At 35.1% G+C, this 121,896-nt stretch overlaps 3 protein-coding genes and 1 long non-coding RNA gene across 4 annotated transcripts in view; 1 reads left to right on the top strand and 3 right to left on the bottom strand.

Annotated features, from left to right (window-relative positions):
- Nucleotides 1–342: 342 nt before the first annotated feature.
- On the bottom strand, nucleotides 343–6,054 carry LOC149415736 (uncharacterized). Its single transcript, XM_089641785.1, has 2 exons — nucleotides 5,804–6,054; nucleotides 343–1,870 (listed from the first exon to the last, which is right to left on the bottom strand). Exons 1-2 carry the CDS (start codon nucleotides 5,921–5,923, stop codon nucleotides 875–877), a joined length of 1,116 nt encoding a protein of 371 aa, XP_089497911.1. The 5' UTR covers nucleotides 5,924–6,054; the 3' UTR covers nucleotides 343–874.
- A 2,959-nt stretch (nucleotides 6,055–9,013) lies between these two features.
- On the top strand, nucleotides 9,014–85,106 carry LOC149415735 (uncharacterized). The gene is made up of 7 exons (XM_089641784.1): nucleotides 9,014–9,036; nucleotides 55,375–55,554; nucleotides 76,113–76,226; nucleotides 77,151–77,294; nucleotides 79,702–79,828; nucleotides 82,503–82,682; nucleotides 82,978–85,106. The coding sequence occupies exons 2-7, from the start codon at nucleotides 55,383–55,385 to the stop codon at nucleotides 84,494–84,496; spliced, it is 2,256 nt and encodes a 751-aa protein (XP_089497910.1). The 5' UTR covers nucleotides 9,014–9,036; nucleotides 55,375–55,382; the 3' UTR covers nucleotides 84,497–85,106.
- A 28,812-nt stretch (nucleotides 85,107–113,918) lies between these two features.
- LOC149415734 (uncharacterized) lies at nucleotides 113,919–118,660 on the bottom strand. Its single transcript, XM_089641783.1, has 4 exons — nucleotides 118,420–118,660; nucleotides 116,152–116,295; nucleotides 115,476–115,613; nucleotides 113,919–115,354 (listed from the first exon to the last, which is right to left on the bottom strand). The coding sequence occupies exons 1-4, from the start codon at nucleotides 118,553–118,555 to the stop codon at nucleotides 114,474–114,476; spliced, it is 1,299 nt and encodes a 432-aa protein (XP_089497909.1). The 5' UTR covers nucleotides 118,556–118,660; the 3' UTR covers nucleotides 113,919–114,473.
- A 2,289-nt stretch (nucleotides 118,661–120,949) lies between these two features.
- Nucleotides 120,950–121,896, bottom strand: part of LOC149415733 (uncharacterized) — a 6,125-nt gene continuing 5,178 nt past the window's right edge. Inside the window, exon 3 of the long non-coding RNA XR_016303567.1 lies at nucleotides 120,950–121,896. This exon is cut by the window's right edge and continues 984 nt beyond it. This is a non-coding gene — a long non-coding RNA (uncharacterized LOC149415733).

Here is a 121,896-nt window from a genome sequence, read left to right as displayed (position 1 = left end):
ATTTCGATGATTTTTTCGGCACCAGAAGGGTTAGAGAATGCTTTAAATAAACTGCGACATCAGTTGTACATTGACCGCCGAAGAGTGCGCATTGAAATAACAAGAACCTGCGCAGAAAAGTAAAGTTTGCTAAAGCAAGGGAAAGGTACATTGTGAGACGTTTCTGTGCAGCATTTGAATGTTCATTTTTAACAGAACCTTCTACAAATCGAGTTGTGTAGCGACGCAAAAATGAGCGAGGTGGGTAAATTGAAACACACTAGCTGACGTGTACCCGGCATTGCTAGGGGTTATCCTTAGGAGAAAGACATATATCATCGCGCACTTTACTGTAGGCCTTTTTAAGATATACAATTCCGTAGTACATTATTTTGATGTATCTCGTAAGGTTTAGCCAGCGTTAACAATGTATTTTTAAGTATGATTATAAAACATAGACTTTTCTCTACTTTCTATAAATATAATACGCATGTATCATATATGTAAACCTTTCGTAAGAAATTCTCTAAATGATAGTGAAAATCCTATCAAAATCTGTTGCGTAGTTTAGAAGAACAAAGCGCACATATATTGGGATTTGCAGTTAAGATTTTACACAGCCAGCAATTTGCGCACTATTTTTAAAAGGACTATTAATTTGTAAGCAGATTTTATTTATTTTTAGGCCTAGCTATATAAATAGGCCCGACGCAGCGAGTCGTCAGTCTTCAGTCAACTACTCGCGCGCTTGTAACATTGACCTAGATATCGCCTGCATTCCCATAAAGTAAACGCGTTATTATTGTGAAGTGATTGATATTGTCCAATCTTAAATAAACACTCCAACTAGAGTAAAACGAGACTTTTAATTTAGTACACCAAGATAACCACAGATCTATAACTTTGGGTTTTTAATATTAAAAACAATTTTATTCATTGGTTTATGTTTGATTTTTACAATCCTCGGCGTTTCAATCTGTTCACACACTACTATCCTTCCATTAACTGCTTCTATATCATTCTTACTTACTTCCTCTGCATTCGGCAGTGGTCCAATTTCTTTAACACACATCTTTATCTTCTCTATTTCTCTGTCTAAATTCTTATTCCTCTTCTTGGTTTTGTGTTTAAACACGTATTCAGGTTTAGAAATGGCTTTTTTATTGATGTTTACATCCAAATTTGTGTTAAAACCACTTCCAGAAGCTATTGAATCAACATTCGTGTGAGATTCAACAAAATTATCATTTTTCACATTTAAAATACTTGTTGAATCAATTAAAACTTCATTATTTAGATTATAACAACTGGAATCAACAAAACCTTGATTATTTAGAGTATAACAACTAGAATCAACAAAACCTTGATTATTTACATTTAAATCACACCTAGAATCAACAGATTGTATATTTGTATATAAGCCACTCTCAGAACTAATTAAACTCTTATTATCCACGCCATAATCAACTATCGTCTTATTTACATCAGAATCAAACAAAGAAGCATCATTACGCGCAACTTTAACATCGTTTCTCGCCGTCATTTCATCGCGTTTATTCATCTTCAACCTCTTCACCACATCGACACGTCTCTGCGTCAGTTTCGCTCTTGTTTCATCGAGCGTCTCGAACTCGGGAGCGTAGCAAACGTGCAGACTACCGCCGAAGAAATTCTTCGTATCGATCATTCTTTTGGCAATCCTCGCTGACTGTATTCGCTCGTACTTGACGCGAAAGCACTCGGTGAAGTCCTCGGTAGGGTACTGGTCGCAGTAGGTGAGATTGCTTATCTCGCCGTATTTTTGGCAGAGATTTTTCAATTCTGGACGCAGGTTTATCTTGGGCACGCCGAATATCAAGAGATAGATGGATTCGCTGTTCACAGTATATGTCTGAAAGAGATAGAAAAAAAAATCTCGTTATAAATTGCAGTTTATAATCTTTAATTAATTGTTTATCAAAATTAATTACGTTTGTTAGTCGAGTTAAAGTGAAGCACAGAACTGGCAGAGGATAGACCAAAGTAGACCGAATTCTGTAGAAGTGAGATCCCTGAGGAGTATGTGTGCTAAAGTTGTGTAAAAATGATGAGATTGAAACAATGCAAGGCTTATGTAAGCGTAATGAACAAGATCAATCCCTCCGGCCTCTGGCATATTCTGTCACAAGGTCAGAGAATTTCCGCTTTGCAATAAAATCTAAAAGATATTGAATATTTCTGAACTGTTTTTGAAAGATGATGAAATACAGTTTCTAATTTTATTTTTAGAAATAAACATACAATTTATTAAATATAAAATTTTTTAATGCAAACATAAAAAATTTAAACCCTTAGAGTGACAATATAACGAGATCCTGTGCAAAATATTGTAAGGAATTCTTGACCTCAGATGACCAAAGGTTGTGTGGCCTACAAACTGATGCAGGGTTGTCACAAATTAAGTAAATTAGGTATTTTGTCATGAGTCATAAATAATTAACAGCAATTCATGTTTTATTGTTGTGATTATTTAAAGACATTAGATTATAAACACAAATATAAACAATCAAACGAATCAGTACGATCAAGGGAATTATATGGTGTGGTAGCTCTCTATCCCCCATCCATGAAGAAGGTTCCAGTTTTTACCTGAAGAGCGTGCTTTTGAAGATATAAGGGCTGGAAGTATCGCCCTCTAGAAATTTTTAGAACAGTCCAGAGCATTCGAGAACATCCCGAAACATTCTGGAATGTTGTGGAACGTTCGGGAACATCTTAATATGTAAAAATTCTGTCGGATTATGTTCGTGCTCGCAAAACTCGAAAAGTTGTCGACTGACATCGGTGGAAATTTAAAAGTTTGTTCTTATTAGTGCCAGGAGTGTTTAGACATGTTTAAATGTTACAAGAAGTTGGAGATGTCCGAGGAATATCGAGTGAAGTAATATTGAGTGAAGGGTTTTTTATTTATTTATGTGAATACTGCACAAGAGTTCCAACTGCTCCCAACCATTTGACTATGATGTCATCCCTAATTGTGAGTCTGAAGATATTGGGTAAGGGAAGGAGATGGGAAAGAGGAAGGTGGTAAAGTACCTGGCTATGCAGATCTGATCACTGCACACACCTTGCTAAGTTCACATTCGTATCGTCTTATACATACTATATTTGATTAACTCGGTCATCTACGAGTTCTTATACCATTTACTTCGGCGTCGAATATTCTCCTTACACTCCTTTCTTTGTACATTCGGCTCTACATCTCCAAATCATCTATGCGTCCCTTTCTCAATCTTATTCATAACGCTTGCATCAGCGTTCCACTCTTTCCAGATTTTTCCAAATTTTTAACACAGTTATTTGTGACACCTCGAAAGATCGCCACTATGTAGAGTGTAAAGACAGGGGAACTGTGTCGCCACCCGGTTGGGCTGCGTTGTGAGGCGGATTAAGGTAAGGTAAGGAGGAAAAACAAATGCAGGTAGCTCATTCCATATGCTTATACAAAAACGTCATCTGTAAATGGGTGTTCTGTTCATTTCCGCTGAGTTCCATCAATCAATGCTGCTAGCTCCGTAGAACAGGCTCCATTAAAATACATGTAGAACAGACTGCCATCCTTTATTTATCAACTATTTAGGAGTTCCAATCCAGAGGTGGCTCCTAAATTCAATTTTTGATCGTACTTGAGAATACGTAAGTCAAATAAATTTTGGTAAAGGTTACGAATTCCGCTTCACGGTAAATACGGAATGTTTACTTTGAATTAATATGTGAATTTAGTCATATTATTACTAAAAGTTACTGTAAATGTTGGGGAAAACCTTAAATAACGCCTGCTCGCGTCCCCTTTAGAGTTATATCCCAGTTTTCAAGTAGTTTGTGGGCTACGCTAGGTTTGTATAGACTGGTTTGTGATTTAATTCTAATACGATGTTATGAATATAATCCAACTCTTGATATGAACATAGTCGCCGTCGACTGCGACTATAACGGCGCCGCATACTAATTGACATATCGCGTAAGTGACTTAATAAACGAAATTAAAATTAAAAGTGCGTATTTTTCCGTCTCCCCCGACATAATAAAACATGTATTGAATTAATAAGGCTAAATCCATTTATTTGAAAGTGAAATATTGCGTATTAAGAGTGAAGCGGAATAAGAGAAAAATAATTCAATTTTTACCACATTTACTTCAGGAATTTCATTTCTAGAACATTCTGTCTACTTGTGTCCTTCCTCTGTCATTTCCATGCGTCACTGCCATACATCAGGGTAGGTATCAGCACTCCACTGTGGACTGTTAGCTTCGCTTCTTTTGACATATATGATTAGATATAAAGATGATACGCAAAAAATATATAAATAGCACTTGGTTTCAACTTGATTACTAAGAAATAACTATTTATTTGGTAAATTAAGTTTTAAGGTTAGGAATTACGCATAAATTGTTAAAATAACACCCTAAAAACCTATTTTATGGAATTCGACAAGTTTACCAAAATAAAAAACGGTAATTTTTGGATAGGGCCTGACACGCTTATTACGAATATTTTTTAGAAAAAAACTTTATATTCGCCTTAATTACTATAAAAGAAAACTTTTTGCATTTCGGGCGGCGGAAAATTATGAATTTAAATTTTCAATTGCGTTAACCAAAATTCACTTCGCGAATCGATGCGGCGGCAATCAGCTGCCATTAGGTACGTCACTGTTATGTTGGTATCCCTGATACATTGCGTAGATACGACTATGGCTAACTTCGTGGAAGACAAATAGATTTGTATCACAAACCATGTTACACAAACCTAGCGTAGCCGGTAAACCACTTGAAAACTGGGATGTTTTTCTTGCCTTGACGCGAGCAGGCGTTATTAAGGGGCACTTTCCTTTGTATCACAAACCATGTTACACAAACCTCGGTATCCCACGAAGATAGCAACGGTCGTATTTAGCTCTTGTTAATGCATCAGTGATACCAACATAACAGTGCGTTCCTAATGTCGCCACATCGATTCGCGAAGTGAATTTTGGTTTTACGCAATTGAAAATCAAAATGCATAATTTTCCGCCGCCCGAAATGCAAAAAGTTTTGGTAAATTTTGGATAGGGCCTGACACGCTTATTACGAATAATTTTTAGAAAAAAACTTTATATTCGCCTTAATTACTATAAAAGAAAACTTTTTGCATTTCGGGCGGCGGAAAATTATGCATTTTGATTTTCAATTGCATAAAACCAAAATTCACTTCGCGAATCGATGTGGCGACAACGCGACGCCATTAGGAACGCACTGTTATGTTGGTATCACTGATGCATTAACAAGAGCTAAATACGACCGTTGCTATCTTCGTGGGATGCCGAGGTTTGTGTAATATGGTTTGTGATACAAAGGAAAGTGCCCCTTAATAACGCCTGCTCGCGTCAAGGCAAGAAAAACATCCCAGTTTTCAACTAGTTTACCGGCTACGCTAGGTTTGTGTAACATGGTTTGTGATACAAATCAATGTATCAGGGATACCAACATAACAGTGACGTACCTAATGGCAGCTGATTGCCGCCGCATCGATTCGCGAAGTGAATTTTGGTTAACGCAATTGAAAATTTAAATTCATAATTTTCCGCCGCCCGAAATGCAAAAAGTTTTCTTTTATAGTAATTAAGGCGAATATAAAGTTTTTTTCTAAAAAATATTCGTAATAAGCGTGTCAGGCCCTATCCAAAAATTACCAAAGTTTTCTTTTATAGTAATTAAGGCGAATATAAAGTTTTTTTCTAAAAATTATTCGTAATAAGCGTGTCAGGCCCTATCCAAAATTTACCTAAAAAACAAACAATTAACCTTCACAGCAGTTAATTTCCTGCCCTGCCTATAAGCCGCGCGAGTTGTACACAGATTCTGTTGTTTGTGATGTTCTAACTCCACCTTTCCTTCTTCTAAATCTTCGCTTTCGTTCTCCATATCTGAACTATTATTGGTACATACACGTGGAATAATATTTTTAACAGTGCAACAAAGTCGAATAGTAAATGATTACATTGCGCGGCACTGTTTTATTTTGATAATTTTGACAGACAGTAGGTGACAGTTGAGAGCATAGATAAATTAAAAGATGGGAAATTATTCATTTTGGAATGACGACTAAAAAAAATGCTTGTGACGGGAAGTATTTACGTAACACATGGTAAGAAGCCTTTGTTATTACTATACTTAACTCATACCACTCCTTTGTCGAGTGTGGCTCGACATTATATTTCTTACACCAACTCCTATGTCGAGTCATACTCGACATTATAGTAACGCAATTTCGAAAAATAATTTAAATTATCAAATGTATTTTTTTTTCTTTTAAACACTTTATATCTCATTCTGAATATTCCGAATACGTAAAATACATATATCTCGTCAAGTTTCGCCTTTTAGATAATTTTTAAAATCGTATTATTTTTAACCTTGTAAATGCACTGCGCAGTTATTTGGTTGCGACGCATGTAAGTAGGTAGGTACTTGCCTGTCTACCTGCGTAACAATAGGAAGCGCTGAGGGATTTCTCCCAACACATAACAAAGGATTCTTATACCTATTCACTTGTTATCACATAATATTTTGTTCTGTTTGTGTATTTACATTTGTTTTTACTGTTTTTAGTAGCAAATATTTCGTTAGTAGTGAATAAGGGCATATTAAGTTGTTAATTTTATATATTTCTATGTTTTTTGTACTCTATGTAAAAAAAGAGTAATAAAAATTACATATTTTAAAAATTTTTGTTTAACTTTTTATTGAGCCCACTTTTTATCCCTTTTTTGTAAATTAATTAAGGAGTTGGTAGTAGGTAATTAAAAAAAAAATTAGGAGTGCAAAGGGTTAAGGGAGTTTAATATTAACACTATGCATGTAAAAGAAAAGGAGGAAAGAGTAAAAAATATAAGTTACTTAGTGACAAACACTATTAAACAAGTTAATGGTTAGTTTTAATCTAGGCTTAATACTAGTTTTAAATTGTAATTCTTAATATTAATTGTCCTTTTTCTTAATCCTAAATGATTGTACATTCAATGTCTTTAAAAGTTGGGTCGCGTTACGAAATAAATATGCATAAATTGTTCAGGCACTTCCCTTTACGATGATTCTGGATTCTTCACGTTCGCACTTATCACTGATAACACAAGCGGCAACTTGGGCTGGTTCCGAAGGGCGGAATTAGTTCAGCCTGGGCCAAGGCTCTGAAGGGCGGAGTCGGCCAGCAGCGAGTCCTGAGAGGGCAGCTTCCTGGGTGGAAGTCTGGCGACCACTCTAGCTTCCTGGGCGGAAGTTCGCGGGGTTACGGGAAGAGCCTCGGCGACCGCTCCAAGGGGGAGGGCAGGAAGTTCCTCGGCGGCGGTGAGATGGTAACTCCTGCGAGGGCAGCTTCCTGGGCGGAAGAGCCTTGGAGACCCATCCAAGGGGGAGGGCAGGAGGTTCCTTGGCGGGCGGTTCCTCTTACGCCCAGGAAGCTGCCGTCTCAGGAGTTGCCATCAAGGTGAGGGGAAATTGCCCAAATCACTAAAATACATTAAAGAAAATGGAGGACTTACTGATGATATCATCCGTCCTTGAGAATGATCAAAATCCTTTCCACAAGGTTATTCTCCAGATCAGCAGCGGTAAATAATCAGCTCCATAAATTATCACTTGCACCATGAAAAGAACAATACTTCGCAGCCAGCTTTCAAGAGAGTACAAATTTGAAACCATAATCACACATTGCAATTCAAACAGTGACTTGCAAGAATAATTTTTAAAAAGTCGTAAATCATGGTACTAGAAAATCGACCAATAAACTTGACTAGCAGTGCCATAATCTCTCGTCAAACAACATCATCCAAATAAATCCTTCTGTTTAAATATACCCAGGTAAATGGATTTCACACGTCCCTGTAACAGAGTTGAATATATACAAAGACGACCAGAACTTATTATTTACATCAAATTGATTAAAAAGATGGTGCAAATTAAACTGTCATATTTTCCAGGAATGAAATCCACCAGTATCCTTTTCTTTTTTCTTACGCAATTCTGAGGACATGAGTGGGGTTTGAACTCCCTAATCCCCCCCTTCTCTCTATATACGACGTTGAAAGCAAAGGAAAGTCACCAATGTGCTCTTGTAACTTTATTGCAACGACGCCATGTTTATCGCACAGATCTTGAATAGCAATCCGGAGCAAGTAGATTTAATTTGATTAATTTGTATTTTTTAAATTTAGAATATTTGTGGTACGTTCCAGAGCGCAAGATACTCTGAGTATTGCCCTGGTATAAGAACACCATCCAGGAATGAAACGTTGCTTGATGTGGCTTTAGTCGTGTTTGGTGACCAGATCTGAATATAGATCTGAATGCCCCAATAGGAGATGCCATATTCTCACTGACTCCAGACGGTTGGAAGCAAGTTAAACATAAAAATATGTGGAAGGAAGTATGGTAGTGTATATTAACTCCATATATAGTTAGCAATAATATATATATCATTGTAGAAGTGTATTACATATTTGTACAGCGCCCTTGAAGTAATTTTGCACAAAAACGACGATACAAATCATTTAAATATTATTATTATTATAATTTTGGACACTAGTTGAAGTACCTACCCAACAACATGTAAATTAAAATCTTGCAACACCAAAAGAGCAATTCTCCATCTATTTGCCGCATTATCTATGGCTTTAAACGTCAGTGCGATCCGCGAACCAGACCTGACAGCGCACTGACAGTTCTGTCAAATCGGTTGGCATCAATCCAGCGAAACCGTCTAGCTTACCTCTGTTATAATATATCTCAGCCCAGTTCAGTGTCACCATCGCCGCTCAGTTTCAACTCACGCCGACGAGAGTACGATGCAAACGTCGCCCAAACAAATAAACTCGAACAAAAAATTGATTAATTCAAGTGCGGATGATTATATCAGTGGGCTCAGTTTAATGCCGTTAGATGTTTATCGGCAGTTTGTTGAAGTGTCGATTACAATTGTCGATAACAAACGCGTTGTGGTGACATCAGCCAGCGTGACTAGTGAATTGTTATAACAATTGGTTTGTACATTTTTTGTTATTTATATTGAATCTTTTGAATTGTTCGCATTCGCGCGTTCTTCGAATTTGATTTACAAAGGCGATTTTTATTCAAAATTTAGACGATAGTCTATCAAAACAAAGTTAATTTATGGCCTTTGTACTGTAGTGATAAGCTCCTTGTCTCCTAACACAAATATCGATGTTTCAACACCTACTGTGTACACTTAAAATTAACTTAATAACAATAATTATTGCAAAATCATTTTTATAGTAACCGCTATAACACAAAACGGAAAATAATATGTTAGGTTAGGTTAGTTTTTTAAGTCACTTTTAAGTAGTGTTCTGCTTTCTCATGTAACATCATTAAACATACTAATCTCTTTTGTCTGTGCTACCCTGCCTGAAATTTGGTTCATTGAACTCAATTTCAGTGTCATTTTCACAAGCGATAAAGTATACCTACCTATAATATAATATTTTTAACATTTTAAATTATATAGTTGCCATTTTAAAAATTGGAACTGATTTGTAGATAGTTCACATTGTCTGATATTCAAATAGTAATAAAACACTTATTTATTATTATTTTTTGTTTGTGAACACCACACAAGAGTCCCGACTGCTCTAAAAACCGTCTGAAGCCTGTGTGATTTTGGCATCCTCAATTTGATATTGTGATGCTGAAGGTAGTGGAGAGAGGAAGGAGACGTGGAAGAGAAAGGTGGGGGAGTACCTTGCTATTCAGATCTGGTTACCAAACAGGGCAATACTGACTATTGAACTTGTTGCTAGAATTCTATATATTATTTATATGACAAAGAAATTTACAATATCTCTAAACAGTATAAAATAAAGTCGCTTTTTGCGTCTGCATGTTTGTGCGCTTAGTTCTTCTAAACTACCCAACGGATTTTGATAGAGTTTTCACTATCAATTAGAGAATTTCTTCCGGAAGGTTTATGTATATAATACATGCATATTATATTTATAGAAAGCAGAGAAAAGTCGATGTTTTGTAATCAAGTCGCAAAATAAATATTTTCGTGCCCTTACATTACATTGCTAACGCTGGCTAAACCTTATGAGATACATAAAAATAATGTACTACGGAATTGTACATCTTAAAAAGGTCTACAGAAAAGTACTTGATGGTATATGTCTATCTCTTAAGGGTAACTCCTAGCAACGCCGGGTACCCGTCAGCTAGATTCTCTTTAAAAATATTTAATAACCTCCCTATAGTAATTAAAACCATTAAATCTAATGTTATGTTTTTCTTCTAAATACTGCTTTATAAGTTTTCTCTGGTCATCACTAATGTACAGTTTGCAATGTTTTCTGTGTATTTAAAATTCGCTATATACATCTCATTTCTTAATTTTCCGTAAAAACAAAAACTGTTTTAGAAACTAGATAAAATTATCTGTCCGATGTATTCATTAAAAATGAATATTACTGTTTCTAAATAATTAAATTTTAATATCAAACGTGAAAAATGTTGTCAAAAACGCCAAACACATTTTTACTTCAATCAATCGTAGAAAAATTGAGAGAATTCGATATTTAAAAAAACACGTTATTTTTGTTTGGAGAATTTGTAAGAAAACTGTACCTTCACTTTTATCTCGTTCATATAATAAAAAAATTGTATTAATTTTTAAAGTTATAACGATTGTTACCATAGCGGCGCGAAATATGATGAATTAATAATTTTGGCTATTTTTAGTATTTTTTTAATGGATACCAGTATAAATATTTTAGGCAAACTAAAAAGAATTACTATTTCTCTTTTTAACGTCAAAAAAATTACGTATTTCCGCATTATAGAAAAAAAGATAAAAATACTTTTATACAATATAGACGCATCCTCATATCTTGACTTAAGAGGAAGCTACAGGCCAAAAATGTGTATATTCTTGGTATACCTTATATTGTAGGTAATATGCATTAAAATCGCTTGACAAATGGAGTCTAGAAACGTTCGATTTCAAGCAAAAAACTGTTTTTTTTATTTATTTTGTAAATAATTTTATAAGAAAGCAAAAAAGTTAATCAAGTAAAACTGTCACAGATAATCTTAGCTATAATACAGTATTTTTTTAAAGTTCTTTCCTTTACGCGTTCATACATTTCTATTAAAAAAAATTTTTTTAGTAGTTTACATTTTTATTTTTTATTGAGTAATTTATTATTTTATTTGTATTCTACTCAAGCGAAACGATAGGAAAACCTTCAATTTATCTAATTTAAGCATATTTTTTGGTATTCATAATGTACACCAATTCGTTATAAAGTTTAATCAAAATAGTGATTTAGCTTTAAGCTTCGCCTTAAAGTAAAGATGTCATTGATAATAATACCTCGTGATTTGTGAAACATTTTATGATGTTTGTTTGGACAGAGAAAAGTGAAGGATTTACAATCTTTATGATTTAATTTTCTTATCTTATCGTATTTAAAGATAACATTTACGGATTTTCCTTATATGAAATAATTTGTTATTTGAACAGAATTTTATTGTGTTTGTTGTGATATTTCATTATCGAGCACTAAACAAGACCGCCCCTGTCTGTTTAGCGTACAGGTAGGGGCGTTAACTCGCCCCCCTGTTGGGCAGCCTTGTTAGACGGGTTACGGTAAGGTCTTGAAGAGGCCCGGATTATATGAAGGAGGAAAAATAGATGCCAGTAACTTGTTACATATGCGCGCAGTCTTATACGAAATCGAGTCGAAAAAACGGACCCTTCTCGTGAAGTCAACATCAACTGTGAACGCGTTTAGAGCAAGCTCCATTAAAATACCTGTAGAACAGTCTTAGCATGCCCACATTGCGTCTGTGCATTAGATATTGCAATCGATCGGTTAAAAATGGATTGTCAGTCAGATGGACCGCTATTCTTTGGACAGAATCAAGTATTTTGGGGCTCCAGCCCAAAGGTGACCCCCAAATTGAATAGTTGGACGTACTTGAGATTTATACAGGGTGAGCAGGATACAGGACGCCTAGTTTCTTGGAAGCCAGATTTACTCGGACTTCTGCGGAGCCCAGATATGTGAGCCGGTCTGAAATACTTACCGCAAGCATAGATTTAACTAATCTCAAATAGTATATCTCTTTAAAAAACAAGTAAATTTTACTTAAGGCGATGCACTACGTCGTGTAATATTTTGAATTGAGCCGCTATCAATAACACACCTTACGTAGATGGCGATAAGGCTTAAATTCCATCCACCTGTTTTGATTTATGCAAGAAAAAAACATGGCTAAAAAGTGCCTTTTATTTTATTTTGTGGATGTTAAGGCATAAATATTTAAATGTTTTTCGATCATTTCATAAATAACTTAATTTGCCACATTATACAATAAAATCATAACCGAAAATGGGTTCGTAAGTAGGAGATTTGAACTTTAAAGCAGTTTTCATAGGCCTTATACATTATTTTTTTCTGGGCTTATAAAAAGACTTATCTAAAAAATACTCGATTATTTTAAAGGCCAAGATGTATTCTACTCGCAGTATTTAATTAAAGCATCTGAAACATTTCTAGGCGACCAAATTTTCAAACCAAAAACACATGATTTTAAATTACTACGTATAAAGTTTAAAATATTGATTACAGTCCACCAAAAAATGATTCTCCAACAATATTGTTAAAATATCACGTTAAATAAAACTGTGAGATAGCCTTATCAAGAACTCATTGAATTATCAGCTTCTAACAACTTTAAAAGATAATATATTTTAGTATCATTTCTAACTATAAACAGATAAAAACATCAACGCGGATAGATTATACTCTGACAACTGAGCAATTGAAACTAATCTTCAAGCAATTAAAATAGCCAGTACTAATTCTAGCTCTGTACGTAATATTGATTAAGTCCTCACATACCTAATTTACAGCGATTCAGAACAAGTTTCTCGTTAACTGGTTAAGTTTTTAAGTTCCAAAAAATATATGTTATTTTTTAAGATAATATCTATACATCTGTTATGCAGAAACGTTAATTATATGAAATTCTCTTGATAGAAAAACAATCGCAAATTAAGCTCCGAAAATTATTTAAAACACGTTCTTTTCTCTTATTTAATATGTTATAGGCATGAAAAAATTCACAGTGTATCTTTAAATGCAACTAAAGCATTTGTCAAAAGATTTTTGTTCTATCTCAAACGGGTCGTGTTTTATTAAATATTTTAAATGCGCTCCCTCTAATATATTTACAAATCTCCCTTTCAAACCATCTTTTAACATTTACTACGGGGCTTTAACACTTATATAGTTAAGATTCCCACTATTTTAGATACTTGCTAGGACAATAATTCAATCGCAGGTCTGTCCAATATACAAGGCGTATCTGTGTGCATTAGGGTGGATCGCCATTGTATGGAATTTTTTTTTTTTATAAATTAGTTTTCGCGGGGTGCGGAATAGATGCTCTAGGTACATACAATTAAGCATACAAAATATCAATTTAAAATTTTGATAGCAAGTACTGCCCCAAAGCAGTTGAATTATTTAAAATCTGGTAAAAAATTGTCCCTTTATAAAACAGTTTTGTGTCAACATTAATACTTTAATTTTTACTTTTACATTTCATAATGAATAAAAATTGCCGCGCCCTATTTAATAATATTAAAAAAATGTGATAATATTTATTTTTCCGCGAAAATTTGACAAATTGCCGAGTCCACTTTCTCGCGCCTCGCTCGCGCACCGCGCATCTTTAGATCAACCGTCCATATCTCGCAGTACAGTTTCAAATTTTACTAACGTTGATCTTCCAACTGACCAACATTACTTTGCTTCATCTACTCCTTCTTCTTATGTTATAAATCCAACAGACAGTGGACTATCTGTTGTATCCAGAACATTGGATCGATACAGTATTTCTGATCAGGCAGGTGCTGCCATCGTCTGCGCTACATTGCAAAATATTGGATTAGTGATTAGTGAACAGATAATCTAACAAACGTGATCGATCGTAATAAGATTCGAAGTGCTCGTGCCAAAACTAGGACCACTCTGACTGCCATCAACCAGCCCCATTTTGATTTGTGCATTTGCATATCGTTTGGCGGCCAAAAGATAAAACATTAATCATGGAGGATGGACGCAGAAAAGTTGTGATAGAAGAACATATCAGTCTTTGAAAGAACCTAGCTCACAATACATTGGCCACATGGGCGTTAAGTTCGGTGATGCTAAAACAATAGCTCACAAATTGTTTGCATATTTTGTGGCAAAATCCATTGATTTAGCGTGCATCGTGGCTATCGGATGTGACGGAACAGCAGTTAATAATGGAACTAAGTCTGGCATTATTCGACTTGTTGAAGGAAAACTCCATCGTCCACTTCAGTGGTTGGTCTGTCAGTTACATGCTGTTATGAATAAGAATTTGACACAATGTTACGATACTTACTTAGCCCATAGATGCGTTAATAGGCTGTTATTGTGTGTGGTTTTTCTAAGTACATTATTGACTGTTAATATGAATGAATAGTGGGTGGCCAAGTTTGACTTTGTTGGTCTTTGAAGGCCAACGCGCCAGAGTCCCTTCCAGTGGTTGAACTGGAAAAGAGCTCGCCAAACCGACCTACCGACGGTAGAGCATAATTCTCCATTCAGGGCGGGGAAAAATATATCCCATCTACATGATGTTTGAAAGGAAGTTGCAAGGTTGTAGAATGAAAGTAATCTGGATAAACTTTGGACTGGCCGTAACAAATTATATTTGATAAATTTCACAGAGAAATACAAAAAAGGTGAAAACTTACCCCCATCGACCAGAACGTAGAATCTATCTACCCTGTCTAAAATAATAAGAACGTATTTAGTTATGAGGAACGAACACTGAGTGCCGCGAATGGCGGAGTAGATGAATCAGCCATGTAGCTAGAGGACGGCAGCATCAGGATGTGGCTGGCCGACGGCCCAGTGTGGTCCAGCCAGTAGGAGTAGACGGCATCAGAATGTGGCTGGCCTACGGCCCAGTGTGGTCCAGCCAAGAGGAGTAGACGGCATCAGAATGTGGCTGGCCTACGGCCCAGTGTGGTCCAGCCAAGAGGAGTAGACGGCATCAGAATGTGGCTGGCCTACGGCCCAGTGTGGTCCAGCCAAGAGGAGTAGACGGCATCAGAATGTGGCTGGCCTACGGCCCAGTGTGGTCCAGCCAAGAGGAGTAGACGGCATCAGAATGTGGCTGGCCTACGGCCCAGTGTGGTCCAGCCCTGAGTAGACGGTTAATCCGTAAGTTGCCCTTCCACGAAGGCAAGGTGGAACTTAATAATGCTCTGAATCAAAATGCACACGGCGAAAACAGATTATCGGCAGAAATAATCACCGATCGCTTGAATAAACTCGGATTACCACCATGGCCACGCATGGTAAAAACGTTTTCATTATTCACGCCACCCGGGGCGAATTCCACTCGCGGGAAATATGACTAGACTTCTAATCTCGAAGCACAAACTGAACATTTCGGTATTAATCGCAAATCCATGAAATAACTTTCGATTAGAGCCTCAGACCTCCAGAAATAATAATTGACCCCCCGACCGGACAGCCTGTCTCTCCTGTGCCCGCCCGGGAAGTGCCACCATCTTGAATTTCTTCTCACTTCCTGTTAAAGTTCTAAGTTGCCAGAGCATAAACAATAGACAAGATAAATCACAGATTTGACAGGTTCTTACTTAGAGTGAAAATCGTATGTTATTTTCATAACATTACCCCGGTCGCCCCCAACGTGTTTGCCCTCAAACACAAGGAGAACAAAATAAAAGCCTGAGCTAAGAGATACCCTAACTTGGTCTGATGGGTTCCTAAAACATACATGATATAATAACATAAAAAAACGAGTTATATAGCAGAAATGTACTAAAAGTAATAGTATGCTTGCAAAAGGGTGTGCCACAAAATCAGTCGCGCCCATCATGCGTAAGACATGATGGATGAGTCTGCGGCGCATCCAATTGAAGTTCAGAGTATTAGATATAACAAAATCAGAACTTAGAAATAAAGACCTTAAATTGTACACAATTAGCAGTAAGAAGATACGTGGACGGGGCCCGTAATCACCCGCAGCATGTACGACGCTGGGTGATGTATTCTGACTCTCGTCTGGGACTACCGTAGACGTAGCATCTATAACAGAATAGAACTTAAAATTAGTATACAAATATTATCACTAAAGCATGACATCAATATACATCAAAACATTAAATATGCACAAAGCATCACTGTTCAGATTCACTTTTTTAAATAAGCCAAAGTAGGCTACACTCGTAGATGGTGTACCATCTGCACTTTATCACTGATTCTAAATCCATTTTGGAAAAGAAGAGTTCCTCTATAGAAGAGTATTCCTATCTAACTCCCTAAACTGGTCTCGTGGGTTTAGTTTTTCTGACAGTTATACAATAGAAAACAACATATAAGTTTATTTTACCATTGGTATATGAAATACAGGATATAACCAACCATTGTAAATGAATGGTGTTATGAATACTCTTACAATCATCGCAAAAATGATGCCACATTATTTAGTAAACAACCATCGTTAAAAATGGTGCCAATAGAATTGTTAGCGACCATCGTAAATAAATGGTGCTATAAATAGTCTACAACCATCGTTAAAAATGGTGCCAATCAATTAAGTATTCGTCTTTTGTCCCCGAGGGTTCAATTTGTAAATTGTAGTATTAGTGTAACTAATTACCGAGGTTCTCACCGGAACCAATCAATCACTAATTTATTTTTAGGATTGATTTACATTTTTCAAATGATGAAGTTTTAATATTATATAAATTTATTAATATTAGTTCAGTAGTAACTTGTTTATAGAAACTTAACAAGAATTTTTTTTGTAATAGTAAAGATACTTACATAGACAAATGGGCAATGAGACCTATGTAAGCACAATATATTTAAACTCGGAACATCTTGAAATACTGGGCGAATAATTCCATATGTTTTTACTTAAAGTAATACAATATAAAGGTATATGAACACAGTTCATATGATATTAAGCTTAGAATACAAGAGGATATGCGGGTTCATATCGTCGTATAATCCAAGTTGACATAAAAATAAACTTAAAAATAAATATGAGCTAAGTTGAACTGATCGTGACCAGAAATATGTATGTATTTGTGTTTCGAAGCATCTCACATTTGTATATATATTTTATAATCTACCAAATTTTAACTTATTATTTTAATGAGAAATTATACTCGAGTAATCAACTAGAGTAAAATTAATTTTCCGTGAAGGACAAACTTAAAAATATGTATATTTTATAATCTACAAAATTTTAACTTATTATTCTAATGAGAAATTATACTCGAGTAATCAACTGGAGTAAAATTAATTTTCCGTAAAGGACAAACTTAAAAATATGTATATTTATTAACAAATACTGGTCATAGCAATCCGGATGATCAGGCCGAACTGAAATGAGCAGTATTCAGAAGATTTATTTAAAGATAGCACCTGTAAAGATGGCCAGTCTCCACACGATACTTTATGGTAGAAGACTAAACTGGTATGTTATCTGATTTTACTATATCTTTGACATGAAAGTCACCAGTTTCCTTACCATTTAAATCAGCCAGTGTATAGACTAGGTCTGATTTTTTTTTAACAACAATATTTTGAACAAAACGAGGTGCCAATTTTTGTGAAAAATAGTTCAAAGCATTGGATAATACAAAGTTTCTTCTCCAGACTACGTCTCCGACCTGAAAGGTAACGTTTCTTCTCCGTAAATTGTAGTGATTAGCGCCTTTTTTAAATGCTGCAAAAAGAGCGTTTGAGACTTGTTCATAAATTGTGGACAGTCCATTTAATCTGTCAGTGTAAATTTTGAGATGAGAGGAATCTTGCGGACTGGATACTTCATCTGCTAATGGATTACGGTGGAGATCCCCATCTAATATTTGTTCTCTACCGTGCATAACAAAGAAAGGAGTAAATCCTGTAGTACAATTTACGGTATTATTCATTGCCGATTGAATTTGTGGGAGAAATTTGGACCAATTACGATGATCTGATTCCACTAATATTGATAGTGCCGTGCCTAAGGTTTGATTATACCTTTCAACAACATTGTTCTGAGGTGTGTACAGTGAATTGTAAAATGGAGGGCTTATATTGTAACTTTGTAATAGTTCTTTAAATTCTTTAGAAATGAACTGTCTCCCATTATCACATACAATGGTACGCGGTACTCCGTGTACAAGGAAAATATTTTCCTCTAAATTTTTAATAATACTTCTCGCGGTTCCTTGGCGTAGCGGGAATAACCAGGTATATTTAGAGAAAACATCCACGCATGATAATATAACTGTAAAACCTGAATAACTTCTAGGCAGAGGGCCTACTAGATCCACTGATAACATCTGCATAGGTCTCGTAACTTTTTTATAATTTGAAGAAATTCCATTAGGCGGGGCTGTACTAATTTTGTGTGCTTTACAGACGGCACATTGATTTACGAATTGTTTCACCTCTTTGTACATATTTGGCCAGAAATAACGGAGTTGTAATTTTTTATAAGTCTTAAAGACTCCTGGGTGACAAGCACGAGAGGATTCATGTGAGTCTGACAAAATTTCCCTTCTGTTTTCCAGAGGGACTACTTTTTTCCAAGAAGTATCTTCACACAGAGGTAAACGGGTTTTTGTGTGACGAAACAATTCATTTTCACGTATCTGAAAGTTTTGAAAACGCTGAGGACATTCTTTGCAGCCTCTCCAGATATCTGTATACCACTTATCGGTGGACAAATTAGATTCAATGACTGCTATTGTAGCTTGGTCCATTCTCGAAAGTACGTCCGGGACGATGTGTTGTGTGCCTTTACGATGTATAACATCGAAGGAGAATTGAGATAAGCGAGAACTCCAACGTGCAAGACGTCCACTAGGGTTCGATAAAGATCCTAACCATTTTAAACTAGAGTGGTCAGTGATAACAGAAAAATGTGCCCCTTCTATATATGGTCTAAAATGTGTGACCGAGTCTAATACTGCTAACAGTTCACGCTCTGTGATACCGTAATTACGTTCATGTGTATTAAGGCACCTAGAATAATAAGCGATAGGGTGTTCTATCCCTTCAATTGATTGTATAAGGACGCCACCTATACCCACAGAGCTTGCGTCACAATGAATAGCAAAAGGCTTAGTAAAGTCTGGACAACTAAGGACAGGAGCAGTCGTAAGTGCTTCCTTTAATTTATTAAACGCTGTTTCAGCTTCTTTCGACCATTTAAATAAACTTATTCCTTTTTTTGATCCAGTAAGTTTTGACAGGGGAGCAGCTATACTAGAGAATCCTTTTATGAAACGTCTAAAATAACCACATAGCCCGAGAAAAGCTCTTATTCCTTTAGCATTTTTAGGAATTGGAAAATTTTTTATACTTTCTATCTTAATTGGGTCGGTGCGAAGACCTTTGGAATCCACCATATATCCCAAGTATTTAAGTTCTGACTTACAGAATTCACATTTTTTTAAATTAATCGTGAGACCCGCATCTCTTAACCGTTCAAAAACTTTAATTAACAGTTTAAAATGAGATTCTAAATCTTCAGACACTAAGATTAGGTCATCCAAATAACAAAATGCGTTCTCATCGAACTCTGGTCCAAACAGAGCGTCTGCTAGTCTTTGGAGTTCACTCGGAGCGTTTTTTAACCCGAAAGGCATCCGAGTGAATTCGAACAAACCGCGACCGGGCACGACAAAAGCTGTCTTTTCACACGAATCTTTGTCTAGGGCGATCTGCCAAAAAGCCTTTGACAAATCTATTGAGCTGATATATCTGGCTCCACCAAGCTTGTCCAGTATGCGAGAGATATACGGTAATGGATAACTGTCCCTAATTGTAAGATTATTGATCCTTCTGGAATCAAGGCAAAAACGACCCGTTCCATCTTTCTTTGTGACTATTAATACTGGGCTAGACCAAGGTGAGCGTGAAGGACGGATGACTCCTAATTTGAGCATTTCATCTACTTCATTATCTAATTGTTTCTGTCTAGCAGGAGAAAGAGGGTAATATCGTTGTTTAACCGGAGGACCCGTAGTAATAATTTTATGTTTGACTAAGTGTGTTAACCCTAAACCTTTCTTTTCAAAAGAAATGGATTCAAATTTCTTAATAATTTTGGTAAGAGTTTTATTTTCCTCCTTGGATAAGGAAGAGGCTGGCTGAATAGCTCTCAACTCATTGATATGACCCGTTCGTTGAGGATTGGGTTCTTTCGGAAAGAGTTCCGGCGCGACTTGAAACACTTTCCAAAAATTTACTCCTAAAATAAAATTAGGAGATAAAGAAGGGACGACGTAGAAAAGTACATTATGTGTTATAGACTTGTACGTAACTGGCAATGTCATTGTACCTAAAACACGCTGATTTGTTCCATCAGCTGTAGAAACATTGAAATCGATATTAACTAATTCATAACCTAATTTTAAGAAAACTAAATGAATATCTCCTCCTAAACAGGAGATTGAAGAACCACTGTCAAGTAGTGCTTTATAAAAATTATTTCCAATGAAGATATCCGCAAAAGGTCGATTATCCCTTTCAAGCTCGGAATCCTTCGGCGGCGGTACCTCCACCTCAGAACTCGAGCCCGAAAGAAACTGTCTAACCAAACGGAGCCAACTCTGCCACTCGCATTTCCTCTGCGCAAAGGAAGGCGCGTGAACAGAGCGACTCACATTTAGTTTTTTGATTCTCTATATTTTAAAGAAGCAACCCTAGGTTTAGAGTTGTTGTGACTCTTCTTCCTACATTCCGATAGTAGATGCCCCCTTAATTTACAAAAAGAACAATAAATATTGTTCCCTGAGGAATTTGATTCAGTATGACACATCTCCTTTTCTCTATTGTCATTGGAAGTTGGTTTTTTCGAATGATGGTTATAAAAAACCCGAGAATTATTATTGTTTTTATTATTGGCATTATGTTGTTTATTATTATTATTTTGTTTATAATTATAATCCGTTGAACGATTAGTGTGGGTACCACGATAAGAAGGGTTATGATTAAAATTGAAATTATTATTACCCCGTGAATTGGTATAATAATTTTTTGTATTATCTTTAAGTTGAGTATTGTAAAAAGAAGAAGAAGATTTATTTTCCCTTAAATTAGACGTTGAATAAGACTCCAACTTATTTGTAGCTTCGGTTAATTCTGAAAAAGAATTGAAGTCCCGAGACGCAAGAAGGTTGATATAAGTAGGTAATAATGCCGTCATACATAATTGTAATAGTTCAGAGGTAGGTAATTTGGCATCAAGCATGTTGTTGTGCTTCTGCATTCTCAACGTAAATTCGAAAGCAGACATACCGGCAGGTTGTTTCATAGAGAAAAGTTGTGACTTTAATTCTATTTGTTTAATATTTGTTTCGAATTGTTTTATAAGTAATGTAGATAATTCAATCCAAGTTAATTCGGGAGTATAGATGGACCTAAACCATAATAAGGCCAAACCCTCTAAAATATCAGGAAAACATCTTATTAAGTCAACATGACTGACGTTCCTAGTTCTACATTTTTCTTCTATTTGAATTATAAAGTCCCTTACGCAACTATTTCCATCAAATTTAATCTTCCAATCATTAATAGTACTTAAGGATGAAGAAGAGGAAGGATGTGATTCGTTATATATTACTTTAGTATATTTTATGTAATTTGTCCCAAATTCGTTGTCATTGTCTGGGTTAACATTCCCCTCGTGATGCTCTAAAACTCTTGAAATCTTAATATTTTTGTTATGCCTTCTGGCCTGAGTTCGCATTTCCTCTAATGTACTGTCCGGTGTAATATTTCTGGATAAAAGGTCCGAAGACAATTCCTCCTTCGTTTTACCATTGATGTTATCTATTAAGGTCGACATCTTGAAAAGTTTAATTATAAAACCGCAAGTATTGAATACAAAATGATTATAAATTAGCTAATGACGATAGCTATGAATATATTGTACTCCCGCGAGGCAAATATATAATTAAATGCACTTATAAGCACTGTATAGTATTGGTTGCATAACATAATTATCGAAACTTTCAAAGTGTATTATTATTTTGACAGTTGTTGTCAAAATCGCGATGTTTGTTTACGCTTGACATTCCTAGCTGTCAAGTTGACACATAGTATTGTGTTGCCCGTAAAATAAAATAATATTGCCCGTAAAATAAAAATAAATTATAATAATGCGTACAAATCGTTATTTATGTTGGTTGCACTGATGGCACTTTAATAAGTTCGCACTGTTGACTGACATTTATGTACCTAATAACATTTATAGGTTATGTTTTATGTGAGACACGTCGAAACAAAACAAATACACATGATTACTAAAATGCTTGCAACTTCGACTCAAAATCAAATAATAAGAACAAATACGAACCAACCACGTTGATGCGCCATGTTATGAATAAGAATTTGACACAATGTTACGATACTTACTTAGCCCATAGATGCGTTAATAGGCTGTTATTGTGTGTGGTTTTTCTAAGTACATTATTGACTGTTAATATGAATGAATAGTGGGTGGCCAAGTTTGACTTTGTTGGTCTTTGAAGGCCAACGCGCCAGAGTCCCTTCCAGTGGTTGAACTGGAAAAGAGCTCGCCAAACCGACCTACCGACGGTAGAGCATAATTCTCCATTCAGGGCGGGGAAAAATATATCCCATCTACATGATGTTTGAAAGGAAGTTGCAAGGTTGTAGAATGAAAGTAATCTGGATAAACTTTGGACTGGCCGTAACAAATTATATTTGATAAATTTCACAGAGAAATACAAAAAAGGTGAAAACTTACCCCCATCGACCAGAACGTAGAATCTATCTACCCTGTCTAAAATAATAAGAACGTATTTAGTTATGAGGAACGAACACTGAGTGCCGCGAATGGCGGAGTAGATGAATCAGCCATGTAGCTAGAGGACGGCAGCATCAGGATGTGGCTGGCCGACGGCCCAGTGTGGTCCAGCCAGTAGGAGTAGACGGCATCAGAATGTGGCTGGCCTACGGCCCAGTGTGGTCCAGCCAAGAGGAGTAGACGGCATCAGAATGTGGCTGGCCTACGGCCCAGTGTGGTCCAGCCAAGAGGAGTAGACGGCATCAGAATGTGGCTGGCCTACGGCCCAGTGTGGTCCAGCCAAGAGGAGTAGACGGCATCAGAATGTGGCTGGCCTACGGCCCAGTGTGGTCCAGCCAAGAGGAGTAGACGGCATCAGAATGTGGCTGGCCTACGGCCCAGTGTGGTCCAGCCCTGAGTAGACGGTTAATCCGTAAGTTGCCCTTCCACGAAGGCAAGGTGGAACTTAATAATGCTCTGAATCAAAATGCACACGGCGAAAACAGATTATCGGCAGAAATAATCACCGATCGCTTGAATAAACTCGGATTACCACCATGGCCACGCATGGTAAAAACGTTTTCATTATTCACGCCACCCGGGGCGAATTCCACTCGCGGGAAATATGACTAGACTTCTAATCTCGAAGCACAAACTGAACATTTCGGTATTAATCGCAAATCCATGAAATAACTTTCGATTAGAGCCTCAGACCTCCAGAAATAATAATTGACCCCCCGACCGGACAGCCTGTCTCTCCTGTGCCCGCCCGGGAAGTGCCACCATCTTGAATTTCTTCTCACTTCCTGTTAAAGTTCTAAGTTGCCAGAGCATAAACAATAGACAAGATAAATCACAGATTTGACAGGTTCTTACTTAGAGTGAAAATCGTATGTTATTTTCATAACAATGCTAATGAGTTAAGTTTGAGGCACCTTTTCGAATATCTTGATGGAACGACAACAGGTCCTAGAAGCTTTAGCGGCTAACAAGGAAAGTTACTCAAGAACTGTGAACATCTTCCCGTGATAGAATTTCAAGCAATAGAATGCAACTTACCTATGAACCTTACTTATGAAATTACAAAATCCCGTGACGACCTCAGCACAGACCAGCTTTATTTATTGGAAATGTGCCGAGCAATCGCCGAAGGACAATGTAATGAAAACTTAACGAAAAGAAATCCGGGTAAAATCTGTCATTCGCGTTGGTTAACAACAGCCAATACTATTCTCCGACTTTACACATCAACCAAGAATCCAACAGAAATCAGGTGATATTGACTGAATTTGTGCTAAGAGTGTATGCTCCGATGTGGTTTAAAATAAAAACACAGCCTTTAAGACAACCAAGAGCAGACTTCAACCGGCGAGACACCTCCACGAAACCATAAAATTGTCTCGTTACCTTCCAGAGCATTTGAAAAAGGTGTTAGATCCCATAATTCAACGCAAAGGGTATTTTGGCCAATCGAAAATATACTTATTAGTATCTTAAACGACGAACGAAGACAGACATTAGAGAGTTGGCTCTCAGACGGATTCTAAGTATCCAAGAACGTTGGGGTTCTCTCCAATAAGAGTATTTAAGCTACCTACTTTTAATTTCAACGCAGAAGACTATATTGACTTGATCTACTGGGAAAAAACATCAGAAGCACCTCTTACAAAAATGATATCTAGCGAGACAATAATTGATGCCATTGCAGACCACAAAATTATCGAATTCAACATTTTGTGTAGGTTCCGATTGATGCCCTGTCACACGCAAGCCACGGAAAGATGCATCAAAGTGGTAACGGCATCATGTTCTGCTGTTTGCGGCCTTGAAAGACGTGAAGGGTGTATACAAAATAAGCTAGAATCTTGTCGTATAATGCCAGTATTGAATTCGAAGAAGGACTATAAAATACAATAACTTTTATGATTTTTGACTATATTTTTAAACAGTGTTTGTGATTTTTTTGTGTAGCAATGGTACTTTTATTGTTTCTTGATTAGTAGATAATATTATTAGTAAATGAAAAGTTATTTTTTTTATATTTTAACTACTTTTATTGAGCAAAGATTAAACCCTTCTTTTTCTAGTTTCACGCTATTTTTTAAAAATTTGAATCGACTTGGGGCAGTACTTGCACTCGAAATATCTTAATGCTGTCATAATGACTTTTAAAGGTATCCCCATAGAGCATCCATTCCACACCCCGCTGCTAAGAAAAACATAAAAACAAAAAATCGATCCACCCTAGTGTGCATGTCTTATTCTCTTACGTCGTTAAATTTTATTTTAGGGTATTGTCTCGTCTTAAACAAATTTTTGTGCACTTTTATACCACCTTTCCAGGGTTATCCCTGAACGAAATTTCTTCAATTGATACAATACGACCTCCGATATGAAGATGACATGATCTAGAGCAGAGGTTCCCAAACTTTTTTGCCCCGTAGACCACTTGCCAAATATTTTTTTGTCCCATGTGATAATCATTTATTTTTTTCATAAGAAGATTCCCTCCCCTTGCCTGTCCAACAACCGGGTGGTGGTATAGTTCCTCTGTCTTTACACTGTGCAGACAGGGGCACCCTTGTGAGGTATTACACCAAATGAAAATGAAGCAGGATAAGCAACGGGAATTTCTTTCTGTAGCTGGCCCTACAGAACTGCCCCTTAAGTTCTTTGTCAGTGCTTTTATTCCAGTATTCTTCTTGTTGCATGATATCCGATTCTTCAACCTTGCATTTCCATAGTCAAAATATCCTCAAACTTAGTTTTGAAGTCTGTGTGAAGTGCATTTAAATGTTGAACTTCATTATTACCCTGGACGTTTTTCAAAAACATGTTGGGGAACTAGGAAAATTCGCAGCTTCCAATGTGCAATGTATTGCTTGAATATATTTTAATTCTGACGAGAAAAGGAACTTAGACTCTATTTATATACCTCAATTAGCAATTACAAATATCAAATAAGTAATTTTTCAGTCTATTATATTTGTGTTAGGTCTATTGTGTCATTTAAGGAACTCCTAAATGTTGACTTGAGGTAATTTGAATCTCGTGGACCCCCAAATTTTCTTCTCGCTGACATAGACCCCCAGCATGCCGATATCGACCCCTGGGGGTCCATATAGACCACTTTGGGAACCTCTGATCTAGAGGAAGTTTTAGCGTGTATTTGCAGTTATTTTCCTTGATACAAACGTTGTGTGTTATGAACGCCCGTTACGATGGAAATATCAGAATGAATCACTGTTGAACTATAAATACTGGAGTTGCACGCGTTGGTTTGCTGTTGTTTAGTTTCGTGGAAGATTCCAAAGCTAAATAACGTTACTACAATCGTCAACACGGCCTGATATTGAGGGTGACAGTTCCGTTACAAAACAAAACATTGAAGAAAAGTGGAGGAAAAAAAATATAATGAAAACCTAACCTCACATCACGTAATATTTTTTTATGACATCTGTAGCCAGTGAGCCTATGGCATGTTGTGGCTAAATATAATGGGAAAGGAAAGGAGATAAGGAAGAGGGAGGTGAGGGGAGTACCTGGCTATCCAGATCTGGTTGCAAAAAGCAATTTTTAGCATCGTTTCAATTCTAAATTGTCATCTTTATACCAGGGCAATACTGATAGTATCTTCCACTCACCTATAAATTGTGAAATAATAAAAAAATGATGCGCACGCCGGGATTTGACCCCGCGACCTCCGGATTGCTATTCGATAGCCTTACATAACATAACCTATTCTAGTCTTTTATATATATTAAATTTAACTTATAAATTAATTACATTAACTTTAACTAATAAATTAATTATATTAAATTTAACTAATAAATTAATTATATTAAATTTAACCAATAAGTTAATTAAATTTAACTAAAAAATAATTAAATTTAACTAATTAATTAATTAAATTTAACTAATTAATTAATTAAATTTAACTAATAAATTAATTAAATTAATTTTAAATTAATCAATACTTGACTGTTCAGATCTCATTAACTCCGCAAATAAATTAATTTCCTTCAGGTCCTCTCTGTCATATTTGGGCGTGCTGTGTGAAGGATCTTTTGAGGAAAGTAAAGAGACTTAACAGGGTTAAGTTGTAGGAGGGAGGAAACACAGTAATAACTTAATTAGTAATACCCATTGATTTGATAAGACAATTGGTCGATGGTAAAACCACAAAAAGTAATATTTGATCATTGAAGACAATATTAGCAATTCTCAAATGAAAATTTCAAACAGAATAATCTAGGATTAGTTTGTAGACTTGAACTTGCCGTGGCCTTGTTCTAACCACTGCACTAATTTGACACTAATTCGTTCATATTTAGCTGTATATACATACTTCGACTAAGAACTACAAAAATTATGTTCATTTTATTAGCGCATATTTTTATTGGCTGCTATCTTTATGTATGATCACAAGATTCTTCTTGATAGTGTCTTGGAAAAATATATCCATTTTTATTTTAATGTGCGACATCTATTGAATTTTCAAGGACGAATATTCTGTTTTGTCGTGGTGCCTTTTATCCGATTACCAAATATTAGTTACGTATCCTTGTTCTACTGGTATTTCAATGGAATGTGTTCTGAGGAACTAGCGTCATTAATCCCTTCGATACCGTTGACATTTGTCACATGAGAACAGAAAAATCGTAACAAATTATTTTATAATTTTTCGTTTTATCCGGTTACCAACAGTTATGTATCATTGTTCTACCAGTATTTTAATGGAATATGCTCCGATGTGTTATTGATCGGGATGTGTCGGGCCCAAAATTTGTGTACACAGTTGAAATTTTTCACATGAGAGTGAAAACAACCTATTTTTTCTGTTTTATCCTTTTACCAATATCCTTGTTCTACAGGTATTTCAATAGAAGATGCTCCGATGAACTAGTTTCGTTGACCCATTCCACTCTACAGTTGAAATTTATCACATGAGAACGGGTTGTTTCATCGACTCGTTCTTGAGATCAACAGCTCGCCTTTGGAATGATTTGCCGGCCTCTGTGTTTCCTCCCTCCTACAACATAAGCCTCTTACGTCTCTTAAAGACCTGTGTTGACTCCTCACTTTCCTCAAAAGACCCTTCACACAGCATGCCCAAATATGACAGAGGACCTGAAGGAAATTAATTTATGTGCGGAGTTAATGAGATCTGAACAGTCAAGTATTGATAAATTTAAAATTAATTTAATTAATTTATTAGTTAAACTTTAATTAATTTATTAGTTAAATTTAATTAATTCATCGGTTAAATTTTAAATTAATTTATTAGTTTAATTTAATTAATTTATTGGTAAAATTTAATTTAGTTAATTTATTAGTTTAATTTAATTAATTTACTGGTTAAATTTTATTTAATTAATTTATTAGTTAAATTGAACCTAATTAATTTATTAGTTAAATTTAATTAATTAATTAATTTTAAATGAAGTTAATTAATCTCCTCTTTAGTCTCTCAACATACGCTAATTATTGTGAATATCATAGCTCCACTGGCTCCGGTCTGTGCAATACTACAATTCACTGCTTGAAATGATTTTAGCTTTGTTTTGTGACTAGTGTAATCAGTCGGTACATAGATACTTCCCAATATTTTGTTTTCCCGTCTACTTGCTCTTCTCACTTGAGACTCACAACTTTCCCACAGCGGGAATGTCATAGATCCACTGGTTCCAGGCAGTTACGACTATTGTGCAGTATGTCATGAAATATAATATGAATAAATAAAAAAAATATTTCTCTCTTTTATTTTCAGGCATGAAAAGGCAGTTATATTTAATAGTTTTTAAAGAAATGAAAAAAGTGATGTGTTGCCAGTTGTGAAATAAATAAATAAAAAGTGTGCAGTGTTACCAGTGAGATAATAATAAATAGTTAATCTAACAATGAGAATTCAATGCTTATAGTGCCGGCTACAGAGAAATCCAAGCCAATAACTCTAGGATTTCTTCCACCTATGGTCCACTGACGATATCAAGGTAATAACACACTTTATTAAGAATTAAATGGTTGTAGTGCCGGCTACAGAGAAATCCAAGCCAATAACTCTAGGATTTCTTCCACCTATGGTCCACTGACGATATCACAGGTAATAACACACTTTATTAAGAATTAAATGGTTGTAGTGCCGGCTACAGAGAGAATCCAAGCCAATAACTCTAGGATTTCTTCCACCTATGGTCCACTGACGATATCACAGGTAATAACACACTTTATTAAGAATTAAATGGTTGTAGTGCCGGCTACAGAGAGAATCCAAGCCAATAACTCTAGGATTTCTTCCACCTATGGTCCACTGACGATATCACAGGTAATAACACACTTTATTAAGAATTAAATGGTTGTAGTGCCGGCTACAGAGAAATCCAAGCCAATAACTCTAGGATTTCTTCCACCTATGGTCCACTGACGATATCACAGGTAATAACACACTTTATTAAGAATTAAATGGTTGTAGTGCCGGCTACAGAGAAATCCAAGCCAATAACTCTAGGATTTCTTCCACCTATGGTCCACTGACGATATCACAGGTAATAACACACTTTATTAAGAATTAAATGCTTAAGTGCAGCGAAATCCAAGCCAATAACTCTAGGATTTCTTCCACCTATGGTCCACTGACGATATCACAGGTAATAACACACTTTATTAAGAATTAAATGGTTGTAGTGCCGGCTACAGAGAGAATCCAAGCCAATAACTCTAGGATTTCTTCCACCTATGGTCCACTGACGATATCACAGGTAATAACACACTTTATTAAGAATTAAATGGTTGTAGTGCCGGCTACAGAGAAATCCAAGCCAATAACTCTAGGATTTCTTCCACCTATGGTCCACTGACGATATCACAGGTAATAACACACTTTATTAAGAATTAAATGGTTGTAGTGCCGGCTACAGAGAAATCCAAGCCAATAACTCTAGGATTTCTTCCACCTATGGTCCACTGACGATATCACAGGTAATAACACACTTTATTAAGAATTAAATGCTTAAGTGCAGCGAAATCCAAGCCAATAACTCTAGGATTTCTTCCACCTATGGTCCACTGACGATATCACAGGTAATAACACACTTTATTAAGAATTAAATGGTTGTAGTGCCGGCTACAGAGAGAATCCAAGCCAATAACTCTAGGATTTCTTCCACCTATGGTCCACTGACGATATCACAGGTAATAACACACTTTATTAAGAATTAAATGGTTGTAGTGCCGGCTACAGAGAAATCCAATCCAATAACTCTAGGATTTCTTCCACCTATGGTCCACTGACGATATCACAGGTAATAACACACTTTATTAAGAATTAAATGCTCAAGTGCAGAGAAATCCAAGCCAATAACTCTAGGATTTCTTCCACCTATGGTCCACTGACGATATCACAGGTAATAACACACTTTATTAAGAATTAAATGGTTGTAGTGCCGGCTACAGAGAGAATCCAAGCCAATAACTCTAGGATTTCTTCCACATATGGTCCACTGACGATATCACAGGTAATAACACACTTTATTAAGAATTAAATGGTTGTAGTGCCGGCTACAGAGAAATCCAAGCCAATAACTCTAGGATTTCTTCCACATATGGTCCACTGACGATATCACAGGTAATAACACACTTTATTAAGAATTAAATGGTTGTAGTGCCGGCTACAGAGAAATCCAAGCCAATAACTCTAGGATTTCTTCCACATATGGTCCACTGACGATATCACAGGTAATAACACACTTTATTAAGAATTAAATGGTTGTAGTGCCGGCTACAGAGAGAATCCAAGCCAATAACTCTAGGATTTCTTCCAAATATGGTCCACTGACGATATCACAGGTAATAACACACTTTATTAAGAATTAAATGGTTGTAGTGCCGGCTACAGAGAAATCCAAGCCAATAACTCTAGGATTTCTTCCACATATGGTCCACTGACGATATCACAGGTAATAACACACTTTATTAAGAATTAAATGGTTGTAGTGCCGGCTACAGAGAGAATCCAAGCCAATAACTCTAGGATTTCTTCCACATATGGTCCACTGACGATATCACAGGTAATAACACACTTTATTAAGAATTAAATGGTTGTAGTGCCGGCTACAGAGAAATCCAAGCCAATAACTCTAGGATTTCTTCCACATATGGTCCACTGACGATATCACAGGTAATAACACACTTTATTAAGAATTAAATGGTTGTAGTGCCGGCTACAGAGAGAATCCAAGCCAATAACTCTAGGATTTCTTCCAAATATGGTCCACTGACGATATTACACTTTATTAAGAATTAAATGCTTACGTGCAGAGAAATCCAAGCCAATAACTCTAGGATTTCTTCCACATATGGTCCACTGACGATATCACAGGTAATAACACACTTTATTAAGAATTAAATGGTTGTAGTGCCGGCTACAGAGAGAATCCAAGCCAATAACTCTAGGATTTCTTCCACATATGGTCCACTGACGATATCACAGGTAATAACACACTTTATTAAGAATTAAATGGTTGTAGTGCCGGCTACAGAGAAATCCAAGCCAATAACTCTAGGATTTCTTCCACATATGGTCCACTGACGATATCACAGGTAATAACACACTTTATTAAGAATTAAATGGTTGTAGTGCCGGCTACAGAGAAATCCAAGCCAATAACTCTAGGATTTCTTCCACATATGGTCCACTGACGATATCACAGGTAATAACACACTTTATTAAGAATTAAATGGTTGTAGTGCCGGCTACAGAGAGAATCCAAGCCAATAACTCTAGGATTTCTTCCAAATATGGTCCACTGACGATATTACACTTTATTAAGAATTAAATGCTTACGTGCAGAGAAATCCAAGCCAATAACTCTAGGATTTCTTCCACATATGGTCCACTGACGATATCACAGGTAATAACACACTTTATTAAGAATTAAATGGTTGTAGTGCCGGCTACAGAGAGAATCCAAGCCAATAACTCTAGGATTTCTTCCAAATATGGTCCACTGACGATATTACACTTTATTAAGAATTAAATGCTTACGTGCAGAGAAATCCAAGCCAATAACTCTAGGATTTCTTCCACCTATGGTCCACTGATGATATCACAGGTAATAACACACATTATTAAGTATTAATGGCTTATAGTGCCGGCTTCAGAGAAATCCAAGCCAATAATTCTAGGATTTCTTCCATGGTCCACTGACGATATCACAGATAATAACAGTGTTAAGATATTATTACGAATTTACTAAAAGTTTATCAGGACGCAGCCTGCAGTCCCATTTTTACCGGATTACCAATAATTAGAAGAGATTTTTAATAAATCAACATTATTCATTTTCTCCTCAGGGTTTATAGGGCCTAGGAGTCGAAACGTCTTATACAAATTGGTTACATGACTTTACTCTCAGATCCGTATAATAATTTATACTGCTAGATATACACGGTGTCCAGAAACTCGTAGTTAAAGCTGGAAACCAATGAATCTTCTTCAAATTTTGAGTAGATTTTGTGGTACACGTTTTTTGATATGATTTTTTTGGAATTTTTTATTGTCTTTCGATCACTAGGGGGTTAAAATAAAATACGGTAAAATACAATCCGGTTAAAAACGGGATTGCAGGCTTTTTCCTGATAAACTTTTAGTAAATTCGTATTTATATCAGAACACGTGTTCATACACCTGTGCTTGTCTTGATAATAAATGTATAATGACGATATGCGAAAATTTTCGGATTTTAATGAACACGTGTTCCGACATCCTGATAATACATTTGTATTTTACTAATTATTTATCATGAAATCTATCAATTCATTCGTTAAGGGCCTGCAATCCCGTTTTTAACCGGATTACAAATAATTTGAAGAGATTCTTAATAAGTTAGCAATATTTTTTATTAGTAATTTTTCTCCATGTTGCAAGGCGGGACGACGCTCTTGCACGGAACAAAGGCCTGCCTAGTGACTCGTCGGCTCTATCCGCCTGGCTGCCAAAACTCTGTGCGGTATATTTGCCTCTATTCTCACTAAAATTGGCAAATTGATATTGATTGATTAATGATGATGAATTTTTAATTTGTTAAATATTTTTTTCTAATATTTTAATAATAATTTTACACTACCTGACGTGTACCCAGCGTTGCTGGGGGTTATTTATAGGAGATAGACATATACCACCGTGGACTTTATTATAGGCCTTTTTAAGACATATAATTCCGTACTACATTATTTTGATGTATCTCATAAGGTTTAGCCAGCGTTAGCAATGTAAGCGCCCGAAAATATTTTTTACGACTTGATTACAAAACATCGACATTTTTATACTTTCTATAGATATAATATGCATGTTTTATATATATAAACCTTCCGGAAGAAATTTTCTAAATGACAGTGAAAATCCTAACAAAATCCGTTGCGTAGTTTAGAAGAACTAAGCGCACAAACTGACAGACGCGGATAGCGACTTTATTTTATACTATTTTGAGATACTTCAATGATATGATATGTCTTTTAAGTGTTATGTATATTTATGTATATCTATGCGCATTGAACAATTAATTTTTTATTTATTAACGCTGTTTTTCGGGGCTTTCACATGAGAATATTAAGAAATATACATTATTTATTGTACATAACTGAATTGCTTCATTAACAACATTTTATATTTGTTTAAAGATAAATTGAAGATGTCCACTGACTTGGTATAATTGTTTCCCTCCATTAGTATTCTGGGCAACGAGGAATACATATGGTAGTTAGTCCCAGAATTTCTGCACTGAAATAAATCCTGACTTCTAGTATTACGTTGTGGAATTATCAATTCTAGCAATACCGGACTATCAACTAAGTCATTTAGAATTTTATATAGACATACCAAGTCAGTGAAAATTGTTCTGTCAGACAATTTGAGCATATTCATATAATTTAACAGAGTATTGTAGTTCAACATAATTGCTGGAAAACCCAATTTAAAATTTATAAAACATAAGAATTTGTTTTGTTTTCTTTCAACAGCTTGTACATGTATATTATAATGTGGGTTCCAGACAGGAGAATTGTACTCAAATTGACTTCTTAAATAGGCAAAATATAACAATTTAATACACTTTTTATATCATTGACATGATGCTACTTTTAAATTTGGGCAGAGAATTGATGAAATATGATTGAACGTAAATGTATTAGCACAACGCCAAACATCAAAAGTCATTCTACTCGAAAACGAGTGGGTCGATCATTCGTAATTCGAGTAGAATGGCTTCGTCGAGAATCGAGACCCAGGGCGACTGAGACAACTATACCTAGTAAACTAAATTTAACGAAATCATCTGAAAAGCAAAACATATTTTTATACATTCCGATACAGATTTTAACTACTTGTTCGGCAATACAACAAGTTGTGGCGACGTCTCCGAGTGAGAGACTCCGCCACAAATCGAGAGAAATAGCTATTACATGCGGCGTGTAATTTCAGCGACGCACAGTGGGCTGAATATCGCCTTTCATAGACATAGAGACTTGAATTTTCAAGGGTATTTTTTTTGGCTAGAAATGGATTCTGCTGATCATTACTATGCTATAAAATGTCGTACGAAGCAATTGCGTGTACAAATGAAGGAGTTATAATTTTTTTAAGAAAAATTGTATGGCGCTGACATTAAAAATGAGGCTATCTCTGGAATCATAAGGTTGGCCGTTCTATCCTTACACACAGATAATACTACTATTTATTTGTATTTTTTTGACATACTTCATATTGTGGCGCAAGGTGCGATTTTTTTTTTTTAAATCCTCAAATTTGAAAAAAACTTTTTTATTGTTGATGATTCATTTTAATGCTTAAATGCTTTTAGGCTTGCAGTTTAAATAAAATATTGTAAACTAGACAAAGCATACTCATATGTAAAGCATTTATAAATAAAATGAATCATCAACAAAAAAAAAATTTTTTTTCAACTTTAGGATTTAAAAAAAAAAAATCGCACCTTGCGCCACAATATAAAGTATGTAAAAAAATACAAATAAATAGTAGTATTATCTGTGTGTAAGGATAGAACGGCCAACCTTATGATTCCAGAGATAGCTTCATTTTTAATGTCAGCGCCATACAAATTTTTCTTTAAAAAATTATAACTCATTCATTTGTACACGCAATTGCTTCGTACGACATTTTATAGCATAGTAATGATCAGCAAAATCCATTTCTAGCCAAAAAAATACCCTTGAAAATTCAAGACTCTATGTCTATGAAAGGCGATTTTCAGCCCACTGTGCGACGGTTTGAAAGCCGGTTTAATTTTAAAAACGATAATAATTAAGGGAAAATATTATAATATTTAATAAAACACGACACGTTTGAGATAGAACAAAAATCTTTTGACAAATGCTTTAGTTACATTTAAAGATACACTGTGAATTTTTTCATGCTTATAACATATTAAATAACAGAACAAAACGTGTTTTAAATAATTTTCGGAGCTTATTTTGCGATTTTATTCTATCGAAGAAATTTCATATAATTAACGTTTCGGCAAAACAAATGTATAAATATTGTCTTCATAAATAACATATATATTTTTGGAATTTAATCTGAAAATTGGGTATGCGGGGGGTTAAGTGTGACATTAGGAAATATAACCTACGCGTTGCTGTGACTTAGTCTGTCTGTGCAGATAGAGAAACAATAGCGCGTGATGCTTTTACGCCCAGATCACAGGTGACATCTGTATAAAATAGGTATATAAAAACACATGCGTATTCGAATGCAACGTTCTGTCAACATTTCAAAGCAATCGGTGAAGAGAACTTTCGTTTTAAGATTTTGAACAAATGAACATTAAATTTTTTATTTATAGACTTAGATAGATATATAAATAACCTACAGAGATAATGACGTGTTTACAAGGAAAATTTCTTATAAAAAAATCGTGCAAAAGAAGTAACAGGAATTACGTTTCTTTAGTATACCTTGTATTACTATATTTGCATCATTGCATATACACGGTGTCCGTAAATTCATAGTATAAGCGGGAAAGTGAAAATGGTCTCTAAGGTAAAGCTTAATGCCAAATCACTATTTTGATTAATCTTTATAACGAATTGGTGTACATTATGAATACCAAAAAATATGCTTTAGTTAAATTGAAGGTTTCGCTTGAGTAGAATACAAATAAAATAACAAATAACTTAATAAAAAATATAAAATTAAACTACTAAAAAAAACATTTTTCAATAGAAATGTATGAACGCGTAAAGGAAACAACTTAAAAAAAATACAGTATTATAGCTAAGATTATCTGTGACAGTTTCACTTGATTAACTTGTTTGCTTTCTAATAAAATTATTTACAAAATAAATAAAAATCAGTTTTGTACTTGAAATCGAACGTTTCTAGACCTCGTTTGTTAAGCGATTTTAATGCCTATTACCTACAATGTAAGGTATACCAAGAATAAACACATTTTTGGCTTGTAGCTTCCTCTTAATACTATAATTAACATTTATTACTGACTTGCTGACTTGCTGACGTATACCTAGTTCTAGTGTACCTAAAAACTGATAATAATAATTTAAATAATTGAAAAGTGTACTTTTATAAGATTTTGTTTCACTTGATCTTGCCATGTCTTCCTCGGACGTCCCCGATTTCCACCATTTACTACTATATACCACTAAAAACCTACATTATATCGACTCCGTATTTGGGGTAAATGGTTTGAGGTAAAATTTCGAGGTTGTTAATTCCTGTGCACCAAAAAACTGGGTGTAGTTTTTAATGTGGAAATAATATCATACTAAAGGATTGAAAAGTATAATTTTTATAAGTTTATTGTTTCACTTGAGCGTGCCACGTCTTTCTGTAACTGTATACCGTACTGTTACTATCAAAATACTACATTATATCCAGTTTAATTCGACTCATGTATTTCATTTCAGTGCAGAGATAATGTGTTAAGTTTTTCTCAGTCGTTCCCGGCATCTTGTACCTTTTAAATCACTATCTAAACACTGCTGACACTAATAAGAACAAACAAGTGGTCTAGTACTCATACCTGAGGGAAATTATTGGAGTTAATGTTAAATAAAACTTTGCGTTTGGCCCGGGTAACGCCGGGGAACTCAACTAATTGTTACAATCGATTCAATGATATTTCATTAAAGTGACAATTAAACATACATTTAAAAAGTGATATAGAGTCATTAAAAGTGATGAAACAAAAACTATGTTAAATAGGTTACATTGGTAACTTGTTTCATCACTTTTCATGACTTTATATCACTTGTTGTAGGTGTGTTGAACTGTCATTTTGATGAGATAGTCGGTCTCCATTATAATCTATTGCGTAGCCAGTACTTGTCAACATCATAAAACGATAATTCTAATTGCCCATTGTAAATTGTGAAAAATTCAAAAAGTAATTTATGATTTTTCATTGTCCCATTAGACATATAATATATTCCGCGTCTGTGAAGAGCGGTTACAGACTGACAAACTTATCTGTGCAGTCGGGAGGCATTTCTACTGCAAATATTGTGAGTACAAGAGTGATTCATTTCAACAATTCATAAACTATCAACAATTATTTTTATAAGCAATAATTATTAGCCTGAAACACTCATCCACATTGAAAAATCTCCTGATAAAAGATACATGACGCCAACGGGACTTGAACCCGTGTCCTTTCGATTTCCGGTCGACAGCTCTGACCACTGAGCTATGGCGGCTTATCTCTTATCCGCGAAATAATTCAACATATACTAGTGTTTCATTCAACAATTACTGCTTGTTACATTTTTTCACCTGAAAACAACCAACTTTATTTTATATGAGAAAGGCATTGTAAGTGCTAACTCTCTCACTAGATGGCGTCGAGACAAATTGTCTACATTTTTTGATGAAAATAATAAACTATCAAAGTTCTTTTTCGAGTTCTGTGAAGGTTCTCTTTAAAATCTGTTATTATTTCACTTTTGATGTACATATTTCTAATAACCGTAATGGAACACGGTTAACTAACCAACTAACCATCACGCCGTTTCCCCGAAGGGGTAGGCAGAGAGGACGGACCGCCAAACAACTCGGTCTTGGTAGACGCTTCTTGCCTCATTCACATTCATACATCGTCTCTTACATACTCTTCTATTATTCTGACTCTTGACATGGGACACGTTTAATAGGCACATTTCTTCAGTATTAACTTAGCTAGTGAAATATATCTACTCTCAGTATCACCCTGATGCAAGACAAATATTCAGAATTGAAACGTTGCTTTAAATGGCTTTAGCCGTGTTTGGTAGTCAAATCAGAATAGCCTGGAACTTCCCCACCTTCCTATTCCTCATCTCCTTCCCTTCGTTAGGTACTACATTCAGCCTCATAACATGCCCCAAACAGTTGGAACGTTTGTATTAACAAAAAAGTCATTTTTCATACTAAAACATTTTCTTACCCGGAGAAAACTTCTTGATAAAAATATTTATTATGAATCTCATCAAATTATTCGCTTTCCTGTTAAAAACGGAATTGTAGGCCATTAACGAATGAATTGATTTGTGTCCTGATAAACTAAGTAAGTAAAATAACAATGTTTTGTCACGATGTCCACAAACACGAGTTCATATAACATTTTTGCACTTTGTAATGATATATATCATTAAGACAAATGCAAGTGTATGAACACGTGTTCCGATATTATCAAAAAATTATGAACACTTTATCAGGAAGCGGCTTGCAGTCCCGTTATTAGCAGGATTGCCAATGATTTTTAATAAATCAACATCACTCATTTTTCTCCTTATATTCTTAGAGGATATTTCCCCATCCTGTTGAAAACTTATCCATAGGATAACGTATATTCATAAATTGACAAATAAATAATAAATACCAGTAGGTAGAAAATTCGGTTTATCAAATCTATTTCAATACCTGCCAATCAATAACACAAATCTATTTCAATACCTGCCAATCAATAACACAAATCTATTTCAATACCTGCCAATCAATAACACAAATCTATTTCAATACCTGCCAATCAATAATACAAATCTATTTCAATACTTGACAATCAATAATGCAAATATGTTTCAATACCTGCCAATCAATAATACAAATCTATTTCAATACCTGCCAATCAATAACACAAATCTATTTCAATACCTGCCAATCAATAACACAAATCTATTTCAATACCTGCCAATCAATAATACAAACCTATTTCAATACCTGCCAATCAATAACACAAATCTATTTCAATACCTGCCAATCAATAACACAAATCTATTTCAATACCTGCCAATCAATAACACAAATCTATTTCAATACCTGCCAATCAATAATACAAATCTATTTCAATACTTGACAATCAATAATGCAAATATGTTTCAATACCTGCCAATCAATAATACAAATCTATTTCAATACCTGCCAATCAATAACACAAATCTATTTCAATACCTGCCAATCAATAATTTATTTATTTATTTATTTATTAAACGCCATAAAAGGCTTTTACAGTAATGTGAAACATGGGATTATAAGTACACAGTTCAGGGCTGTCAGAGACTTGACAATTAGAAATAGCATTTTTCATTAAAATAATACATCCACAAGCAGTTTTTATTGATGCTATACATATACATTTCACATATATGTATATATTTGGAATGTATATGTATAGAACACCATATATATGTTACACATAAAGAAGAACACAACAGTCAGTATGATGCAGTACAAACAGACATTTAACATTTCACAAACATATCAATTACATTCATAACCAAGTATTTTTGCCTTGATGCAAGACGGTGAGGTTTTGAAAATATCAAAAAGGTCTGTATACGTGTTGGCAGTGCGGTGAAAACGCGCCAACGGTGAATGATACAAATAGTTAGTGCTATGATTGTCACTGTGGAAAAGATGGTGGAGTCGAGTTGATTTAACAGGGACACGAAAATTTATAACACTTAACATTTGAGGGCAGTCTATGAGATTGTTCAGTAATTTAAAAAGTATAAGAATGTCATTAATAGTTCGCCGGGTAGAAAGAAGTGGTAGATTTAGACCAGACATTAATGTATTATAGCAGATATCAATTACAGGCTGTCTCAATTTGAATTGAACGTATCGAAGAAATTTTCTTTGTACTTTCTCCAAGCGGTGTAAGTTACAGGTATAAATCGGAGACCATACAGGAGATGCATATTCTAGGTGCGATCTCACAAGAGAGCAGTAGAGTAATTTAATTGACTCAATGTTTTGAAAAGTCCTTGTGTTACGCATTAAATAATACAAATCTATTTCAATACCTGCCAATCAATAACACAAATCTATTTCAATACCTGCCAATCAATAATACAAATCTATTTCAATACCTGCCAATCAATAACACAAATCTATTTCAATACCTGCCAATCAATAACACAAATCTATTTCAATACCTGCCAATCAATAACACAAATCTATTTCAATACCTGCCAATCAATAACACAAATATATTTCAATACCTGCCAATCAATAATACAAATCTATTTCAATACCTGCCAATCAATAACACAAATCTATTTCAATACCTGCCAATCAATAATACAAATCTATTTCAATACCTGCCAATCAATAACACAAATCTATTTCAATACCTGCCAATCAATAATACAAATCTATTTCAATACCTGCCAATCAATAACACAAATCTATTTCAATACCTGCCAATCAATAACACAAATATATTTCAATACCTGCCAATCAATAATACAAATCTATTTCAATACCTGCCAATCAATAACACAAATCTATTTCAATACCTGCCAATCAATAATACAAATCTATTTCAATACCTGCCAATCAATAACACAAATCTATTTCAATACCTGCCAATCAATAACACAAATATATTTCAATACCTGCCAATCAATAACACAAATCTATTTCAATACCTGCCAATCAATAACACAAATCTATTTCAATACCTGCCAATCAATAACACAAATATATTTCAATACTTGCCAATCAATAATACAAATCTATTTCAATACTTGCCAATCAATAATACATATATATATATATATATATATATATATTGACCTCTTCCCGTAGTATGTTGATCCAGTAAGAAGTTGTTAGACTAAGTTGATCCACCTTTAACACCATATAACTTGGCAATTATGGAATACATCTGAATGAATTGACAACAGTGGTACAATAATTATCAATGTTGCCAGTTTGCCAGAAAAACCATTGGATATACTGTTTCTAAAATTTTCAAAATTTGTATGGAAATCGGATGCATAATTTATGTTGATCTACCCAAATTGGCATACTTATGTTGATCTCATATATATTGGTCTATTCCCGTAGTATGTTGATCCAGGTAAGAAGTTATTAGACAAAGTTGATCTGTGTCCCTATATATGGTTTTACTAAATGAACCAATCAAGGGGGCAATCGGTGGACTGTTCATCACAAGGTTTTATGTGATTCCGTAATCTTTTGTGATATTGAACTCAAAGTATTAGTCTCTAGAGTCGAATATCGCATGAAATGAGTGTGAGATGGTACCATTTCAAATAAAAATGACGTGTTCATTCGACTGTTTGTTGCTTGAATTGTTTATAAGAAATGTATGCGTATTTAGATTGAAACGAAACTTTCGCAAAAATCAAATCCATAAACAAATACCTACTGCGTGGCGGGCCGGATCGAAAGAGACTGGTTGAGGGATACCTTTTGACCATCAAAATCCAAAATGGCGGCAAAAGGCATAATGTTATATGGGAAATTTTGAACTTGCATCTATTACCATCTCTCCTGATTACGCTTCGTGACTTAGTAGGGGTGGCCGGGTTCTTGGTTATAATGAGTAATTAATGGATGATTGGACGAGGTTGGAGCTAACAAAAAACTGTCCAAAGAAGCGAAGCTAGCAGTCCACAATGGAGTGCTGGTACCTACCCTAATATATGGAAGTGAGGCATGGAACTGGCAGAAGAAGGCTGAAAGTAGACTGAATACTGTAGAAATGAGATCCCTGAGGCATATGTACGGTATGGTAAAATCATGTATGACGAAATGTGCGTATGCTGTGTCTATTCTACAGATATTTTATTAGAGCCTGTTAAAAGGAGCTAGCAGCATTGATCCCCGGTGCACCGTGCACGTACTTGATACTCGACGGACGGACAGGAGCGGAATACACGTTCACAGTTAAGTTGATGTTATCTATACATATATGAACGGGTCGTTTCTCTGACTCGTTTTATCGTCGGAGTCGAAGTCGGCTCGCGTATGGAACGAGCTATCGGCATCTGTTTTTCTTCCTCAATATAATCCGGGCCTCTTTAAGACCCGCGTTAATAAATTCATTCCTTCAGACCCCATCTTAACCCGCCCCATAACGCTGCCCAACTGGGTGGCGACATAGTTTCTATGTATTTAACGTGTAAAGACAGGGGCGCTCTAGTGAGAGGTGTCACATAAAAAATCATATCTCCGAATTTTAATATAGAGACATTCAAAATGATCTATATTATAACCAATGAATCCACCCATCTTTTATCGATTATCACATTTTATTAGGTAAATAAAATCCTAAGCTTTTTAATCGCACAACTCAACTCAACTTCAAATATTAATATTCTGTATAAACGATTGTTACATCTTACCGGAGGTGACCGGATAAATCATCAAAATGATAATTCATCACATCTTTAAAAAGTTATATTAAGTCATGGAAAGTGATGAAACAAAAACATTATTAACTGGGTTAAGTAGGTTAGGTTAGGTTAGGTTTAAATTTTTTATTCATCATTTCTAATGACTTTATATCACTCTTTAAAGGTTTGTTGAATTGTCACTGTGTTGAGTTATCATGGAACCCTTACCGGAAATGTTTATATTTTAAAGTTCTCTAAATAAAATGAAATGCTCTTAAAATAATCATCTCATATTTAATATTGTAAAACAATATGACCGGAAGTCGGCATCTTTCTTTGAAATAAAATAAAGCATAAACTAAAAAACAGCTACAAGGTGGTTACAAATGCAATTATATTTAATCAATTTGTTCGATTATAATTTATATGAAGTTTTTTTTACAGTGGCCCAAATGAATATTATATGGGGCCAATTGAACCAATTTGACTTTAAGCATTTTCTACGTTTTGCGATAAAAAGCGGTTTAGTTGTAGTACTGGGTCAATTGTACTGGTATTCTAATCAGGGTGTTGTTATATCCCGGCCGGCGCAGAGTCCGCAGGTGCATTATTGTTGACCTTCGGATTGCTAGTCGATAGCCTTACCCCTCGATAACGGAGGCCGTCATTTAGGTACGTTTTAAATTATGTTTTACATTTGTAAGTAGACGTTTATCACAATTTGGGAGGAGGGTATGTGTACCGCCGCCCCGGGAACCATTTATTGGATAACCCACACTTCTGCCATAGGTCACCCCAAGTTGTTTGATATGTTTGGTGACTTATCAGGAGTGCCCGAGTTTATGGGGTGAGGTATGTGAGGGGCTTGGCGGCGGATGCGCCTGCCTAATAACTGCGTGGTGGGCCGGATCGATTAGTCCTCTTTCAACGCATCGCCTTGCAACGCAGTAGGAGAGTTAGATTCTTATGTATATCACTCAAACACACTGAACCCCAGATTCTCACTCACTCTCCTTCCATTCCTTCAAAATTCCCCCAACACAGCATTCACAAAGATGACATAGGCCCTGAGGGTTACGATTTTCCTCAGGGCCTCCTGTGTGGATATGATATGTGTAAAAAATATAAGAAATAAACAACGATCTCGCTAAACGTTGGCGGTGACCTATGGTAGGGGTGTTGGTTATCTAATAAAATGGTTCCCGGGGCGGCGGTACACATAATTGTAATAGTTCTCGAGGGCTCTGATGTACAGACATTATGGCTACTGTTGATTGACGAACATATACTAAAACATCGTTGGTTGGAATCGTAGCTTGAAATGACTTTAGCCATGTTTAGTAATAAACAAATTAGAATAAATTTTTTAGTAATCATAATTTAAAATTTGAAAAATTTAATTCTCACCAATCTAATCGCCGCAATTTTAATAGGCACATATTATGGATATTACGCTTTGTTTCAACTTAATCATTACAAGAAACTTACGTCGGGAGAGATGGTAAAAGATACATTAAAATAAAATTTTATTCAATCAAGTTCAAAATTTTTCTTATAAAATGACCCAGACAAACCTCACCCCATGAACCCGGGCACCCCTGCTAAGTCACGAAACGTAGTAAATGTTGTATAAATTTACAATTTTTGTTTAATCAAGTTCAAAAGATTTTTTTATCATGGATTTTATGTTTGCGAAAGTTCCATTTCAATATAAATACTCGTGAGGCAGTCTATCCTCTGTAAGTATAAAGTCATTTTCATAGAATATGGATGTACTAACAGGATCTAAAAAGTACGACAGCGCGCACGAAATTGGCGGTTAAGTTACGACACATGCAAGCCGTCAAGTTTGTCAGAAATATATAGATCAACAAAATAAATCGTGTAAAATGTATATGCGACCGAAAAATGGGCGTGGCTTACAGCTAAATCTCGATGACACAAGTTGATCTGTAGGGATTTACATATGTATGCCAGCTTGGGTAATGGATCAACATATCCGGGGTGGATCAACAAATGCAAACGGATCAACATATACCTGGCGTACCGTCGCGCGAGATCAACATAGTACGAGAGGGGATAAATATATATATATATATATATATATATATATATATATATATATATATATATATATATATATATTTCAATAATATTTGGCTAATTTATATAGCGCCGTTTTCGTGAGAAATCACCTCAAGGGCGCTGGCCTGTTTCAATACCTGCCAATCAATAATACAAATATATTTCAATACTTGCCAATCAATAATACATTTATATTTCAATACCTGCCAATCAATAATACATACCTATATAACAAATTCACAGTGTATCTTTAAATGCAACTAAAGCATTTGTAGAGAGTTTTTTGCTCTATTTCGAACAAGTCGTGTTTTATTAATTATTTTCACCATTTTCGCTTAATTTTTTTTTTTTTAAATATTAGCGCTCTCCCTCTAACATTCGTATTTACATATCTCCTTTTCAAACCATCTTTGAACGCTTTCACGATCTGCAGCGCAGTTCAGTGTGAAAATTTTCTGCACAGGGTCTTACAGCATTTGGTTTATGTCGATTGCTTGCCGACTCGTGGGACGACGGGTTAATTGTAATTTAATAAGTACATCCTTACGTATTCCGGTAAATTCGCGTGCAAATATCTCCATGTACGAATGTATATAAATACGTGTACATAGTTGTGATAAAGATTTCTCCTTCTCAGTAGAAGGTCGCGCTGCATTTAATAAAACTTACGTTTTTCAATTTAACCTTGCCGACTCGTTGAGGTAAAATCCAATAGTTAACCCTTGCATTGCAAATTTCTACCAATTTTACCTCTTTAACTCTTTATGTTTCTAAGTTCCAAAAAATATATATGTTTGTTTTGAAGAAAATAAATATAAATTTGTTATGCCGAAACGTTAATTATATGAAATATTGTCATTTTGATGAGTTATCTGGTCATCCTAAAATATACAGCGCCCTTGAGGTGGTTTTTCACTAAAATGGTGCTATACAAATCATCAAAATATTATTATTATTATTATTAAAAATAACGCTAAAAGATTGCTTTCAAATTTGAATTTATGAAAAAATTGACTTACACATTCTGCAACATGGACATACACATTCTCCTAAATGGACATACACTCCTCCAAAATGGACTTACACATTCTGCAAATGGACCTACACAATCTGCAAAATGGACTCTCACAATCTGCAACATGGACTTACACATTCTCCTAAACGGACTTACACATTCTCCTAAATGGACTTACACATTCTGCAAAATGAACTAACACATTCTGCAAAATGAACTAACACATTATGCAAAATAAAAAATATAGTAATTTGTTTGTTTACTGTAGAACTGTAGATTTCGCCTCCAGTAAGATGTTGTGAAATTGTGTTTTGACATCAGCCACGAATTCAGCCAAAATCCATACAAAAACCACATTACACGTTTATATGATCAACTCTCTCAGAATTACTGGTTAGCGGTTTACAAGTACCTGTGGCAAATCTCTCAGAATTTCTGTAAGCAAGGATGAGGTATCTGCCTATTTACCTTGAAAGGCAAAGCAATGAACTGTTTGTATACAATCGCGGACTTTTCTGTAGGTCATTTCAAGATGTACAATTCCTTAGTACATTATATTGATGTATCTCATAAGGTTTAGCCAGAGTTAGCAATGTAAGTGCTCGAAAATATTTTTTACGACTTGATTACAAAACATTGACTTTTCTCTACTTTGTATAAATATAATATGCATGTATTATATATGTAAACCTTCCGAAAGAAATTCTCTAAATGATAGTGAAAACCCTATCAAAATCCGCTGCGTAGTTTAGAAGAATTAAGCGCACAAACAGACAGACGCGGTAAATTTCACAGTTAAATAATTTAAAATAATTTATTGTATATCTGCGACATGTTCCGGGGTTGAATATACTCGCCCTGATGTAATAAGACCTCCATTCATAATTGATACGTTGTTTGAAATGGCTTTAGCCTTATTTGGTGACCAGATCTGAATAGTCAGGTACTCCCCCACCTTTCTCTCCCCCATCTCATTCCCATTTCCACTATATTCAGCCTCACAATATACCCCAATTGGGCATGCCATAATCTTACTGGCTTCAGACGGTTGGGAGCAGTTGGGACTCTTGTGCGGTATTGTCATAAAAGCAGGCGAACTGCCCGGCGTTGCCCGTGATTTATTATGCTTGAAGGGTTGGGAAAAAGGAATTTTCCTCATTTTATGTACATATATTTAATATGATATATGATTTCACGGCCAAAAGTATTTTTGTTATTTGTTTTTGGGGTGTTATGCCGTGTTGCTCCTTCTTTAGCCAACGTTTCGGACAACGTTACAGTGTCCATCATCAGGTCAGATGTGTCTAATGACATGCGCAACACGGCATAGCACCCCAAAAACAATTAACAAAAATACATATATGTATAGTTGATTTTGAATGAGTAAACGAATAAAATGTAATCTTGGAAGTGAAAATTAACCCACTTCCTGACATCCGATCGATCTGAAACTCAGCAGATGGACTCTTTGTCGATGACAATGCATTCTATCAAGTTTTGGTGGCAATCATGCATACACACGCGGAAATATACGCATTTCTATGAAATTGGATGACATTACACTAGTTAATTTACGAAATAAATCTTTGTCCTACCCAATCGGCATTTGGCTCAGTTGTTAGCGTGGTTTACTCCAGTCCCTGGAGAGGAAGGTTAAATCCTCAATCAAACTATTAACTTTTATATCCTCTCGGTTTGTATTCTAAATTTAATCATAATTTTTTGCGTGTGTCGAGATATTAAAATTGTCTCTCAGTTTAATGGCAAAATTATTCTATACCACTGGTTCTCAAAGTGGTTGAAAACGCATGTAGATACGAAAGGGGCGGTAGTTGCATTAAGGCCCCGGAGTAAGCGTTCAAAGATGGTTTGAGAGGGAGATATGTCAATACTAACATTAGAGGGAGCGCGCTAATATTAAAAAAACGATAATAATTAAGCGAAAATTGTGAAAATATTTAATAAAACATGACTCGTTTGAAATAGAGCGAAAATCTCTCAACAAATGCTTTAGTTGCATTTAAAGATACACTGTGATTTTTTTCATGCTTATAACATATTAAATAACATAACAAAACGTGTTTTTAATAATTTTCGGAACATACTGTGCGATTTTTTTGTAACATGGAAATTTCATATAATTAACGTTTCGGCATAAAAAATGTATAGATATTATCTTCAACAATAACATATATATGTTTGGAACTTAAAAACTTAAAGAGTTAACGAGAAACTTGTTATAAATCGGTAGAAATTGGGTTTGCGGTCACACAAAAGATGCATAGAAATCCACCGTGGATTTTCCGTTTTGACTTGCGTCAAATTTATTACTTTATTTTGTACCTTAAGGCGATGCACTACGTAGTAATTCAAAATAATGTGTTTTTGGTTTGAAAATTTGGTCGCCTAGAAATGTTTCAGATGCTTTAATTAAATACTGCGAGTAGAATACATCTTGGCCTTTGAAATAATCGAGTATTTTTTAGATAAGTCTTTTTATAAGCCCAGAAAAAAATAATGTATAAGGCCTATGTAAACTGCTTTAAAGTTCAAAATCTCCTACTTACGAACCCATTTTCGGTTATGATTTTATTGTATAATGTGGAAAATTAAGTTTTTTATTAAATGGTCGGAATTTTTAAAATTATTTATCCACAAAATAAAATTAAATGCACTTTTTGGCCACGTTTTTTTCTTCCATAAATCAAAACAGGCGGATGGTGTTAAGCGGGAATTTAAACCTTATCGCCATCTACGTAAGGGGTGTTATTATTATATGTATATTCTTGGTATACCTTGTATCGTAGGTAATTGGCATTAAAATCGATTGACAAAAGGTTCGATTTCAAGCAAAAAACTCGTTTGTATTTATTTTGTAAATAATTTTATAAGAAAGCAAAAAAGTTAATCAAGTGAAACTGTCACAGATAATCTTAGCTATAATACTGTATTCTTTAAAAGTTGTTTCCTTTACGCGTTCATACATTTCCATTGAAAAAATATATTTTTTAGTAGTTTGCATTTATATTTTTTATTGAGTAATTTATTATTTTATTTGTATTCTACTCAAGCGAAACGATAGGAAAAACTTCAATTTATATAAAGCATATTTTTTGGTATTCATAATGTACACCGATTCGTTATAAAGATTAATCAAAATAGTGATTTGGCATTAAGCTTCGCCTTAAAATCTCCTAGCATACTAAAACATATTTTATTTGGTTGACAAGTAAATAATGTATATTAATGATATTATAGCTTGTCGATTTGTCACTTGCAAATATGTTTATTTTATCTGTGAAAAATCGTATTGTATTTATTTTAGGTACATTTTCTGTATACATTTTTCTAAATATAAGTATCTTTCTTGGGTTCTCTCGTGAGACTATAAACACTTATATCTTGTAAGACTGGAGAATTTTAATAAATATAAATATTTTCCATGATTTTCGACAGCTAAAGCGACATCAAAATGAATTATTAATGTCGGTAGTAAATTCGTCTGTCTGTCTGCATGTATCTCCAGTTTAATGAACTCCAGGACTTTAGGTGTCATTTTCAAAATTGAAGATGTTTGTTTGGAGAATTCAGACAAGCGTATAAAATGATTTTTTTAATAATGTTTATAAGACAAGGTTTTTTACTCGGGAGATATTTTTAATTTGTATTGATATTACAGGCAACTAATTATTTTAGTTAACTTTTTCTGCTTACGAATTACTACTCCTTTATAGTGATTATTGTGATTTGTTTTTGGGGTATTATGCCGTGTTGCGCTACCTCCTTTAGCCAACGTTTCGGACAGCATTGCAGTGTCCATCATCAGGGCAGATGTGTAATGTAAGGTTGTGGTGAAGTGTGTTCTTATGTATGAAGATGCGATACCGTGTTGCCAGCTCCAACCCTCTAAGAGCTGACAATAACATATAATTTTAAAGTGGTTTTCTGCGTTTAGTTTTGGTGTAGCCGTCAATTACCGGATGCCAAGAACTACTGAGCTTAGCTCCATCGTTTCTAATAATACTTACGGGATTTTTATGAATTTCAGTTCGCTGTGTTCTGCAATGCTGTCCGAAACGTTGGCTAAAGAAGAAGGTAGCGCAACACGGCATAATACCCCAAAAACAAATCACAATAATACTTTTGGCCGTAAATTATAACTAACTAATTAACCATCACCCCGTTTCCCCGAAGGGATAGGCAGAGAGGACGGACCGCCAAACAACTCGGTCACACCACACACTTCTTGCCTCATTCACATTCATACATACTCTTCTATTATTCTGACTCTTGACATGGCCCGACTCGAGTATCTGATTCACTTGATCGTGCCATGTCGTCCTCGGGCGTCCCCGACTTCTGCTATCATTCGCATTTGCATCATATATTCTCCTTTCTTCGCTCATACGCTCTACATACCCAAATCATCTAAGCGTCCCTTTCTTAATCTTACTCATTACGCTTACATCAGCCCTGCACTCTTTGCGGATCTCCACATTCCTCACACGATCAAACATGGTTTTACCACACATACGCCTCAGGGATCTCATTTCAACAGCATTCCATCTACTTTCATCCATAAATTATAACTCAATTTACAAATTACTTACCGCAATAACACACACATGCAGGTCGAGTGAACGCCCATGTTACGTATATTTAGGTTTGCCACACAAAAGCTAGAAACGTAAGAAACGCGCACTCAGACCCTGCGCAGAAAAGTCCCACAAGGTGAAGGTCTCGTTATTTTGATGTTCGCTAGAGGCGGTCAATGTACGTGCTGGAATTCTTCTGGTTCCAAAATAATTGTCACATTGTCTCCAAATCGTCGAATTCTAATTCTATCTCTTCTGAGTTCAATTAATAAAATAGTTTAACGTAATTTATTTGCAAAGGAATCTTACAAGATTTATGTTATTGTTGTCAGTAATATTTCTAGATGAATTGATTTATGCAGCTACTAAATTTTCAGAACTGATCGTTGTCGACATAAATGCAGTCGCTATTCATCTTTTTGGCATTGATATGTAATATTTATCAATCATAATTATGGAAGGGAAGTCCAATAAATAATATTATGTCAACATATTGTATATTTCTTTACTGTTAGGTGTTTCTAATACGTGTATCGGTTATTTTGTCCAGTTCTCTAAAGCAGTCGTCGAAGTAAATAATCGATAAAAGATTACGTAAGAAGACAATGATGATTGCAGTTTTGTTGGAGGGGGGCGGTGCGAAAAAAAGTTAGAGAATCTCTGATCTATATAAAAGATTCATGCCTGCGAACACCTGTGTTTTCATCAAATGATTACCTGCTTATAAGAGATAACCTTAACTGGATGGGTCTCTAGATAGACAATGTAGACAATTGATATAATACAACATTTCAGCCAGTTAAGCGTCAAAAACGCATTATTAATGATATTCAAGTATCATCAAGATTTATCAGACAAAACAATATTTCACATGTACAAATAAAAGTGGTCCTAAATGAGATCCCTGGGATACACAACTGGTTGCATTATTTGGTAAAATTGATTCTGTGGTGAAATTAACCCTCAACAACGCACGTCTATCAGTTGATCCCTTCAGTTTTTGATACATACACAATGTCGTTTTTACTAACTAACTAACCATCACGCCGTTTTCCGCAGGGGTGGGCAGAGAGGATAGAACGCCAAACAACTCGGTCTCGGTACACACTCCTTGCTTCGTTCACATTCATACATAGTCATATATATACCACCCTTCTGTTGTTCTTACTCTTGGTATGAACCGACCCAATATTTGACATGGCCACACCATCTAAGGGTCCCTTTCTTAATTATACCCATTACGCTTACATCTGCCTTGCATTCTTCTCGATACATATGCCTCAGAGATGTTGTCTGTACAGCATTCACTCTATTTAAAGCTTACCTCTATCAGTTTAATGCCTTACTGCCATACATCAGGGTTGGTATCAGCACTCCATTGTGGACTGCTAGCTTCGCTTCTTTGGACAATGTTTAGTTAGCGCCAACTGCGTTCAGTCCTCCATGAATGGAGTTACCTGCATTTCCCCTTGTTTCAATATCTCTGTCAGCCTTCCCATCTCTCTAGAACATACTTCCTAAATACACAAACTCATCCACCTGCTCTAAGTATTCCTCATTCACAACTTTATTGCAAGCTATTTTCGTACTCTCTTTCAAACACCATGACTTTAGACTTATTTATCATTAATTTATTCTTCATACACATTCATCCTAGACATCAGATACTGCAGATCTTCCATACTGTTAGAAATCATCAACAATCAACAGGCGATATACTTTCAGATTACTCATTTTTGAGCCCAATCCCAAATACGAAATTTCTCGTAATTAAGACTGTATAGAGACCAATGTGATGCTGCAGGTATTCACAACTATATTGCACACTATTTTTCGTACTCTCTCTTTCAAACACCATGATTTTAGACTTCATTGATACCTTTTCAGTCTAGACACGTGCTAAAATCTAGATCGTTAAATAGATATTACATGGTTTTTTCAAGTCTCCATAGCTTATGATACAAATAACCAAATTAGTTAAAAATAATTGTGTTTGATTAAAAATTCTAAATGGAAAAATCTGTACAATTTTCACGACGCTATACCGTACCGTTAAAGAGGTATGATGCTTTAAAATTGACATTGCATAAATTTTATCAAATCATTTTTAAAAATTATAAAAAATTTGAATGTAACTCCACATCTATTGCTATATCGTAGGTTGTTTTGCAAATTATGATTTAATACCTTCTTAGAATATTGATAACTGCTGTTTTCAATGGCCCGCCGCGTATGTAATTAAATTATTTTTATGAATAAGTAATGACTTATATTGATTCATTTTCAGAAACCTGATTATAGTGATTATTCTTACGTTTTCTTTTTGCAACGGTACCAATTTGTGTTGTGTAAGTCAAATACAGTGTTTGTGTGAGACAACCCCTTAAAGCGATGCACTACGTCGTGTTATATTTTAAATCGAGCCGTTATCAATAACACCCCTTAAGTAGACGGCGATAAGGTTTAAATTCCCGCTTAACACCATCCGCCTGTTTTGATTTATGCAAGAAAAAAACATGGCCAAAAAGTGCCTTTTATTTTATTTTGTGGATGTTCAGGCATAAATATTTAATTATTTTACGATCATTTTATAAATAACTTAATTTGCCACATTATACAATAAAATGATTACCGAAAATGGGTTCGTAAGTAGGAGATTTTGAACTTTAAAGCAGTTTTCATAGGCCTTAAACATTATTTTTTTCTGGGCTTATAAAAAGACTTATCTAAAAAATAGTCGATTATTTCAAAGGCCAAGATGTATTCTACTCGCAGTATTTATTTAAAGCATCTGAAACATTTCTAGGCTACCAAATTTTCAAACAAAAAATACATGATTTTTCATTACTACGTAGTGCATCGCCTTAAACGTTTTATACATTGTCCACACAAGAAACATTCTGAAAAGACAATGGGTTGTTTCGGAGAATTTGAACAATTCTTCAAATCTCAAAGTTAATTTTTAAGTTCTGTGAAAGATTTTTTCAAGTTCTGTTATTATTTCAGTTCTGTCAAAGAACTAGCCTATAATGATATAATAACAGAACTTGAATAGGACTTCCACAGAACCCGTAAATGATCGTTGAAATTTGATGAATTGTTCAAATTCTCCGAAACAACCCGCCGATTTAATATTTAAAGATATCGCTGAAAATTTCAATCTGTTCTTATTACTGATAAGAGTGTTTAGAGAATGATTTGAATGGTATAAGAAGTCGGGGACGCCCGAAGAATACTTGACACAATATCTCTACATCGGAATGAGATACTGCGTGGAATTAAAGTCGATGTAGTGTAGTGTTTTTAACAGTAACTTTGTGGTATACAGTAGTAAATGGTGGGAGATGTCGGATACGTCCTAGAAAGACGTTAGCAATAGCGAAGCACTGCCGGGTTAACTAGTTTACTTATGAAAAATACTTGTTTTATGATTAAAAATATCAGTCAAAAAAAAACTTTAAAAAAATTATATAAAATCATTAAAAGTGATGAAAACAAATTGGCATATAAACCTAACATAACCTAACTTTACCTAACCTAACCTAACCTAACCTAACTTTACCTAACCTAACCTAACGTAACCTAATGTTTCCTAATCTAACGTAACCTAACCTAACGTAACCTAACCTAAACTAAGGTAACCTATTCTAACTTAACCTAACGTAAACTAACCTAACGTATCCTAATCTAATGTAACCTAACCTAACTTAACCTAACGTAAACTAACGTAACCTAACCTAACGTAACTTAACCTAACCTAACTTAACCTAACGTAAACTAACGTAACCTAACCTAACGTAACTTAACCTAACGTATCCTAATCTAATGTAACCTAACCTAACATAACGTAACCTACCCTAACGTAACTTAACCTAACGTATCCTAATCTAATGTAACCTAACCTAACGTAAACTAACCTAACGTAACCTAACATAACTTAACCTAACGTAAACTAACCTAACGTAACCTAACCTAACGTAAACTAACCTAACGTAACCTAACCTAACGTAAACTAACCCAACGTAACCTAACCTAACGTAAACTAACCTAACGTAACCTAACCTAACTTAACCTAACGTAACCTAACGTAACGTAACCGAACCTAACGTAAACTAACCCAACGTAAACTAACCTAACTTAACCTAACGTAAACTAACCTAACGTAACCTAACCTAACGTAACCTAATCTACCGTAACCTAAACTAACGTAACATAATTAACCTCGTTTTAAATACATCTGTATGAATTTCTGTTTTCGGAAATTGAATTTGTAAAAATCTTGGAAGTGGAAAATAACCCGCCTTCCGATCCAGCTGAAACTCGACACATAGACTCGCTGTCGATGACAATGCATTCCATCAACTTTTGGTGGTGATCACGTACGCACGCGCAAAAATTTACGCATTTCTCTTAAATTGGATGACATTTCAGCAGTTGGGTAATAAACGAAATAAATGTCGATCCTATCCGATCGGAGTTTGGCTAGGTTGTTAGCGCGGTTGACTCTAGTCCCTGGGAAGGAAGTTACAGTCCTCAGTCGAACTAAATTATTATGTTTTTTAAACATTTGAAATTAGATGTATTATAATAAAATAAAAATTTTACGGGTATCTTTTAGTTTTTTTTAAATAAATTAATTAATGGTTTTATTGAATTTACATGGATAAAAAAAACTTTAAATAGAAATTAAATTTGATGAAATGAAATTTCGTGTTATTATTTAACTACTGTGGGAAATTTTGTGTTATTATTTAACTACTGTGGTAAATTTCGTGTTACTATTTAACTACTGTGGTAAATTTCGGATTATTATTTAACTACTGTTTAAAATTTAGTGTTATTATTTAACTACTGTGGTAAATTTCGTGTTATCATTTAACTACTGTGGTAAATTTTGTGTTAGTATTTTACTACTGCCTTGAGGTGTTTTTGCACAAAAACGGCGCTATAAAAGTCATCCAGGTATTATTATTACTGCGGTAAATTTCGTGTTATTATTTAACTATTGTGGTAAATTTCGTGTTATTATTTAACTACTGTGATAAATTTCGTGTTCTTGTTTGTATTATTTATTAACCAAAAATACATAGTGATATAAAATTCATAGTCGTTTGTTTTTGCAGTAGCCGGCATGGAGACACCGGGAGTGACCGGAGAGACCAGACTGGAGCCCCGGGGGCCGGCCGGGGAGGAGCGGGGGGACACGGGGGACCACCCGATGGAGAGAGAAGGGCTAGGGGAAGGTGTGGACGAAGCCGTGGAGCTGCCACTTCTGCCGCCCATCGGCGAGGGGCTCAAGAGAGGTCAGTCAAACTAAATAAATACCCCTCAAGAAAAGTCAGACTATCTAAGTAAATACATCACTAGATAGGTCAGTCCATCTAACTAGATGCTTCACGAGGGAGGTTAGTCTATCTAAGGAATACCTCACAGGATAGGTCAGTCTATCTAAGGAATACCTCACAGGATAGGTCAGTCTATCTAAGGAATACCTCACAGGATAGGTCAGTCTATCTAAGGAATACCTCACAGGATAGGTCAGTCTATCTAATTAAATACCTCACAAGATAGTCCGATCTATCTAAGTAAATATCTCACAAGAGAGGCTGGTCTATCTAAGGAATACTTTACAGGATAGGTCAATCTATCTAAGTAAATAACTTACAAGATAGTCCAATCTATCTAAGTAAATATCTCACAAGAGAGGTCAGTCTATCTAAGGAATATCTCACACGATAGGTCAGTCTATTTAAGTGAATACCTTACAAGAGAGGTCAATCCATCTAAGTAAATACCTTACAAAAGAGGTCAATCCATCTAATTAGATACCTTTTTAAAAAATATATGTGACACATCCCAAGAGCTCCCCTGTCTGTACAGTGTAAAGACAGGGGAGCTATGTCGCCACCCGGTGGGGCAGCGTTGTGAGGCAGGTTTAGGTAGTCTATCTAACTATCTCCATTACTATAATGGTGAGAAATATCAACTAAACGGTGTTTGCAAGAGAAAACACCACGCTTTATATCCAAATCCAGAAAGTTATTTTATTTCAACTTTTTAATTAATCTTTTTTATGGTTCAAAACTTTAGTATTACAAAAATTTATGTTTATTTCTAATAGCGTTTTTTATCAGCTTTCAAACACAGTTTTTAGTTTTCGGATGCGTTCAGAAATATTCCATTTATTTGGATTTTATTGCCAAACGAAAATACACACAAATTCTCCAACTTTCTGACAGAGTCTTTAAGAAATACAACGGTAAATATGCCAGAGGCCTGAGGGGATAAGTTAGACCGTGCTAGACCCCCTGATCCTAAATCGACTTGCATACTCCAGTCAGAGTAGAAGGCCTTGGCTCTGTTGCTAGAAGTACTTCTATGTTATTATTATTCTCAGAAGGTTTGAATGATACTAGTATGGTTAAATTGCTGTAAACACCGCCACGATTGATACGAGAAACTATTGAGTATTTGTAGGCGTACAGGGTAACTGGTATTTGGTACCTACGCCAATTAATTAATCAATAAAAAGTTTCAATGTAATATATCTGTTAAATATTGTAAGTTACCCCTTCAGTCAAAAACGCATTATATATTCGGAACAAAGGTTAACTTTTATTGAACTAACGAATCACTTATTATAAATATTTTTTCCCGGCCCGACCACTTTGCAGACTCATGTAAAAAGTCCTCCTTTACTGTTACTAGTTTTGAAGAAAGACGAGAAAGAATTCAAATTGAATGAAATTTTTATAGAATAACTAAACGAAATGTCAAACATAATAATATTTACATAATGAACATGGAATCTGTTTTATCGGCCAGTAGCGTTTATCACTTTACCGACAAGTGCGAAAAATAGGACCTGTTTTACCTACTCCTTGAACCTTGAAGGTTTGACGCTAGATGGCAGCGAGCATCGCTTTTTTAACAATATCATTGAAGATAATACTAATCGAAACATGAAACAGAACAAGATGATAACAATCACAGCTAGGAATGGAACCCAGAATCTCTTGTCCTCCCGGGATAGGCGTCTTAACCAACTTGATCATTATGGGAACAATTAGTTGCAAGATGATATTGTTTATTTATTTTTCGCGAATTTTAATAATTTGAAAGTATGTTGCCTGTTGTATGCTGATGATGCGGTGCTGATTGCTAACAGTATGGAAGATCTACAGTCTCTCGTGTCTAGGATGAACCAAGTATGTATGAAGAATGAGTTAATGATGAATGTAAGTAAGTCTAAAGTCATGGTGTTTGAAAGAGAGAGTACGAAAACAGTGTGCAATATAGTTGTTGCTGAGGAATACTTGGAGCAGGTGGATGAGTTTGTGTATTTAGGAAGTATGTTCTAGAGAGATGGGAAGGCTGACAGAGATATTGAAACAAGGGGAAATGCAGGGAACTCCATTCATGGAGGACTGAACGCAGTTGGCGCTAACTAAACATTGTCCAAAGAAGCGAAGCTAGCAGTCCACAATGGAGTGCTGGCACCTACCCTGATGTATGGAATTGGCAGAGAAAGGATGAAAGTAGATTGAATGATGTTGAAATGAAATCCCTGAGACGTATGTGTGGTAAAACCATGTATGATCGTGGGAGAAATGTGGAGACCCGCAAAGAGTGCAAGGATGATGTAAGTGTAATGAGTAAGATTAATAAAGGGACGCTTAGATGGTTTGGGCATGTAGAGCGAATGGTAGCTGAAGTCGGGGACGCCCGAGGAAGACATGGCACGATCAAGTGAATCAGATACTCGAATTGGGCCATGTCAAGAGTTAGAATAATATAAGAGTATGTATGACACGATGTATGAATGTGAATGAGGCAAGAAGTGTGTGCCAAGACCGAGTTGTTTGGCGGTCTGTCCTCTCTGCCTACCCCTGCGGAGAAACGGCGTGATGGTTAGTTAGTTTTTTTAATTTTTATATTGTTAAAGTTTTTTAAATACGAGATGGACAAATATAAAAATGCGCTACTCAATTTTAAAGAAAAATATGAGTACCTTGCTGAAAAACACACCTAAACTACAAGATCGAAATCCTCAAATCTACTAAACATTCAAAAATTAAATACATCTTTCAACCAGAAAAACCACTATTTCCATGCTATAAAATTATATAATGCCCTTCCTATTGAAATTATAAACACCATGGATATAGAAAAGTTTCAAAGAGACATCAAATTATGGCTAACTAAAAATGAAGATGAGGAAATCATTAAATATATGAAGTAACCCCAACGTAACCTACAGACAACAAACATAAATACCTTTTGCCTAATTTATTTTATATTTTGTGGGAACCATCAAATTAGAAGATGAGGAAATCATGATGAACACAAATACAACAACCTACAATCCGCCTCGGAACAGGAATACCTAGTGAGGAGGACTGAGGAAAAACTACATCAATTTATATCTGGTGATAATCTGGCTTGTAAATAGCACAGACCATCAGGGAATATTTTAATTCCCTATGAAAAAAAATGGATTGATCATTGAATTCACTCTGCAGGAGAAGCAACACTTATAAACCAGCCACCAAAATACATATAAACAGAAAGACTCACCAGAGAATACTCCTTGATCCTCAATCAGCACAATAATATATTTGAATTCGCACTATGAGATTATAATATATCAACCAGCTCTCAAGAGAGTAGAATAATTAATAATGATGAATCAGCACATTGTAATAATACGCACTGCCACATTATTGTGACGAAAAAATATTTTAATCATTTTTGTCTTAAATAGACCTCTTTTGACAAATGATACAATCTGGATGAATCCAACTGATCAATGCAAAGGTGACTAGAATTCGTCATCACTCACCTGCAGAGCAAAATCTATCCAAAACTGACCAGAGATGTCTCTTTCGTCCATTATTTTTAATTTATATTTTCAAAATTAATTCACACTAATTTTAAATCGACTGCTTCTCCAATATCTTTATTTTATTTAATATTGTATCTTTTTTACTTTACTTTGTATTGCCGTTAAATAAATAAATAGGTCTTGATGGTCAATTTGGTTCCTGTTCCTGTAAAGACCTGGGTTCGATTCCTAGTTGTGACTGTTATCTTTTCTTTTTTCTGTGTCTTGTTCTGTTTCATGTTTAGTTTTATCAGTATTATCTGCTTTTTCAATAATTAATTCGTGATTAATTGGATTGGCCTGATGGAAGTCTGAAAATTGTTAAATAATGTTAACATATTGAACAGATATACTAATTTGTGTTTATTTCCTCGTCTCAATAAAAACCTAATAAAATATGATATTTCTGAACGCATCTGAAAATTAAAAACTGAAAATAATGAAATATGCAATCAAATTTTTTTATTACAAATAAACACAAGATAAGTATGGTACTGTATATTATCTGCCTGAACAAAATATAAATAAATAATAATAATAACATATGTACATTTGTAGACATGTATTATATATTTTTACAGCGCCCTTGAGGCGATTTGTCAGAAAAACGGCGCTATACAAATCATCCAAATATTATAATTTTGAAAACAGCTATAAAAATGGCTGAAATAAAATAACTGTATAATAAACAAAAATGTCACCTCAATTTTTTATCGTTTGATATAAAAATTAATAAATTTCATAGATTTATAATTTTTTCTCAAATTGTTTGTGGAAGTTTTTAAATATTCTGTGGTTAACTTCAAAATTTGAATATAAAGCTTGGTGTTTTCTCTTTCTAACACTGTTTAGATAATATTTCTAACCATAGCAGTAAGGGAGATACAACGATCTCTATGATACGATATTAGCTGTTCCGAAAAGCGAACAAATTGAAAACTGAACAAATGAGCGAATTGGTGGGTTCGGTACATGATTTTCCGTACGCCCTGTACTCTCAATGTTATTTTGATCGGTCCAATCAGTATAATTGAAACGCAACAGGCATTAATGTAGCTACACGTGTACAGCCATCAGCATTCTTTGCCAAACATGGACACAGTCTTACTTAACGCCATAGGCGCAATATCTAACGAAAATAAACTTGGTCATTGCATTGATCACACGTACCTCATAGGACATGTGGCGATATCTCATAGGTCATGTGGCAATACCTCTGAGGACATGTGGGAATACCTCATAGGACATGTGGAAATACCTCATTGGAAATGTAGCAATTCCTCATTGGACATGTGGAAATACCTCATAGGACATGTGGCAAACCTCATAGGACATGTGGCAATATCTCATTAAATATGTGGCAATACCTCTTAGGACATGTGGCAATACCTCATTGGACATGTGGCAATACCTCATAGGACATGTGGCAATACCTCATAGGACATGTGGCAATACCTCATAGGACATGTGGCAATACCTCATTGGACATGTGGCAATACCTCTTAGGACCTGTGGCAATACCTCATAGGACATGTGGCAATACCTCATAGGACATGTGGAAATACCTCATAGGACATGTGGCAATACCTCAGAGGATATATTGCAATACCTCACAGGACATGTGGAAATACCTCAGAGGATATATTGCAATACCTCACAGGACATGTGGCAATACCTCATAGGACATGTGGCAAACCTCATAGGACATGTGGAAATACCTCAGAGGATATATTGCAATACCTCACAGGACATGTGGCAATACCTCATAGGACATGTGGCAATACCTCATAGGACATGTGGAAATACCTCATTGGACATGTGGCAAACCTCATAGGACATGTGGAAATACCTCATTGGACATGTGGCAATACCTCATAGGACATGTGGAAATACCTCATTGGACATGTGGCAAACCTCATAGGACATGTGGCAATACCTCATTGGATATATTGCAATACCTCACAGGACATGTGGCAATACCTCATAGGACATGTGGAAATACCTCATAGGACATGTGGCAATACCTCAGAGGATATATTGCAATACCTCACAGGACATGTGGCAATACCTCAGAGGATATATTGCAGTACCTCACAGGACATGTGGCAATACCTCATAGGACATGTGGCAAACCTCATAGGACATGTGGAAATACCTCAGAGGATATATTGCAATACCTCACAGGACATGTGGCAATACCTCATAGGACATGTGGCAATACCTCATAGGATATGTGGCAATACCTCATAGGACATGTGGCAATACCTACCTCATAGGACATATTGCAATATCTCATAGGACATGTGGCAATACCTCATAGGATATGTGGCAATACCTCATAGGACATGTGGCAAACCTCATAGGACATGTGGAAATACCTCAGAGGATATATTGCAATACCTCACAGGACATGTGGCAATACCTCATAGGACATGTGGCAATACCTCATAGGATATGTGGCAATACCTCATAGGACATGTGGCAATACCTACCTCATAGGACATATTGCAATATCTCATAGGACATGTGGCAATACCTCATAGGATATGTGGCAATACCTCATAGGACATGTGGCAATACCTACCTCATAGGACATATTGCAATATCTCATAGGACATGTGGCAATACCTCATAGGACATGTGGCAATACCTACCTCATAGGACATATTGCAATATCTCATAGGACATGTGGCAATACCTCATAGGACATGTGGCAATACCTCATAGGACATGTGGCAATACCTCATAGGACATGTGGCAATACCTCATAGGACATGTGGCAATACCTCATGGGACATGTGGCAATACCTCATCCTCTTCAGCCGGACTCTCGATCCATGTCACTCCCAGACACACTGACCCTCAGATTCCTACCCACCCCTCATCCATTCTCACACAGCATCCCCAAAGATGAAATGATGATTCACCAGTTTCGCGCTTGTACCGCTAGTTTCCGGACAACATACTGATATCGGTCATGGGTCTGTCTGTGAGTGATTGCAACTCTGGTTCAATGAACTCGGACTTGTTTTGAATTTAAGTTAAATTTTCCAAATTGGAACTGATTGTGTCAACAATTCAGGCAAGTTAAGGCAATAATTTTAATTCTGTATTTCTTTAGATTAAATATCATAGGGCTAATTTTTACACGTAATGTCAAATATATATATATTCCAGGCATCTTCAAGACCCGCATTAATAAATTCCTTCCTACAGCCCCTACCTTAATCCGCCTCACAACACTGCCCAAATGGGTGGCGATATAGTTTCCTTTCTTTACACTGTACAGACAAACAACAGCGTTCTTGTGAGGTGTCAAATAAATTAAAAAATATATAAATATTACTGACATTTCGTTCAGCTTCAATGAAGCTGACTGTACGTCATGTTATGTTGTAAACTGGACCAGCTGTGACGTCACCCAAATTACAGTCACGTGATGGACATGCCTCCGATCCGACAGCCAATCAAAATCACGCCTCAATTATCTATTTCACAGAGAACTAGCACTTTGGAATATTGCTGTAAAAAGTCAATTGCATTTTTTTTAGCTTAGCTATCTCGCTAACGTCTGGATGGGAACCTGATGCTTTCGCCACTAACCAGCAAAGAATTAACGCATCGTCTGCATAGTCTAAACTAAAAAATAACCTTTTTAGTCTGTCATACCCTTCACTATTCACTTGAGACTTCTGACGCATTGAACGTTATATTATTATAGGCCCCGTAGTAAGCGTACAAATATGGTTTGAAAGGGAGATTTGTGAATAAGAATGTTAGACGGACGCGCTAATTTAAAAAAAAAACGATAGTAATTAATCGAAAAAAGTGAAAATATTTAATAAAACACGACTCGTTTGAAATAGAGCAAAAAAATCTCGACAAATGCTTTAGTTGCATTTAAAGATACACTGTGAATTTTTTCATGCCTATAACATATTAAATAACATAACAAAACGTGTTTTTAATAATTTTCGGAGCTTACTTTGCGAGTTTTTCTATGGAGGGAATTTCATATAAATAACGTTTCGACATAACAAATTTATAGATATCAGAAATTTACAGAAAATCGAACCATACTTAAATATATATTTGCATGCCCTAAACTACACACTTCTTTTGCCCAGCACCATTATACCCACTAAGGAAAACATTTCTTTAATAAATTACCAGAAGAAATAAGAAGCATTAATGATAAAAAACAAATATTGAACTATATAAAAAAAATATTTTAAGGAAATCGTTAACAAAAAAACTGATTCCCCTAGTTTGACTTGAAAATCTAACAAATTATCCTACTATACTCTATTTATCTTCCATAATATATATATATACATCATATAATTTGCATACATCTAAATAAAGATTCAAAAACAAACAAACAAAAAAAAAAACAAATATATAGTTTTTCCTTCCAAATACAATAATTTGTATGGATTTTAATTTTGTTAATTTTTTTTACTTTGTAACCTAGTTATAATATTTTTTCGAAAATGTACACTCCCCTTCCATCCACAAGCAAATGCTTTTAATGGAAGTGTAGTAAAAATTAAAACAGTATGACTTGTAAACATTGTATATTTATTGTAAAAAACACAAATAATAACGAGAAACTTTTTATAAATCTGTAGAAATTGGGAATGTGTTTTTTCGAAAAAATATAAAATAAAGTTGCAATCGTTTGTGCGCTTAGTTCTTCTAAACTACGCAACGGATTTTGATAGGGTATTCACCACCATTTAGAGAATTTCTTCCGTAAGGTTTATGTATATAATACATAGACATATGAATATTAGTAGACCTGCCCTAAGTGATTAAAAGCGTATTATTCCCCACTCCCCATACCGGTTCCATTGGAGCCGGCTGGGCTCGCGTATGGCCTCAAGTGAAATTTGAAAACGTGACGTCATCATTCTTGTGCGAACTATGGTCGAGGCATCATCGGTTCATTTTACGAAATAACACGGCAAAATGTTGACTTGTACTATGAAAACTTGTAAAAATAGATGTGAAAAAGAGAATAAACCCAATTGTCGTATTACATTCCATATATAAGCATTATTTTACTTTATTTTAAGCATATTCACATCGTATAATATGGATCAGTTGTAGAAACATAATATACTATCACATCGAGAAACGTCTGGACGCGAAACACAAAGATGGTTGGTTGCTGGGAAGTAAATTATGAACATTTATAAAAGTGTCTTAACTAAATACTTAAACGAAATATTCGACTCTGAAAATAGAACCGAATTTTTGGGCCGAATTTGGACTTCGCAAATTTGTTCATAACGTGGCGAGTAATTTGCGCTCCCATGTAAAAATGTCTATTCATTCAAAAGCAGATTTTACTTTTAAGAATTAAATGGTGATATTATAATGCGAGATGCCTATTTACTGTCAGATTGATTTATTGACGAATCACAGTCAGCCTTACTCCCTTCGTTCTTCAACAGTTGATTTTACCCCTCGCCATTATCTTCTCGTCTATTAATTCCTATGTATGTGATGTAATACATGTATATTATATTTATAGGAAGTTGAGAAAAGTCAATGTTTTGTAATCAAATCGTAAAAAAATATTTTCTGACACTTACATTGCTAACGCTGGCTAAACCTTATGAGATACATCAAAATAATGTACTACAGAATTGTATATATTAAAAAGGCCTACAGAAAAGTCCTTAATGGTATATGTCTATCTCCTAAGGAAAACCCCTAGCAACGCCAGGTACACCATCAGCTAGGTTTTTTATAATTATCTCACAAAAAATGTAAAATGTTCTATATTGCTTGCAGTACTGGCCATTGACAATTACATTCAGGTCAGAATCATCCGCTTACCGTGCTCGCAAATATCGCCAACTGACCAATCAATTCAATATCTTTTGATTAAAAAAATAATTTTTCAGTTTTGTTGGGTATTTTGGTCTAAAATCCAAATTTAAGTTTTGTACGAAAAATGCCCTTATGATTTCGACTTCATTATTTTAGGGTATTGTCCCGTATTCTTGAGTCACTGTAGGCAGATCGTTTGAATCATAAATTCACTGGTACATCTGTTGGCAATGCTCTCGCGTTTATTTATAACTCAGAGAAAAGGGCTATTCTACCAAAAAACAAAAATTAAATTCATTTGACAATTTGCGTTTTAAAATCTTTTCACATATTTAATTTATTTAATGCATAAATAGCTGCAAATAGAGTAGCTGCAAATAGCTGCAAAGACAATTTTACGCCAAAACTGCTCTCCTACACTTCATCCGTAATAATCTTCATATTACAAATCAACCAAAAGCAATAATAAAAACCAGGTCTTCAACAAATAAAACACTGAACATTCCGATAACACACACCACACACGGACAAAGACACTTTCAATATTACGCAACCAAACTTTTTAACAGTATGCCCATTACTTTGAAACAATTATTGTCTAAAAACACATCTACAAACTTTCTCAAAAAACATATCGTAGCCTGGATAAAAAATCAAGATATTCACTTTATTCAAAAGATTATAATTCCAAACCAAACATAACCAAAATATAATAAGTAAAATTAAATATTATACACGTTCTTCAAGAATTATCCAAAAATACATACACTCACATATAAAAGTATGTTTTCATGTTTCAATATATGTCTTTGAAAAAAAAAAAAAAACTTTCTACCACAACACATAAATACCTGTCGAATTAATCACAAACACGTTAACACCTCAGCACAGGTTCTCCTAGTGAGGTGCTCACGTTACATATAATATCACCCACACACAGTTTTACCTATGTTCTTTATTTTTTATACCTTTTTTCTGTACTTTTTTCTCTATACTACAATATAAACCACTGTAATAATTTGTAAAACGTGTATTCAAGAATAGACATAAATAAATAAAAAAATAAAAGAGTTGAATAAATAATAACAAAAATCAACTCGTATAAAACAAACTTTATTTTTTACTGAAACACTCCCATAATCCGACAACGAGTCTATCTGAAGAGATTCAGCGCGATCGGAAGTCGAGAAGAGGGTTAATTTCCATGTTTAAAATTTGCATTTTTTCATTTCCATTTTTTTTCATTTCCAATCCACTTTCACACATCCGATCGAGCTGAGACTCGGCAAATGGAATCATTGTCGATGACAATGCATTCTATCAGCTTTTGTTGGCAATCAATAATTGAAATGACGCCGCTAAATCGGGGCTTATAATCACATGGACCTAACTACACAAACTGGTGTTAGCTAGGATACAGTTAGGCATATACAGGGTTTTCCAATAAGAGGTGTTATTTTAAATAGCCCGCTATTTCGGTAGATGTTACTTTTGAAGCTGTAATTTTTTGACATTTGACAAGTAGAACCTACGCCATTAATGAAAATGGAACGAAACACGCTTCAACAACGCATTGAAATTATTAAAATTCACTTGAATGAATCAATCAGCAAATCATCTTGAGTGATGAGGCCCATTTCCACCTCGGTGGCTTCGTCAACAAGCAAAATTGTCGCATCTAGGGCTCGGAAAACGCAAGAGTTATTGTTGTAAAGCCTCTCTATCCTCAACGTGTGACTGTTTGGTGCGGTTTATGGTCCGGCGGAGTCATTGGACCTTACTTTTTCGAAAATGAGGCTGGAGCAACAGTTACGGTAAACGGATTGCGCTATCGAGAGATGATTAATGATTTTTTATGGATGGTATTGATCTGGACAACGTTTACTGCCAACAAAACGGCGCTACGTGCCACACAAGCAACGAAACCATTGATCTTTTACGATTGAATATCAAAATAACACCTCTTATTGGAAAACTCTGTAGTAGGGCGTATGCGTATTCCATTCTTTAATTGCGTTTATCTCATAAATATATCTTTGTAGATATGCCCCTATGATCCTAAACCCCCGAAATGATTTTGAAATTATTGAAAAAAATACAAAATATATATATTTGTATTATGGTACGCCATATATCACGATATCTCTCGGTATAATGATAATCGAATTACAAGCGTACAGTGGTAAACAGGATAATTACTAGCAATAAATTAAAGAACAATTAATGCATACACAAAAACACAATTGCAAGTGATGCAGTTATTAATATAAGTGATGTAAGACAATGCATAGTTCAAAAGAAATATATACCAGTGTAACAATAGTAGAACTACTTTATATGTACTAGGCTTGTATAAGACCAAAGTATGAGGTGTCTATGATAATAGTCAGTAGTGAGTTTATTGTTACCCACAAAATTAATTGTACTTGTAATAGCTGAGCTTGATATCCAACTTGGCATTAACAATGCTATATACATGCCGCCTTACTTATAAAGTTCCACAATACGTCGTTGTAGCATTGGTGTAGCTACACGTTGAAGACGGTCGTATACTGCTCAGATTAAAATCTTTACTCATAATAATATTCATGCAAGATTTTCTTAAACCAGCAACACTTTGTTCCAAACCAAAAAAACACGGTCATCTTCGCATTTCGCGTGCAACTTCACGTTTATTCAGATGAAATTTGTAATGTTTTGAATTGCTTCGATCCATCCAATTCGATTATGCGTCCCCTCTTTGCTTTGGTAAATTGATATTTCTGAATAGTGCTGCAAATGAGTATTACTGCTTTTTTTACATTTTCTTTTGCGCTACAGATCGATATTAATTTGTCAAATCAAACAGATTGTTAACAGTAGTGATCGACAGGTAAGGCTATCGACTAGCAAACCGGAGGTCGCGGGTTCAATTTAATTTTATTTGATTAATTTGTGTTGTTCCACAATTTTTTCATTTTAAATAATAGTATTATTTTTAAATGATAAACTAACGTTTATAAGACAAGGTTTTCTATGCATCTATCACAGCACAAAGGATGACAAATTATTATAAGCAATAATAATATCATAAGCAGTAATTGTTGATTGAAGTACTAGTATATTTTGAATTATTTGGCGTGTTGGGAATAAGCCGACTTAGCTCAGTGGTCCAGAGCACCTGACCGGACATCAGAAGGTGCGGGTTCAATTCCCGTCGGCGGCTTTTATTTTTACTCGGGAGTATATTTTCAATTTGTATTGATAATAATTTGTTAAAATAATAGTATAATTGCGGCACGTTTCAGAGTTTAAGATACTGATGTAAGACCATCATTCTAAATGGAAACATTGCTTGAAATGGCTTTAGCCGTGTTTCTTGACTATATCTGAATATCCAGATACCTCCCCACATTTCTCTTTGCCATCTCCTTCAACCTCACAAGATACATAAATAAATTGGTGATGCCGTATTTTTACTGGCTTTCAGACCATTGGGATTAGTTGGGACTCTTGTGTGGTTTCATTAAAAAATTACCGTTCTGTTATTTAGGTAAAAATAAATAAATTTTAACATATTTTGAAAACGTTATCATAGCAGAATACCCCCTTTTGTTCCAAGATCTCTCATTGATTAATTCAGAGAAGTCTAAAGTTATTTCTGTCATCGCTACATCAGGCGAGCGTCATTATAATCATCACAGACATCGTCTTCATAATGACGCGACGCGGGAATGACCAGTGTGGGAATGCAGAGAACTCTTTGCTCTACAAATACCTAATACATACCTACATACTAAGTTAATTGATTGATTGTTTTTTTCTTGATTTTTTTTGACCAGATAAGTATATTTTATTTAGTTATAAAATTTAAAAAAATTATATCTAGTGTACATCTATTATAAAATAATAGTATAAAAAAATTCCATTACCTACGTACTAATATTTGGACTTCACAACATTGAGACATAACACACGAAAAGCTGCAAGATTTTTGACTTAATATTTAAAAGGAATTCATTGAATATTTTGAAACCTTTATAAAATATATTGTTTTTTCCATGATAACTTCTCAAAATGACAATTCAACACACCTTAAAAGAGTGATGTAAAGTCATTAAAAGTGATGAAACAAAAACTATGTTAAATAGTTACATATGAAACTTATTTAACTTAGTTTTCGTTTCATCACTTTTCATAACTTTATAACACTTTTAATAGGTTTCCACGATAACTTCTCAAAATGACAATTCAAAACACCTTTATAAAGTGATAAAAAGTCATTAAAAGTGATGAAACAAAAACTAGGTTAAAGAAATAGTTACATATGTAACCTAGTTTTTGTTTTATGACTTTTCATAACTTTATAACACTTTTTAAAGGGTTTCATAATAACTCCTCTAAATGACAATTCAACACACCTTTAAAAGGTGATGTAGTCATTAAAAGTGATGAAACAAAAACTATGTTAAATAGTTACATATTATGTAACCTTAACTTTATAACACTTTTTGAAGGGCTCCATAATATCTCCTCTAAATGACAATTCAATACACCTTTAAAAGATGATATAAAGTCATTAAAAGTGATGAAAACAAAACTATGTTAGATAGTTACATATGTAACCTTAACTTTATAACACTTTTTAAAGGGTTCCATAATAACTCCTCTAAATGATAATTCAACACACCTTTCAAAGGTGATATAAAGTCATTGAAACTGATGAAACGAAAACAATGTTAAATAGTTACTTATGTAACCTTCACTTTATAACCCCTTTTGAAGGGTTCCATAATAACTTCTCTAAATGACAATTCAACACACCTTTAAAAGTCATTAAAAGTGATGAAACAAAAAGTATGTTAAATAGTTACATATGTAACCTTAACTTTATAACACTTTTTAAAGGGTTCCATAATAACTCCTCTAAATGATAATTCAACACACCTTTCAAAGGTGATATAAAGTCATTGAAACTGATGAAACGAAAACAATGTTAAATAGTTACTTATGTAACCTTCACTTTATAACCCCTTTTGAAGGGTTCCATAATAACTTCTCTAAATGACAATTCAACACACCTTTAAAAGTCATTAAAAGTGATGAAACAAAAAGTATGTTAAATAGTTACATATGTAACCTTAACTTTATAACACTTTTTAAAGGGTTCCATAATAACTCCTCTAAATGATAATTCAACACACCTTTCAAAGGTGATATAAAGTCATTGAAACTGATGAAACGAAAACAATGTTAAATAGTTACTTATGTAACCTTCACTTTATAACCCCTTTTGAAGGGTTCCATAATAACTTCTCTAAATGACAATTCAACACACCTTTAAAAGTCATTAAAAGTGATGAAACAAAAAGTATGTTAAATAGTTACATATGTAACCTTAACTTTATAACACTCTTTAAAGGGTTCCATAATAACTCCTCTAAATGATAATTCAACACACCTTTAAAAGGTGATAAAAAGTCATTAAAAGTTATGAAACGAAAACTATGTTAAATGGTTACATATGTAACCTTAACTTTATAACACTTTTTAAAGGGTTCCATAATAACTCCTCTAAATGACAATTCAACACACCTTTAAAATATGATATAATTCATTAAAAGTGATGAAACAAAAACTATGTTAAATAGTTACATATGTAACCTTAACTTTACAACACTTTTTAAAGGGGTCCATAATAACATTAATAACTCATCTAAATCACAATTCAACACACCTTTAAAAGGTGATATAATTCATTAAAAGTGATGAAACAAAAACTATGTTAAATAGTTACATATGTAACCTTAACTTTACAACACTTTTTAAAGGGTTCCATAATAACTCATCTAAATGACAATTCAACACACCTTTAAAAAATGATAAAAAGTTATGAAACAAAAAATAGGTTAAATTGTTACACATGTAACCTATTCAACCTAGGGTTTTTTCATCACTTTTCATAACTTTATAACACTTTGTATAGGGTTGAATAATAACTCCTCAAAATTACAATTCAACACACCTTTAAAAGGTGATGTAAAGTCATTAAAAGTGATGAAACAAAAACTAGGTTAAATAGTTACACATATTGACGGCCGGCATAGTCCAGTGGTAACGCATTGGACTACCATTCCGAAGGTCGCGGGTTCGAACCCGGCGTGCGCAAATAAATTTTATTAATTTGTGTTATTTCACAATTAATTAATTAAAATAATATATAGTATATTTGCGGCACGTTCCAGAGTGGAAGATACTACCAGTATCGCCCTGGTGTAAGACCACCATTCAGAATTGAAACGTTGCTCCAAATGGCTTTAGCCGTGTTTAGTGACTAGATCTGAATAGCCAGGTACTTCCCCATCTTCCTCTTTCCCTTCCCCACTTACCTTCAGCCTCACAACATCCCCCAATTGGGGATGCCATAGTCTCACTGGCTCCAGACGGGAGCAGTTGGGACTCTTGTGAGGTATTCACTATAAAAAAAAAAAAATTTAACCTAGTTTTTATTTCATCACTTTTCATAACTTTATACTTTTACATTTTTATAGGTGTGTTGAATTGTCATTTTGATGAGTTATCCCGTCACACAGTAGACTGTACTATTAATACTAACACTTTTTAAGATGTAATCTTGTAACATTTTATTTTTAACTTGTATATAAATACATGCTAGGGTATTGTAGTCTAAACGTTGCCACACACTTACAATATAGAGTTGGCGTTGCGTTGTTTTTATCCTAGTATATCTGCTGCAGTACAATATACACCTCATACCTACGTCTGTTGAATTGTTTACATTCTTTCAACTTTATTTTTATTTCTTGCTAGAGCAATCCCGATGAGTTACAAAACTCATTGTAGGACGATAGGAACTTACAATACATTGATGGGAGTTAATATGTACAATTTTACATTGATATTTTGATATCAAAATTATAAGTTTCACATACGAAACGGTACAAAAATAGAAAAAGGGAGGTTAAAGTAGAACAAACAAGAAGGTACTTACTCAACAATACATTGGTAAAAATAGATTATGCTCGATTACAAATACAGGGGATTGAAAAGGAGAGAGAGAAAGAAACAAAACAAAGTACAACACGACAAGAATTACGTTAAAAATATTCTTTTAAAGCCTTACTTCGAATTTTTTGATTATGTTGGCTGTTTTTGTACATATCTGGAAGAGAGTTATAGAGTGTGTAGGCAATCGAATTAAGAGATTTCATTCCATATTTCGTAGTGTGTGTTAGATGAATGTGGATTTTATTGTGGTTGTGGATTATCTTGATGTTAGCGTGGGTTGATTTTTGGGTAATTTGTAGTATGGTGGTCGTGATTTCATGTTTGGGAAGGACTCTGATTGGAAGGATACCGGAAATTACACAGATGTCCTTGAGATGTGTGTCCCATGGAAGACCAAGAGCAGTTTGATATCATTGATATGCTTGGTGTAACTATAAGTGACCAGCTCAGTTACGGGGGCTCCATCGAAGCCAGAGTAAAGTTGGCCTCTCAGAAGCTGGGCGTACTGTACAGGGCCCGCAGATACTTTAATAGTACACAACTGCTGACCCTGTACAAATCGCAAGTGCGCCCTACTGTCGAATTTGGCAGCCATCTCTGGTCCGGAGCCCCTAAATACCTGAAAACAACCCTTGACTCTGTGTAGAAACGGGCGGTCCGTTTGATAGATTCACAGGTAGGTATGCTGTCCTTGTTCTATCGGTATTACAATGGAAGATGCTCTGAGGAACTAGCGTCATTGATCCCTTCGGCACCGGTGCGTAGTCGGGATACACGCCAAACGCGCGCCCAACATTTGTACACGGTTGACATTTGTCACATGAGAACGGGTCGCTTCTACGATTCGTTCTTAAGTTCAACAGCTCGGCTGTGGAACGAACTGCCGGCCTCTGTGTTTCCTCCCTCCTACAACATGGGACTCTTCAAGACCCATGTTCACTCCTTCCTCTCCACAAAAAGACCCTCCACACAGCATCCCCAAAGATGACATAGGCCCTGAGGGAAATTATTTTCTTCAGGGCCTCCTGTGTGGAGTTAATATAAAAAAGTTCTGAGAGCTCGATTTTGGACCACCTGCAGGCCAGCCATCAGTTTCTTTGAGGCAAAGCCCAAGATACAGGATTGGTGTAAATATACCATGGCATAATACACCGAAGATAGTATATTAATCGGTAGTAATCCTTGAAGAATATACGACTATAGTATACAAGTTAATTGCGTTTTATTGCTAACAAAAATTACGCTTGTGCAGTAGTTCAGGTTTGACCAAACCTTTAAAAAGTGATATAGAATCATTAAAAGTGATGAAACAAAAACTAGGTTAAATAGTTACCATTTTTTAATGATAAACTAATAAAAAACAAGGTTTTTTATGCATAGCACAAATAATTATAAGCAATAAGAAATATCCATACAAATTGAAAATATCTCCCGAGTAATAATAAATTCCGCCGACGGGAATTGAACCCACACCTTCTGATGTCTGGTCAGACGCTCTGGACCACCGAGCTACGTCGCCTTATTCCCAACACGCCAAATAATTCAACATGTACAGTGCTTCAATCAATAATTACTGCTTATTATATTTTTTCATCTGTAAACAACCAAATTAAAATATACAATGCTGTAATTGTTGATTGAAGTACCAGTACATATTGAATTCTTCCTGGTCACCGTGGTATGCATATTTTTAAAATTATCTCTAAATAATTATATTTATTCTGAAAAATATGACGAATGCGTTGTTTCCAAAAATTTCTCATCACATTTTTGGCAGAGCCACAAAATTAGCATTTTGTCACGGAACAAATTTCTAAGTAATGTGTCAATTTGTAACATCTTTCGTCTGAGTTGTTTGACGAGCGCAAACGAATATTAAATTATTCTAAAAAAATGTGTTTTCTATTGTCACTACAGGGAAATATCAATATTATGTATTTTTAAATAAATAATTATAATTGACTAATGGATACTTCGCTATAGCTAAAATCTCTCTCGGATGTCTCCGATATCTTCCACCATTCACTGCTGTATACAAGAAAGTTACTGTTAAAAAAACTACATTAAATGGAGGTATGATTTGAGGATGACATTACAACAGTTAATATACGAAATAAATGTCGGGTCTTCCCAATCGGAATTTGGCGCAGTTGTTAAAGCGGTTGATTCTTAAAATTAATTTACCTGTGAAAAAGCGAAAAAAATATCTAACTGACATCTGTCAAACATTTAAATTAAAGAAATACAATTTTAGAAATAAAGAATTATTAATCAATAAATTAATTTTGGTACCTACTTCATCGCTTGCCTGTTTGGATTTATACTTTTATCAATTCCAATTTTGAAAATTTAAATCTTGAAAAATCATAAAAAATCACGGGATATTTTGTTAGTTATTTTATAGAGTTTTCTTGAAAATGAAAATAGTGCCGACCTTTTAAAAATCACGAAATCTGTCTTAATAACCCTAACAAATAAATTTAAACAAAAGAAATACACATTTCAAATGTAGAATTAATTGCTGGTAAAAAACAAATTGTATTATAGGTTGGTACTTACTGTATAAGAGTTAGAGAAGAGAAGGTTATATGATACTGATATAAGAATCATTCTCCATTCTGAATTGAAACTTTGCCTCAAATGGCTTTGGCCGTCTTCGGTGACCAAATCTGAATAGCCAGATCCTCCCCACAACACACAAATTAGGGATGCAATAGTCTCACTGGCTCCAGACAGTTCTTAAAAACGTTACAAATTAGAAAATGTTATTCGAGTTCATTGAACCAGAGTTTTAGTCACACACAGACAGACCGACAACCGAAATAAGAATGTTTGATGATTCACGATGCCATGTGAAATTTATTTTTGAAATAAATCTTTTTGAAAACAAACATATTCTTTGTTCAATGATAAAAAGTGCTGATTTTAGAGACAAACTGAGTTTAAAATATTGCGGACATTGTCCCAACTGACATTGAACAGTGAACAGGTAATATCTAGAAGTACCATCTATACGTATTTTAAGAGGAAGCTACAAGCCAAAAATTATGTATATTCTTGGTATACCTTATATTGTAGGTAATAGGCATTAAAATCGCTTGACAAACGGAGTCTAGAAACGTTCGATTTCAAGCAAAAAACTGGTTTTTATTTATTTTGTAAATAATTTTATAAGAAAGCAAAAAAGTTAATCAAGTGAAACTGTCACAGATAATCTTAGCTATAATACTGTATTTTTTAAAAGTTGTTTTCTTTACTCGTTCATACATTTCTATTGAAAAAATATATTTTTTTAGTAGTTTACAGTTATATTTTTTGTTGAGTAATTTATTATTTTATTTGAATGAAGCGAAACGGTAGGAAAACCTTCAATTTATCTAAAGCATATTTTTTGGTTTTCATAATGTACACCAATTCGTTATTAAGATTAATCAAATTAGTGATTTTAGCATTAAGCTTCGCCTTAGAGATCATTTTCACTTTCCCGCTTATACTATGAATTTACGGACACCGTGTATATGCAATGAGGCAAAAATAGATGAGAATACGTTGCGATTTGTTTGTCAAAATCAAGAGATATTATCTCTTGTACATGTTCCTCAGGAGGTACTCTGGTATTGGAAGGGTTAAAACACCCTTTGGCTGGTAGGACTGAATCTGCTGATTCTGACATCGTAACCAGTCTACGTGAGTAATACATATGTCAATAGATTTGGTTCGATTTTGGGAGACCCGAAAAATTTTAACTCATTAACTGAAAATTATTTCAACTATTTGAACTAAGTACCTAAAAAAATACTGGTATTTAAGTTAAATGTCGTTATTAAAAAAAATATAAGGAGTTCCCTGTTCAGATTGTGACCATAAGAACTTCTTGATTTTAGGCAAGTCAATGAAATTGATTTTCTGTTCAATCTCCTTCATTTCTCCTTACACTCCCATGTCGCTGTTGAAAATAACAAATAGAAGTGGCCCCAAATGAGATCCTCGAGGAACACCCGAAACTTCATTTAGTGTCTTTTAAACAAAAATTTTGGATCCTGCGCTTGTTTTTCTTTGTGCCGATCCGAAGATTAGTTTGAGGAGGTGTTACTTCAGGTATATCAACGTATTGTTTGTCTGTTTCAGTTCGTCTGGGGCCATGTGAACCCAGGGCGGCTGGGTTCACGGTGGGTGAACCTCCCGTGGAAGACACAATGCTGGTACCACCAGACGGTGGCTGGGGTTGGCTGGTGCTCATGGGTAAGTTCTCTTCTTCATATTTTATTATTAATTTATCTTTTTTTCCAACTAAAAATGCAAACAGATGTAAACTGTCTAACGCTATGAGTTCACCTGTGTTATAGAGGACTAATTTCACAAGAAGTCAATTGTTTTTCATCTCTAAATGAGAATCTAACAGAGATTTAAATAGGTTCATATTAGTAGAATGGATGACATGTTGTAGAAGTTTGTACCATGCTTCCACTACTCTATTTGCAAGGAAGTGTGACCCAGGATTGGATGTAAATTTAAGTGTATATTTTTTATCGTATTTTTCCTGGTATACCTACCTACTATCTGCACACGCCCTGTGATCTTTCTAAGGTCTAATAATTTTGAAATACCTCTAAAAGTCCAAAAGATCTAAAAATTACATGCCACAAAATTATATAATGCTCTTCCAAATGAAAATAAAATACCATGGAGAGTTTGAAAAATATGGTAAACACGAAGATGAGGAAATCATAAACATTATGAGTAACACCAACACAACCTACAATTAACAAACACGAAGATGAGGAAATCATAAACACTTTGTACTTAAAAAGTCATTAATAAAAATTATATTTTTTTTAATTATTTTTTTTAATATACATCATATGGGTTACATTAATACATACATATTTTGCAAAATATAATATTAAGGTTCATATATGGTCATGTATACCTTATCAGAAAAGAGGAGCTCTTGTGCCTGATAAGGGAATATATATTTATAATGTCTACAATGATGTCATTTATTAATTATTATTCTATCAATGTTCTCGCTCTTTCTTTAGGAAGACGTGAATTGTGAATGTGCGTGTTTATTTAGTATTTGTATTACGGTGGCTTGGGGTAATCTGTGATGGGCAACAGCCTGGACGAGAGTGAAGATATTAATGTTTTTTATTGTTTTCGCAGGCGCTATGGTGGTGAACATCCTCGTCCCCGGAACCGTCAAGTCCTTTGGGGTGCTGTTTGTGGAGTTCCTGGAGGTGTTTGACGCAAGTCCTGCTGCAGCCGCCTGGATCCCCGCTCTCTGCTACTTCCTCTACAGCAGTCTGGGTATGTCACTGTTAAACTTTCCTACTGACACCAATAACACTAAATCAAAACAACAGTGATAACAAGAGGAAATATCATGAATACCACGTATTAGCAACATCATTAATTAAAACATCACCACTGATTGCAACAACACAACAATTGAAAACAACACCTCCAATTGTAACAGTACTACCATTCCAATACCAAGAAATATAACACCACCAAATACAACAACACCACTGATTGCAACAACACCACTGCTGCATCAACAACAACACCACCAGTTACAACTGATTACAACAACAAAACCAATTGCATCAACTACAACACCACCAGTTACATCTGATTCCAACAACAGCACCACCAATTGTAATAACACCACCAATTACATCAACACCACTTGCAACAATACCGATTGCAACAATACCACATATTCCAAAACCACAGAAAAAAAGTTAAAATTAATTCATTTTCATCTCAAAAGATTGATAAACATTGTTTTACAAATGAATCATTCTGTATATTTATCTGAAGACACTAATTTATTCAGCAATTTAATTTACAGCTGATAAAACTGTGATGTTTTTAACTCCACTAATTTTTTGTGTAGATAACATTCCATCATTGTTACAAGTAGGTCAAGGATTTCCTCAAAGTAATTATTGTCTAATTATTTATCTATACTTTTAAAAATAATTGTAGGCTTCCTGAAAAAGTATGTTTGCAATAATTGTGACTTGATAACATTAAGGCGATAGTACATAGATATGTGTAATAGTTTCCAAATGCAGCTGTGTGTGTTCAATTCGTTTTTAGATAAGTTCCAACTGCAGCTGTGTGTGTTCAATTCTCTTTTAGCTAAGTTACAACGGCAGCTGTGCGTGTTTAATTCTCTGTTAGTAAAGTTCCAACTGCAGCTGTGTGTGTTCAATTCTCTTTTAGCTAAGTTACAACGGCAGCTGTGCGTATTTAATTCTCTGTTAGCTAAGTTCCAACGGCAGCTGTGCGTGTTTAATTCTCTGTTAGTAAAGTTCCAACTGCAGCTGTGTGTGTTCAATTCTCTTTTAGCTAAGTTACAACGGCAGCTGTGCGTATTTAATTCTCTGTTAGCTAAGTTCCAACTGCAGCTGTGTGTGTTCAATTCTCTTTTAGCTAAGTTACAACGGCAGCTGTGCGTGTTTAATTCTCTGTTAGTTAAGTTCCAACTGCAGCTGTGTGTGTTCAATTCTCTTTTAGCTAAGTTACAACGGCAGCTGTGCGTGTTTAATTCTCTGTTAGCTAAGTTCCAACTGCAGCTGCGTGTGTTCAATTCTCTTTTAGCTAAGTTACAACGGCAGCTGTGCGTGTTTAATTCTCTGTTAGCTAAGTTCCAACTGCAGCTGTGTGTGTTCAATTCTCTTTTAGCGAAGTTCCAACGGCAGCTGTGTGTGTTCAATTCTCTTTAAGCCAAGTTCCAACTGCAGCTGTGTGTGTTCAATTCTCTTTTAGCGAAGTTCCAACGGCAGCTGTGTGTGTTCAATTCTCTTTAAGCCAAGTTCCAACTGCAGCTGTGTGTGTTCAATTCTCTTTTAGCGAAGTTCCAACGGCAGCTGTGTGTGTTCAATTCTCTTTAAGCCAAGTTCCAACTGCAGCTGTGTGTGTTCAATTCTCTTTAAGCCAAGTTCCAACTGCAGCTGTGTGTGTTCAATTCTCTGTTAGCTAAGTTCCAAATGCAGCTGTGTGTGTTCAATTATGTGTTAGCTAAGTTCCAACTGCAGCTGTGTGTGTTCAATTCTCTTTTAGCTAAGTTCTCCATCATTACAAAAGCAACATTTTCGTACTATTCTGAAAGTATTGCAACAACACTGACGGAATCTTCAGCAATTTTAACTTCATTTAAATTAAATATTTTTATGTATGACTAAAAAAGAGCTGTTAGGTATGTAGTTTACCTAATTTTTTGTTTTCGATTTCCATAATTTATAAAGGTAAAATAAATAATATATTTCACATAAAATCCATTAAAATGTATTAAAGAAAACAAAGGCGCACAATTCATGCCGCTAGGAGGCGCTAGGGTAGCATGCCACTGTCACCACTATTAAATTCCATGCACCGACTAGGAACACAAAACAAAATTTTACATTCTTTTGCAATACATACACAACCAACTATCAGACACACTCACTAACCAAAAGGATGCATGATCTGGGAACCAAGTTTGTCGAACTATTGATATATTTACTGACTCCATTTATGGAATTAAGCGTAATCTATACCAGCACTTTTTGAATACTACAAATTCTACTAGTGTTAGTAATATAGTTTTAGTGATTTGTCTTATATGTAGTATTGTTCTAGTTTCTATATTATTTACTAATATTGTTTCATATTTAGTTTATCCTCAGCTGTTGTCCAGTTTATGAATTTTTTCCATTGTTTCCAGGGCCGCTGTCGTCCATTTTGTCGGTGCGCTATTCGTACAAGACGGTGACTATCATCGGGGGAACCTTTGCAGCCGCTGGCATGATCATCAGCTGCTGGGCCACTTCCATCAATTACCTCTACATCAGGTGAGGGCATTGAGCCATATTGGCAGCCATCTCTGGTCTGGAGCCCCAATATTCTTGACTGTGCGGAAACTGTCTGCGGTAGATTTCATAAGTTCTCCTTATATATGTGACTCAGTGTAAAGGCAAGGTAGCTATATCGCCACCCGGTTGGTCAGTGTTGTGATACGGGTTAAGATAGGGGCTGTTGGAAGGGATTTATTATGAACAGGCCAGGATTAAATGAAGGAGGAAAAACAGATGCAGGTAACTTGTACCGCAAACGAGACATATTACACAAAAACATTCTCATGAAACCAACATCTGATTTCGGCAAAGAGGGAGATCAATGACTGTCTGGTGCAATTTGATGGGAGCACTCTCCCCAATAAAGACTCCATTGAAATGCTTGGAGTTACTATATCAGACCAGCTCAAGTATCGGGGATCCATAGAAGCCCGAGTAAATCAGGCCTCCAAGAAGTTGGGCGTCTTGTACAGGGCTAGGAGATTCTTCAACAGTGACCAGCTGCTGACCCTGTACAAGTCTCAAGTCCGCCCATCTATTGAATTTGGGAGCCACCTTTGGGCTGGTGCCCCAAAATACTTGATAAACCTGCTTGAATCTGTGCAAAGGAGAGCGATCCGTCTGATTGACAATCCGTTGTTAACAGACCGATTGCCTTCTCTAATGCATAGACGCAATGTAGGCATGCTGTGTCTGTTCTACAGGTATTTCAATGGAGCCTGCTCCAAGGAGCTAGCAGCAATGATTCCTGATGCACCGGTGCACGTGCGCGAAACTCGACGGACACGAACTGAACACCCGTTCACGGTTGACGTTGGCTTCATGAGAACGGGCCGTTTTTACGACTCGTTTTTGTGTAAGTCGGCTCGTATGTGGAACGAGCTACCGGCATCTGTTTTTCCTCCCTCCTATAATCCGAGCCTCTTCAAGGCCCGCATTAACAAATCCCTTCCTACAGCCCCTACCTTATTCCGCCTCACAACGCCGCCCATCCGGGTGGTGACATAGTTCCCCTGTCTGTACACTTCACAGGCAGGGACACTCTTGTGAGGTGTCACATAAAAAAAATCTACTGTGAATGGGTGTTCCGTTCGTCTACATCGAGTTTCATGTACGTACAACTGGGATTAATGCTGCTAGCTTCAAAGAGCAGGATTCATTAAAATACCTGTAGAACGGACTCACCATGCCCACATTGCTTCTCTGCATTAGAGATTGCAATCGGTCTCTTAAGAACGGATTGTCAGTCAGACAGAACACCCTCCTTTGCACTCCTTATCTTAACAAACGAATTTATTGATTTTAAATGTAAATTTCGCGGAAGAGTCCCAACTGCTCCTAATCGTCTGGCGCCAGTGAGACCATGGCATTACCGATTAGGGTATGTTTTGAGGCTGAAAGTAGCGGAGAGGGGAAAAATATGGGAATTAGGAAGGTGTAGTTTCAATTCTGAATGGTGCTTTTTCAGCAGGGCGATATTGAAAGTATCTATCACTCTGGAAGGTGCTGCAAATATACTGCATATTAAATTTACTTGCATACGCCTGGATTTGAAGCCGTGACATCCAGATTCCTAGCTGAGAATACTAACCATTCAACCGCGGAAGCCGTTGCTTGTTTGTTTCATAAATTTAATAGTGTCTATATTGATGGTTTTCATATTTTGTAGTGGTGTTCCCCAGGGATCTCATTTAGGACCACTTTTATTTATATTTTTCATAATGACTAATGTGCTACAACACTTTTAGAGTAATGGCTGCCTCTGGGCAACGTCTCCCTCCTGTAGGTCTCCTGCTGTTTTCCTCCATTTCCTCGTGTCTAACACCCTGTTCATCTATGACATTAGGTACATATTTCGCTAGCGGTGTTCCTTAGGGATCTCATTTTGAACCACTTTTATTTACACTTTTGACAATAACAAATGTTGCAGTTTTTGTCTCCACACAATCCAGTAATGTTACTGAAGAACAACATGGAATAAGTAACAATAACGTTTTTTAAATTAATTTAAATGTATTTGTGTCTATATTTGATAGTGTTCATGGTTTCCTTTTTTTTAAATATTATCTCCACACAGAAGGCCCTAAAAAAAATAATTTCCTTCAGGGCCTATGTCATCTTTGGGGATGCTGTGTGGAGGGTCTTTTTGTGGAGAGGAAGGAGTGAACATGGGTCTTGAAGAGTCCCATGTTGTAGGAGGGAGGAAACACAGAGGCCGGCAGTTCGTTCCACAGCCGAGCTGTTGAACTTAAGAACGAATCGTAGAAGCGACCCGTTCTCATGTGACAAATGTCAACCGTGTACAAATGTAATTCTAGCGGTGTTCCTCAAGGATCTGGTTTAGGGCCACTTTTATGTTCTTTTCAACAATGACAAAAGCTGCGATTTTTATCTCCATACCGTCCAGTAACCTAACTTAGAACTCCCAACAACATGGTATTTATTTGTCGTTTGTTTCATAAATGTATTTGTGTCTATATTTGATAGTGTTCATAGTTTCTAGTGGTGTTCCTCAAGGATCTCATTTAGGTCCACTTTTATTTCTAATTTTCATCACTTGAAAAAGTTTGCAGTTTTGGTCTTCCCGCAAACCTGTCACATAACTTAGACCTTTCCTCGTGTCTAATGGTATTCCTTTGAATATATTTATTGTTTGTTTTCTCATTTCTAGTTACGGTGTTCTGGTAGGGACGGGAGCGGGACTGGCATTCCCGCCGACCATCTACATCGTGACGTCGTACTTCGTGCGGTTGCGTGGTCTGGCCAACGGTCTGTGCATGTCGGGTAGCGCTCTTGGCAGCATTGTGCTGCCGCCCTTCTTGCGCTTCCTGCTCGAGACCTACGGATACAGGTCACTACCTAACCTAACCACACTGAATCTAACCTAACCTAACCTAACTTCACCCAACCTTACCTCAAGTTATATTTCTCTAGTTTTTCTTTCTTTATTTGGTTCATCTTTGATCATTTTATTAATATTCATTTGATATAGTTTAATTTTACATTTTCTATCTATTTTATTTAATGGAAACTTCACTGGTTCGTTTTTGCAACCATGTAACATGTAATTTTTTTATATATAACAGTTTGTTTCCTCAATAAATAAAAAAAAAAAATATTGTAACAAAAACATTTTTCAATTCCAGGGGTGCAATTCTCATCATGGGAGGCATAACACTTCACGTGTGGGCGGCCGCCATCTTCTTCAGACCAGTCGAAGAACATATGAAGCGCGTGCCCATTGAAGTAGATGAAGACGAAGACGATCAGATCCACTGCGAGGAAGACATCACGTACGAGACGTTCGAAGAGCTGTCTGAGAACTCCCCCGAAAACGACAAGTTCCCGATCACTCCACCAGAGCTCTCACGTTCCCCAAACAACCTCGTACAGTCTCCGATCATCATTAAATTCAATCAAGAAAATAATGTCATGTTGGAATCGTCGGGTGAATCTACTCCGTCGTCGGTCGCCAACGGAATTTCTAAATCTTCCGGTGAAGAAGCCGGCGATAGCTTGGTAGTTGGTTTACAACCGAACGGCGGTTTTGGTCGTTCGGTTTCCGCTGCCGTCGTCCAGAATCTCAATCGAGGTTCTGACTACGAACGCAAGCGCAAAGTTTCAATGCCGTCCGCCGGCGGTCGATACGTGCCGAGAATCAACAGCAAAAACATGCTGACGAATTCTAATTCGCGTTCAAACATGCGTAGCACACCGTCCTTAGGCTTGCAGTCCGTTCCCGAAGGAAAATACCATTTAGGTTCAACCGAAGCTTTCACAAGCAGACGAACTGTTTCATCGAATCGCACGCCCAAGAGAAGTCCAAGCACGTCCAGTTTCCAATACATGTCGACTCCTTTCCACGGTTCTACGCTCAGCGCGTTTGCACAACCGGATGAATTTGCTTCGCAGCTCACGTTGCAATCGATCAAAGATTCGTTTAGTCCGATTACATCGTGCTGCGGTCTTTGCAAATCAAAGAAAGACCCGAAAACGCCCGATAAACCGAAGGAACGTAGTAAATTCTTTGATATAACACTGCTCAAAGATCCTATTTACTTGGTAATTCTTATTTCAAATTGTACAAACGCTATCTCTTATACGAACTTCATTATTTTGCTTCCCTCTTACGCGATTAATATGGGTTTTGATAAAAGCAGAGCTGCGTATCTGCTTTCGATCGTTTCCGCGTTTGATTTATGCGGACGTATCGGTGGTTCGGCTTTATCGGACATGGGACTAATACCGAAAACCTGGTATTTTGTCGGTGGTTTGTTTATGTCGGGAGCGTCTTTAGCAGCGCTTCCGCTGGTTAAGACGTACGGTACAATCAGCGCTTGTTGCGCCGTGTTCGGACTGGCATCCGGCACTTACGTTGGCGTAACAGCTATCATAATGGCCGAGCTGCTAGGCATGGAAAGACTTACGTCAACTTATGGAATAAGTCTTTTCGTCAATGGGATAATGCAGCTAATCGGTCCGCCGCTCTGCGGTTTATGGTTCGAGAGCAGCGGTTCGTATTCTGCCATATTTTCCACTCTAGGCATGGTAACGGTCTGTGGCGCCAGCATCTGGGGCATTATGCCGTACTTACACAGACGCAAAGCGAGAAAATTGCTCGAGAAAGAGCGCGAAATCAATTTAAAAAGCGCACCGAAAGTATAGTTTTTTTGTAGGTTAAGTTAACATTGTAAATAATATTTTAAACAAACAATGCAATAAATTTATATAATCTGATTCCAAATGACATAAAGCAGTATTTTAAAAGAATTATAAACAATATGATAAAAGCTTTTCATGAGAATCACACTTATATTGTAAGTGATTATTCTGATAAGTGATAATTCACACTTATGTAAGTGATAATTAAATAATGTATATATTACGAATTCCTTCAGCGAGAATGGAGATAACTGAAGCGTTAACGCCCATAGAAATGTATCGTTTTAAACTATTTTTTATAAATTTGGGGCAAAAGTAATGTCATAATGTGAACGCGGAATTATTGTTACAGCTTATTTGACCAATTTCCGTTCTGTTGTTTTAATGCAGCGTGAATTTTGTCATCGTTTTCCTCGTCATCTTGTGTCATAACTTGAATCGGCTGCCATTTTGTTAAAAATGGAAATAATTGAGCCGTGTTTTCACAAAAAGTTTGTTTGAAGATGTAAAATTGATGACATTAAGTTGAAAAAACTTTTGCTCCACTTTGTACTTTCTTCTGCTAAAATTGATCAAATGTTATTATGTTTTTTTTTTTATCAGATAATTAATTTGATTGCTCTTAGCCAGATTAATTACACTTCTGTAGTGATTTTATAATTTTAAATTATATAAGTTGATGGGATCACTTACGTTCTTAAATAAGTACTTACTTAATTATAATAAAAATATATATTTTTTATTTTTACCAAAAATAATGTAGACGGATTTTAGCGTGAATAATATTGTCCGTGTGTACAAATTTTTATATTAGCGAGAATGGTCGCATTTTTGATTGCGTTTTTAATTTAAGAACGCGCTATTTAATTAATATAATATATTTATTATATTTGTACAAAATGACCTATTAATTTATGTCTATTTTTTTTTTTTTTTAGTGAAAAGTGATAATTTTTCCGCTTAGAGAACAATTTTAGCAAAGCAATATGAGAAATTTTATTATAATATTTAAGTAAACAATTTTTGCAATTATTGATTGAATAACCATAATTATTGCTTGAAAATCTGTAATGATTTGATTATTGGTAGAATAACCATGTTATTATTGTTTGAATAACTGGAAATGTGTGATTATTAATTTATTGATTAACTATAACCATGCCATTATTGATAGAGTATCCGTAATCATATGATTATAATTCACATTACCGTAATCCTGCAATTACTGATTAAATAACTATAATCCCGCAATTATTGGTTGAACGACCATAATCGTGCAATTATTCATTAAATTGTAATTAATAATATTTTCACTGTATGTAAATAGTGTCATTTTTTTTTTGTTTGTTTTCGCAAGCGACAATCTTTTAAAAACATTATTTTTTAGATAAACTTTTAGTAATGACTTTTTATTTCGCTTTTAAGTAGACAAATATTTTTAGTGTATGATTTTTAAATAACATAATAGGTAGGTACTTAATTTTATAATTTTTTAAACTATTTAAAGCATTGGCACTTAGCATTGTCTTAATCCAATTTTCAATGCCGCTTTCGCCAATCGAACTGAGCAACCGCTAACTTTAAATGTATATCTTCCTTTAAAGAATTTTCTATTTGGACTATTTTAATTATTTATATCACTGATCACCGCCATTTCCATTAAAACAGGACATGCTGTACAAAGTGCACTGACAATTAAAGACACCGGTATTCGGACTTGTGGCACTGGGTTTAGCAGATTTAAGTACTAAACCCTGCTAAACCCAGTGCAACAAGTCCGAAAACAGGTCTTCTTAACTGTAAGTGCAGATCTTCTACAAAATTGTACGCTAGCCAAAAAAAAAAATTTGTTGATATCGAATTGAGAAATCCTTTGCTAAGTCTTCCGTATTGAGTACATTTTTAAAACTAAGCATTTTCTCCGCTTTGGTGAAAGCGATTGTGAGTTTATCATACTTAAAATTTTTTTTTTTTATATAATATTTAATTTTTATAATTTAAGAAAACTTTTTTTTATAACTTTAACTGGAAATTAAAAAAGGTTAACACGTTATGCATTGTGTTAGAAAAAGTTTATTTATAAACAATTATTATTAATTCCTCGTTTTTATTTAAGTTAGATAAATTATTTAATACAATTTTTTTATATTCATTAAATTGAATATCTTTAGAAAATTATGTTTATATAAAAAATTGAAAATATTTACGTATTTCAATTAATTTAACGTTTAGCACGGTGCAATCGATAACTTTACTACAGCCTAACTACCAATGATTTTATGCCGATGGCACCCGCGCTCTGTCCGCAGTTAAATATACGCTGGCAACACTCGTATAACTCGTTATAACTTGTTTCTCGAAACTGTAATGGAGTCAATTGATAAATTAATCAAGTCTACGGGTTGTGTAAATGATTTCTCTCAGTTCTAAGAGCTTCGGTCAGTTATTTTGTATAACGAACGACACTATCCAAAGAGTTGTGCATATTAGTGCTAAAAGTAGCGGTTTTTGTCTAACGATTGTCGGAATCATAATTTAACTGTGCTCGCAAACATCGCTAACTGACCATAGATGACGGATTTCGTCAATATCGTGTTGAAATAAGGCTTTATCGATCGTCTGTGCTTTGCCTCCTGAAAGTCATTAATTTGGGTGACGTCAGATAGAAATGATGATGTGTTTGTTCTATCTGTATTTCAATGGAAGGTGCTCTTTAACTAGCGCGATACTTGCCCAACATTATTTTGTACACTGTTTTAATTCAAATTTAACATTATTGAAGTTTGAAAGTAAACATATAATATAAAATTTGATCATTTTTATACAAGCTCAAAAGGAAAAGAATCTTAGATACTCTCAGTTTCGCCCTTGTAAAGTACGAACATTTTGTTACTTAAAATGGCTTTTTGCAATCATGTTTAGTGATCTGGGTTTCTAAAATGGTCAATTGATAAAACCATCAATACGATATTGACAAAATCTGTCATTTATGGTTATTAGGCGACGTTAGTATTTGATTCTGACAGCGGATAGACAAAAGTCGTTTAAATAAGCACATTGTCTTGATTATCACTGAACTTCGGTTAACAGTCATAATGCGTTAAAAATATTTAATGGACGCAGACTTACGAATAATAATGATATTTGGATGATTTGTTTAGCGCCATTTTTGTGCAAAATCACCTCAAGGGCGCTGTACAAATATATAATACATTTCTATAACGATCTATGTTATTACTTAACTATATATGGAGATAATATACAGTACAATACTTAGCTGGTAGGTCACTTGAGATTAACATTAACCAGTGCTTTTTTTTCCATTTAACGCGGTGGAACGGCGTTCCGGCACCTTTTTTCACGGTTTTATTTCAAAATTAATTAAACGAAAAAATATTTGCGCTGTAATTACAATAATAATTCGTTAAAATGATAATAGTGAAGTAACCGTATAGTTTAAATAGCAAACCTGCGTATGTAACTAGCTTCATACGTATGTCTTTGCGTATTATGATTTTGACAGTTTGACGCATTTATTTATGGTTTGACGTTTATCGCATGGCGGCATCTGCGTATATTTTTATTTACGTTTGTTTAGTCAGTTTGTGTTACGATTACGTGTTGTTTTATATATTATTTAGTGCAACTCCAAGTTTAAATATGAAAAAAATTTCCTGTTACTTCTCAACCACCGGCAGCGGCGCCGATTCCGTAAATAAAAAGCTCAAAACAGTAACAGAAACGATGACAGAAGATATGGAAATATCGGTACATGTAGATGTTCCTGAATCATCTGGAGCTGATCTCGGGGATCAAGGTCGAACTCAAAACGATTGGCCAGACTGCTGGTCATTAGATCAAAAAAACGATTTTTGCTCAAAAAACGAATGGTTGAACGTACACAAAATGAAACTTGGCTGCACAATTTGCAGAAACGTTGGAACTCTTGGAACTGAAACGACAATGGGAATGAAAATATCCAAAGAATGGGCCAATAATGAAATTACGTATTCTGGGAAAGAGAGGAAGCTACAATTGGGGTCACTTCGAAAAAAAATTTTCGATCACAGAGGATCTATTGCACACAAAGCAGCGTTAAAAATCATTTCTGAAGCCAAAAATAAGCGGATTGAAAATACTTTCTTAAAATCGTTATCTCGCGAAAAAGTAATAACAGCAAACATTTTTCGAACTGCATATAAAGTAGCTAAGGAAAATCAATCATTCAATATGTTTGAAAGTGAAATTAATCTCCAAGAACTAAATGGGATCGAAATGGGTCATATTCTCCATTCCACTAACGCATGTATCAACATTGTAAATCATATATGTGATGAAATGAGAAAAAATGTTTTCAAAGAAATTGTTCAGTCGAAAAATATAATTTCTTTGATAATTGATGAGTCTACCACCATAAGCCAAAAAACCACCCTCATTGTGTATGTTCGATGCTGTGTCGAAAGTGTTGGAATGAATTCACCAATTAATTTGTTTTTGGATTTGATTGAACTTAAAGACGTAACGGCAAAAGGAATATTTGAATCATTACTCCAATCTCTTGATTTATATGGGATGACAGAAGAATATTTAAAAAAATATTTAGTTTCGGTTGCATGCGACGGCGCTGCTGTGATGTTAGGTTCTAAAAATGGAGTGAAAAAATTGCTGACAGAAAAATTTCCTTCAATTATAGTTTGGCATTGTGCTAATCACAGGTTAGAATTATCAGTAAGTGATGTTGTAAAGAAAATTTCAGGGATCAATAGATTCAAATCATTTATTGATAAACTTTATGTTTTATACCATGCGTCGCCGAAAAATAATAGAGAGTTGCATTTATGTGCAGAATCACTAGGCGTTGAGGTACTGAAAATCGGAAGAGTTTTAAGTACCCGTTGGGTGGCATCTAGTTTTCGTTCAGTTTCGGCTGTGTGGAATAATTATGAATCCCTTGTGCGTCATTTTGAAGAAGCGATGAATGACCCTACAAGAGATAAAAATGACAAGTGTACTTACAGTGGCTTAAAGAACAAAATAACATCAACAGCATTTTTATTGGATCTAGCATTGATGTGCGACGCTCTCCAAGAATTGTCGGAACTTAGTTTGGATCTACAAAATCGCAATGTGAACCTTTACATTGCAAATCGAAAAATAAATGAACTCGTTCAAGTTTTTGAAGAAAGAAAACAGAATTTTGGACCCTATTATAAATGTGCTGCAGCTGCTATAAGCAATCTGCATTTTCGTGGAGTTTTACTTCACGAAAAAGTTTCTAAAAATGATCCTCCTATTGATCCGAAAATATTTTATTCCACGTTGAAATCGTCGATTGAAAAAAGGCTGCTAGATAATAAAGATGTCGAGTTTGCACTTTGGGCTCGCGTACTTGACCAAAAATATTGGCCTGAAGACATTGATAATCGGTTGACATTTGGAGAGATGGAAATTAGAAACATTTCGATCAGGCTACAACTAGATGAACGAGAAATGATTCGTGGATTTCGCGAATACATTCTCGAAAAGACATATTCTGAAAAACTCTTGCGTTTGGTATATGCTCTGAATTCTATTCCCATTTCTTCAAGTGAATGTGAACGGGGGTTTTCGCAAATGAATCTTATTATTACAACAAGAGCTTCGTTAAACACTAAAACAGTTTCGGCACTCTTGTTCATCAAACTCGTGGGACCACCCTTGACACTTTTCTAAATATGTTGATAGGTGGTTACTTAAAGGAAGACATTCGGCCTTAGACTCTAACACTAAGAAAAGGAATCGAGATGATGTATCAGACGAGAATTGGAAAAAACTTTGGAAATCACTCTAAACTTTTATTCAAGTTCATAAATAAATACATTACATATGTATTTACAATTATATTTTAAATTTAGTATTATTTGTACAATATATTTCAAATATAATGTATGTATTTTATTGTTTCTGTAGCTTAGTCTTGACTAAAATAAAAAAAAAATATCGTAAAAATCAACCTTTTTTTGTTCGCTTCGTGGCATAGCTCCTTTAAATTTCATTTAAGTGACATTTGAATATAATTTTATTTAGTAAAAAGCTTGACATGAAGTGAGTTCCGGCACCTTTTTTTTAAAAAATAAAGCCCTGACATTAACTAATTGAAAGTTCTTAGAATTGAAGCTATTAGAATTGAAAGAAGTCGTAAACGCGATCAATGGATTCCGTTTGAGCTTGGAGAAATGGAATTCAGAAAGTTGTTCACAATATCACAGCGTTTTAGCTAAAGACCTTTAGCGTCAAAAAGTACATGCGGTCTGCCAATATACAGGGTGTATCGGCACGTACCCGACAAACTTTAACCAGCTATTCCTTAGCACATTTGGAGTAAAAAATGTTATGGGCACTTTGCTGTCCGGTAACATTTTTTTTTTAATAAAAAATTTATTATTCATATTTTCACCACATGTCACCACTGTTTTATCCTTTGTCAAAGTTTGAAAACCCATCTGGCAATATTTTGTTCGAGTTTCGTTGAATAATGTACGTACGTACCTACGTTGGCGCGCTTTTACAATCACGACGAAATGGCACGGCACCATTCGTCTCATTTTTAACTATTATTATTTAGTGTGTACGAAAGAGCGAAGACACTTTTTGACACACTTGCTAATAACAGCTGTTGAACGCGAGACACAATGCAAATGGCAGTGACGGAGTGTGGATTTTTTTTATTTATTTTTTGTTTTTAATGGAAAAAAAATGTTACCGGACAGCAAAGTGCCCATAACATTTTTTACTCCAAATGTGCTAAGGAATAGCTGGTTAAAGTTTATCGGGTACTTGCTGATACACCCTGTATACATATTAATGCGAGTATTTTACTTACAAATTGTTAATTTATTCGTATTCTAACGTTTAGGAATGAGAGAATTTAAAATTTCTTATTTATTTTGTTGTTTATATTGGTTTGGGTATCGACAGCGCAAGCGTACTCGAGATGTTGACATAAAATCGTCGTTAGTTATGCCTATCGATCTGATATTGTTAAGTTATCGATTTTACCATGCTAGACACCAGATCTGAATAGTCAAATACTTACCCACCATCCTCCTACCTATCTCCTTCCCCCCTCCACTTATTTTACTTCGAATGCCATAGTACCACTGGATACGGACGGTCAAAACTTTTTGTTTAAAAGAACCGAAAAATGGGAACGGCAAAATCTAGGTGGATTCAATAGTTTCATATGTTTCCATATTAATATTGTGAGGAATGAAAATCTTCTTCTTTCGTATGGTGGGGTGGTCAGAGGTGGACATCTAGTGCCATGTGAACATCGTCAATCCCGCCGGGGAATGAATGGAGCGGGCGTTCGTTGACCACATGTTCGGTGGTCTGCACCGCCCCACATTCACACATCGCCGACTCTTTAACGCCCCGTCTGTGCATCATGTGGGCACAGCGGCTATTGGAGCACCTTAACCTATTGATGGTAGACCAGAACTCAGGCTGTCTCTCGGTGGGGTCCTGTATGAGATGGGCATTTCCCACGTTGGCCGTTTGCCACTCAAGTTTCCACCTATCTTCTGGGGTGAGAGTTAATCGGCGGAGTCTCTCTCCTTCGGCCCAGAACAGCTTTCGGGACTAGGAATGAAAATAATGAAATAATATGGGAAATTCGATATGTGGATAGTGGATATACAGCATGTTTCATTCCATTGGTTGATAGAGTGGTCCAAAGCATGGATTGCTTGGCAACTAGGTGCATTTTTTAAGGTGGAAATAATATTATTGTATTGTAATAAGTAGGATTTGTTTCACTTGATCGTGCCATGACTTCCTCGGACCTCTTCAACACTTACAAGACATACATTCTCCTTACACCTCTTCCTTCGTTGTAGTGACACGAAACCGTAGGAGTTCGAAGACTCTCTCGCTCTCACCTAATACGGCATCATTGACTAAAAACGATCGTAGATCTCGTACTGGTTATACAAATCATAAACCAACTAATCAACTCCACGCTATCTACCAAATGATGTACATCGACGGCCTACATGAGCGGACGCACGGCCTTGAACGAGCACGTATCCAGATCAAACCCTAGACTCGATACTTGTAGTGAGATGTGTCGTCCTTTTCAGTAAGGTTAAAGAGTATCTAGAAGGTTTTTGTCCTACAAATAGAGTCGGAGATAAAATAATCAACAAAATTCACTACAATCTTTACACAGGGCAGGACGATGGATACTGTAATGTTGTCCGAAACGTTGGCTAAAGAAGGAGGTAGAGCAACACAACATAATACCCCAAAAATAAATCACAGCATAAGTTAAAACAATTTTTTTTAAAAATATAATTAAAAAACATATTTTTTTTCTGCTTAAAACATCACAAAATGGCCCAAAACTGAAATTAACTTCAGTTTGTGCAATCGTATTACAAAATAGGCTTTAATTTCAGACAGTACTTTAACCTTTCCCTTACTGTGCTAAAAAAATACACGCGTTACGGTGCTGTGTAGTCAATACACATCTCAAAATAAGCGATTTAATATTGGAAAAATTTGAATATTCATAGCTAATCGATTATGTTTATTATATTTTATATCAAAAGTGATAATAATTGTAATTTTATTGCTGAAAACATGAAAAAACCATCGGCATATGCTAAAGAAACGTGCGAGGGGTCCACATCTAACGACGGTTCGCGGCCAACTGGCTAGCGGCTGGTACAAACACAGCTGTGCGGTCGTATTTATCGATGGTCTAAATCAAAAACTACAACTGCAGAAGTGTGGATGTCTCATATTCCCGCATAGAGAATTAAAGCGGGACATCAATAGCGTGTCATTTCCTCGCACACTCTTCGCGTATTAAGTATCACACGGTTGATTGTATTGGTGTATTTGTTCCCGATTTTTAACAAAAAACTCTGATTTTTAATTGAATTTGAAAACTATGAAATAAATTATTTTTTAATTCAGTGCATAAATGTATAACGGAGGAATACCTAAAATCTGTACCCAGAATTTATTATATTTATAGAGTTATTAAAGTTATTAGAAGCAATGTGTAGTAAATACACACCACAGATGAGGAAAGGTTAATGGCTGGGGTGTGATTACTATGCAAATTTTTTTTAAATAAAATATATGCATTATATTCAAAGATATAGCTGTTTTAAAGCAAAATCCATCTTTTCGAACGGGAAAAAATATAAAAATTGTATTTCTTTTTTTACATCAATTAATTTTTTATTCAGATAAGTACGTATTTCACAATACTGCTTCATACCTAATTTATATTGAATTTTACCGTTTTATAATTTATTGAAAAAAAACATGAATTGTCAATTATATTAAATATTGTAAAAATATAAAACTTGTTTATTCAAACGCCATGTAATGGCTTTTACAATACAGTGGTAATCAAATTACACGCGTACAGTGATAAACAGGATAATAATACTAGCAATAAATTAAAGAACAATTAATGTGTAAAAAAAAACACTATTGCAAGTGATGCAGTTATTAATATAAGTGCTGTAAGACAATGCATAATTCTAAAGAAATATATACCAGTTTAACAATAGTTGAACTAATTTATACTAGGCTTGTATAAGACCTGTCGTAAGTGGAAGTATGAGGTGTCTATGATAATAGTCAGTAGTGAGTTTATTGTTACCCACAACATTAATTGTACTTAAATAGCTGAGTAGGCAAATACAGTAGCTGGTATTTTTTAATAAAATAATACAAATATAATTTAAGATTTTCACGGCCAAAAGTATTTTTGTTATTTGTTTTTGGGGTATTATGCCGTGTTGCGCTAACTCCTTCTTTAGCCAACGTTTCGGACAGCATTGCAGTGTCCATCATCAGGGCAGATGTCTTATTTGAAGTTGTGTTAAAATGTGAGCTTATGTATGAGGTTGTGATACCGTGTTGCCAGCTCCAACCCTCTGAGCTAACATTAACGTATCATTTATTTATTTAAAGTGGTTTTCTTCGTTTAGCTCTGGTGTAGCCGTCAATTACCGGATACCAAGAACTATTAAGCTTAGCTCCATCGTCTCTATTAATGTTTACGGGATTTTTATGAATTTCAATGGCCTCCGTAATCAGCCGTGCTCTATAAGTTTTCGGTCTCCCCAGGATTTCAGGAACAAATCCAAAGTAATGCCTGGTGTCAATCAAATGCTCGGCAATTGCCGATTTGTCAGGGTGGCCGAGTTTACAAGCTCTGAAGTGTTCCGAAATCCTTTTGGAGATAGTCCGCTCTGTCTGGCCTACATAGACCTTGTCACATCCGGAACAGCTGAGTTTATACACTCCATCTGTTTCCAGAGTTCCTGTTTTTACCACTTTAAATAAAAAAAATGATACGTTAATGTTAGCTCAGAGGGTTGGAGCTGGCAACACGGTATCACAACCTCATACTTAAGCTCACATTTTAACACAACCTCAAATAAGACATCTGCCCTGATGATGGACACTGCAATGCTGTCCGAAACGTTGGCTAAAGAAGGAGTTAGCGCAACACGGCATAATACCCCAAAAACAAATAACAAAAAATAATACAAATGTTAGCTAACACTATAAGATAACAAGGAGCCATGCAGAAGAATATTATCATTCCAGACAGGTATGTTATTATAGCCTTCTCATAACTATATTCTGTGCAGTTGAACACATCTACTACTTCTGAGAAAATCAGTCTAGGTATAAGCGAGTATTTAAATGACTCAGTTCTGATATTTTTATTGCAATTAAAAAGAGTTTTGTATCGACTAGTTCTTATAGGTATATGGAAGGTAATTAGACTTAATAAATCAGGCATCTCAATTGTGACATATGTCAAACGATAGTTGCTGAACTGTCTGTAAGTGACTTTGGAAATGTCGATGGTCAATGCAGAATTGTTGCTAATAGTCGCTCTGTTGGTTGGCGCACTATGATAGGCAGAAGTCTTCAAAGGAACATGTTTAATCGATTGAAGATTCAAGTGATTGGTCTAAAAATATTTTACGGCGTGCATCGAGCATTCCTGCTAAGAAGAAGGATGGATATAGGAATGGTCTGTACGTATATTATCTCATATTTATTTTAATATTTTTTTATTATATAAGTACATTTTTGTATATTTGTTACAATATATGATCAAATATTTCAAGACCCCTCTTCCATAGAAGCATTAGCTTGTGGCTGGAAGAGGAGTGTACATTGTTTTATTACAGTAATAATAATAATAATAATAATAATAATTGGATAATTTGTAGAGCGCCGTTTTTGTGAAAAATCACCTCAAGGGCGCTGTACAATTTATTTCCTAGGATCTACATTTGTTATTTAGAAAAGATACCAAAACATACTTACCTGGCAAGTCACTTCCAACAAACACACTTATATTAAAAAGTTTATGCTTATAAAAGATAGAACTGCACGCAGAGGACACTATTTCAAAAAACACTGGTCGTCGCATGATCTTAAGTCTGCTATAGTTTTTATTTTATTTTAATTTAAATGTATTTTAACTGTCTTAAAAGCCTACCAATTGTTAGTTGTTATCATTTTTATTTATTTATTTTTAATTATTATTTTTATTTATTTTATTTTATTTTTATTATTTTTATTTATTTTATTTTATTTTTAGTATTTTTTACATTTTGTTAATTTAAATTTAAATTGCCGTCAACTGTGAAAGTGGAGGTTTCTGAAATTATGGATACGACTGTCTGAAAAGGTGCGTTTTAAGTTTAGACCTAAATTCTGTCGAGTCTGCGATCATTCTCAAATCATGTGGCAGTCCATTCCAGGCTTTAGGTCCTGACACGGCAAAAGCACGCTCACCGAACTTTGTATCTGGTGTGCGCTTTGGTTCCTTCAACCTTCCGATAGCTGATGACGTTGCTGACCTAAGGGTTGACTGTCGGGAATTGGAATCTTCTGGAATACACAATTCTGATAAATAAGCCGGAGCCATTCCGTTAAGTGACTTAAATACCATCCAGCATACCTTGAACTGGATTCTTTCAGGACATTTGAGCCAGTGCAGATTTTTGAGATGCTCTGAAATGTGGGAGTATTTAGATACTCCGGTGATAAGCCTTGCCGCGGCGTTGAAAACGGATTGTAATTTGTTGATTTGACATTTAGGGAGACTTGCATATATTCCGTTGCAATAATCTAGACGTGAAACAACATAGGAATTGACTAGCAATTTAGTCGCCTCTGTTGGCAGGTTTCTCCGCACTGCTTTAATTTGCCTTAATTGAAAGAACCCCGTGCTTACAGTTCTGTTCACCTGAGTTTTAAGGGAAAAATTAGCGTCCAGATTGACACCCAGTAATTTGATGCACGTTTTTGGAGTGATGTCACTTCCGGAAATGGTTATTGGGGAGTTTTCAATGTTATGCTGACGTCTGCTTGTAGCAGTCCACAGAAACTCAGTCTTTGTGGGATTCAGTTTCAATCTATTTGAGGTCATCCAGCGAGTAATTGCTTCTATACACTCAGTTATACGAATTTTTAGACTGTTTATTTCTTCTGGTAAGCAGTAAAAATAAACTTGCTGGTCATCAGCGTAGCAGTGAGATAGAAGGCCGAATGATTCTATTATTTTAGCGACAGTATGTAAGTAATTAAAAATAAAATGATTTTTAAACTTATTTGAAGAATGGAATGTTACTTAAGGCGATGCACTACGTCGTGTAATATTTTAAATTGAGCCGCTATCAATAACAACCCATACGTAGATGGCGATAAGGTTTAAATTCCCACTTAACACCATCCGTCTGTTTTGATTTATGCAAGAAAAAAACATGGCCAAAAAGTGCCTGTTATTTTATTTTGTGGATGTTCAGGCATAAATATTTAATTTATTTCGATCATTTTATAAATAACTTAATTTGCCACATTATACAATAAAATCATAACCGAAAATGGGTACGTAAGTAGGAGATTTTGAACTTTAAAGCAGTTTCCATAGGCCTTTTCATTATTTTTTTCTGGGCTTATAAAAAGACTTATCTAAAAAATACTCCAATATTTTAAAGACCAAGATGTATTCTACTCGCAATATTTAATTAAAGCATCTGAAAAATTTCTAGGCGACCAAAATTTCAAACCAAAAACACATGATTTTGCATTACTGCGTATGGCATCGCCTTAAGGAAACTAATTGAGATGAGTTATTCTTAAGATTAATTCAATTGGAAACATTTTTATTTTTTGTAAGTTTGTCTTTAAAATATTTTTTCAGTGTTTATTATTTGGATGTTATCATTAATGTTTCTAATTTCTTCAAGTAGTCGATTGAAACAAAATTCTTGCCCGGTAAGTGTAATAATTTTGTGCAAAGGAAGTGTTTAATTTTGGAAATGGAAAAATATATTTAAGTCGAGTACGGTTTTCAGTTAGAAATTGATACTTGTCTTTTTCTTTTATGATTTGAATTAATGCATTTTTAGTATAAAGATCTTTAAATGAAGGCACTTGAAATTCTTCGAATAATCGATCCGTTGGGTAATCGGAAGGTTTTCTTAATATTATTTTGATTATTAACCTTTGTACCACTTCTATTAGAGTAAGGTTAGTTTTGTATGTGGATCCAGATAATATACAGATAATACATTTATACGACAAATATTAACAATTTTACACACAAAATTCAAACACGGACAAGTCAACAAACTCTATAAAACCTCACGCCTATATTTTTCTCATTCTCTTACCTCCTGATGTGGTTTATACCAAAAAATATTTTCTAAATTAGTTTATATTGTGTATTTTTTTCTGTTAAATTCAATTCCTTTTTTGCATTCTTGCTCAGTATCTGTATGTATCCTTAAACTTTAAAGTAAAAATGTAAATGTTTGTTTGTTCAAAATCTTAAAACGAAGGTTCTTCACAGATTGCTTTGAAATTTTGACATAATGTTGCTTTGGAATACGCACGTGTTTACATATAGTTGTCACCTGTGACAGGTAAACTCATGTTTTTTTTAAACAGGGCCATCTGTTGGACACTAGCGCCTCTAGCGGCCCGAGTTGTTGCATGTTGCCAGTATTTTGACAAAGCTGTGCGTATTAACTACTTGTAGTTCATAGAGTATTTGTTTATACTGATAACATTGTCATGACATTGTCTCTAACAATGGCGGTTCGTGGTATTTTTAACTGGGGGTTCAGAAATTCGAAAGAAGACCTTCATCGAATCGTCAAATACAAAGACAGTCATTATACAGGGTTTTCCAATAAGAGGTGTTATTTTGAATAGCCCACTATTTCGGTAGATGTTACTTTTGAAGCTGTCATTTTTTGACATTTGACAAGTAGAAACTACGCCATTAATAAAAATGGAACGATACACGCTTCAACAACGCATTAAAAATTTTTAAATTCACTTGAGTGAATCAAATGCAAATCATCTTGAGTGATGAGGCCCATTTCCACCTCGGTGGCTTCGTCAACAAGCAAAATTGTCGCATCTGGGGCTCGGAAATCGAAAAGAGTTATTGTTGAAAAGCCTCTCTATCCTAAACGTGTGAATGTTTGGTGCGGTTTATGGTCCGGCGGAGTCATTGGACCTTACTTTTTCGAAAATGAGGCTGGAGCAACAGTTACGGTGAATGGATTGCGCTATTGAGAGATGATTAATGCTTTTTTATGTGATAATAATCACCTCCCGAAGTTAGTGCACTTTAGTTCAATAACATTTAAACATCGTCTCATACATATTCTTATGTTATTCTGACTTTCGAATTCATGATCCACTCACCAATTTGATTCTCCCAATCTCAGCATATCTTTCTCAGATGTCGGCGACTTCTTTCATAATTCACTTGTACTTCCTTTTAACCTTGTGAATTATAATATTTACTAACGAAATAAAAATTAAAAGTTGCTTTAGTTTTAGAAAAAAAAAATCAAAATACCATGTGATTCTAGATACATTCCAAGGAATCAAAAGCTTCGTTCAAATTTTGAATACTGGAGATTCCTTAGTGACGCATCACATCTAATACCGATACTGGCTAGTTTCAAATAACTCTATTCTGTTGAACCCTTTATAAATCTTATTAAGGCGATGCACTACGTAGTAATGCAAAATCACGTGTTTTTGGTTTGAAAATTTGGTCGCCTAGAAATGTTTCAGATGCTTTAATTAAATACTGCAAGTAGAATACATTTTGGCCTTTGAAATGATCGAGTATTTTTTAGATAAGTCTTTTTATATGCCGAGAAAAAAATAATATATAGGCCTATGAAAACTGCTTTAAAGTTCAAAATTTCATACTTACTAACCCATTTTCGGTTATGGTTTTATTGTATAATATGGAAAATTAAGTTATTTATAAAATGATCGAAAAACATTTAAATATTTGTGCCTGAACATCCACAAAATAAAATAAAAGGCACTTTTTGGCCATGTTTTTTTCTTGCATAAATCAAAAAAGGTGGATGGTGTTAAGCGGGAATTTAAGCTTTATCGCCATCTACGTAAGGTGTGTTATTGATAGCAGCTCGATTCAAAATATTACACGACGTAGTGCATCGCCTTAAGTAAAATAGTAATGGAATCAAAAAAAGGAATTTCTTGATTGCAAATTGGCTGGCGTCTAGTCAAATGACATTTTCGAGAACATCAATAGTTACGTTTGGAATAAGACAAAGGTTTTTCTACAAAGTGAGTCAGCATGTAATACTCCAAATATCCCTTTTGAGAACATGAATAGTTACAGACAGAACATTAAAAAGATTTTTTTCCACCGTGAGTCATGTGTCTCACCAAACTTCCCTTTGGAGAATACCATTAGCTGCAGTAGGAGCATGAAAAGGTTTTTCTCAGCTGTGTGTCCTCTTGTGAATCTTCAAATCTCGCTTTCGCGAACAAGAATACTTGCAGTCGGAACATGAAAAGGGGTTTTCTCCACAGTGAGTTAACATGTGTCTAATCAAATTTCCCTTCTGATAGCTTGCATAGTTACAGTCGGAACAAGAAAATTGTTTTTTTCCAGTATGAGTTAGCATGTGTATAGTCAAATATCCCCGCAGAGAACATGCATAGTTGCAGTCGGAACATGAATAAGGTTTTTTTCCAGAATGAATCAGCATGTGTTTCACGAAATTTCCCCGCTGAGAACATGTATAGTTGCAGACGGAACATAAAAACGGCTTTGCTCCAGTGTGAATCAGCATATGTATCGTCAATTGTCGTTGTCGATAACATGAATAGCTGCAGTCGGAACACGAAAACGGTTTTTCTGCAGCGTGAGTCCACATATGTGTCTTCAAATCTGCCCTTCGAGAACATGAATAGTTACAGTCAGGACATGAAAAAGGTTTTTCTCCACCGTGAGTCAGCATGTGAATTGTCAATTGTGCCTTTCGAGAACACGAATAGCTGCAGTTGGAACATGAAACAGGTTTTTGTTCAGCGTGTTTCCACATGTGTTTCTTCAAATCTCCCCTCCGAGAACATGAATAGTCACATTCAGAACATGAAAAGGATTTTTCTAGACTGTGAACCCGCATGTGTTGCTTCAAATCTGACCTTCGAGAACATGAATAGTTACAGTCAGAACATGAAAAAGGTTTTTCTCCAGTGTGGATGCGTAAGTGCAGTTTTAACTGTGACTTATAAGAGCAGGAGTAGTTACAGTGTGCACAAGATAATCGTTTTTTCAAAAGATGCGTCTTCAGATCTGTCAATAAGTCTGAAAAAGATTACGGATAAAGAATAAATTTAATAAGTGTAAGTAAGAACAGTTAATTCACAAAAACGTTAAAAATTACGTTTTACCTGCTGTCTGGGTAATTCTTTCTATGGATTCCTTTTTAACATCCAGCAGGTTTATGTCAATCTCCATATAAGGAATCTCCACTTCATCTTCTCGGGGTTCAGGTTCCGCTTTGATGGTAACAGTCTTCATATTGATGCTATCTGGAAAAACAAAACACAAAAACGTAAATCGATAATTTGTTGTGCGGAGACGAAAAGCGTTTTTCATTATATATTGCGTTCTTCCCTCTGAGAAAGAGTTCTAGAGCTTTAAAAAAAAATTAATAAAAACTTATTGAAACGCATTTCAAAATTTAATCATAGACGTAGTATCAACAGTTCTGTTACAGTGACTTTTGAGTGTTACTTTTTATTTTTTGAGTCTTGCTGTTTCATATTTTCATTGAAGATTGTTGATATTACTTTCGTAAATGATTTTTTTAAAACATTGAATTAAAATATTAACGAATAAAGATACTATTGATTTGTCATGCGTAAGCAGGAATTTAGATTAGACACTTTAACACAGGTTAATGGTTATAAGGACTCCAGATGTCCACAAGGAAAACCATTTGCTCTGTAGTACAGCTAGACTATTCTTATATTCAAATGAAATAGAAAAACGAAAAGTAAGTAAACTTTAGTTGAATAAAAAGAGAAGATAAGTTACTGGGACAACGCGCATGGCTTCACTGAACTAGGTCCAGCGGACATACTTGGTACAGCGGACATACGGACATAATTTATAAAAAAAAAAAAAATAAAAAAAAAAAAAAAAAAAAAAAAAAAAAGACATACTTGAGATTTGAGATAAGAGTTTAGTAGTTCGTTGTTCAGACAAGATGTCAAAAGTTGCCACAAACACGTCGGTCTAGGCTATTTTTTTGTCAATATCGAGTAAAAAATATCTGGTGGAGTTTCTTTCTATTTGTATATGCTCAAAAATCTTTCCTTACTTCATTAAATACAATTATTCACATGGATTTTTGCTACGTGCCCGTCCATCGCATACAGAAACGACAGGCGTCCATAATAATATAGCTGTTTCACCCGTATACACATATTCTTTTAATGGCAATCCCTTTCTAATGCATTTCGTTACATGCTAGGCAAGCTGTAATATGTAGATACTAGCTTACGTGTACCCGACGTTGCTGGGGGTTATCCTTAAGAGATTTTTTATTTATTAATTTTCAACGCCCTGATGGGCTTTTACATGACAAGTTCATAATACAGAGACGGTTTTATAAATAAAAAAGATAACTATAAAAATATAACTAGTAAACATCATATGAAAGGTATACAGATTAATTTAAGCAAAGATAGTGCACAATAAAAGAGAAAGATTCTAAGTTGTAAATGGCATAGAAATAAACTAGTATGTATGTTAGTAATTACAAAATTTACAGGTGACTAATTAAATGTGATGAATAATACATGACAAAATGCAAGATACATAAACAGAAAACGGTAATAGGTTTTTACATTGTAGATTAATATAGAAATACACAAATATGTATATGCACTAGACCCTATGTGATGCTCCATAGATATCAAAATATTCTACGTAAAAATATTGTTCAGATATTTCTTGAATAAAGGTAAACTTGTATTAAATACATCAATGTTTGAGGTGAATTTGTTCCCTAGTGTGTGTAGTCGTGAAATTGGTGCATGTGTGTTTGTTGCAGAATAATATGTTTTGCCTTGTTTCTCGAGTAGGTACTTTAAAATCAATGAGATTCAGGAGTTCGCAACAATCTAGTTCGGAGTGAATAATTTTAAACAAAAAAGTTAGATCGTTTATTTTTCTTCTGTTTTCTAGGGAGTGCAATTTAAGTGTATTTAGTAAAGATGTGTAGTTAATGTGTTGAATAGGTATGTGTAACTTGAAGTTAATAAATCTTAAAAATTTGTGCTGCACTCTTTCAATATTTCTTATATGAATTTGATAATATGGAGACCAAACTATGGAATTGTATTCCAGCAAGCTGCGTACGAGTGACAAATATACGATTTTTATAACTTCCAGCGAATCGAAGTCTTTGATTGTTCTGATTATAAATCCTAGTGTTTTCATGCCTTTGTTAGTTATTTGTTGAATGTGATTTATAAAGTTTAATTGCATATCAAACACAACTCCAAGATCCCTAATTTCTTTGACTTTTTCTAAGATCTTATTATCTATTGTGTATTTGAAAGATAGTGGGGTCTTTGTTCGACAAAATGTTAGTGTCTTACATTTATCGATATTGAGGAATAAGTTGTTTGCGACACACCAATTTTGCAATTTGACAATGTTTGACTGTAGGATTAGGCAGTCGCCTATATTGGATATTTCTTTGTATAATTTGATGTTATGGGGACTACTTTAACTCGTCCCACATATGATAACACTAAATAATTACTCCGCCGTCTGAAGCCCCGGGAGAGCCAAGCGCGGACGGGAACGCAACTCTCTGCCATTCTAGTTTCAACTTTCGACCAAACCACCACTCTCTACTACCACCGTCTCTGCGTTCACTCAACTTGTAAATTCATTCTCGCAAATAAATTCAACAAAGATCGCAGACCTTTATCTTTCAATCATCAGAATTCCTTGAACACAGATTTACGATACCGGCAGCCATCGTAAATTACATTTATCCTGCCATACTGGTGATCCCGACTATACACTGCCATACTGGTGATCCCGACGTTCACGCTGCCACAATGTCATCGGCAAAAAGCAGAACTTCTACATCGTCGAAACAACTTATGATATCATTTATGAATATTAAGAAAAGGATGGGGCTGAGATGACTCCCTTGCGGTAGACCACTAGTTGCATATAATAACTTAGATTTAGTATGTTTAATTTTAACAAATAAGATTCTGTTAGACAAATAATTTGAGAACCAATCTAACAACTTACCTCTCAATCCTAAGGCATACAGTTTTTTAAGTAATATTTTATGTGATACTTTGTCAAAAGCTTTTGAAAAATCTGTGTAGATACTGTCAACTTGTTTTTTTTTGTAAAAGATTCTGTAATATAGTTATGGTAAAGTAACAGGTTAGTAGCAGTTGACCTACCAGAAACGAATCCGTGTTGGTTTTTATCAATTACTTTTAATACTGATGGATAAATTAAATCGAGAACAAGGGATTCAAAGATTTTCGGGAGTGCTGATTGTATGCATATAGGACGGTAGTTTTTAATGTCTGTGTCGTCACCTTTTTTGAAAATCGGGGTAATATAACTAGATTTCCAACGGGTTGGAAAATGTCCAGAAGAAAGTAGGTGGTTAAATAATGTGGTGAGTGGACCTGATATTGCAGATGCGCATTGTTTGAAAAATATTGGTGGGATGTTATCTGGGCCTGCAGATTTGTTAGGATCAAGTGAAATGATTTTATTTAAGCCTGATTCCTGTGTTATGAGGCAATTATGTAGATGTATTGTATTTTGATATGTGTATGATGGTACGTTGTTTTCTGATATTTCGCCTTCGTATACACTTTGGAAATGATCTGCAAACAAATTAACAATATCACAGGTGCTCTTGGCTATTTTGCCATCATAATGCATTGTGGGGGGGTAGTCTGTACTTTCATTGTTTAATTTTTTAACAAAATTCCAAAGATTCTTTGTTCCTAGCGCAGTTTTCTCAATGGAGGTGATGTGTGCTTTATAGCACAGTTTTGATAGTATTTTACATTTCTTTCTTGTTTCTGAGAAGTTTGAATAGTCGTTGGTTTGGTGTGTCAGTTTAAAAATTTTGTGTAGCTGTTTTTTTGTTTCAGTAAGAGTATTAGGTCCGTGGAGAACCAAATTGGATATGTTCTGTATTTTGGTGTATACGAGGGGACATGAGATTTTATATATATATAATGTACTATACATATACTGTAGGTCTGTTCAAGATATACAATTCCGTAGTACATTATTTTGACGTGTTTAGCTAGCGTTAGCAATGGTAGCGCCCGGAAATATTTTGTTTACGACTTAATTAAGTCTTTATAGAAAAGTTGATCCGGAATCTCTAAATGATAGTGAAAACTCCATCAGAATCAGTTGCGTAGTTTAGAAGAACTAAGCGTACAAACAGACAGACACGGAGAGCGAATTTATTTTATACTATTTAGAGATTTCATCCATTCACGCATCACTATTGGCTATTCTTTTCTTATGAGTTTCGTTATTCCCATTTGCATCTAGAAACTGTAGAGTGTATATGTAACAATTTTTTTTTTCGATTAGTATGAACACTTAGGACCGGTTGTTTCGGAAAATTTGAACAATTCATCGAATTTCAACGTTAATTTGCGAGTTCTGTGAAAGTCCTATTCAAGTTCTGATATTATATCATTATAGGCTAGTTGCTTGACAGAACTGAAATAATAACAGAACTAGAAAATATCTTTCACAGAACTCGCATATTAACGTTGAAATTTGAATAATTGTTCAAATTCTCCGAAACAACCCGTCCTTAGGTTTTTTGTGTTTATGTCAACGGTGAATATTAGAGGAATAACTAAAAATTTTGACAGCAATATTATTATAATCATCCGGATCTAAAACTGACGATCTTTATACGTCAAGCGTTGAGTGATAGTTATTAATAAAGAGAAGGAACTGTTTTAAGGAATGCTACCCATTACTAAAACAGTTAATTTTATTTATTTTAAACTTTTTACTTAATCATAAAAAAAGATTTTATATTCTACATTTCGATTCTTTCAACAAGTAAACTTATATTGTATTTCCTACCCTTATTTTGAAGTATATAAACACATTTCAATGACCGCAATATGTGCCTAGAACGGTAGTCGAAAAGCGTGTAACAACTTATTTGGGTCAATATACAGAAAATAGGGACACGGTTAATGCGCACTTTTAATAGACAAACCACTGTGTATCGGTTAGATAACAATGAAAAGTAAGAAGTATTTAAGTTAAGAAAATGGAAAATAATGAATTTTATTAGCTATTTTGTAAAGAAACGAATAATTTGACGCTTCTCTTTAAGCCATGTTTTGACATAATAATGTTAAATTGATTTTTTAGGCTAGATTTATTTTATTTACGATTTAATTAAACCTGAACTGACAAGCTATCGATCTATTTTAGGGTTATATTTTGGTTTAAATAATATAAGAAAAAACTAACCTTAAAATTTTGACATCAACAAGTATCGCCGCTGTGTAAAAATCGGTTCTAATTTTAACAACATAACAATTAAAATGCATTACTTATCAATGTTATGTTCTCCATTTTTCAATATTCATTCAGATCACATTGAAAAGATTAGAAGAGGAAGTTTCTAAGGTTTATAAATTATAAATTGCATATTTCTATACAAAACATAAATTACAATTACCTGTTGGATAAAATGTCTCTATTGAAACTTTCAGAAAGAAGAATAAGCACAGATTTAATACTGTTAAAAAGAATACTACATTTTAAAATTGACTGTCCCGAATTACTTCAATGTATCAATATCCATGTTCCCAAAAATCATGCCATTTCATACCTTTTTACTTCAATAACACCAGGACACTAGCTTACCAAAATTCTTCGATTCCTAGACTTCACAATCTCGCCTAACATATCAGTATAAATGTTGTATATTCTATCACTTTTATTCTTTTAGACACAAATAGACCTATGTACCCATATAACTTCTCCGCTTCTACTATTTTGTTTTGTTGGAGCTTTTAAATTCAATTATATGCGTAAGGATTCATTTTTGCCATTATGTATACATTCTTCTTTATTGTATTAATTTTTAAGTGTTTACTCTGATACAAAATGTTTGTATTTTTTTTAAAGAAAAGCCCACTAGGGCGTGTAATAAATAAATAAATAATTATTATAAAACTATTACTAAGTATTCTCCTTCAACGGAAGCAATCTTCCGAACAGGCCTTCCATTGATATGCTTGGTGTAACTATAAGTGACCAGCTCAGGTACGGGGGCTCCATCGAAGCCAGAGTAAAGTTGGCCTCTCAGAAGCTGAGCGTACTGTTCAGGGCCCGCAGATACTTTAAAAATGAAGGCCTCAGCACGGGCAAGCCACCCAGTGAGGCCTACATTACTGGAAAACATAAATTGTAACAAAATAATGTACCAAATAAAAAAATAATAAAAAAAAAAAAAAATAGTACACAACTGCTGACCCTGTACACATCGCAAGTGCGCCCTACTGTCGAATTAGGCTGCAATCTCTGGTCCGGAGCCCCTAAATACCTGAAAAAAATCCTTGACTCTGTGCAAAAACGGGCGGTCCGTTTGATAGATTCCCCAATCTTAACAAACGGACTGCAATCTTTAGAGCACAGGCGTCAGGTAGGTATGCTGTCCTTGTTCTATCGGTATTACATACAACAATAACATTCAATGACAGCTGTCGTGTTTTTATTTCACTCTTGAAATATCTCAAAATAAAATAAAAAATTCTAGCTAAAATCTAAATATCTATATTTTAATAGCTTTAATAGTGAAGTGAAGTTATACTAATTAATATTTCGTGCCAAAATGACTACACGAGCAAATGCAAAAACACTAAATACTACGGACACCCAACTCCTCCAACTTCTTGACAAAAAGTTTGAAGAATTTAAGGTACAATTTCTGGAAATCATCAGAAACGAGTATAAAGAAGAAATCGAGGAATTAAAAAATAAAATATTAACTCTAGAAAAAAAAATTGATACGAAAAAAAACAACAACCTTGAAAAAACTCTGGAACAAAACGCCGTAAAACAAAGTGAATTTAAAGAATTACAAAAACAATTGGATGCTAACGAACAACACGCACGCATTAATAACATAGAGATCATTGGGATACCAGAAAAAAAACAAGAGAACCTGACGGAGATTATCAAAAGGATCTATTCAGAATTAAATATAGTAAGCGACGAAATTGAATACGCCACCCGAGTCACCCCCAAGGAGAAGATTGAAGGAAGACCGCGGAATATTATAGTAAAACTAAAGGGCAGGAATCAGAAAGACGAAATCATAGCAGCAATCCGGACAAGAAGGGGCCTAACAGCAGAGGATTTTAACTTTAATGGAAAACAACGGATCTATATAAATGAACATTTAACTCATAAAAACAAAGTACTCTACAAAAAGGTCAGAGAGTTTACCAAAATTAATAAATTCAAATTCTGTTGGATCAAAAATTGTAAAATTTATGTAAGACTTAATGAAAACACAAATCACCATTGCATAAATAATTATAATGATCTAGAAAAACTAAAAACATACAATATTTCCATCAACTAACTTTCAATATCGACATCTTCAATTGCGAATTTACTAAATATAAAATGACCTTAAAAGAGTATTTCACTGATGTTTCTTGAATTGATGTTTCTGATGTTTATGTTTCTAGTATTTATATATTTATAATCCTGTTATGGTATAATTTATATGCACAACATTGTCTTCTTATGGTTATGGTTATGATATGATTTATATGCACAATATTGTTTGTATTCTTATGGTTACCAATGTATCGATAATCCTTTATTTTATATAAATTTTAGTTTTTTTTTTTTTTTTCCCCTTTATTTTTGTTGTATTATTTTGTTCTATTATTTTATACAATTCTTTTATTTTATATAATTATAACTTCACATTTCTCATAAATTTAATTATTTCTTCTAATGCTGTCTTACGTAAAGTCACAAGGAGGAAATCCGTAATTGGTTTTATTTTGGCTATTTCACTTATGTACAATCTGTAAAAATATAAACTGTTGATTTCCCAAAAAATGAATAAATGAATAAATTACAATGGAAGATGCTCTGAGGAACTAGCGTCATTGATCCCTTCGGCACCGGTGCGTAGTCGGGATACACGCCAAACGCGCGCCCAACATTTGTACACAGTTGACACTTGTCACATGAGAACGGGTCGCTTCTACGATTCGTTCTTAAGTTCAACAGCTCGGCTGTGGAACGAACTGCCGGCCTCTGTGTTTCCTCCCTCCTACAATATGGGACTCTTCAAGACCCATGTTCACTCCTTCCTCTCCACAAAAAGACCCTCCACACAGCATCCCCAAAGATGACATAGACCCTGAGGTAAATTATTTTCTTCAGGGCCTCCTGTGTGGAGTTAATATAAAAAAAGTATTTTAAAAACTAAATGTATGTATTTAGCGTTTCCCTATTTTCAGTATATTTACCCTTAGTTAAATAGAGAGAAAATAGGGTTATAAATTTTTATTTATTTAGAATTTACGGCACAAGTGCCATTGCATACAAAGTTTTTATTTTATTTTTTACATATACATAGTGCAGTATTAAATTTTGATGAGAAAAATTAAAGAATTAAATTTAGTTAAAACATAACAAATAAAATAACAGTAAAGAAAGAAGCAATGACAATAGCCTGTTATGTAGTGACCTCATTAAAATAAGTGGCGTTAAAATGTGTTATTAGTGCAGCTTTATACTTTACAAGGGGAATATTAAAAGTATCTGCGATTTTAGCATAAAAGTTCCCAAGTTTGTGCAATCTATGTATAACTGAGTTATATCCTGAGACTGGTATAATTGTCAAAATAATACATACAAGAGGACCTTGATCTAATGGTAGGTACATGAAATTGAATCAACATTAATATGTCAGGGCTATCCAACTGATAATTTAAAATTTTGTATGAAAATATAAGTTAATATTTGCAGTAGTGTAACAGTTTTCGGTAAAGATACATTTGGGGTAAATACCAAAGAAACTTAAACATGGAAAAGGAGGTTGTTGTAAACATGCATATGTCCTGTCTGCAAAACAAATAAAAAGGTCGTGGATTCCAAACATCTAAATTAAATAATGCACATTTTTTACACATGCAATGCAACTTACTGTCTATCCGAGTACTCTCTTCACACTTTAAAGATTCCTTCTTTACATCTGGAAGGTCAAAATCCATAACCTTAGACGGTATTTCATCTCGGCCTGCTTCCTGGGACCCTGGTTCCGTCTTGATGCAAACAGTTTCATGATTTAGTAGATCCATGGCACTAATGTGGTGACGTTTGGAATCGATTGAATCCCAAAGAAATATACCTGAGACAGAACATTGTTATTACGGAACTCGAATGTTTACGAGCTTTGAATATTTTGTTTCTAATAAAATGTACTTTCTAAACGATGACGTAGTATGTATATCACATATTTGGCAATAACGACATAATTATTAACCTTGAAGTTAAGACATAAAACTGGGTTAGAGAATCGTCGCATTACTCAATCACCGGTTGGGTAAAAATTCTCCAACAAAACGCTAAATGGATTTTCTGATATAAGTCAAACCAGCAGCAAACGTAGTCCAAATGAAAGAACATAATGTCGATCAGTTTGATTTGGAATAACGGCGGCTTACAAAAAAATGGAGTGATGAATTCTCGGGAAGAAAATACGAGTATTAGAACTAACCAATAATACCTATCACAATCACGGGATGATAAATTTATCTGCGTATTAAACAGTTTAAGGAATATTATGTAGAATTAAAATTCTGAAATAGGTTAAAACGACTTGCAATGAAGAAACCAAAGAATAAATTATTACTCCTCCAGAAAATTCAAACATAGACAATAATGGAGTCATAGATATTTATTATTAATTCACTCAAGTAGGTACCGAACACAAAGTACTTCACAAAAATGTATATTTTATTTTGTGTAGTTCATTATGAACAGATGTGTGGCGTTGAGAGAAGAATCCAGAATAACTCATTAATAGTAAGCAGCTCGACATACTTAGGAACTTGCAGAACGAATCGTAAACAACACAACCTACCTGTCTACAAGCACCTACTTGCCTACCTACGACAATACGATTGCAAGTCGGTATGGAACATTACGCCAACTCGCCAGAAGGTTCGATCCTATCGCCTATGCATAATTGCAGCGCCGCCAAAAGTTCCCGAAAGGCCCAGACTGAGCGAGTGGCTCCGATTTATTTGCGATTCCACCTACCTACTGTTGCCGTCAGCTGTACAGTATAAATAAGCCCGACGCAGCGAGCAGTCAGTCAGTCATCAATCTGCCGTCAGTTTAAAATTCTCGCGAGTGATAATCCGCGCACCTTTGCGCGAAGGACAATATTCCCGGCTCCGCCCGTATTCAATAATGGACTCCATCGGGACATCATCCTAGTGCCTTGGCCAGCATCCCTGGCCAGCGCTACAACGGATCACAGCACCCTGGTTCTAGCGCCTCTGACCAGCGCTTCATCCACGCACCATGACCACCACGAGGACACGCAGCATCCTCACTGGTCTACGCAGCTCCCGCTCAACCACCTACAAGGTCCACCGCACCTTCGGCCTTCCCGTCAGCACTGGAGTACTAATTCCCAAGATCGCCAGTGCCTGACAGTCAACGAGTCCGGTCACCAGCGCCCGGCGTCGACTCACTGACCCGCGCTTGACCAGCACATCACCGCCTGCATCCGGAGAATACAACATCTGTCCTAAGTCATCTCACCACGGCCACCTGACTCATCAATAAACACTGTGACCTTCACGATACGTCTCTCATTTCGTGCCCCTCACCATAGATCCCCAAAGATGTTATAGCATATGACTAACCTATTGGCACGGTCAAAATATGCCATTTCTACGCTGCATTTTGTTATGTGAGTTTGAGGCAGTTCCCAACCAACACATAACTTCTTCAGCAGTCAAAAGAGGAAGAGAACCGGTGAAGACGCACACATTTTTGTAAGAGTCATCGAGAGTGCATTTGTACGGCAAAGATCGAACAGTGCGTGTTAATTTATTTTGATCATTTTTCATCTAAACATATTGTTTATTTACAGAGATTTGGTGACCGTTAACAAATACGTGTATTGGTAAGTATGTCTCTGAAACTGGTTCTGTTTTTCTTGTCGCGAGATTTTAAAGAACTCAGACTACAATGCGTGATTAATATCATTTTGAAAACTGAGATAATTAAAAAAGATCTCAAGGAATTAATACACATATTACCTAATTAACCATTGAAGTGGTACGCCACTGCTCGAGTCGGGTACTGCTTAGTACTCAGTAGTACCTAGGTACGTAGGCCGAGGTAGAACCTACTGGACACTTCGGCCGTTGCCTAGAGGTCAAGCCGGACAGTACCTGAAACCACCGCGCCATTCCTACAGGCATTGAGCGACCTCTAGAATCTTCAGCGTTACGGGCGGCAACATATTGTAGCGATAGTAACTAGAATGTTCGGGAACGTTCTTAAGTGCAACTTGAATCGCATTGGAACCTACTAGCGAACACCGTAGGTACTGCCCACCTACCTACCCGCTGGATGATTCTCGATGCATTTGCGCCATATATAAGAGACAGCGTCAGTCTACTACTTACATTATTTTTTTAATGATAAACTAATGTATATAAGACAAGGTTTTTATGTATAGCACAAAGGATAACAAATTTGTTTTACTTGTCTTATAAACATCCGTTAATCATTAAAAAAGAACAATATTTAACAAGTCAACATATTTCACCAACAAATATGATATAATATATCTCGACCCCATCTAGTGGGAAATTCAGCACTAACAAAGCCTTTCCTACAAGAATAAATTTGGTTGTTGCAGGTGAAAAAATATAATAAGCAGTAATTGTCGATTGAAGTACTTGTACATATTGAATTATTTGGCGGGTTGGGAATAAGCCGACGTAGCTCAGTAGTCCAGAGCACCTGACCGGACATCAGAAGGTGCAGGTTCAATTCCCGTCGGCGGCATTTATTTTTAATCGGGAGATATTTTCAATTTGTATGGATATTTCAGGCGAGTAATTAATGCTTACAATAAATTGTTATCCTTTGTTCTATGCATAAAAACCTTGTCTTATAAACATTAGTTTATCATTAAAAAATGATGATATTTGACAAGTTTACTAACATATCTTTATCGCGCTAATCAAAACAACTTAATCCTTTTGCGCCGCGATTAGTTAAATAATCCTTTTTTTGTCTGTTGTGATAAATTACTTGTGTGATGTATAAAATATTTTTCAAATTTATTAACGGCTATTTTATCCCGGCAACAGAATAAATCTATTATAAAATATGACACAGTTTAATTTTAACACCGAACACATCTTCAATATTCGCAACACCCTCATGCCATTTCTCCGCAGAGAAGATTGTTTTCTACTCAACACTTTTTCCTGTCATAATTAAATATCGCTTCATATAAACACATTTGTTATTCTGACTCTTGACACGAACCGACTGAAGTAATTGACTCACCTGATATTGGCATATCTTCTGTTTCAGTTTCACTGTGTTAATTATTCTGTTTACTAAACTAAAGAAGAAAAATATCATTGGTTATTTAAGATTTAAAAAGAAGCACATAAATGTATCATGCGATTCAAAAAAAATTGTAAAGAATCAAAAGATTCTGCCATTATAACTGCCACTTATTGATATTATTTTGAAAACTTGTTGTACTCCACAATGTTTACTCGTTGTAACTTGCGTATCCATTTGATATAGGATACTCGTCTTTATCTCCAGGATGACGTTCTCCGGATCCTTCCATCATCATGGTTTAGCTGTTTATCGATGGAATAAGATAATTTCGAAGGGCGAATTTGGCCGAATGTGATATCGATGGTTTTTATAGCATTAAAACACTCAATTAATGGTAGAACTAGGTTTATTTTTAAGGAGAGTAACAATCCTATGCAGTGGAAACTGCAATAATAGATGGGGTAAATGAATAGGTTACAACTAAACATCGGGGCAGAAGATCTATCATACAGTTAATTGGGCTCCGAATATAAATTAATGATCATTTCGAAACCAAGAACTCTTACATGGGCAGCTGAGGTGAAGTATAGAATTTACTACTCAAGGTAAGTGTCTTCAGCGTGGTTTGCAATATCAGTCGTTCAGCAGCGTTCATTCTATTCCGGGGCCCCCCTGCCTTGGCCGGAGTCCTGATAAAAGTGGACGAGCTTCCGTTCCTCGTCTCCCAGCTGCGTGCGTGCCCACTCCTCGCTTTCTATAGAGAGTTTACCCCGACAGTCCTCGTACATCCTGTCCACTTTCGCATTCGGGACCCTTTTCGTATATGGTTATTTGATAGAATTAGGGCGTGTTGCCTTTTACTTCTTTATGAGAAATCCGAAATGCGTGCTTTGCATGCAGCTAATGACATATTGGAGACTACCCGTGTTATGTCAGATTTAATACCGATAATCGCTAGATACGAGGAAGTCTATCGTGTGAATGAATCTGCATATGTCTGATTAAGGAATACTTTTGTGAAGATGAGTAGTGACACAAGGAACACGAAAAAGGTCTTTCTCCACTGTGAGTCACAATGTGTCTCGTCAAATTGCCCATTCGAGAACAAGAATAGTTGCAGTCGGGACACGAAAAAGGTTTTTCTTCACTGTGAGCCCACATGTGTATCTTCATCTCTCTCTTTCGAGAACATGAATAGCCGCAGTCGGAACATGAAAAAGGTTTTTCTGCACTGTGAGTCAGCATGTGACTCGTTAAATAGTTTCTTTGAGAACACGAATAGTTACATTCGGAACATGAAAAAGGTTTTTCTCCACGGTGAGTCCGCATGTGAAATTTCAAATAGTCCCTTCGAGAGCACGAAAATTTACAGTTGGAACATGAAAAAGGTTTATTTCCACTGTGAATCAGCATGTGCCTTGTCAAAGTTCCTTTTTGAGAGCATGAATAATTACATTCTGGACAAGAAAAAGGTTTTTCTCCATAATGAGTCATAACGTGTCTCGTTAATTGTCCCTTTCGATAACATGAATAGCTACAGTCAGAACATGAAAAAGGTTTTTCTCCTGCATGAGTCCACATGTGTGTCTTCAGCTCTCCGCTGCGGCGACATGAATACTTACAGTCAGAACATGAAAAAGGTTTTTCTCCACTGTGAATCCGCATGTGTTTCTTCAAATCTCCATTTTGAAAACATGAATAGTTGCAGTCGGAGCATGAAAAAGGTTTTTCTCCAGTATGTGTGCGTAAGTGGGATTTTAGCTGTGACTTATAAGTGCAGAAGTAGTCACAATGTGGGCACGTGAATCGTTTTGTCACAGTTTGTGTTTTCAGATCTGTCAACAATTATAAAATGATTACTGATAAAAAAGCTTATAGGTAGCACAGTTATTTCTTGAAAGCTTATAAGAAAGCATGGCACGAAATGTTAATTCTAATAAAGGAAATCGTTTTTACCTGCTTTTGGGGTAATTCTTTCAAAGCGTTCCTTTTCAACATCCGGCAGGTCTATGTCAATTTCCATATCAGTAACGCCACCTTCATCTTTATCCGGGGGTCCTAGTTCGGCCTTAATGGTCTCCTTATTAATGTTTCCTTGAGAAAATAAAACACATGAAATGATAGTGGATGCGGTGAGACGAATAGCTTATTTGAGTACAAATTGCGGTTGTACCTCTCAGAGATAGAAAAAAACAATTAAAAAATGAACTTATAACTATACCTAACGATAAAAATTACGCTATAGCAAATCAAATGAGATTGCGCGCATTTGTTATCTATGTTTTAAATCAGGAATATTCCAAAACCACTTAAAACAATCAATTGTAATGTTGATCCTGGCGTACAAAATTAACGGCCCATTAATCACTGCTACCTCTTTGAAATCCATTGCCGGCTGAAGGGCGATAAAAGATAGTTCAATGGAAAACAGCGAGGCAATTGTTGCCTGCAACTTACTCGTGTGCATCTTGCCATGCAGAATGAAGTTCCAGCGTGTTGAATCCTGCCTTAAAACTTTGCAAGTCACACAGGACGGTTCGAAAAGTCCGGTTGATTATATTTCTTATTTAAGCCAGTACCTTATACTGGATTTGCTAGTTTATAAAAATATTATCAAGGAAATTTGGCTTACCCGCTGTTTGGTAAATGTTTTCATGAGGCTCTATGTGTTCTTTTTTAATACCAGGAACCTTGAGATCAATTCCAGTATATGAAATCCCACTTCCTTTGATTGTGACTCCCTCTAGGTATGAAGGTTCCGTTTTAATAATTTTACCTGTTACGAGAAAATACTTACTAATAAAATAGAACCAATAAACCAGGGGTGATGTTCGACAACATGACTAAAGTTTTTTTGCGTGACTATATTAACCTTAGGGGAGGTAGGGGAGGGACGGGCAGTCGGGAGACATAGGCACCCCCCTTTTATTCTGATCCGGTCACAGATTTTATTTTTTTCCTAATTTTGTAGTTTACTTTACCGACTGACAACACAGTTCATCCATAGACTATCTGTGATTTTTGTCAGTTGTTACACACAGACACTTTTGAAGGTAATACACTCGTAAAAGTGAATATTTTGTTGTGGTTTCGGATCGTAATAAAGAGAGAACTAACGAAAGGTATGTTTATTTTTTATTATAAATCTCTTGTATATTTACTTACTTATAAATCAAACTGAAATTCATGCTTAAATACCTAAATAAAAAGAAATACCGGTAACTTATTTTGAAAATGTATACAGAGGGAGTAATGGGCATTCTGATGTGAGGGAGGTTTGGGCATGCCCAAAGCTCCCTACTATATATTGAGTATAGGAGGATTTTTTAAAATTCTTATTACCTGCTTTAATTAAACTATTTGAATAATTTTTTATTATAGAAAGATGCCCTTCAAATTCAAAAAAGAAAGGTTTGCGACGGGAAATTCCTAAAGATTTGATATTACGAGCCATAGAAGAGGTATCAAAAGGATAAAAATTAAAAACAACAGCTGATAAATATCATATCCCTAGATCATGTTTGCAACGGTACCTTAAACAAGATTCTGTAAAGGATTCTTCGCACAGATTTATAACCTCACAAATTTTCATCGACGAAGAAGAACAAAAATTGTCAAATTACATGATAGTTTGTTCTAAACATAATTATGGATTGGCAAAGATACAAGCACGTAAATTGGCCTATGACTATGCTGTAGCCATAAATAAAACTAATATTCCTGAAAATTGGATCGATAAATTTACTACAAAAAAGACTGTTTGCACTATGTCGGCCGAATCGAAGACATTAGTCATACTATGGCTACAATAAAATTTGTGAGGCTGAGTAAGATAAGAAACACCTTTTTTATCTGAAGTAGATGACGTAGCTAGTGTCCCACTAGACGACATCAAAACTAAATTGCCAGGACCAAAGACATGCAATAAAACCAAACGTGGTAGCTCTAAGTACACATTTCATAAACCTTTATGGGTTATACCTAATCTTAGATAAGTTAAGATACTATTTAAGATGTTTTTTATTTGTTGTTAACTTTTATTTTTGAATACTATTATGGATATCAAGTGTTTTATAGGCCATGCCCAAGCCTCCCACAGGGTGTGTCCAAACCTCCCTGCCATAGGGAGCATCGGGCACTTTTGAATAACTTCTGAAATTATCTCGTAATGTTGAGACTGATTATAATTTCAAGAAAGTTCACTCTAAAATATCTAGCCAAATGTGTGGTGAAATAAGAATTGGCAATAAATATTGATTATCTATAAGATCTAATTTTTTATGCATTTAATTGTGAAAAAGTGCCAATCCCTCCCCTACCTCCCCTACTACTGAATTGTGTATGACTCTTAGGACGGGTTGTTTCGGAGAATTTGAACAATTCATCAAATTTCAACGTTCATTTTCAAGCTCTGTGAAAGATTTTTTCAAGTTCTGTTTTTATTTCAGTTTTGTCAAGCAACTAGCCTACAATGATATAGTAACAGAACTTGAATAGGACTTTCACAGAACCCGAAAATGAACGTTGAAATTCGATGAATTGTTCAAATTCTCCGAAACAACCCGTCCTTAGAACGGGACATTTCACGGACTCGTTTTTGTAAACAACGACTCGTATATGGAACGTTCTACCGGCATCTAAATTTTCTACATTTAATTCAGGTGTCTACCGACACCCTCGTCCCAGATCCCCCTCAAAAGTTGTCCAACTTATAGTTTCTGATATTACAGTTTCAGGTATCACATAAATATAGTTAATATAACACAACAGAAGGGCGTATTTAGAGTCGATATCTAAGTATAAATGAGCATGTCAATATAGCCTAGCAAAAACCTGCAGTTTTATTTTAGATTGTATTATTTGTATAACAGTTGTGCGCAAATAAAAGACAACAGTATACCTGAATTGTTTTCGGAAATTGTATCCGGACATTCTTTTTTGAATAAAGGATACTCTATATCGATTTCTGTAAATATCACCGGAACACTCTCTTCCGCACTTGTGCCTGGTTCTAACTTGATGGCAGTGGAATCCATGCTTTTACGTAAGAATCTGGAAGAACAGTTGAATTCTAACTGAATAACGAGGTTGAAGGTTTTCTTTCGTTCGAGGTGTACATATTGACAAAAGGGGTAAAGCAAAATAACATAACCAACAAAAGTGACAGCAAGCATTCGGAGGAAGTTTATCCATAGATATCAAAGAAAAGAAAATATTTTTCGGTTCAGTACCTACTTGAATGAATTAAGAAAGTGCTTATTTATCGGTGCACCCCATAGATAGTAAAAAAATGTATTTGCGGGGCGCCCTGTTGGTTGGCTCATCGAGGGGGTAAAGCTGTGATTGGTTAGAAAGTCATGACGTACCTTGAAGTTCATTTTCCACAGGGTACATTGATGAGGCAGAATTAAGGTTATTATCGTCTGAAATTGGAAGTCTGATTTAGAGAACTAGAAAAAATTAACAAATACTACAGAGTTGTCATTGAGTGTTGAGAATATTTTTAATCATTCAAAGAGTTTCACAGGTGGTAAATTGCCTCAGACTTGCTGAAAGACGTGAAAGAGAACCAGAAATCGAAACTTTGCTTGAAATGGTTTTAGTCTATTTGGTAACCGTTTGTGAATATCCAGGTACTTCTCTTTTTTTTTATTAACTCCGCACAGGAGGCCCTGAAGAAAATAATTTCCCTCAGGGCCTATGTCATCTTTGGGGATGCTGTGTGGAGGGTCTTTTTGTGGAGAGGAAGGAGTGAACATGGGTCTTGAAGAGTCCATGTTGTAGGAGGGAGGAAACACAGAGGCCGGCAGTTCGTTCCACAGCCGAGCTGTTGAACTTAAGAACGAATCGTAAAAGCGACCCGTTCTCATGTGACAAATGTCAACCGTGTACAAATGTTGGGCGCGCATTTGGCGTGTATCCCGACTACGCACCGGTGCCGAAGGGATCAATGACGGTAGTTCTTCAGAGCATCTTCCATTGTAATACCGATAGAACAAGGACAGCATACCTACCTGACGCCTGTGCTCCAAAGATTGCAGTCCGTTTGTTAAGATTGGGGAATCTATCAAACGGACCGCCCGTTTTTGCACAGAGTCAAGGGTTTTTTCAGGTATTTAGGGGCTCCGGACCAGAGATGGCTGCCAAATTCGACAGTAGGGCGCACTTGCGATTTGTACAGGGTCAGAAGTTGTGTACTATTAATGTATCTGCGGGCCCTGTACAGTACGCCCAGCTTCTGAGAGGCCAGCTTTACTCTGGCTTCGATGGAGCCCTCATACCTGAGCTGGTCACTTATAGTTACACCAAGCATATCAATGGAAGGCCTGTTCGGAAGATTGCTTCCGTTGAAGGAGACTAGATTATCATTTAGAGATCCCTTTTAGACGTAATCAGACAGGATTGGGTCTTTGAAACATTAAATTCGACGAGATTATTTTTACCCTAGGAGGAAATACTCTCGAGATAACCGTCCATTCTCTGCTTCAAAGCCCTCCGAGCCGTTGGAGTTTGTAGTTTGTAGTTTCTCTACCTTCCTCTGACCCATGTTTTCATCACAGCCATATTAAATAATCCAATTTATATATAATACGACATGGATAAAGTATATTTTTATTAGTAATTCCACACAACAGGCTTCAAGGAAAAGAAATTCCCACAGGCCATATGTCATCTTTGGGGATGCTGTGTGGAGGATTTGTTTGAGAAGATGAGGCCGTGAACATTGCTCTTGAGGAGACTTATGTTGTAGGAAAGAGGAAACACGAAAATCTTTCCACAGTCCATTCATAGAAACGATCCGTTCTTATGAGATTTAATATGTCAACCAAGTATAAATATTGAGCGCGCGTTTGGTGCGTTTCCCGATTATGCACCGCTGCCGAAGAGAATCTTCCACTGAAATACCGGTATAACATTCTCAGCTGCGCCTGCTCTAAAAATTGCAATCCGTTTGTGTTGAGACAGAAGAATCTATCAAAGAAATCGCCCGTTTTTACACTGAGTCAAGGATTTTGGGGCACAAGACCAGAGGTGACTGCCCAATTCAACAGTGGTTAAAATAAGTTAAATGTGATGTATTTAAATTATGATGTGGTATGTATAAACCTATATAAAGTAAATTTTCATCCTTAAATTTTATTTATTCAATAATATTTGGGTTTTTTACAATAGATATAACATTTTTTATATGTTAATACAATAAAAAATAGCCCTTCCTCACCATAAAGAGACTAAGCTCTTGTGGTGAGAGAATTCTAGCGCAATTATATAAAACTATGTATTATTAAAGCTAAGTATAAAACCTAAATACATAGAAGAACGGAAGAATTGCCAACAGATAAATAAGTTAAAAAAATAGTAATAAAAGGTATGAATTATTAGGACAACAGAACCTGAATAATTCATCAAATTTAATTTTTAATGTCTGTTATTATTTCAGTTCTGTGAAATAACTGGTTTATGACGATATAATAACAAAACTTGGATAGAAATTTCACAAAACTAGAAAATTAAGTTCTAAATTTGATAGATTGTAAAAATTTTGTGAAATAACCCATCCTTGTAGTATTTTTGTAGTTTGTTTTTGGGGTGTTATGCCGTGTTGCGCTAACTCTTTCTTTAGCCGACGTTTCGGAGCACAAACTCGACAACCAAAATTTACACATCTTCGGATCTACCGGATCTGCCCTGATGATGGACACTGCAACGCTGTCCGAAACGTCGGCTAATGAAGGAGTTAGCGCAACACGGCATAACACCCCAAAAACAAACAACAAAAATGCTTTTGGCCGTGAGAATCTAAAAACTTACCATCCTTGTAGTAGTTTTAGGTCATTTTTCAAATTAATCTGAAATTTTATGTATGAAGGAAGGTTGTTAAAATAAGTTATTTCTGGATAGTAGTAGGTATATATGTATTCCTGGATATAGGTAGAAAATGTAGACGGCTTTTTCAAGATGACCTAAAATCAATCTTTCAATATTTTAAGTGTATAATGATGTAAATTGAACAATTACATAGTACAATATTTTTAGGTTTTCTAGTCTACAAATATTTCTAAGTCTTAAAAAAATATAAATACATTTCCTAATTCTTTTAACAAATCTATGAAGCGACATAATTTTGCGTCTATGTGTATTTTTTAATCTGATGCGATTCATAAAAGAATATTCATTTTTAACTTTCAGGAAATGAAAATTACCAGATTTACTCATAGTCAATGCGCTCTCCAGCAATTTGAAGCATTTTTTTTGCCTGTAAAGACATTTTATGCTATCGATTCTATGTACACTATGTACAGTGGAATAATTCATATCACGCCTTTTTGTTTTGTATGGATTTCAGATTGTTGCAGATTGGAATTCGTTCTCTGTT

The sequence above is a fragment of the Hesperophylax consimilis genome, chromosome 17 (assembly GCF_061612785.1).
Source record: "Hesperophylax consimilis isolate HC1 chromosome 17, BYU_Hcon_1.0, whole genome shotgun sequence".
In the NCBI taxonomy this organism is placed as follows: Eukaryota; Metazoa; Arthropoda; class Insecta; order Trichoptera; family Limnephilidae; genus Hesperophylax; species Hesperophylax consimilis.
Note: the sequence above shows the minus strand (reverse complement) of the source record. Positions and strands in the feature narration are given on the sequence as shown.

Bases quoted from the DNA above. Each gene is read 5' to 3' on its own strand.
- LOC149415736 (XM_089641785.1), bottom strand. From the start codon at position 5,923: ATGGAGAACGAAAGCGAAGATTTAGAAGAAGGAAAGGTGGAGTTAGAA. The intron at 1,871-5,803 runs GTTAATTGTTTG...TATCTCTTTCAG, and splicing joins GGAAATTAACTGCTGTGAAG to ACATATACTGTGAACAGCGA.
- LOC149415735 (XM_089641784.1), top strand. From the start codon at position 55,383: ATGGAGACACCGGGAGTGACCGGAGAGACCAGACTGGAGCCCCGGGGG. The intron at 79,829-82,502 runs GTGAGGGCATTG...TCTCATTTCTAG, and splicing joins ATCAATTACCTCTACATCAG to TTACGGTGTTCTGGTAGGGA. The intron at 82,683-82,977 runs GTCACTACCTAA...TTTCAATTCCAG, and splicing joins CTCGAGACCTACGGATACAG to GGGTGCAATTCTCATCATGG.
- LOC149415734 (XM_089641783.1), bottom strand. From the start codon at position 118,555: ATGGATTCCACTGCCATCAAGTTAGAACCAGGCACAAGTGCGGAAGAG. The intron at 116,296-118,419 runs GTATACTGTTGT...TTCTCGTAACAG, and splicing joins AATTTCCGAAAACAATTCAG to GTAAAATTATTAAAACGGAA. The intron at 115,355-115,475 runs GTAAAAACGATT...AATTGTTGACAG, and splicing joins AAGAATTACCCCAAAAGCAG to ATCTGAAAACACAAACTGTG.